Below are 144179 nucleotides of genomic sequence, written 5' to 3' on the forward strand. Positions count from 1 at the left end.
ACTGCATTCTTTTTCATATATGCATAGTTTTCCATGTACTTCCCTCAGTCTTTTTAGCAAAAAAAAAAAAATCAATGACATTCATTTTATTAATGCTCTTAGAATCTATAATATGAGTGAATATATACTTTATTCAAAGAGTGGCCTTCAGAAAGTGAACGTGTCCTAGAACAAACTTTTTATGGGAAGGACCACAGAAGTCACCTCCTAGAACTCCCACATGTCAGAGATACAAAACCAAGGTCTGGAGGACTTAATGGCTTTCATAAGGTCATTCCCATGGTAAATGCATAAACCAGTGGAAGAATCCAAACCTCCAGAGTCATTCTCACTATATCACAATGTTTCTCAAATAGTGAGACCATAAGACCCTTCCCTGGGGCTGCTGTACTGAGTTTAATTTGGTTAACCTATCTAACAGTCATTTTTATTAACCAAAAATAAAATTTAATAAACAGAACTCAATGTGACTCTAGAGGTCAGCTGGTCTAATTTCATTTTATAGTTGAGAGGACTGAGGACCAGTGTTCCCTGGATAGATTTCTGAGTGTGATAAATGTTACATATAAATAAAATGATACACTCTGTGGCCTTTTGTGGCTGGCGTTTTTTAAAAGACGATCTAAATCTGATCATGTTCATCTACGTTGGTCCCTTTCATAGTTTCCTTCTACACTTGCAACAAAGCCCACACTCTCTAGCATGGCCTCAAAGCTTCATTCCATCTGACTGCAAAAGCTTATCTTTTTTCTTCCCCTTTGCTCACTCTGCTTTTGCCACACTGTCCACCTTGCTGTTCCCTAAACAGGTAGGTATTGATTGAGAAGCTTTAGTGTAAGACCAACAACAGGCAGATGTTAGAAGAAATACAAGTGCGTAAAAATGGGGGGCTGGTTTTTCAGTCAATCATTCAATACAAGATTATTATTTATGTATACATTCAAGGTCCAGAGCCAGGCACTAGAAGTATCAAGTCCAATAGGAGGAGGTCCTGGAGTCCAGCAGGGACAGCCAGGTGAGCAAGTGGTAAAATAGCATGCGCTACCTGCTGGATTATGGGAATACAGAGGAGGGCTCCCTAGATCTCTTGGGGGATCTGGGTGGCTTCTCAGGGGAGGTGACTACTGAGTTGTGTCTTGATGAACTTGGGGAGTTAGATATGGAAAGCGGGGGGGCGGGGGTGGAGACGGGTCAGGAGGATTAGAGGGCTCTAGAATAGCATGTGCAAGGCTTGACTGTGTAGGAGGGTTTGCTGCATTTAGGGGACTGCTTGCCTTTCTATCTCGGGGACAGGTCAGAGCAGTAGGAGGCACAGCTGGGCCATGGTGTGCACGGCCTTACAGATTGGGTTAAGAAAAACCCAACAACATTTTATTCTAAGAGTTACTGGCATTAAAAGCAAATATATGCGAGATCATTTTTTTATAGAGCTCATTGGTGACACGGCGAGCACCCAGTTCTGCTTTCATGTCACTGCAGCCAGTAGCCAATTTGGAAGTGGTTTAGTAATTCAAGAAAAAAGCTATAAATGTATAATTTCATGAGTGTCTAGTTTCTATAATATGCTAGTTCCCTTGCCCACTCTGTATATGTTGTGTTTGTACAAAACATTTTAAAGAGTGTTTTTTTTACCCCCTGTTGCAGTTGAGGAAACTGAAGCTCAGAAAAGCTGAGTAACCTCCTGAGGTCCCATGGCTAGTAAGCAGGGTGGAGATTGGAGGCTGCCCACCTCAGTGCCACGTAGAAGGTCCTGGGTGAGGATGGCCGGGCTAAGGCAAGCAAGGGAGGAGGATCAGAAGGGGCAGGTGGGAGATATCGGACAGAACTTGAATGCAGAACGAGGGAGAGGTAGGAATCTGGAATCTTTTATAAATTTCTGGCTTGAACAATGAGAGACGGTGCCACTTGCTGAGTTTGGGGAAAAGGATGAGGAGCAGGTGGAAGATGACAAGTACAGGCAATGCTGTGATCCAGGGCAGGATGGAGGGAGTGCCATGTGCTCGGGGAGGTCGGGAGAGTGAGGCAGAGCTTCTGGTCCAGGGTCTCGAAGAGGTTCCAAGCAGGCCATGACATTTAACATGAATTTTGGATTAGGACAACTGACATTTTGGCTGGTGACATTGCAAGGAAGAACATTCTAGGGAGAAGAAACAGAGGCAGGGAAGTGAGGTTGTGTTTAGAGAGCGACAATAATAAATTTTGGTGAAGGTCATCAACTGTGACTTTGAATGGCAGGCAGAACAAGGTGTTTTAGACAAAGAAATAGAAGTCCTTGACAAATAGAAACCCTTGATGAGGCTTGACAAAGGGAAACCTGGCAGGGTTGATCCAGGTTGATTTGCATGGGTAGAGACTGGAAGTGGGGAGACCGAATAGTACAGGGGAGAGAAAATGGGAGCCTGGGTTGGGTGGGGACACGGGTATTGCAAAGAAGAAGGTGACGTAGATCAGTGAGCATAGAGTCAATAAGCTTCTCTAGATGTGAGGATGGGGAAGTTGCCCAAGATCCTTCCGAAATTTTTGAGCTTGGGTTGGAAAAAAGAAATTCTGTTTTGGAATTGTTGATTTAAGGCGACAAGAAGATGGAAACTTTGTCTGGGGAAAGATTGAAACTAGAGATAAAGGTTTGGGATGGTCCCCATGGAGGTTACAACTGAAGTCCTGACAACAGATGACATTGCTGGAGGCAGAATGAGGCACAGGAAGGGAACCAAAACAGGCCCATTTATGGGGAGGAGGAGGGGCATGAAAGGTGACCAGGAAGATGTGGGAGGAGAATGAGGGCAGTGGAGAGGTTCAGAAGTCTGGAAGAGGAGGTGGCATGAACAAAAAGTCACTTCAAAACCCAGAACCTTGGTGGTTTAAGCATGTCACTTGTTCAGTATTTTGGCCAAAGAGTAAATAGAACCCCTTCCTTTTTCTCCCCATATTAGTACTTTGATACATTGGGATTTAGATAACTTTTGTCTCCAGAACTAACAGAGGACAAAAGAGAACCCAGTAGGTCCTGGCCGGGTAGCCCAGTTGGTTAGAGTGTCATCCTGATACACCCAGGTTGTGGGTTCCATCCCTGGTCAGGACACATATAAGAATCATCCAACGACTCCATAAATAAGTGGAACAACAAACCGATGCTTCTCTCTGCCCTTCTGTCTCTCCTTTCCTCTCTCTAGAAACAATCAATAATTTTTTTAAAAAGAGAGAATACAATATATATCAGATTGTCAAGTATATGGTTCTAATCTATCACAACCAGTTTGCTCTGAAGGGCTCATCGATTTTATCCCAAAGGGAAGCATAGTTCTCTGCACACCATCCTCAAAGGTTGTACAGCTTCTTTGAGTCCTCGTCTGGACTCCGCCCTTCTGAGGGTTTGGCTATCTGCACTTGACTGGCTTCCTTCTGCCGCCCTCATGCAGGAACCCCTTTCACTCTTGGCATTTGGAGTCCCTAGGAGAGGGCTGCTCAGCCAGAGCCTGAGTTCTCTTTTTGTCTGCCCATCTTGAGTGACCTCTTGTGCTGGTCACTGACACTAGGTTTATGTCACTCTTCAGATGAGACCTCAACTACACTCAGGGCCAAGAGTATAACGATAGGTTAAAGAGATAACTGTGCAACCTTGGAAGGGCTACGGCAATGCAATGTGGGGGTGGGGTGTGTGACAGCAGGAGCCAATGTTTCCACAGAGTCAGACGTAGCAAACGCTGTCAGGGCTGGGGAGACCAGGATGGAGAAAGAGCCTTGGGAACATGATGAGAAGGGCCCTGGTGGGTTTTGGCGGAGCATCTCACTAGTAGGGCTGGTGTGATGAGAGAAGGCTTTACAGGAGGAGTGTACAGCAAGTGGACTCCGCAGCCCCATTGAAGACATTTGACCTCTTTTCTCCTCCCTTGGAAGTATTATTATTCCTGCTTTCTCCTTCATCCTGAGCAGCCGGGCTGCCCCCAGTCCCTGCTCCGGTAACACTGGTCTGGGTGATTCAACCCGGCAGAAGCAGAGGCCTTGCTGTTCCTTCAGGGCCTGCTGCCTTCTGCGGAGTGGGGCCCCTCTGCTTTTCTCAGCGCCAGCTCTGGAGGCCCCTTGGAATGTGTACCCCGAGCTGGTTGCCATCACTTCCATCTGTGCTTCCATACTTGCTGCTCTGGCTTTTAGCCTGCCATCCTGTCCCTAGGTTTGCCACCCTACAAAAGTTCCCAATCAGAGCTCTGAGTTCAGTTTGCAAGGACAGGAAAACCAGACTGTGGAATAAGGGAGCTAAAAACACCAAACTCCATTTGTTTTTGTTTTGGAGCCATGTTTGTCTCAAGGGGTAAACAGCCTGACTACGACTGGTAGCCTGAAAATCTAACATTTAGGCCACATTATCAGACTTGCTCTCTTGTCTCTTATGACAAATGTCTACAAAACATACCACTTTTTTTCCTCAAAAGCAACCAAGCCTCTTATTTTTGAGGATAGCACAAATACATGATTGTGTCCAAGCTTCACCATGGTATTTCACATAAATAAGTATGACAAGAGTAGTGCTCACTGCCCGGGCTGGTGTGGCTCAGTGGATTGAGCACTGGCCTGTGAACCAAAGGCTCACCATTTCAATTCCCAGTCAGGGCACGTGCCTGCATTGCATGTAAGAAGCAACTGCACATTAGTGTTTCTCTTCCTCTCTTTCTCTCTCCCTTTCCCTCTCTAAAAATAAACAAATATTTTTTTAAGAAAAAGAATAGTGCTCACTATTTACCTTAACTAATACAGGTACTTCCAGGATAGGTCTACAGTGGGTAACATTTTTTCTTCTGAGAACCTATTTTTGAGATAACTATATGTCTCTCACTCTCTGTTGTTATTGCAATAACATCCTTCTGGTCCTATTTTTCTTTTTGCAAGGATGCTGGGCCTTGGGTGGCAGGACCATGCTCTAGGTAACCATTCACTGGACTAGGATCAAAGGATATGGATCCTAAATTCTGACACTCATTAGTAGTGTAACCCCAGGTAAGTCATTTCCTCTCTGTGGGGCTCAGTTTTCTATAAATAAAAGATTTGGATGAGATTAATGATGTACTCCGAAAATTTTAAACAACTTCCACCTCTTGGTGGAGGAGAGGGCAAGGAAAGCCCTGATCTGTTGTGTTTGTCAGTTTATGTGGTGTAAATTTCCCTGCCAAAGACTCATTTCAAGCTACCAACTTGAAGTCAGCAGGCTCACAAATTTCATAAAAATTTAACAGTGGGCTCTGGCGAGACAGTACAAATCAATTTCAGCACAACTCAGAATGAGATCAATACTGCACATTCTTTTAATTCTGAAATTCTTTGATATTATATATCTAAAATCCCTTTCGTCCCTAAAATGCTACAATTTTTATGATTTTGGTGCTGAGTGATTTTTTAAATAGTCAGGACACACTCAAAACCTAATTAAGAGTACTCATTTGCATCATAACTTCATCAGCAACCTGATTAAAGCTGGCTTTGGTCCAGATTCAGAGTTTTGCTCCCCCTTGAGTAAGCAGTTCTGGCCAGGAGGCCTTGGAACTAGAAGCTGCTCTGAAATGATCATGGCTTAAGAGTTGGGAACTTGGGTCTTGAAACTCAAGAATTCATTCTAGTGCTGTTCCTGCCTTCATCTGAGCAGTCGGATGGGTTATGATTCATTGCCATGTTATTTCAGCCACTCTTTCCCAGGGTGCCTAGGAGCAAGGAAGGCCTGAGAGCATGAAGAAGACAGAGAAAACAGGACCAAGGAGAAAGGGAAACGCCTAGGGCAGGGCCTTGCTGAGCTGTAGGCAGGTGTGAGTCACTCCAGTCTGTCTTGACAGCCACACCTTTTGTGGAGTCCTGAATGCAAGGTGGAGAATTTGCCTACACCGAGCTCCCTGATCGAGTCAGAACATGTTTCCTGAAAGATCATTCTCATTAAAAGTAATGGAATCAAAATAGGCTGATCTCTCTTGAAATGTGATTTCTTTTCCATTTCCTAAATGCTTACAGAAAACCCTGAAAATGCAGAAGAGAGGAAGAAGCGTACTTTGACATCCAGGAGACTGGGGGTTAGAGGGAGGGGAGGTGGCTTATATTCATTCCTGCCTTCCCAGCCAACCTAACCACCTGAGGAAGACACCAAGCTGAACACAGAGGAATCTTCCCATTATATGTGTGTGATTCTGCAACTGCTATTGAATTATGAAGAAAAATGTAGAAGGGCAAGACATGGCATATAACTGAATTGTACTTCCACTCACACCCCATATCCATTAGGATGGCTACTATCACCTTTCCCCAAAAGAACACTCATAAACAAAAACCTAAAAATAATTGTTGGTAAGGATGTGGAGAAATTGGAACCCTGGTGCACTGCTGATGGGAATGTAAAATGGTTCAGCCACTGTGGAAAACAGTATGGAGGTTTCTCAAAAAATTAAACATGAAACTACCGTATGACCCAGAAATTCCACTGCTGGGTATATACCCAAAAGAATTTAAAGCATAATTGCAAAGAGATATTTAAATTCCCATGTTTATACCAGCATTATTCACAATAGCCAAAAGTGGAAATAACCTAGGTGTCCATCCATGAGTGGATAAACAATATATGTGATATAAACATACAGCTGAATATTATTTGACCTTCAAAAGGAAGAAAATTCTGACATGTGTTACAATGTGAATGAACCTTAAAGACATTATACTAAGTGAAATAAACCAGTCACAAAAATAAATACTATATGATTCCACTTATATGAAGTACCCAGGATAATTAAATTCATAGAGACAAAAAGTAAAATGGTGGTTGCCAGGGGGTGGGGATGGGAAGTTAGTGTTTAATGAACACAGACTTTCAGTTTGAGAAGATGAAAAATGTTCTTGAGATGGGTGGTGGTGATGGCTATACTACAGTGTAAATGTACTTAATGCCTCAAAACTGTACATTTAACAATGGTTAAAATGGTAAATAGGTTGGGGGCATTGTTTCACAAGGTGAAGTATTGCTGGTTCAATTCCCAATCGGGGCACCTGCCTGTGATGCAGGTTTGATCTCCTGTCAGGGCATGTACAAAAGGCAACCAATTAATGCTCCTCGCTCACATCAGTGGTTCTCACTCTTTCTCCCTCCTATCCTTCTCTCTAAAAATAAATAAAATCTTTATAAAATGGTAAATTTTATGCTAGGTGTATTTTACTATAATTTTTTAAATCTACACATACACACAACCTTGGAGACAAACTGTTTGGGTTTGAATCCCTGTTTTGCAGCTTGTTAGAAATATGAGCTTACACTTCCAGTCAAGATGGAGGCATAAGTAAACACAGCTCACCTCCTTGCATAACCACATCAAAGTTACAACTAAAATATAGAACAACCATCACTCAGAACCATCAGGAGGTGAGTTGCGTGGAAGTCTGACAACTATGGAGTTAAAGAAACCACATCCATCCATACTGGTAGAAGGGGTGGAGATGCAGAACAGGCTGGTCCCACATCCACATGTGGTGGATAAAAATTTGGGGGAGATATCTTCAGAGCGAGGAGTCCCTACTCCACACTAGGCTCCCAGCATAGGTTCCAGGATAGGTCTACAGTGGGTAGATGAGTTCCCATGACTTCTGGCTGCAAAATTCAGTGGGGATTGAGTTGGTGGAAGAAACTCTGGAGTCCCAAGCAGTTTGCTTTAAAGAACTCACAAACAGACTTACTCAGACTCATTCCCTCTGAGCTCTAGCACTGAGGTAGCAGCATAAAAAGCACCAGTGGCATACAGGGAGGAACTGAAGTGTCCAGTATCAAAACGGGAGCTGGGGCGCAGCTCTCTCACAGACAGAAAGGTGGGCAGAGGCCATCATCCCTTTTCTGAGCCCTCCCCTCACAGAGCCATAGAGCCACAGAGCTGGCAGGTATGTGCCACATCTGAGACTCCATCAACCTGGCTAACACTGTTTGTCCTGCCCTTGAAACTCTGCCCACCCAACTTAGGGGCCCACCCAAACTGTTAACTGTGACTTTTCCATATGAAGGGCTGGTCTTGGCTCATGCTTCACAACTTCCTAAATCCTCTCAAACAAGCAACAGCCAACCTCAGAGAGCCCCCAGCCTCTGTACCTCTTACTAAGTGATCCCAGGCCCGGCACTAGAAAAGATTCACAGCTTGGCTTTGCCTGAGAATCTCTAAGCCCCCAGGATAGGTAGCAGCCATGTCAAATTGCTTTATAGCTCAGGTAGGGTGCCCCTGTGGACAGAACACAGGTGGGGGCTGACCTTGGCCTAAACCACCCAGGAAATTCTAGGGCCTGAGCACCTAGTAGACAGCTACAGACCACCTAGTAGACAGCTACAGACAGCTACCATCACACTGCCCCTGCACAGCGGATCTTCTGTGGATTGCAGAGGTTGGTGGTCATTGGTCATAGCCAATCACTGCAGCTGACTGACTGGCCTGGGTAAATTCCTCCCATTGATCTGCCACAGGAATCAAATTTCAACCACAAGAGTACAGTGTCCTCAGCCCCCACAAAGAGTGTACCTCAAGTATCCAGCTTGGGTGATAAGGGAGGCTCTGCTACCATACCCCATGAGACACCTACTATATTAGGCTATGCTACCAAGACAGGGAGTCATAGCAGCTCCACCTAATACATAGAAACAAACACAGGGAGGCTGCTAAAATGAGAGAAAGAAACATGATCCAAATGAAAGAACAGATCAAAACCCCAGAAAAAGAGCTAAACAAAATGGAGATAAGCAATCTGTCAGATGTAGAATTCAAAACACTGGCTATGAGGATGCTTAAGGAACTTAGTGAGGATCTCAGCAGCATAAAAAAGATCCAGTCAGAAACAAAGGATACACTGTTTAAAATAAAGGACAATTTACAGAGAAACAACAGTAGAATAAATGAAGCCAAGAATCAAATCAATGATTTGGAATGTAAGGAATCAAAAGACAACCAATCAGAAGAAGAAGAAAAGAATTAAAAAAACAACAACAAGAAACCTCTGGGACAACTTCAAGAGGTCCAACATTCACATCATAGGAGTGACAGAAAGAGAAGAGAAAGAGCAAAAATTGGAAACCTATTTGAAAAATAATGAAAGAAGATTTCCTTAATTTGGCAAAGTAAATAGACATGCAAGTCCGGGAAAGACAGAGAGTTCCAAACAAGATGGATGCAAAGAAGCCCATCATAATTAAAATGCCAAAGGTTAAAGATAAAGAAAAAAATCTTAAAAGCAACAAAAGAAAGGAAGTTAGCTACCTACAGGGGAATTCCCACAAGACTGTCAGCTGATTTCTCAAAAGAAACTTTGCAGGCTAGAAGGGATTGGCAAGAAATATTCAAAGTCATGAAAAGCAGGGACCTACAGCCAAAATTGCTCTACCCAGCAAAGCTATCATTTAGAATTAAAAGGCAGATAAAGAGCTTCCCAGACAAGAAATAAACTAAAAGAGTTCATCCTCACCAAACCATTATTATATGAGATGTTAAAGGAACTTGAGAAAAAGATCAAAACTATAAACAATAAAATGGCAATAAATACATACCTATCAACAATTGCATCTAAAAAAACAAACCAAGCAAACAAGAACAGAGACAGAATCATGGACATGGAGAGTGTTTTGATGGTTGCCAGATGGGAGGGGGTTACAGGGGAATGGGTGAAGAGGTGAGGGGATTAAGAATCATAAATAGGTAGTTACATAAAGCTATGAGGGTGTAAAGTACACTACAGGAAATGAGTAGCCAAAGAACATATACACATCACCCATAGAGATGAACAATGGTGTGGGGATTGCCTGAAGGTGATGGGGTGCTGGGTGGAGGGGGACAAAGAGGGAAAAATTGGGACAACTGTAATAGCATAATCAATAAAGTGTAATTTAAAAAATATGAGCTTAGTCAAATTACTCGACCCACCTGGGCATTTGCCATGTGTAAAATGGGGATGATAATGATGCACACTTCTTGGGGCTGCTGTAAGGTTAAATGCAGCACCTCAGGTATGGCACTTGGCACAGTATTCAGCACATACTAAGTGCTCGATAATGGTAGCACTTGCTGTGATTGAGTCCTCAGGTGTCATGGTTGAAGATCAGCTAGAAGCTGGCCATGGGCAGTCTTGTTTTACCTAATCCAGAAGAAGAAACAGTAATTTCTCACCACACATACTTACATCCATGAAATACATGCACCATTAAGACTCACATACACACAGAGTAAAGACAAGCTCTTATCTCGAGTTTGCATATTTATTTCATGTATTCTAAACTCATGTTTTCTGCTGATATATCAGTTTTGCTTTGCCCTTAGGCAAGTTGCATCTAAGCAGAGATGTTCTATGTTTCTTAACACCATCAAAAATTAGACATTTGTGTTCTATGAGGAACAGAGGGCATAATGTCTGAGGTGTTATGGTGCTCTTCACATAGCTTCAGAGGAGGCCAGCAAGAATCAAGACAAGTCTGTGGTTAAGGCAGCGACCATGGCAAAGTAGGCCTCTGACCCCCAGCCCCAAGCATCGAACTCACAGACCCTCTAGGCCAGCTCTGTGCCCAGCTGCAGCAGGCAGCACGACATCTTCTGGAAAGGTTGTGGGATGAAGGCTCACAAAGGCAAGGACAAGGAGAAAAGCAATTAAATAGTACTAAGGAAAGCCCTGGCTGGTGTAGCTCAGTGGATTGAGTGCGGGCCTGCGAACCAGACAATCGCGGTTCGATTCCCAGTCAGGGCACATACCCAGGTTGCAGGCCAGTTCCCTGCAGGCCAGTTCCCAGCAGGGGATGCATGAAAGGCAACCATACACTGATGTTTCTCTCCCTCTCTCCTTCCCTTCCCCTCTAAAGATAAATAAATAAAATCTTAAAAAAAATAGTACTAGGGAAATCTAACATGTGGACTTGAAATCTTTGTTTGAGTCAATATTTAGGGATGAACTATGGCAAAATATGAAGTTGTAGTATCACAATTCCAATAAATGTTTTCAGAACAGCAGTTCTTGGTAGGAATTTTGCCCCTGTACTCCCCACCTTCAAGGGATATGTAGCCATGTATAAGACATTTTTGGTGTCACAACTCAAAGGGTGGGGGAGCTATGTACTACTGGCATCCAGTTGGAATAGGCTGAGATGATGTTAAACATCCTACAACATACATAGCAGCCTCCACAGCAAAGGATTACCTGGCTTAACATGCCAGTAGTGCCGAGGTTGAGAAACCCTGCTCTAGAACTACCAGAAGGGCTTAAAAGAAATTATTCCCCAGATGAGAGAAGCATGAAAGAAGACAGCTGCCAGGATGGGATGGTTGTGGAGAAGGCTGAAAGAAAATGGATGCTTTTGGTATACTATTTAGCATTTAACTTTCTTTTAGAGCCTCTCTCTCTCTCTCTCTCTCTCTCACACACACACACACACACACACACACACATACACACACATACACGTTGACCAGAGGCTACATCTATTACATTTATTTGTCTTCCCTTTGCAATTGGGATATTAAAATAAAATGAAAAACTGGGTTTGGTTAGGAGAGAAACATTATAAGCTATCAAAGTGGCTTTATTTAGATTGTGACTGTATTCGTCAGAACTTTTTATCTTGCTCAACATTCAGAAGGAATTTGTTCAAACATGAAATCCTGTAAACTTCACAGGGGAGTACATCTGGGAAAGTGCTTTATGGGCCACAGATTAAAGTGAGAAAAAGGTTGGAAAAGATGTACTGAGGCATCCAGGAGAACTGTGACAGAATCCTAAACCACAGCATCCTCTGTTCCCGAACACCTCTGTTCTCCTGCAGCAGAACAATCAGAGTAGTTATAGCAGGTTCTGTGTCTGATGGGCTGGGCTGCAAACTGCCTTCAGGAGACAAGCTGGGGGACCTTGAGCAAGTTACAGACCTTCTTTGTGTGCTATGTTCTCATCCAGAAAACAATAGCAGTAACAATAGAATGTACCTCATAGGATTGTTAGGTAGATGAACTGAAATAATTAGTACAGGTGAACAGTCAGCACAGTGGGGGGGGGGGCACTGCAAGCCCTCTAGGGATGTTAGCTGCTCCAGTGGGGATGGAAATGTGGACCACGGGTATATCAATAAAGGCAAAAGAACAGAATATATTGCCTTTTGAATATAATCAGGTTGTTTTAAAGCTAGACAAAAAGTACTTAATTTTCTTTTCCTCCACTCCAGAAACCACCCACCATAATCATACTAACACCAAAGAATGCTTACAAAATTAGAAATTGGGTTGGTGAAGGAAGATCATTTAGATTTACTGTGAAAGTAAGTTTAAGAACATGATTCATGTTTATGCAAATTATGTGTGTTCAATAAATGTTTATTGACAAATGAAGCTACCAGGTATTTTTTTTGGAAGATGAGAAGCAATACAATTTTAAGGACAGGTTGAGTAGGAAAGAGGAGAGAAGTCTCTACAGAGGCACGGCACTGGGCTCACAAAGTCCCGCAGGAGTTCTGGAGAGCTCCAGCAAGGGCACTCACAGTGGTCTTCATCCCTGGCTGCACACAGGGGGCACTTGTAAAAATTCTAGTTCCCAGAGCCACCCAGACTGATTCAGTCAGGACCCCCTGGGTGCTGGAGCCCAGATGCCTATGATTTTAGAATCCCCATAGGATTCCAACGTGCAGCCAATTTTGAGAGACAATACACTAGACTAATGCTTCTTAAACTTAAAAGTCATAGGAATTGCCGAAGGATCTTATTAGAACTCGAATTCTGACTCGGTAGGTATGTATAGGGGGAGGGAGCAGAGGGAAGAAACAGAAGGCCAAGATATTGCATTAAAATTTTTTATTTGTTGATTTTAGAGGAGAGAAAGAGAAATATTTATTGTCTTTCTGTTTATGCACTCATGGGTTGATTCTTGCAGGTACCCTGATGGGGGATCAAAGCCACAACCTTGGTGTATTAGGATGACACACTCATCAACTGAGCTACTCAGCCAGAGTGATGCTGAATTTCTAATAAATTCCCAGGAAATGGCAAGTCTGCAATTTGGGGGTCTCATATGGAGCCATAGTCTTATATGCTTTGAGAATAGTTCCATATAAATAAACATATGATATCCTGGACTTCCGCCAAGATGGAGATGTAGGTGGAACCACCTTGTCTCTGTGCACAACCAAATCTAAGAACAACTATTTTTAACAATAATAAACACAACCAAGCCACACAGAAAATCGACAATACAGAGTCCAAAGACAACGAAATGCTCAGCTAAACTGGTAAGAGGAGCGAAGCCAGCAGCGGAGCAGGTTGGCAAGAAAAAATCCCCAAACAAGTGGTGTGCGAACGGGTGGTGCGCGAGCAGCCGAAGGCGCTGATCGCGGGCTGGCTACGGGAGCGCACAAGGAAGAGGCTCGGCGGGCTGTCTGCGGTCGAGCATCTGCGTGTAGGTAAACCAGTGAGGAGGGGAGCCTGCTCTGGGCAGCAGGCTCGCACAATTCCGATCTGATAAACAGGCCGGAGTGAGTGATGTGACTGGACGGACTGGGCTAGGGGAGAGGACCACCATTGCTCCCTCTCTGACCACGCCCCCACACACAGCGTCACAAACCAGCGACCTGGGTCGCCCCGTCCTGGTAAACAATTAAGGCTTTGCTCTACTTACTTAACGGCGCGAATAGACCAAAAATGGCTCTAGAACAACTCAGAGCCCCAGAACCGATCGATCTAAGCGATGAGGAAATAGCCAATCTTTCAGATGCACAGTTCAAAACACTGGTTATCAGGATCCTTACAGAACTGGTTGATTTTAGTCACAAATTAGAGAAACATATGGAAGCTAAACTAATTGAAATGAAGGGAAATGCACAGGAAACCAATAGTAATGGAAAGGAAACTGGGACTCAAATCAATGGAGTGGACCAGAAGGAAGAGAAAAATGATCAAACAGAAAAGAATGAAGAAACAAGAATTCAAAAAAATGAGGAGAAGCTTAGGAACCTCCAGGACATCTTTAAACGTTCCAACATTCGAATTATAGGGGTACCAGAAGGGGAAGAGTGGAAACCTTATTTGAACAAATAATAAAAGAGAACTTCCCCATTCTGGCAGAGGAAATAGACTTCCAGGAAATCCAGGAAGCTCAGAGAGTCCCAAAGAAGGTGGACCCAAGAAGGAACACACCAAGGCACATCATCATTACATTAGCCAAGATTCAAATGAAGGAGAGAATCCTAGAAGCAGCAAGAGATAAGGGGACAGTCACCTACAAAGGAGTTCCCATCAGACTGTCAGCGGATTTCTCAAAAGAGACCTTCCAGGCAAGAAGGGGCTGGAAAGAGCTATTCCAAGTCATGAAAACCAAAGACCTACAACCAAGATTGCTCTATCCAGCAAAGTTTTCATTTAGAATGGAAGGACAGATAAAGTGCTTCTCAGATAAGACCAAATTCAAAGAGTTCATCATCACCAAGCCCTTATTATATGAAATGTTCAAGGGACTTACCTAAGAAAAAAGAAGTTAAAAAAAGATGAACAGTGAAAGGACAGCAAACTCACAGTTATTAACAACCACACCTAAAACAAAAGCAAACTAGGAGGACAGCTAGATCAGGAGCTGAACCACAGAAATGAAGATCACATGGAGGGTTAGCAACAGGGGAGTGGGAGGAAGAAAAGGGGGGAGAAGGTACAGAAAATAAGTAGCATAGACAGTAGATAGAAAATAGATAGGGGGAGGGTAAAAATAGTAGGGGAAATACAGAATCTAAAGAATTTGAGACACGTGTTCATGAACTAAAGGGGGAAATGGCGGGGGAGGGGTATGCAGGGTGGAGGGGAATGGAGGGGGGAATAGAACAAATGTAATGGCATAATCAATAAAAAAGTTAAAAAAACATATGATATCCTTATAAAGTGCTACTGTTGTTCTTTGGGTGGAAACTCACTTATTCAACAAATGTATAATAACCTGCTGTAGCTACATGCTTTGAAGGGAAACAAAGATGAATAAGTGTATTTCTTCCCTCTAGTTGTTTAGAATTCAATTTATAGTAGATGGCATTTAAATTAGGCAGAAAACGAAACTTCCTGACTGCAAGGTTTTCTGACGGCACTGAAATGGGGTGGATATTGAAGGGTATTGAAGGGGTACTGAGGGTGTGTTCTGGGAAAGTATACTAAGAGAAAGGGTTTTGTTTCAGAAAAGTACTGAATGAAGACTATCTGTGTGAAGCAACAGGAGAGGCTGGAAAATTCAGGGAAGAAATAGAGGAAATGCACAGAAAAAGGAGACTGAGCACCAGGGTTTTTAAAAAGGAGTCTGTAGATGGTGGTGAAGACATGGAGGTTTCTCAGGAGAAGAGTCTTCTTGTTGAAGGGAAGAGGCTCTCACTACTGGGTATGAGGTTTTATTGGAGAGCTCCTACTGGCCCATTTATTCACTGGACTTAGCAGGTAAACCAAACACAAGCTCAACACTAGAATTTCTCTAAAAGTTTCACCCTCATAACATTTGCATCTGCTGACTTTCAAACCACGAATTATTTGCATCTAATTTATATATGTTGAGGCCAACTTTGTCAAGTGTCAGCATCTAGGGATGTTAGATCACAAATCTTTCTAAGCATTTTCTCGTCACATCTCCATGAAGTTCACATTATCAATCAATGGTGGCAATCCAGTATGAAGAGTATTTAATTCATTCCTAAACTGTCAGGGTTAGCAACAGATGGAGAAACTCCCTGGTTATTGGGAACTTCATCTTCATCGGTCACCTGTCTGACAAGTCTGCTGAGCCTGGCAAGCACGCCACCAAGATTGCAAAATCCCCAATTGCTTATGAAAGCACAAATGGACCTGCTGAGTTTTCAAACTGCAGGACAAACCTGCTCCTCCTCACTTACGTGCCAACAGGTTTAGAAGCACCTTTGACAATCACTCCCCTAACTTGAGCACATTTAAATTTTTAAAAAGGGGTTGTATTCTTTTTTTATTAAAAAGAAATACTTGCAACTGACAAAAACAAATCTAGAAAACATAGAACAAAAGAAAATAAAAACCACCATAATCCCATTATCCACAGATAAGCTCTGTTAATGTTTTTATAAATTTCCTCCTAGCCACGTTTGTTATAAATCTGTGGGATTACACAGTGTAGACAGCTCTGCTATCCTGCTTGTTAACTCAGTGTTGTTGTGAAATTATATTTAAAGGGGAATTATTATTTTTTTTAGTCTACTCATATCCATTCAGGAAAATAGCTCTTCTGTGGTAGGAATTCACATTATAACACCCATCTGTGTTTACCTCCTGAGCACAGCATTTTGAAAGAGAATTATCTTGCTCTCCTCGGGCTTGTGCTGAGATTGCGATTTGACTCAGTAAAGAGTGATTCTGTCTGTGGTAGGAATTAATTATGATAGGTAGAACTTGCTTATTCTCACTTTCAAAATATTTTTGGGGACAAGGTTATCTCAAGCTTAGGATAGCAGCCTTCACTGCCTAAGAGGGCCACCAGTGCACTTGTAAAACAATCTGCATACTGTTGTAATATTTGCTTTGCTGACTCTGTACTCTACCTTCAGGACATATTTTCATATTAAATACTCATGGTTTCTTACACTCATTCTTTTCTCCTCACCTATCCATTAACATTGATTCTCATTAGGCAATTCAACCAACAAGTGTTTATTGAACAGTGGCAGCGCTGGAATCTTAAGAATGCCATGATCATGGCCCTGAAAACCTTCACTGGGAGATGACTGTGATTAGATGAGTGGTTTCGGGAGCCCGTGAGAGATGCTTCTCATTTCCTGGCTACTGTCCAGTCCCCTGGGAAGCTTTTGTGCTGAGGCTGCACCTCAGACCAGGTGAATCAGCATCTCTGAAAATAGAACTCAGGCAGGTAGTTTTTAAAGCTCCCCCAAGTGATTCTGTTATGAACCCGGGGAGGAGAGCCTGTGCTACTACAGTGAAGTGATTTCTGATTGAATTGGCTGTGTGTTGGAATCACCTGGGAAGATTTTTTAAAAATCAAAATGGCTGGGCCCCACCCCAGAACAAATGAGTCAGAATGTCTGAAAAGGGAGTCTGACAACTGAATTTTTTCAAAGCCCCTTCAGATGAACTCCCCCACAGCAAGTGTTAAGAGTCATTGCTATAGGCAATCTAAAGGATAAAAATCTAGATTTGAACCCATTCTGGCCATTTGCCTTTGCAAGCTATGGATGCCTGTAGGATGATGGCTTACTTCTGGGAGGCCACTGGAGGCGTTGGAAACAGCAGTAGCTGGGAAGTTACGAAAGGACCTGAAGGCACGGTTCCAGTCTTGGTTTACCATTGTAGTGTTTGCTATGTGATGTAAGACAGGTCACATAGCTCCTCTAGGTGGGCAGCCCTGTCCACCTACCTACAATCTCTGCCACGCCTCGGATTTTCAGATTCTCTTTCTTCATTAATTAATGTTTTACTGGTTTTTATTTGATAATTAGTACATAAAAATAATGATCAATTTGCACATAGTTCTTAATGCAAGTAATGAAAATATAAAGTGCTATGTAATTATAGTTCTGTTCCAGTTATTCCGTTGATTTTCTAGCTTAAAATTTGGAGACAAATTGTTCTGAAAAAGGCTGTCAAAGGACTTTGAGGGCATTATGCCAACTGAAGTAGGTCAGACAGAGAAAGACAAATATTGTGTGCTCTCATTGACATGTGGAATCTAAGAAAGCTGAACTCAGAGAAACAGAGTAGAATGGTGGTTGCTGGGGACCAGGGATAGGGGATGTGGGGAGGGGTTGGGCAAAGGGTACAAGCTTCCAGATATAAAGTGAGTAAGTTCTAGGGATCTAATGTACAGTGTGGTCACTCGAGTTAGCGATACTTTATCATATACTTGAAAGCTGCTAAAAGAGTAGATCTTAAATATTCTCACCACATACACATAAAAGGTAATCATGTGAGGGGTTAGGGAGCTGGTGAAAATGGTGCAGGGATTAAGAAGTACAAATTGGCAGTTACAGAGTAGTCATGGGGATGTAAAGTACAGCATAGGGAATACAGTCAATAATATTTTAATAACTACATCTAGTGCCAGGTGGGTGCTAGAATTATTGGGGAGGATCACTTTGTAAATTATATAAGTGTGTAACCACTATGCTGTACACCTGAAACTAATATAAAATAATACTGAATGTCAACTGTTAATTGAAGAATTAAAAAAGATAATTTTGTGAGTGATGGGGTTGTTAACTAACTCTACAGGGTAATTGTTTTCTAATATATACATGTATTAAATTGCCATGTACACCTTAAACTTCATAATGTATGTCAAGTATATTTTAAGAAAGCTGGAAAAATAAGAGTCTTTCAAATACCATTATCCTGTAACATTGGAAATCTCTTGGGTCTAAAATTATATATGTTCATGATATAATATCATATACCCTATAAGCTCAATACTTTTCTTTTTCTTTCTAACTTAATCTTTATTGTAGTTTTTTAAATTACATGTTAGTTCCCTTATACCCCCTCCCCCCAGCAATCATCACACTGTTGCCCATGTACATGAGCCCTCTTTCCTTTTTGCTCAATCCCTCCACCCCTAAACCTGCCCATCCCCACACTACCTGTCATCCTGCTCTCCATCTTGAGGCTGTCCTCATTCTCTTGTTAGTTCAGTTTGTTCATTAGATTCCACATCTGAGTGACATCACATGGTATTTGTTCTTCTCTGACTGGCTTATTGCACTTAGCATAGACACTTCTCATTCTTTCACAGCACATTAACAAAGGTATTAGGAAAAGTGGAGCTGAGTCCCAAGATGGTGCCCACCATGAAGATGGCAGCAACAAAGATATCAAGGTACTTTTGAAGATCAACAAAAGACAAACAAATTTTCATGGAATACCAGCAGGATCACAGAGCTGAACGAAGAAATAGACATAAAAAAGAAACAACTCCATAATGTAGAAGTTGCTTGCAAGATCATCATGCTTGCAGATGACAACTGCTTAATAATACCTTACTAAATTGATGTTTTCATCAGCCATTCTCAAGAAGAAACACAAGAAATGTTCAAAGAAGCAACAAATATTTTTCAAGAAGAAATTGATGACCTTAGAATCCAGGAGTGGGATCAATTCAATGAGTATTAGCAGATTAGAGAGTTTAGTTATATGCAAAATTTGTGAGCAACAAAAACCTTATAGTTGATGAAAGTTAAACATTTTATAATACTTTAAAAATTTGCTTAATTAACTTAAATGTTGTTTAAATGTTAATTTTCTTTCTTCAAATGAAATGGAAAAATGAAACTTTCTTTAAAAAATGTTTATTTAATGAAAATTTGCCTATTTTCACATCTTGCTTATTAATTTTATTTATTTTTTACAGTATTTATCTACATATTTTGTGTAACAATTGTAGCAAGAGTTGGGGTTTTATGTCATGTTATTAAAATAAATTAAGCAATATTTTCTGTGCTACATTATCATTTAGAATATCTGTTGCAATTTTTATCAGAAAATTTAACTAGTGCCATGCTGTGTACATGTGTCTATTTCAGTTGCTATTTAGAGATGGTGAAATGACTCCAGAAAGATCAAATCTTACATCTGTCTGCTTTACTCACTTCACACCTAAAACTGTCACGTTAAAAGTATGTATATATTTTAAATGCATGCAGTATATTATATCTGAACACAATACATTTCACATATCTCTTACATATATATCAGTATCATGGATCTTGGGAAAAGAACCAGCTAATGCTGAGACTCGTTGAGCTTCAAAGGAACATAGAACAGAACAGAAGATTATTCTAGAAACCAAGAGATGTGTCAATAGAAATGTTGAGAGTTTTCTTTAAATTGCATTTTAGACTTTATTTTAGTGCCTTGTAATTGAGATTTCTATTGATAATGATGTAGAAGTTAAGCAGTTGTCTACTTAATGATAAGGTTTTTTCTTAAATAAAGGGGTCATTTATTCCCTGACCACAGCACCCCTCACCCTTAGAAAAAAGAGAGAGGAAAAGCAGGGCTACTGAAAATAAAGAGGTCCCAGAGAGGACGTCTAATTCTGCCAGGGGAAGCCAAGATCAGGGAGAGGTGTCAGAAATAATTCCACTAAAGGGCAGTAGGAGAATAAACTTCATTAATAGGATATGTTAACAAGCCAAATGCATGATTATGATTTTGAATAGCCATTTGATTGTGCTTCCTGTTACTGATTTACAAGCTGCCAGCACACTCCCCTCACTCGTCCTCAGCCAATGATCAAAACCTCCCTTAAACTGTATTAATTTCTGCTGAAATTAACAAGCCCATGAACTCACTTCTCAAAAAAGTATTTACACCTATCAAAAATTTTTTAAGGTATAGTGTCAGTATCTTACTTCTTAAAAGTGTATTTCTAGAACAATAAAAGACTTGCATTTACAAAATAGTTGGTAAAATAATTCCTCTGGATTGTTCACAATGGGCAATACTGAGACAGTCGACAAACTCGGTTTTGATGCAGATCAGATCTGGCTTCTTTCCTGCTTCATCAGAGGCTGGTCTTTTGCTGCCTGCAGCTTCTCTTTTCTGCAGGTGAGTCTTTAATTTCTTGGTTGGCCATTTTGGCTTTTTCCTTTTTGTTCTCCTTGCCCCATTTGTCTGTACTTTTTTTGCCTGATGATTTTTTAAAGACACCAATTTCAGTGATTACAGGAACAATTTGGATGATGATGTCCTGCCAGTCTCTCCCTGAGCTCTTTCTCCCCTCACTGCCTCTTGAGCTGAACTACCCTATCTCTTCTGAGCATCTTGGCAGACGCTGTGGGGGGAGCACTTGGGTGTCTGTGGGCACAGCATGGGCAGAGCCTTTGGAGAGCTGAGCTGGCTGGGCATTGCTTCACTGGCCACCCCTGAGCCATTGGCTTCTATTTCCAAGCTTTGTAAAAGCACCAGAGCTCCTTTTTCCTCATGAAATCTTGCACAGAATCCAACATTTCATAGAAAAAAAAGAGGAACTGTCCCTGTCGAAGCAGGAGTGCACCTTTCTGGAATGCTGATAGACATGACTTGAAAACCCCACCCCTTCATTATATAATGCTGCAAAGATATTTACCTTTGAGTAAAAATGATAAAAGTCCTTATTGGGTTTTTTCCCCATGAATAGGAATTATCTGTCACTTCTGCTAATTCTGGAGATTGGAAACAAGCTAACGGGGTGGACGCCGACAGTGGGGGCTTTAGAAGCTGGTAGCTCTCAGAGACCTACCTCTGAAGTCAGGCAGCTGGGCCCTGGATGAAACACTCATGGACGGGGGCAGCTGTCAAATCTGGGGGCCCAGGAGGTTCAAACAGGGGACCCCTGCATTCCTAGGCTGTGTGTTGTCTTTTCCACTGGTAAGTTCGAGTTGGAGAGTGAGAGGAGCATGTAAATCTGCAGGAGGATGCAGTTGTGATGCAGCTGTAATAACAGACCTGGTCATTCCTGATGATCAATCAAGTATGAAATAAGATACATATAAACTTTCCTATTAGATGACCCAGGACCTTGATTAATGGCCACTACTCTGTATCCATTGTTTACTAGCAGGTTATTAGTAAGGACTTAAATGATACCAGAGAAGAAAACAATTAGAAAAGTACAGGCTGGATGACCGCATGACCTGAAGAGGCCTTGACCTTTATCTGGCCAATTAGTTTGTGCTCTGTAGTAAATGCATCCCCATATTTCCTTTAATTATATGGGACTAGTTTCTCATCTCCTGGGGAAACTCAAAACTTGACTCATGAATAAGCACTCTTTCTCTTAATGTTAGTGTTCTCTTAATTATTGGTATTCTATCCATCAGCCACTTTTTTAAAAGGAAAATACATATAGTTGTATACATATAAAAGAGTTGCTTATTCTTTTATATAGATTTAATTGCCAGTGAAATAGCTTTGCAATTTCTATGTAGGTATTTTTAGTAAACTTTTTGTTGAAGCATAATATACGTACATAAATATACACAATGTATGTACTTGTAAGAATACAGTTGGATGAATTTTCACCCACGTGTATGCAGCCTGTCTCCAGGACAAGGAATAGAACATTACCGTCATACCAGACAGTCCCCTCTTTGGCCCCTCCCAGTCAGTCCCCACCAAAGGTAACCACTACCCTAATTCTAACACCATACATATTATTATTGTCTAGTTTTAAACATTTCCATTTTTATAGTTGACCACTTTAAATCTGTTCCAATGGACAGAGAACTGCTTCCTTTTTAGTATTTTTACCTCAGCAATCATAATTCTGAAGAATGCTATATATTTTGCCTTTTCTTTTGTGCCTTGTGACTTGGACCAGCTTGATAAAAAGTCATAGATGGCTCAGTCCTTTTGTTCCATCATTCGGCTGCTGAAGGAGGAAGATGTGCTCTGAACATCTCTGTAGTGGCTGAGGTATCTCGCTGTTCATTGGTGGATCAGCCTCAAGCCATGTATGTTTGAATATTTTTATTTTATTCACGAATGCACTTGCATACACACACAGAGCTCCCTGTCCTTTTCTAAAGCCTGGACTCACCGGTTTTCTTTTTCTCTTTTCAGTAGTTGGCCGTCTGTACCTCATGCCTATAAACCGTCCTCAACAAATCCTGCTCTCCAGAATTCATCGCCTCTGCACACACTGCCTTGAATTGATTTTACTATTTAGCATACAAAAGGCACATACAACCTTGGAGAATCCTTTTTTACTTCTGCTTTTGATGTAACATTACTGTTATTCTGATAACATTTGTAGCTGCACAGATCACATCCGCTGTGTGTGGTAGTGCTGCTTTCCCACCACCCCTCCCCAGGGTCAGAAACCAGGCACACTCCTCACCTAAGGTTTTCTCTCCAGATCATTACTTTTTAAATTAAACCTCTTGGCCAGTTAAGGAACAACAATGTTTCTTCCTGGGCGCAGTAGCTCACTGGCTGTCGGACTGCCTTTTTCTTCAACAGCTGTTACCAGAGTGAGAATCATAGTTTATGTTTGTGTATTGCTTATGGTTTAAAGTCTCACATCAGAAGGGCCTTGAGGCCTCTTTAAGGAAGCATTAGGTAGATGTAGGAACAAAATACTGAATAACCTTTTCATCATGTCATGCAATAAGTTATATATTTTATGCTTCAAATGATTTCTTGTATGTTCATTCAGAGATACTCTAACCAGATAATATAGCTTTGCCTTATATAAAAAACAGAGAAGACTTATAATAAAAGTTCAACAGAGGGAACCAGGGTGAGGATCGTAGTTGGGGGGGGGAGGGGATGGGAAGGCAATTTTCTTTTTCCGTGGCAAACACTGTTATCAGTTGACAGTTTACACATTTCCAGCTTTGTCTAGACTCAAATCTGTTAACTCAAGATTTCCCTGAGAGCTGGGCTATGCGGAGACTGGGGGCGGGTAAAATGAACTTGCTAAGTTGTATTTAAATTTTTCCCACTGAATCCACTCCTGTAAATTCTATTGACACCTGTTGTAATTATATTGTAGGGAGCTGAGAACCACTCCTGCTTTTGTATTCTTGTTGGACACAGAAGACAGATAAATGTCAGAGCTCTGTCCTAACTGAAGATCCCTCCCCATAAAAGAATTCTGGACTCAGAAGGAAAGAATGTCTCTTTACAACGTGACATTCTGTAAACGCTTGGCTCAGGGCCAACAAGCTCAAAGATCAGTTGTTTCTATGGGGCATGGATGCCTGAGAAGATGAGGACTTTCTGTCGTGGACTTTCAAGCACTATTTATGACAGTATAAAGAATGTTTTACAGACTGCATACTTTTCAAACTTCCTCTATCTCTTAGCTTTTACAAATCTCATTGAGCAAATTTGACAGAATCACAGAAAAAAATGAGATAAATTAAGAAGATGCAAATAGAAAACATATAGTATATGGCCAATTGCCAAATGCTTTGAGCTGAGAGGGAAGAGTGAGGGAAGGAAGAGGGAGGGAGGGAGGGAGAGAGAGGTGGGTGGTGTGGTAAGAGAGCCTATGTACCGAGGAGTCTGGATTTCAGGCAGGTTTTTACAGACTCATTCCTGGCTCTGCGGATTGTTATCTGAGTGATTATAGACAGGAAGCCCGACCCTGAGCCTCTGTTTTATTGTCAATAAAATCAGGGTTAGAATACCTCCCTTGCAGTGTTATTGTTAAGATAATTTATAACAAAACGTCTTGAATGATTTGTACTACTCCTGGTATAGGCTATGTGTAAACTGAATGGCAGCTATTATTTGTTCTATTAGATTGTCGATCCTGCCATCTTTGAAAAAATGAAGTATTTATTTGTTTCCTCAGAACCTAGCACAATATCTGGCTCATAATAGGCTCTCAAAATATTTGCAAATGAAAAGATTGAAGGTATAATGGATTGATAGTAGAATGAATTAAAATGATGAACCGTAGGCTTTGGTGACCTGGGAGAGTCTCATGGAGAAGTAGCCTTTGGGCGGATCTAGCAGGATGTGTGGAGAAGGCGGAGAGAACTGCAGTGGGGGCGAGCGTGAGTCAAAGTCAGAGGCAGCAGGGCAGAGCGTGCACAGCAGGTGGATTGGGGTACAGTTGCAAGGTCTCTGAATGCCGGGCTGAGACGAGTGTATCTTATCTGCTGACAGTGGAAAGTCAGTGCAGATTCTGAGGAGAAGGATGATGTGAGAAAACTTCTCAGAAGGTTAGTCTCATGCTGGTTTATGGTATGGAGTGGAAAAAGGAAAGGGGCAAAATCCATTCTAACTGAGCAGGACACTGTCAGATCCCTGAGCAGCACAACAATGGTGGAAATACAGAGAGACAAAGAAAAGATTATGGAAGGTGCAGCAGTCTTTGTATCTTCTCCTTTTGCTATGAATTCTTAATGTAGCTATTTAAACCATTTACCAGTATACATGCAGATGATTTTGAAATATATAGTACAAGGTGACAATTTTGAAAATCATTGCAGGCACATGTTCAGCTGGGGAGGACACAGGCTTAAATTGGAAGGTTGGATTGGTGAGGAGTGCGGAGCAGATGGCGTACGCTGAGCCAAGAAGAAGAAAAGGTGTTTTGAGGGCAAGCCTTTTCCCCCTACCCTTCTTGGACACATGGGAAGATAAACAGTGGTTAGAGTTATGGTGGGCAATGGAAATGTATTAATCTATGAAATTTGAAACTGAACTGGGCAGCTGATATGCCAACAAGAGACTCACTTGCATGGAGAAAGGTGAATTGGATGAGGTAGAATAGGAGTCCCATGGGGGTGGGGAGAGAGGGCTGTCTGAGAGGAGCTGGAGAGAGGGTGCTGGATGGTGCCCACCTCCCAGTCCTGAACAGCACAAGGGATTAGAGTCAGGCCTGGCCACACCTCTTCTGTCTGTCACCTGAGCTGGCTTTGTGAACTGTACCTTGCCACTCCACTCTCTCCAGTCTAGGAGGAAGCAGGTGATGCCTGGGAAATGGAGCTGGAGGAGGCTGCCTGCTATTATTGCATTTCTAAGAATGAGGTCTGTCCCTCTGTGGGGGAAGTTACTCTTCCCAGATAAAGGAACCATCTCTGGAAAGAAGGGCAGATGAAAGGAAGCAAGGAAGGAAAGACAGAGGGAGGGAGGGAGGAAGTAAGGAAGTGGCCCTTTTTTCTCTAACTATTGAGGGGAATTCATTCATTAATTTACCATATTTATTAAATTTAAAAATATCTAACTTCTTCTTCTTCCAATGACCACCATGTTTACTGACCACTGACTTTTTTGCTGCAGCAGCTCTCTGTGATCCATAATATACTCTTTCTCTCCTACATTGGGGACCAAGTACGATGGGCATTTAGGCTGACCCCCCCCCTTGATTTTACATTCTAAAAATGATAGAACATCCTTATTACTGAAGCTTTCACAAAAATGTACAAAGAACCAGAGTAGCTTTGAACCTCTCAACAGCACCTCTGCAAAGAGAAAACAATAGAGTGATACTTCCAACAAGCTGAGGGAAAATTATTTCCAATATAGCATTTCATACCTAGCCAAATTATCAATTAAGCGTGTGGTGCAATAAGGACACTTTCAGAGACACAAGTTCTCAAAAAGTTTATCTCCCATGTAGTTTTCTCAGTAAAGTGGAAGGTATGTACCACCAGAATGATGGAGTAAACCAAGAGAGAGAAAGGCATGGGATCCAGGAACCAGAAGGTCCACCAATACACAGCAGGCAAAGGGAACACTTAGGGTTAATAAGAGAAAAATGCTGAGATGTCCTAATTTAATAACAGAAGGCTGTAGGGTGGGAGGAAGAGACTAGGTGGAGTTAAGCAGCTACCTGAGCTGAAACCAACAGAAGACTGCTCACATTCCTGATTATGTATGTTTAAACTTGAAATCGGCTTCCAGGCAGCTATTTTAGCCATCATCAAGAATAAAAAGAATAACAAACTACCATACACCACTGCATCCTGCTTATGCATGATCATTCCAGACTGTTGCCCACAACCAATCCAGAAGCATCAAGTATTTCTTCCTTACAGACTATTCACCTACCCCAGACCTTACCATGCTTCACCCTTGCCCACCCCCCTTATCTATAGACAATGTAAATTCTTTTAAACAACTCACATCTTTCATCTCCAAACTCACTGTTTAAGAGAATCCCTTCAACCCCAGGAGGATTCTTTTCATTTAGCCTTGTTGCTGGTGGTTTAGACTGTAGGCCTCAGAGACTGGCCCTCTTTGGGGCTAGCATATGGCTCAACAAACCCCTTCTATCAGGTTAATTTTTGACCTTGATGGGTTTTGTTTAATAGGGTGGAGGTGAAGGGAGGTCACACATAAATGATGAAGAAGCAGGTGTGGAGAGCAATTAGCTCAGATTAAAGCAACTCAGAATATTTCAGGAAGGCTTTCTTTTTCTCTTTCTCCCTCCCTCTCTCCCTTCCATCCTTTCTTTCTTCCTTTTTTCTTTTGTTCATGAGGCTGCAATACATTTAAATTTTCTTATTGAGATGTAATTCACACATAACACAGTATTAGTTTCAGATGTACAATAAAATGAATTGATATTTGTATATAGAGTGAAATGTTCACCACGATAGGTCTAGTTAACATCCTGTGATAAAAACTTTTAAGATCTACTCTTAGCAACTTTCAATTATGTGATACAGTAGTATTAACTATAGTTAGCATGCTTGTATTACATCCCCATGACTTATTTTACAACGGGAAATTTATACCTTTTGACCCCCTTCACCCATTTCGCCCTCTGCAACCCTCACCAGGAAGAATTTGTTTAAGCAGATGATATGAAATACCTGATGTGAATGTTTGTATTGAGTAACTAATTAGTCAACTAGGGAGTATGGGGATCAATTAATGACAACAACAGACAACTAAGCAAAAGAAAAAAAGACAGTTACTCTGGTAGCAGGGAAAGTTGGAAAGAAAAAGAAAAGTTTATAATAATTTTGCTGCTTAACAAACAATATAGCAGGATTGTCCACAATAACCAAAAGGTGGAAGGAAACCAAATGTCCATCATTTGATGACTGGATAAACAAAATGGGATTGGATATACTATGGAATGTTATTTAGCCTTAAAGAAACAAGAAAATTTTGTTACATGCTAAAACATGGATCAACATTAAAGACATTATGTTAAGTGAAATAAGCTAGACACAAAATAACAAAAATTGTACAACTGCACTTAGATGAAGTACCTAGAATAGTCAAATTTATAGCAACAGAAAGTAGAATAGAGATTCCCAGGGGCAGGGCCGGGGGAGAGGGAGCAACTGCTTCACGGGCACAGAGCTTCAGTTTGGGGTGAGGAAAAGGTCTGTGGATGGATGGAGGCTGGCTGCACAGTAGTGGGAATCCTCTTTTTTTTAACTTCCTTTTTTTAGTCTCACCGTAGGACATTTTTTGTTACTTTTATTTTTTATTTTTAAAGATTTTATTTACTTATTTTCAGAGACTGAGGAGGGAGGGAGAAAGAGGAGAGAATCATCCATCTATTGCCTCTTGCTCCCACCCAACTGGGGACCTGGGCCACAACCCAGGCACGTGCCCTGACTGGAGATTGAACTGGTGACCTTTTGGTTCTCAGGACATCACTCAATCCAGTGAGACACAGCAGCCTGGGCTTTTTGTTAGTTTTAGACAGAGAGAGAGAGAGAGAGAGAGAGAGGAAAGGAGAGAGAGCAACATCAATTCGTTGCCTCCCGTGTGTCCCTAAATGGGGGTGGGGGTAGGGATCCTATGTACTTGGACTGGGGATTATACGTGCCTGGACTGGGAATTGAACCCTCAATCTTCCTGTTATGGGATGGTGCTCCAACCAACTGAGCCACCTAGCTAGGGCTTGGGACTATTCTTAATGCCACTGAATTGCAAACTTAAAAATAGTTGAAAGGGTAAATTTTATGTTACATATATTTTATCACAATTTTAAAAGTGAAAAAAATAGAAACTGGAAATGTGCTGTACAAATGAATGAAATAACTACTAATTTTCTCACATTAATAAATATCAGATTCTTAAGACTGAAATGTTAGGAATCTTCCTTTCATTTTCAAAATCAGGCATGAAAGACGTCTTTTTCTTGAAAATTGCATAACTTTACCTGAAAGACCTATTATTAGAAGTGTATACTCTCACAAATAAAGCTTCTATACAGCCATCTTCCAGTGATAGCCTCTATGCCTTAAGATCACTTTATGTCTCTTTTAATACATAATTTTTATACTCAGGACAGCATGAATGGAACTGGAAAGCATTATGCTGAGTGAAATAAGCCAGGTGGTGAAAGACAAATACCATATGATCTCACCTATAAGTGGAACCTAATCAACAAAACAAACAAGCAAGCAAAATATAACCAGAGACACTGAAATAAGAACAAACTGACAGTGACCAGAAGGGATGGGGGGAGGGGATGATGGGGGAAAGTAGGGGAAGGGCCATCAAGGAACATGTGTAAAGGACCCAGGGACAAGGCCAAAGGGGGGAAGGACTGAGGGTGGGAGGTGGGGGCGGGGAAGTGGTGGTGGGCAAATGGAGACAACTGTACATGAACAACAATAAAAAATAAAATAAAATAAAAATAAAATAGTAGAAAGGTACATCATTTTTAATGTAAAAAATCTGATAACACTATATATGGCTTAACAATTGCTCTTTAAAATAACTTTACAATACTTTTTGTCTTCTTTCTACACCCATGTCTATATAAATACCCCACCTTTAACATTTATTTTTAATTACTCTGGGATGAAGATGAATTTTATATTAATACAGAGACCTTGCCTAACTCCTTCTGTAGTTGCAAAAGTAGCTTTAAAAACCCTCCTTTTGCATATTACATATTTTTCTCACAGATACATTAAAAAGGAATATTGATTTTGGTTTTAAGAACACAGCAATTCTGCCCTGGCTGGTGTAGCTCAGCGGATTGAGCATGGGCTGCAAACCAAGGGTTGCTGGTTCAATTCCCAGTCAGGGCACATGCCTGGGTTGTGGGCCAGGTCCCCAGTGGGGGCCACATAAGAGGCAACCACACATGGATGTTTCCCTCTCTGTCTCCCTCCCTTTAAAACATTTTTAAATAAATAAAAAAATTTTTTAAAGAACAGCAATTCCAATTTTTAAATCATAAGATTATTTTTTAATTCACTAATGCAAAGTAAAAGGTTCTTTAGAAAGGATAAATAACATTTGTTCTAAGTACCTTGATGGGAAAAAGACTCCAGATGCTTTGCTTGACTCTACACCAAGCCAAACTGCTAAGCAGTTAAAACTTAAGTGAGCAGTGAGCCGTCAGACAGGTTTACCGAAAATGATATGTAGCTCTCCACATGCACCTTTGCAAGACAGAACTGCTTCACGGGTTTATTGAAACTGCTCTGGAACTGTGCTATAACTTTTTCCTAAATTTGAAATGTTTCCGTCTGATGTTCAGTATGATTTAAGTGTTCCAAGTTAAAATTCTGCAAATCAGGCATTAACTTATGGCAAAAGAAACAATCCTGTGGGCTCTCCTCCTGATTTGCATGGCTTTTTCTTCAATCCAATTGTTGTTAAAAGGAAGCTTCTTCACTTGGAGGTGAGCAGTCCGTTCACGAAACCTGGAGGAGCTGGTTAAAGAAACCAGAAGCAGCACAGTCTTTTAGAGTTTTCAGGAGGAGACTCTGGTTTCTGACGTTTGTAGTCCTATATTGAGGGCAGGTATGCGTAAGGTTCCTGGGAAGACCCTACAAGGACATGCCTGCATCCTGAGGGCAGGATTGTTTACCTAAACATGGATTACTGGCTGTTGTAACTGGCTTCCATGCAGTGGCTGCTCACTGCTTCAGCTCTGCCTTACCCACTCTCCGCTCGCACCCACAGTGTAGGCTATTTGCCATTGATGTGACAAGTTCTAGAACAGTGGTGAATCACTGGCATGGAAACCTCCAGGATCTGCACTTTGTGACGTTGAAAAGAGCCTTACCAAAAAAAAAATAGCATGCACCTTTTTAAAGCAGTGCTAACAAATGAAGTTGGAAAATGCTCATAATATAATGCTAAATTAAAAAGCAGGACGGAAATGTGCATATTACTAATGTTGATCAGTTAAGTAAAAAAAAATCATTAAAAATAAACTAGAAGAAAATTTACCAAAGATGCTTAGTGTGATTCCCTCATTTGGATGCTATAATTATAGAGAAGATTTTTCTTAGCTTCTCTGTATATTCCCTCCTATTTTTTTCTGAGTATTCTACAGCAAACATACATATTTTTATAATCAAGAAGAAAAACACTAACTTTAAGTGCATCCTTCTAAGCAAGCCTCTTAACTTAATTTGCTAGCAAACCCTCAGCTTTAACTTGGGTTTGGTCCCTCACAGGCTGAGACCTTGGCAAGTAATACAAATGCTCCTGACCTCACTTTTCTCTGTATACAATGAAGAGTTTGAATGGTTTCTTTCCTATGATCTGTGATCTTACCACATCTCTGACAAAATTAAACTATTACAGCAATCCTAGATTAGGAGAGTCAGTTAAAGCTGGGGATGGTTTTGATTCTCCCCTCCCCAGCTTCTGTTATATTTAAAAGCTCACTTTTTGTGTTTTTTGTTGGTTAATGTTTCATATTTTGTCTTCTACTTTAGATATTAAGATAATTGAAGATAGGAACTTCGTTGAACTTCCTCATGCTGATACTTCCGTCCCCAGCAGGGCAATGATGTGTGTGCAGTATGTCCTTCATCATGATAAAATAATGATGGCTATGGGAGCCTGTCACTATCTATAAATGTCTACATTTTGATATATGGTCCTCCAGAAACTTCGTTTGCATTACATTCTACCCAAAATTAGATCATCTATGGCTCTGTTTCCATTCTAGTTTTATGTTGTTTGTATATGAATCTCCAATTCCACTTTTTCTAAGGAATCAAATCCACATTTAAAAAAACAACTAAAACAAAACAAGAACATGCAGTGTGATTTGAAGATGTCAAGAAAAGATAATTACCTCACTTATAGGAATATGATGAAAATTAATAACAGTGCATTTTGATTTTGCAAAGCAGGCTGATTACTTTATACTTACTGCATTTCGAGACATCACATGTGTCCAGTGTAGGAAAATAAGAATTAACAGGATAGTTTCTTGGTTTCAGACTGATACCAAATCATTGCTCAGAAAGGCGTTATTTCACGTCTGATTAGACAGGAATTTTGACCTAGTAGAAAGGACATGAAGTTAGAAACAGGCAGAATTCTGGTATTTTCGATATTAAGTAACTCAGGGAAGTTTCTTAACCTCTGGGGGAGTCACTATTTTCTTTTATTCAAATGTGTGTTTGGGTTTATATGGTGCTTTGGTTGGGGCATGCTGTGGTGGCACAGAGCATGAGAAGGTGTGGACTAGGTGCAGAGGGTGGGATTGGGCTCCCACCAGGTTACAGCCAGTTTGACACATCATCATTTGTTTCATCTACTGACTGACTGTCTTCATAAGGTTGCATTTGTGGAAAGAGTTCTGAGGCTATAAAAGTGTTGAAAACAGCTGGTATAAAAGTTCTTTAAAGCAGCTTTCATGTATGAGATTCTCCATGGAATATTAATTTTGATGTCCTTCACATACGTCAGCACAATATATATCCATGTGGTGTTTGTTGATAACTGGGTTTACCAACAATAATCTGCATTTTGACTTTATAGAAGTTTGAGTGTTCCAGTCTCAGCATAGCAGTCCCTCGCAATCATAATAAGTGTAAAAACTTGGAGACTGTATTAAAAAAGGCTAACTATATTATTTTATATTGGCTAAAATTAATGTGAATTATTGTTTACCTTTGTGGATTTGAAGTCACTTGATCTAGTATGGCTTCTCACCACCATCTGTAACCGTAACCTCCAACCTCTCCCATCTTGCAAACTTGGCATCTTCATGAAAAAGAGGATCAGGCAGAAAGGTGTGGACAAATCCCCCCCATCCATGCTTTCCAATTAATGACAGTCAAAAAACAAACTCTGAAACCACAAGCAAATAGAAGGCTGTGTTAGCTGTTACCTGTGCAGAAATGGAAATCAGTAGCAACAACATAAAAATCTCATCACTACAGTGACAGGAAATATATCTGAAATGTTTCTCTCTGCTGTTTAATTTCTTAAAAGTTAACCACCCTCCCCTGCAAAACATGAAAAACCACTACAAAGAGAAAAATTCCCCTGTTCCTGGAGGATACCTGAACCAAGGGAAACAAAGATAGTTCTGGTCTAATATATATATCTCACCAAGATTTTTCTTTTTCTAAAATGGAATTTATGTGCTTTGTCAAACTGCCTTCTTCAGCGAAAGCTTTGAATAGTTGCAACTTTAGGAGATATCAATCTAATTTTTATGAGAGTGAGAACCCAGATCTCATTAATTCTGGAGGATTCTAATTTATTTATACACAAGACAGAGAAAGAAGGAGTAAAGAGATATAATTACTAAAAATTAGATTGCCTGACATTTTAAGCACTAACCATTTTAGCTGTTAGGCATTTTCTTTATCTCATTACAGTTCCAGTCCTAGCTTCTGCAGTTTGTTCTGTTACAGTCCTGCTCCCCTGGCAGGCAGAACAGGTCTTTTAACTGACAGGCTGCGAATCTTTCCCGCTGCAAAGGGGTATCATTTATCAACAAAGAGATGTGAAACAGTTCCCATGAGCAAGTCAGTGATTCCTCTTCAGCTCGTTGAAGTTCAGGTGCTCCCATTTTAAAAATATACTCAGGATATGACTGATGTGTCTTTCCTAACCGCAAGGTCGTTTCCAAGGTCAGACAGAGTTACGTGTCAGTGATCTGTCTCTAGCAGCACCAGAGGAGGTATCTACAAGTGGCAGGGAAAAAATAGCTGACCTTGGTCTGGTCAGCTATGAGGACTTTGCCAGACTTAGATTCTGAACTTTTAAAACCTAGCGATGAGAAATGAGCTTTTCAACCCTTCTACTGTGCTCCTGCAGTTCTATAAATATGCCTTTATGATAGCATAGCTAACATTGTATTGTAATGATCTCTCTTTCTGTTACAGACCTGATACCCTACAGACCAAGAACTGTGCACTTACTCATGTCCGTGTGACCAGCACTGAACCTAATGTGTGGCACTGAGTAGATGTTTAACAACGACTTTTTAAATGAATGAATGTTGAATGCCTACAAGACTTACTGATTCACATGTGTGATAAGAGAGAAAACTTAAAGGTTAAAGTTTTACATCCAGCAAAGAGCTTTGGGTTTAATAGGCTGTACCTTGGCTATATAATGTTTCACGGTTTTCAAGAATGTTTACATATTTTATTTCATTTGATCCTCTGTGTAGATCTGGAAGGTTGGCAGGGCAAGTATTACCTATTCCACTTTGTACATGAGGAAATCAAGCTCCTGTCCAAGTAAACCATAGCACTAAGATCAGAACGGTGGCCTTCTGATCCCCGGCCTTCACTGTGCGCCTTTCAGGAGAGGAGCCAGCCTGGAGCAATGTGTGTTTGTCTGTTCCATCTACCACATCAATCTATTTATTTCGTCCTCTTATCTTCCTTTATTATCCTTAGACAAAGGTAGTAAAGGAAAGTCATTGTCTCCCCAGACCTGGCGTGTTTGGTTAGCTGGGAATACTTAAAGGACGAGGAAACAGATGGAGCAGCTCTGTGGGACCGAGTGGTGCCTGGGTCGGACCTCACCTGGAGCTCTCAAAGGATGGAGATTTTGTCATCCATGGCAAGAGGTGCATACGTGTCTGTTGTTTTTAAGAAGAGTTCTACTGTGCAATTGCATGATCTTTTTGCATATTATTAGAATAAAAGGATCCCTGGATTTTTAAAAATTTAAGTTTTACTATAACATTTTTAAGAGCAGTGACTGTGCCTTATTCATCCTTGTATTTTCCAAAGTCTAGCATTGGCCCTTCCATATTGTAAACACTAAGTATTTGCTGAACAAATGAGGTACATAGTGGGAAAATATTGTAAATCAAATGTTGTACACTATGCACTGACACCCCCAAATGGCTTTTAACCTTTTGTGCTGGGCTGACTTATAGCCATTGATTCAATCCAAGGAAACATTGTCATGTGCACACACCAGTGTCTGTGGAATCATTTGAACATTTCATCGCATTTGCCTTTATTAAAAATGACAGGAAATTGAGACAACGATGGGAATTACTGCTAATGGTGGTCAGCTTTCTTTGTATATTTAGCTCCTTGGATTCAAGCTGGTCAGCTCAGTGCTCACTTGTGAAGAAATAGGACACTTTGCCAAAGATTTGCGCCTAAAAAATGAGGTGTAATTATATGGGAACGGTTAGAAAGCTCCCCTTACAATGGCTACAGCATGCAAATATAGTTCCATTTTTGTTCTTTTTAGTCCATAGACACTTCAGAAATATACTGTTTAAGAAGGCAAGTTAATTCACATTGGGAGGATGACAAATATTTATTCTTTAAGTGTTTGTTAAAGAGTAATTTAACACTTTTCCAAATTTTAAAAACAGCTTTTTATGGATGGTGTGATGGGTCTAAATTTGCACCCTGGCCTTAGAGATACGCTGTAGCTCGCCCTCAGCCACCGACTGGGCGGGGCCCTGGAGCCGGTCGCTGGAATGCTCTGGCTCAGAATTACTCACCTGTACCGAGTGGATGATCCCTGAACAGGGTGCTCAGAGCCTGACATCCCGGGAAGGCCGACTTTCGAAAGGGCTGGGTCTAGGGAGTAGACCCACGGCTCAGGGAAGTGAGAGACAAGCTTTCCCATGTTTTTTTTTTTTGTGGTTTTTTTTTACAAAATTTGGAAACTGGATCATAGGGGGCAGTCTTGGCAATTTCTAGTTTCAAATGACCACGAACAGGCAAAATAAAAAAAATATTGCAATTTATATTTTCATGTTACTCCATGAAAATGGGGTACAGTGTTTTTATTTTGTGCGAAAGGAATTCTTTATTTATGGTGACGTCTGCTCCGGAAAGTGGTGGTACTGTGTGCAAAACAGTAATTTCATATGGCGGCAATTTTCTGGATTCCTGGAAAGAAGAAATTTTACAAAGCCCCCAAACAAAACCGCATCATCTAAAGCATTCTCTCCTCAATTATGTTTTTAGTCAAAACTTGGTTGGCACCATTTCCAGAGACGAACAAAAGTAAAGGCTTAATTAAAAAAGTGTCTAATTGAATGGCCCTTTTCAACTTATTTCTGCTTCGGGGACCGTACAATCGTCGAAAGCCAGGGCCGCGCTTTCGGGCCCCTGCGGTCGGAGCGCGGAGCGTAGCGGCCCCTCAAATCGCTCGTCCTTCCCCGCAGAGGAGCGCCCGCGGCTCTCGGGGCCCGGAGGCCCCGGCCCCTCCCGGTGTTACTCAGGCCTCGGCGGGGCGGAGCTGCGGGGCGGCAGGTGGGGAGGGGCGGCCGCGGCGCGTCCGGACACCTTCGGAGACGGAGACGGGGGAGGGGCGGCGGCCGCACCCCGCCCTGGAAACCACCCGGCCAGGTGTGGCTCGGCGCCCGGAGCCAGCGGGGAGGAGACTCGCGCCGCGCCGACCAACAACACCAACACCCCGCCGCGACCCAGCTCCTGTGCGCCCTCGCCGCCCTCCGAGCCACAGTTCGCCCTCGCGCTCCGGCTCCCCGCCCTCGGTCGTCGCCAGCTTCGGTTTCCCGCGCGCCGCACCGCGCCCGCAGCGGCCGGAACGGCGCGGGTGCAGAGGGGCTTCCTCGCGACACCTTGGCCTCCCGGCGCTCGCCTCCGGGTTTGGCCTTTCCTGTGAAGCCCTCCGCTCTCTCCGAGCCGGCCACTCTCGCTTATGCCTTGGCGCTGCGTGGCTCTCTGAGTGACCGCCAACATGAGCTGCAACGGAGGATCCCACCCGCGGATCAACACGCTGGGCCGCATGACCCGCGCAGAGTCCGGCCCTGACCTGCGCTACGAGGTGACCTACGGCGGCGGGGGCGGCGGCGGCGGCGGCGGCGGCGGCGGGGGCACCAGCAGGACCTACTACTCCCGGCGCTACGCGGTCTACGACCAGAACTCGGACGGCTACGGGTGCGTGTCTGTGCGCGGGCCTCCGCGGTCGGGCTGGGGCGGGGGGCGCGTTTCCAGTCTCCGAGCAGAATCAATCCCAACCTGTTGGGGAAAAGTGGGACAGTTCTCCCAAGACGCACGGGGACACCCGCGTCCAGAAAAGAGGAAAGTCTGTTCGCCCGGGGTCATGAAGGCATTTCCTGTTCGCGCTGGGGCAGGACCCAGGTGACCGGACGCCTGTTGCGCGGCGCAGACCCGTGTGGGTGTGTGCGAGCCGGGATTCCGTCCAGCCCTGGTCCCCGACCGGGAGACCACCCAGCGAGGGGCTCGGGCAGGGCGCGGTGGGCCGGGCTGTGGGGGTCTCGGCTGCTTCCAGGACTGTCCCTTGCAGGGCCAGCGCGCGCTGGCATCCCCTTTGTCCCGGCCGGCAGGTGGGGAGGTAAGGCCGGTAGGTCCGCTACAACAACACCCAACCGCTCTTAACTGCAACTGAAGTGAAATATGAAGTAGCAAAGGAACGAGAGGTCAGAACTCTTCAGTGGCCAGGGTCGGACTCGGCGCTCAGCTGTGTCCGCTGACCCATCACAAATTCCTGGGCACCCGGAGACCACTCCGGCGGCCCTACGGCTTTCGTGTGCTGATCGCACGTCCCGGGGGCGCAGAGTCCCGGCCTCGCCCTCCTCCGCCACTCGAACGAAGCTCCCGGGCAAGGGCGGCCACCTGGCCCTTGGGTCGCAGCTCCCGGGGTAGGCGCTGGCCCCTCGGTCAGCCACGCGGTAGCCCCCGCCGGTGAGCGCACCTGTGGCCAGTGTTTTAGTCCTTTGTCTCCCTCTTGGTGAAGCACCCGAGGAGCGATCTCATTGTCTGGGTCCTGGCTCACGGCGCAGGGTCCTGCATCTTTAGCAGCCGAGGGAGGGCGCCGCGTCCCACCTTTGCCCGCCCGCGAGGTTGGGGGCCGGCCTAGTCCAAGGTACCTCGGAGAGGCCCACTGAGAAGACGGGGTCTGTTTCTCCGGGTCACAGAGGAAACCGACTGCGGGAATTAATTGAGTGGGTGGAGGAAAATAGTGAACGCCCGTTTACCGAGGTCCCGGGTACTGGGCTCTGGGTGGCTTTGTGAGCCGGGAGAATTTGCGCGCCGCACCCTCCCGGACTCCTGCAGACCTTTACCCGGCAAGCCCACCCCTGGTAGGGCTTTCGGGAAAGACGCCTGGTTTCCGGGGCAGATTTTATCCCGCTTCGTGGCCTCAGGCCGGGGAGGAGCAACCCGAATACACTCCAGGGGGTTTTCGTTTGGCCAGCAGTTTTGGAGGCAGGGACTGTTCGAGTTGCAGCCTGTTTTCTGCTTAGACTTATTTATTTATTTACTTACTTATTTTTCCCCGGAGCATCTTGGTAATTTACTTTGCGAACTGTGAGTTAGACTAAGAATTGTCTCAATCTTGAGTTCTTTTTTTCCGAACAAAATGCACCTGGAATTTCCAGGAAAAAAAGTGCCAAGCAATAGGGAGAATGGGAAGGAACTTTTTCCAGTTTTTGCTTTGGTTTTTAAGATTGTTTTAAAACTCGGCCAGCCATTTAAATCTGAAAATTTACTTTTCCTTCCTTGTCTTCCAGAATTTGGAAAGCACATTTTTAATATTTACAGATTTAAAGCCAACTCAATTCTTTTTTGCGGCATTTTAGGAACCAAGTTTTTTTTGTTTTGTTTTGAAATATGCCTGTTATCCTAGAGTCCCTATTTATAAAATTGACAATAAACAGTACTGTTAATTGAAATTAAACTCCTTTGGTTTCTTGTAGTAGAAATTGGTAGTTAATATAGTGGCTAATGAATATAAAGGTACGAGGTTCGTAAGGATTCTTCACTGAAACATTAAATTTGGGGGAGCCCCGGTGGTTTCTCACGGTAGTATAGTGTTATTTCTTCTGTTCGGTGTTTCCAGCCTAAAGGCTCTTTATAAACCTGTAAAGTTTTTACATCTCTAAGAAGGGCAAACAGACCTAATGTGCAGAAGGGTGGTTTTTTGCGGGCTCCTGTTGCTCAGCGGGAGCAGCCAGGCGTCAGGCTGCGGGACTGGAGTCAGCTCCTGGTGGGTGGGTCCTTCAGGATCAGGTCCCGGACCTGATCAGGTTCCGCAGCCCTGCCCCCGCTGCTACCGATCCTTGGGGAACTGAATAATTAGCATAATGCAAAATTGCCCACAAATGCTAATTCTGCGTTTAAAAATAGTGGCAACTGATGGAAGAGACAGGCCCTGTGTCCGCACCTGTTTTCCTGGAGGCTTTGTGGTTCGAGGGGAGGGATCTGTTCACAGCCTGCGTTTTGTGGAAGTAGTGTGCCCCACTGCTCCTGCTGAATGAATGACGATTGAAAGTTTGTAAGTGCTTCTTGACCAAACGTGTTTCCAAATAAAGGTGTTTTGTTTTGAAAACACAAAGCCATCATGAGAAGTAGTGATTGAATTTAAATTCATTTATTTAAAAATTGCTATTTTAATGGTTGTATTAGATTGGTGATTTTTGAAAGAGTTGGTGTTTACATTTAACCCTTCCCTAACAAACTAATTTGAGTGTGTAGGGAGCTCAATTCTTACTTTTTCTTTTAAAGTGACTTTGAAACATTTTTGAGTTGTGCTTTACATTAGTAACACTTGTCAATGTTTAGGACAGTATTATATCTAACTTCAAGTTCTTCCTTCTTCCCTCACCTGTCTTATGTGTCTTTATTTTAGGCTGGATGGAATTTATATCTACTTTATTTAACTTCTCTGCTGTACTTAATATTTTAAAGTTTGGTAATATTATATGCTTGATAACATAGGTATATTTTTGAAAATACAGACTTTGGATTTTTCTGGTATAGGATTTTATATTAATATTGTTTTCAATTAAGGCAGAATTACTCCAGTTTTATTTCTATAATTCAAAGAAATGACAAATCTGTAGTGAAGTTTGGTGGCCAAATGACAAAAGTCCCCACTGATCAAAGTGTGATTTTATAGGATTAAAAGCCAAATCATTTCACTTCAGAAATACATGATTATAATGTTACTACTTTTCTCTAGAACTCGTGATTTCAAAATCGAAATGCATGTGATCACTATTCGATATATATTTTAAGTTAATTTAAACTGTCCTTTAAAATAAGAGTATTTATTTTATGAAAAATTTTTCATGAAATCAGACAGGTCCATTTGCACTGAACCAGAGTCAGAGGGACCGCAGAGGAGTACAGAATTCTTGTTTTTCCACTTTCCAGGCAAGGAGATGAAGACTTGCCCAAACCCAGTCCACTCGTGGCTCAGTTGACTCACCCCAAGGCCCCTTCTCTGCACTCTCCTGTCACCTTGTGCCTTTAGAGAGTGTTTCTTGTGTATTAGACCGGACAGTCCTGTACTTACACAAAGAAAGTATCTCAATTCCATTTCTTCATTCATTCAGCAAGTATTTACAGAGCGTCTGTTGTGTGTTGGTGTTGGGGAGTTTCAAAGGTGAAAATACAAAGTGCTCCTTGCAAGGAGCACATACTGTTTTAAGGAAAATAGATACATACTACTATAATGTGAAAGGATAATGGACTGGAAGGGTATAAGTGACTCAGAGCCTTCATAAGGAGATACGATAATATCTGTAGTAAGACTTTAGTAAGATTTTATTAAGAAAGTGGCGTTCAATTAGACTTTGGAGTATTAATTTCAGCTGGGAAAGGTGGGCGGGCTGAGAGCATTTCAGGGGGAGAGGAGAGCTTGGGAACAGGTGGAAAGGTGGAAAACCAGGAGCAAAGCCAAGGTCTATGGAGTGATGTCCTTTCTGAGCATTTACTGTAATTGGGGAAGCTCTGAGGAGGAAGGGTTGGTTGGGGCCAGAGCCTGAATTTAGATAGGCAGAGGGGAGCCACTCCAGATTTTCAGCGAAGCCGATGAAAGTCCCCTGCATGGAAAGAAGTAAGATGATCATAAGTGAGCTTTTGGCCTGTGTCTGTGGTCACAGTGTGCAGGGTGGCATGAAGTGGGTGGAGCCTGCAGGAGAGAGTTGGCTTAAGGAAGCAGTTAGGCCAGTGAAGGAGGGAGGTGATTAAAGTCTCCCTGCCAAGTTTGGCAGCAATGGTCAGGAAAGTAGATATTACCAGGTGGGATGGCAGTTTCAGCTAAGACTGGAAGTGAGAAGCATGGGAGAGTCTGAGAAAACATGCTGAGAATGGAGCGACTTATAGAATCGACTTTCTAACTTTTTTTCTGGGAAATGATTGCAAGTAAGATTCAGTTCCGCTTAGTACGTGGCAGAGAATATTTACATGGTTATTAAGTTTCAGTAAGTTAGATATTTTATAAAAATATCAGATCAGTGGTTAATAATCGTTACCATCACCTGGCAAACACTTCTATGATGTGTCAGCTATGTTGTGTACTTTTCTCAGGCCTCATGACAAACTTCCCATTTTACAGATGGAAAACTGAGTTCAAGTAGTTAAATGGCTTGACCTTGGTCACACAGTGATTGAACTGCATTTCAATTCAGTATACCACAATGACTCAAGAAAAACAATCAATCTGTAGTGATTAGCACTCATATTTTCTATTTGTAAGCTCTTCTGAGTTTTTACTTTTGAAGTTGTTGCATTCCTGTGAACTGTGTATCTCATAGCCATTGTGTTCTTTCATTAATGTTCTTGCGGAGTTTCCGTCTGCTTAGGAAAACAGTGTGATGCTGCACCAAGCCAACTAATCGTTGGTCAGATCTGCAAAACAGCTTTCAACGGCTGTTAATTTTTTCTCTGATTGTGAGCATAATTCATGGCTGTTCAGGTGACTGAAATATCTTGGGAAAGAAGAAAAACTGCTGATGCCCCTAATGCCTCAATGCTGACTCTTTAGGGTGGAGCAAAGGAGGGCTTGGGTGTGACTTGAAGAGTCCAACTCAGTTCTCTGCTAACCAGTCTTTCCAGAAAAGGCAGTTCTAGAAGAGGGCTTCTTCAGTCTGCAGGCATCAGGGCTTGGAGCACTGCCCCACCCTTTGTCTTTCTCTTTCTCCTTCTCCCTCTTACACTCGTGGGAAAATGGTCAGGCGTGGTTCTGATGTTGATGTCATCGGCCCACAGACCCTAAGAGTCAGTAGGACTCATGGGAAGCAACGTCCTGTAAAATGCTAGAGCAGCCTGGTAATTTACACCTTGGGCTGGAAGGGTCCAGGACCTTCAGAGACCTCATGAATGTGAAATCTACATTTCATGAAAATGACCACAGGTTAATAAGAGGTCTAAGTTTTTGCTTGGAGTTAAAATTTTTGACATGCAACCAATAATATCCCTTGTTTCCTCTGGCACTTGAAAAAAAACGTAAGAAAAGAAGTTGACTTCTTGATGGATAGTCAGATAACTTGTAAGTAATTTTTTTAAGATCTCAGAATGAAGGTAAGTTTTCAAATAGAGAAGTAATTCAAAATAGAAATCCTTATTTTGACATTGAATTAGTAAGGATCAACTGTTCATATACATTCCTGCTTAATAAAGGAAAGGAGCACTTCTGTTTCTGAATTTTCTTATCCCTTCAATAAGTTCCTTTCATGTTGTTAAAACATATCACTCTCTTCGAATTATCTTAAACTATTTTCAGGTCTTGGAGGTAATTTTAGGAACCTCTGCAATGTCTTGTGCTTAATACTTAATCCATTTCTCTCTCTCTCTCTCTTCCCCCCTTTTCAGTCCACCCCGCAATTTGCTGCTGGATATCCTTAAAATTATGAACCGGGCCAAAAATTACAAAATGAAATCTGAAACCATGCCGTAGCAGCAGTTGCAGCCCCCACACAAGAACTAGCTTGCAGTGAGGGTTTTATTTTTGCTGGGTGGACATTAGTGGCTCAAGCATTGGGGCACCTGCAGGAGTGGGTGTGCCTCCACGTTGCAGATGCAGAAACCCCAGGCGCAGTGAGTCTAGCTTGCTCTGTGTCACAGACTGTACAGTCGGAAGTGTCTGAGCAGGAAGTGTACTCCCAAGTCTGCCCTACTCTTTTTGAAGTTAATAACGTGTGACCAAGTCTCCTTCCCACTCCCCTCACCCTATCTATCAAAAACAGTGTAAAAATAATAAACATGGAAAGCAAATGGGACTTTTACTACAGTCCTGATTCCAAAGCTCCTGGGTAGGGACAAAATGAAGGATCAGAGGAGACCCTCTTTTAAAAAGTTATAGGGGAAAAAGTCTCACCCTCTTTTGCTCACTATTGGGTTGAGAAGAGATGTGCTACCTGATTGAGCTTTGGATATTGGGGTCTTTTTTATATAAATCAGTTTTTTGACTTCATGTTTTTTCTCCTTTATGAAACTAAACATGCATGCATTAAGTACCTTCTGTGTGCAAACTCTGCGTTGTTAGGTGCATTCAGGAGTTGAAGGCGTGGGACTAAAATGTGGGACTTCAGTCCCCAGGAGTGGGGAAGGCAGCTGTGTAAATAACTGGCAGAAGGAGGGCAGAGGTGTGCGTGGGAAAGCTCAGTAGAGGAGGCAGCATTTGCTCGCAGCTTCTGGAGGATGGTAGAGTGTTTAGTGCACTTTGGAGCTAGGGCATTGTCCTTAAATAAAGAAGTAAAAAATATATTTTTACAGGCATAACATTTTTTCTTTTTATTTAAGATTCTTTAAAGAAACAAATAATATGTGAAATGCTTTGAAAATTATAAAGAGCTAAGCAAATTGGTTTTAAGATCAATATTAATGCATTACATAATTATCACATTTTCAACAAATAATTTATTCAGTTTTTTCCAAGGACACTGTTTCTTGAACCTGGATACAAAAAGACATAAGACACCATTTCTGGCACATGTGTGGGACCCTATGTCGATGAATGAACAAAAGAAAGACGAGATAAAGATGGAGGGAGAGGGGAACAGACAGCGTTAGAGACAGAGGAAGGGAAAGAAGGAAGAAGAAATCCAATGGGACAGAGAGTATATACACAAAAGAAATATGGAGTTAGGTGATACGGGCCAATGGTCTAATGAACATAATAGATTATTATGAAATTACTTTTATAAAACAAGGAGATTATTATTTTTTTAAAGATTTTATTTATTTTTAGAGAGAGGGAAAGGGAGGGAGAAAGGGAGAGAAACACCACTGTGTGGTTGCCTCTCATGTGTCCCCTACTGGGGACCTGGCCCGCAACCCAGGCCTGTGCCCTGACTGTGAATCCAACTGGCAACCCTTTGGTTCACAGGCTGCCACTCAATCCAATGAGCCACACCAGCCAGGGCAAGAGAGTAACTATTATTATTTAAAAATATTTTTACCTTGTAATACTGCTTGCCTTTCTTCATTTTTTGTTGTTGTTGTTTATAAGATTCTTAGCAACACGTGTAAACCAATGCCAGTCAATTTTAGAGTCCTTTTTAAGAAGAGTGTTATCAGGGGTGATAAAGTAAAACATACAAAGCTTCATAATAGTGTTCACACATTCATGGGCTCCATCCTTGGATTTAAATCCAGAACATGTTTTTCTTGTAGCCACTGATGAAGGGACCTTTGAGCAAGCTATGAGAAACATAACTTGTTTAAACAAGTTTTAGAAGGAACTTTAAAAGAGTTTGTGCGGGCAGGTTCTTTGCAGTATGAATCATTTGTCTTTGTGAGTCTGAAGATAAAACAGAATTTCAGAAAGGTTAAAAACTTTTACAAACTTTTCTTTTTCAAGGACAACTATTAATTTTAGTTGGGAAGTCAATAGTTTATTGATTTAGTCCAAATTAAATTTTCTTTTAACATGACATCTTTCATCTTCCAGGACACTGAAATGGTGTTTAAAAGCAGAGCTTGCAGTTTGAATTCTAAAGTAGTTTGAAATTGCTGCATGCCTAACACCTATAGGTACCAGTATTGAAAATTTCGTTGAGGCCAGGGGTTTTTTAAATCCTTATATACTTATTCAATAAGTAAATTTATGTAACAGTTTTTTTTCACACATGACAGGATTTTGCATTTTCCCAAAATGCACTCACTATGTGAATTAAAGTGGAAACTTACTACCATTAGACACAACATAGAGTTTTGTATTATTTTCAAAGAAATGCGTTTGGTGGTTTTATAAAAATAGTTACAGAAAGCATAAGCTAGAGAAATCTTAGATACCACTAGCCCAACAGATGGAAAACTGAGGTCTAGAAAACTCTTCAGATTAAAACAAAGATCTGAAATTGTTATGTGGTCAGTAAAAAACAGGATTTGACTTAAAAATTTTTCAATGACATGCAACTTCAAAAAAGTACATGTGTTCCCTGCAGCAGGCTCTGTCGGCCGTCACGCTGAAGAATCCAGCTCTGCCCAGTGTTGAGTGTTGAACTCCAGGCCGACCCACTGGGTCAAAGTCCTTTCTACCTGCACTTCCTTCTTGGTTTGAGTACAGCCATTTTGTGTGGATTCTCCACTGGGCTGAGATGGCAGACCGAAATGTGAAGGTGGATTTTCTTTTCTCCAGTCATTAAATCTCAGGGCCTGAGTCTCCCTCCGTCTCACTCTGACGGACTGAGAGCTCTTCAGAAGGTTCCCTTTTTCACCGAGGTCTGCTTCCAAAGGGTGTCCTTAGTCACACTTGGACAGAAGTGAGATTCTTACAGATGAAAGACAGGAGAGGCAGATCTTGCTTACTGGACCAGACACTTACTGAAAAGTTATGTATAAGATGAAATTTGATTAATTGGATCATACTTTCCTATAGACAAATAGCAATACCAAAGATTCTTCATTACATTGTTCTGACACTTTAACTTTACATTTTTTGACCCTTAAAGGGATTAGACTTTTATAAATTCCTCTTTCCTACGTAGTTGTTCATCTATTTACTTAAAATGTCAAGCAAAACCCGTACGGTTTCAGTGGTATCAAGAGCATGTATGATAAACATATGCAAGTCCTCTAGTAAAGCATGGAGAATTCTTTTTAGTATTAACAGCATATGAAGTTCCCTGTTTTGTTTTGTTTTATTTTTTTTTTAAGTTCAAATGTACGAAGGTACAAGGAAGCACATAAGATCTTAAAAGAGATGTCAACTGCACTCTCTGGAAGTATGAATGTTTTCTGAAAGTAGGAGGGAACTACCTTGCCCTCCAAAAAAAAAACCCCATGGAAAGTCCACTCTTTAAGCCAACATTTAATTGCCTCATTTTTCTTTTTCCTGGGTACAATTAATTTCTAAGTGTCCTGTAACTACTCTAGAAGTTGGGTAAAAAGAAGCCGGTGAGTTAATAATAGTCTGATCTTAAAAAAGACATATATACACCGGTATATTCATTCACAGCTGATTTTGGCCTGTTTTTTAAAATACATTTTCATTTTGGAATCATTTTAGATTTATATAAAAGTTGCAGAGATACTAGAGAGTTCTCATATACTGCCCACTCAGGTTCCCCTCTCGGCCTTGGCCTAATAGCTCAGTGAGTGATAGTGTTTACAGTAGCACACAGTATTAGATCATTTGAGAAACTTGGACTTTACATTGCTAGGAGATAGCCCTTCCACTTGCCATATTTTGCCATGTATAATGCATAGCAACAATTTTTTGTGCATTATACACGGGATTCTTATAACCATGCATGTTGCGCATCCCTATTTCTCAAAAAATTGGGCAAAATTGTGCATTATACATGGCAAAACATAGTATATCCTAGGGACTGGTATTCTTTATGGGAATTACCCTCTGAACCACATAGCTGAACAGAATTACTAAGTATTTCAGAAGAAAGGTAAACTATCCTTCAATAAGAGAAAATAAACTTAATCACACAGGACTTTCCTAATCCCTTTTCCATACCATGGTTCTAAATGAGGTTTCTGTATTTCTGAATTTTTTTGTGTCTCTTGAATTTCCTCTATTGTATAATAAGTACATGTTGGAAAGTGTTCTAAGTCAGTTGGAATTTTGTGCAAGTTTAGACAACTGCTGCAGTCCTGTTTGTATCTCAGCAGGACGATTAGGGTGCCAGATTTCCTGTGGAATTCTGCGTGGAAGAAAGGCTGGCTGCGTTCAGGAGGGGCGTGGAGACCTGGTTTTGATAGGCGGGCAGTGCAGGCAGCTGTTGCCTGGGCCTGCCTGGAGGAACCATGTCATCACCCGGGAGTGGTTTCCAGGGAAAGCTTGGCTCTTCACCACACAGATTCAGCTAGTGCTGGCTTGTTGGGGAGGCTCACTTGCATGGAGGGACCATAAATAGGTGGCAGAGAGAAAGAGTCAGTGAATGCTTCCCAATGTGAAATGACGCAGAATCAGGTGTAGTGGAAGAAGTTCCCTGCTTGTTTGTGATTTTACCCCATCAATGCATAGGATAGCCTGTGTTTTTCAAATCCTTTTTTTTTTTAAAAACAGTAAATTCTTTCTTTAAACACATACCCACCCACCCACCTCCGAGACAGTCTCACTCTCTCTCTCTCTCTCTCTCTCTCTCACACACACACACACACACACTGAGAATAGAGAGAGAGAGACCGAGAGACCGAGTCAGGTACATCAAACAGGCATCGGTACATCAACCATCTGTCAGTTTTCTCTGCAGGAGACCTAGCCCAAGGGCTAGGTGGCTCTGGGGTCCCACGAAGGACTTGGGCTTCTTGTAGCCCATTGGTCAGGCCTTTTCCCCATCATTACACAATGTTTTAGTATGCTTTAAATTTCTCCTAAACTAGCTGTGGTAGGCTGTGCTGCAGCATAACGTATCCTGGCAAATAAAAAGTAAGACTATGTTATTATACCTGGCTCTTTTTACTTATATCTGGAGCAAATTAAATTCCTGTAATTGTTTTCTTTAAAATACGGAACATCTACAATATTCTTCTTAAACACCAGTGTTGTTTTAAGGTTTCCGTCTTCTAGAAAAGGGTTTCCTTTGAAATATACATGTGGATGAGCATTATTGTAGAGAAAAATATTCTAGGATCATCTTAAAAGGCAAAGTGGCTTGTTTTTGCAATAAAGATATTTAAATTTCCATCACTTCCTTGGCACCATTGTTTCTTCACTATTATTTTCTTTCAGTATGATTGCAAAAAATATTTCTGTGAAATAAGCTTTATTCTTTCTCCTCCTATTTTCCTTGGCCAGACTGGCCAGGGACACCTTTATGCTGTGAGGTCTTCCCCAGGGACTTGGGGACTGGGCACTGTGGTTGGGGGAAGCAAGAGGCGTGGTAGGTAAGCCACTAGAAATGTGTTTTTACAGCTCAGAGAGTATTTCTGGATTGGGTCTTGGACCTGGAAAAAGAACTTGGTGTGAAAGTCATTATTGGGCTAATAACTAAAATTTGAAAAAGTTCCATAGAGTAGAAACTAGTACTCAATCCATCTTAAATTTCTGATTTGAGAATTATACTGTTATATAATTGAATGTCTTTATTCGTAGGGAATACATGCTAAAATATTTTGGTTAAAGGCCATGATTACTCTCAAATAGTTAAGAAAAAAATGTATAAATACATTTACATACAGAGAAGGGGATAAAGGCGACTGTGCAGATTGTTAACAGTTGGGGAATTTGGGCTCAGGGGAGACTACAGGAGTGTTTTTTTCTCATTTTTGCAACTTTCTGAAAGTTTGAAATTATTTCAGAATTGGGAAAAAAATTCACACCTGCTTCTTTGTGTTTGTCTCATTAGTCAAACAGGAACGATGTCCAGGCAGCAGAACCAGAACACCATCCAGGAGCTTCTGCAGAACTGCGCGGATTGCCTGATGCGGGCCGAGCTGATTGTGCAGCCGGTAGGCTTTCTTGTTCTCAAGTATCACCCACGCCCAGTTTTGTTCCCGTTTAGCTCATCTGCTCACCGCCCTCACCTGTGCGTCCTTTCTCACTGCCTACCTTCACTCAGTATTTGGAGATTATCTTTTCAAAACAGACTAGATAGGGACGTACATCTTCATAACCTACTTGTAATGTTGGTTTAACAATGGGAACCAGTTTTCACACAAGCAATTTTTTTTCAACCGGTGTTTACATTGCAGATTGCAACAATGTGTTGGAATTTTACAACACCCTCTTGTTTACTTTGTAACACTTTCTTTTCCTAGAAATGCTTTATGTCACTGGATTGTGATGTACACTATCAATTTAATAAGTTTTCAGGAAAAAATTTCCATTTTGTAAGAACAATTCTATCAGAAAAAATATGGAAAAATAAGCAATTGAAAATTGAGGGGAAAAAGTAACATTAATGAAAGCCTCATGATAATATCCTGATATTATTGAGAGAGCTTAGGATCTCACTGACAGAGGCTTAGAAATCATGGGTTCCATGATGTCTTTTCCATTTAAAGTTTTATATCAGAAGACTTTAGCATTCACATTTGCTCTGAGTTTGCTAAAAACAGACTAGAGAATGATGGGGCCGTGGCCACCTTTTCTATCCCTTCCGCGATTTATTGTATCTCTGTAGGCTCCTCGATGCTGATGTTAAGGGACGGGTTAAATCTGGAATCTAGCTCTTCACAAAGTACCCCTGTTAATTAAAAAGAGGGATTTTAATCAAATGAATTTATGTGTTGTGTTTGGAGACTATCTTCATGTTCTAATTTCTTAATTTTAGGTATTGTGTGGGTTCTTGTTCTGGTTTATTAACTTCAATCCATGTAAAAAGATATTTGGGGCTCAGCAGACCAACTTTGTTCTAGTACCGGTTGTTTCATGTCTCTGATTTGAAACACATTCCTCTAAAAGTTCACGTGATTCCTTTACATAAAGCTGATCAGGAGGCACCAGTGACTTCACGTTGAACACATACACACCCAGTCCGGAACATTTGTGGTGGCTGTGGATACATTTTACACGTAGCTCCACAAATTTACATGGCACCATGTTTTCAGTTTATTTTTACTTATATGCACTGAGGTGCAGTGATGTCAGGGAAATGTACTATATTCAGTAACATTTCTGTTTAGAGGAGTAAGAGGCATTTGGCTGAAGCCAAATGAAAGCAGCAATTCTCAGATTCTAGATAAAGCTCGTATATGCCACAGAAATAATTATAGATTTGTAAGAAGTTGCAAAATTAGTACAGAGCAGTCTTGGGTACCCATCACCCAGCTTCCTCCAAAGGTGACATCTCACATAATTAATACATCATCAAAACAAGGAAATTAATTGTCCCAATTTAGTGAATTAGACAGCTTTCTTTTAAGAACTGAAAAATTATTTTCTCATAAGATGCAGGAAAAGTTCAGTTTGTATGCAAAAGACCTTGACCAATATAATGGTACAGTGTTCTTACCATAGTAATATTCCCATTAGATGACAGTTCTGTGTAAATGTGAAAGATAGGCATTTAAGGTACAGAAGAAAGGGAAAGATGAACATTTTATAAATGCACTTTTAAAAGCCTGGCGAAATTTAAAATACAGTCCACAAATTTTGGCTAATGAACCTCCCTTTATTCTCTCTTTCAGGAACTGAAATATGGAGATGGAATACAGCTGGCTCGGAGCAGAGAACTGGAGGAGTATTTTGCTCAGGCCAGTGATCAGATGGAAATTACCGATGGCTTGATCAGAGAGATGCGGCAGATGGGCCAGCCTTGCGAAGCTTATCAGAAAAGGTACTCCCCAGTTAGCACCAATGCAGAGGGATGTCATATGCTCGGTTGCTCTCAGTCCCATGACCCAGGTCTTCCCTTGAAGGAATCACAGATGCTCACAAGGTCAGGCGTGCAAACTGGGTACTTTGCAGCTTTATGTCTCTCTAATACAAATGGATTTAAACCACTGCCTTCATTTTGTGGACTCACAGAGCTGCTATGAGAATTGAACAGAACTGGCCAAAAGAGTGTGCTTATTTTGAAGGGTTCAGTTTTGTTGTTAACTGTACCTCCCTTGAGGAGACAGCAAAGGTCTTGGGCCTAGCATTTGTCTTTTAAGAGTCTAATATCAAGTCAAGCTCAGTTTACTGAAAGCAAAAAACTGGGAGTCTTAGAGTTGAAAATGCAGCTTATGGCAGAGATGTGCAGTCTGCTTTGGTTCTCACTATACCTAAAATTCAAGAGAAAGCACAAGGTGCAACCAGGTTAGGCAAAGCCAGCAGCACGTTCTATGATGTTTCAGGCTTTGAGCATCACACTATTTAAGTTTTTGTATGTGACTCAGATCCACATCATGTGGTAAAGAAAAATATTCTTCAAAGAAACATTTGTGACCGCTGTACTGACACAAAAGAGACCCAGGAAAGGGGGATTTTCCCAGCACGTGCTCTCATGGGCTGTTCTCCGGCACCGGTGTAACTGTTTTCCTTTCCTTTCAGACTGCTGCAGCTCCAGGAGCAGATGCGCGCCCTGTGTAAAGCCATCAGTGTCCCTCGAGTCCGAAGGGCCAGCTCCAAGGGTGGCGGAGGGTATACCTGCCAGAGTGGCTCCGGGTGGGATGAATTCACCAAGCGTGTCACCAGTGAATGTCTGGGGTGGATAAGGCAGCAGAGGGTAAGTAATCAGCTTCCAGGGGGACAGGGGCTGGTTCCCAAGCATTCCAGGTCTGTGTAGCCCAGGGATGTGAACAGGCAGGGTCAGCCCAGCGGTCAGGAACATGCAGTGTGTTCTGGACCTCAGCTAGCAGCAATGAGTTGCTGTTTTTGAAATTGTCCTCATATACAATTTGAAAGTGGGCTTCTATTTTTAAATGAATGAAACTTGTCAGGTTCCCCCCCTTGTATGGCATAGAGAATCAGACTCTGCTTTGTAATCATACTTCATCACACAGGTAATATTTAATAGGTATAAGTTAACAGTAGATTTTGACTAACTCTTACTGTGCACAATTGCAAAATGTGTCGTGGGTCTTGATGTGCGAAAAAACTTTACTGTTCTACTTCAGCAGTAACTGATCTCATCTGTGTTATTGATAGGTATTAAAAAAAGAATGTTGTGGAAGTTCACCTAAGATGGTAACAAATTTGGAGGAGCTGGGAACACACTAAAACTGGATGTTCTGGTTGGGGCTCACTGGTTGCTTGCCTTGTATTTCTGAAGTGTCAGCTGTCTTGTGTAATCATTACGTCACTGGTGTGGGAGTGAAGTTAAGTGCTGGCAAGAGGAGTATGTGCTGAGCCTTGCCCTGGAACCAGAGTTTCTACAAAGTACTTTTCAGTGTTAATTACTGTTTTATTGTTTTATGTAGTAATTATGCACCATAATGAACAGGCGGCAGTAGAAATATGACGTGGTCATGTAGGTGGGAACTGAATAATGAAAACCTGACACTAATGAACCATCCTTCTCCTGAGAAGGTGCCTATGTCAGAATGATAAGTTGTGGAGAGACTGTTTTGCAAAGTGGTTGTGGCTCTAAGAAACTGTTTATTTATTTATTTGAAAATTTTTATTTATTTTCAGAGAGAGAGGAAGGGAGGGAAAGAAATTTTAATCTGCCAGTGTGCAAGACATACGTTGATTGGTTGCCTCTCTCATGTCTCCAGTTGGGGACCTGGCCTGCAACCTAGGCATGTGCCCTGACTGGGAATTGAACCAGTGACCTTTTGGTTTGCAGGCCAGCACTCAATCCACTGAGCCACACCAGCCTGGACAGAAATATTGGTTTTATTACTTGTTCTTGGAGCAATTTAGTAGTGGTTCTAAAGTTTCTTGGTGACTTAAAATTTTTTTTATGTGTATTTTTCTAAGTGGTGAGGGCATATGGGAGTAAACATCCATTCACTCAGTCACCTTTTTCTCCCACTTACAAGAACTACATAACACTGGGACAGAAGGTAGGCTAAAAGTAGGTTATTAATCCCAGACACCTGAATACAAACATTTTTGCATGTTTTCAAATTCCCTTCTAATGTTTTTCTTTCAGCTGAGGTATAACTGACGTAGAGTATTATATGAGTTTCACATGTACAACATAGTGACTCAGCATTTTTATACATTGTGAAATTCCTTTCTTATCTCCAAACACCCTTTTTTTTTTTTTTTTTTTTTTTTTTTTTTAGCATTTTACAGGTATTGGTGACAGGCCAAAAACTGAGGGTTCAAAAACTATGTTCCATGGCCCTGGAAATGAGTATTATTGAAGAAAACAAAACGCATGCACCGAATGCCAGACTTCTGTGCAGAGCAGAGTGGGATTAAGTGCTGTGTTTGAGCTGTAATAGAACCCTGCTCAGATGGGATTGGTGGGCGGGGTGCTGCTCTGGAACCTGTGGGAGGCAGAGGTCAGAGGGAGGCTGGATGGGGCTTGTACTGCATCTTAAAGACTGGGCACCTCGGGTTAAACAGCCTTTGAACCAAATTATGAGACGTCAAATTCCCTAATTTCTTTTTAGTATCACAGTTATGTAAAATGACAATTCAGATTTTGTCATTTTCCGTTTTCACAGTTGGGGGCAGCTTTGTAAGAATTTCTTTCCAGCAAAGGCTCAACGTTTTAAAATTTCAGAAAATGGCATTATCACACGGACGCGGTTTTCTGTTGTGTTGGGAGTGTGTCCAGCAGTTGAGGAGTGATGCTCTTCAGATCAGGTGGCCCCTGTGGTTTGAAAAGAACTGTGCAGTTTTATCACGTATTGCTGGTTTGCTCTGGGATTCTCTCGGGCCCCTTTCTTCTTCCCCCTTCTCCCCCAAAGCATAGCTCGCATTCCTGCTCTCATTCCCTGGAGACTGAGCTGCAGAGCCCAACTGATAAGAGGGCAGTGTCCCGGACAGCACAGTCAGTAGGCAGTCACACAGCTCCTGTGCCAGGGTTTTGTTTTGTTTCCCCGACTCGTGTTTCTGCTGATGGACCGGTCAGATACTATACACTTGGGTGGTAATGAGGGGCTCGAGTGGGAGCCTGGCCATCTTATTCATGTCCCAGTGCACTACCCTGTTTCTATTACAGCCAAAACGCGCCGTGGGAGGGAAGGGTCAAAGTGCTGGGTACATTTCAGTTGTCTGACTCTGAAATGGCTCCCCTTTCTGAAAGCTTGCCAAGTACATTAGAACATGGATGTGGCTTAGAACAATATGTGTTATGTTCTTGCTGTAATATGAGACTGGAATGTTTGCCCTTGGCGTGTCCTGGAGATGACACAGGTGATTTGGAAATTTACATGAGCTTGTACAAAAGGAAGATGAGGTGATAGACTTGCCATAGCATGGAATTTGTGGACTAACATGTTGGATTCCTATTATGAGGCATTCTTAAATTTGAAGTAGTGGAAACAAAATAAGAAGTTAGGCTCAATTTTTTAAAAGTGAATGGAAGCCCACAATATCAATGTTGCCATCATTAATTGAAGTTCAGGCATGCCGCGTGTGTTGTGACTTCTCTTTGAAATGGGCCATAGGGAGGTTGGCATCCTGAAAGGTAGTAGTCAATGCTGGATTTAAAGAGTTAACAATTATATTAATCAAAATAATTTAAAGAAAGACAACAAAAATCTTTTAGGTTAGCTATTCAGCTCAGGAAGTATTATATGATCGTTTCTGATGCCCATTTAAAAATGACTAACTATAGAAACTTATCAGTATTTTATAACATGCTATATGTTAGGTTTAGTAAGTAGGTTTGCCCATACACTATATACATACATACATGCCACTTGCATGTGCACATGTAGATTTTTGTCTTCAGGACATGATCTAGGCTTCGAGAATCTCATTTCCGAATCCCCTCTCAGTCCGTCTTGAGCTGAGATCAGACAAGTTAAGTGAGTTTTGGGCAGTCCCCCGTTAGCTGGGTGGCTTGGAAATCCCAAGCCTTTAAAATATTCTTTTTTGTTTCAGTATTGAGTATTTACACCTTCAGGTTGATGTAGATGAAGCTGTGTGTGTCTCTGGCACTCTGACCCCTGATGCTGCAGGTAAGATGTGTCAAAGGCACAGTATCAGAAAAGCAGGCCACTCTCTCCCTTGGCAGGTGGACATGGACGCGCTGTCCTGGGGCATGGACCCGGCCTCGGTGGAGCAGAGCATCAGCAGCCACAGGAGCGTCCACAATGCCATCGAGGAGTACCACTGGCAGCTGGACAAAATTAAAGCCGACCTGGTACTTTGAACTGTTTCATTTTAGAGTCTCCAAAAAGCGTAGTGAAGGGTTGTATAATTACTCGGTCCCAGACAGTTTTGTCTGAGACATTCGTCTGTGATTACTTTCCCAAATGACTGGAAATTTTTTAAAAATCCCATTTTATAAATGGGGAAGTAGAATTCAATAGATCTACTGGAGATTATGTTAGCACTGGGTGGGGGCAGTTCAACAAAAGGCTAAGGGCAAACAAACACTCATTCGTGTGTAGTTTGTAAATGAGTATTTTGTGGGGGGTGGTTCTTTTCTGCAGAATGCAGAACACGCCTTCAAACAGAGAAAAATCTGACAATCATACCATTTTATGTCCTTAGTGAATTCTTTTGTATGTGGTAATTAAAATGCATCTCTACTGGGGAAAGTTAGGTCTCCTCCTGCTACCTTTACTTTGCTGAAAAGACTGACTTGAAGCTGGGTGGAGAATTACAACATTAAATATTCATCCAATTTTAAGCGCTCAGTTCTTCCCAGATTTCTATACTTAAAAAAAAACTTATAACATATAACAGATGTTATAACGTAACATCTGTTATAAACTTAAAACTTATAACAGAGCTACTCAGTTCCCTTCTTCTCTTCTGGCTTTCTTTTTTGCCTTAACTTTTGTCCACTTGGCTATCTGACCAATTTTCCCTAAGACCTACCCAGGTAGTCTGAACTCATATTTTCAAACTTTCACAATTTCTTCGAGTCTGTCATTGGCAGTGATGAGGCCTTCACTTGTGGAGGTAGCACTGCCAGGCCAGTGAGGGTTCGCCTTCAGACCAACGGGGGAAAGGCCCCTGTGAGTGAAAGATTTCCTAGGGAAAGCAGTCTTTTTCACAAAGGGTATGAAATCAGTATCTGACAAAAAGGTTTAGAGGGGCTGCTGTTTCTCTGCAAAACCACAAGGAGAATGAAATCATTACCTGCTGTTTGTCACCTTCTAGCGCGAGAAAGCTGCCATTTACCAGTTGGAGGGGGAGTATGAAAACTTGCTGGTAAGCCGACTTATTTCTGAAGTCTCCCCGTTCAGTTCAGTTCAGCTCCATAACTCTGGGGCACCACCTCGGGGTGAGGCACCTGCCGGGTGGTCCGCCTGATGACTCTGTTCTGCCTGAGGACTCCGCAAGTACCTGAAAGTAGGCTCAGGGGCTTGGAGATGCTAATTTCATTTTTGTTGCTGAAGTTTTCCTTCAGAACTGAATTTTAAAAGATGTTTTTCTGGTTTGGAGGCCTGTGCTCAATCCACTGAGCTATTATACCAGCCAGGGCCAAAAAAGATGTTTTCCTGAAGACAGTACTGAGTGCTGTTCTATTTGCAAATTGTCACATCAGTAGCCCACATTAAATACTTGCAGTTAAAGCAGTAAAGCTTTTCCACTTGTGAATTGCAGTCTTTTTATGAGACAGATAGAGGTTTACCAGTCCATTTTATGATAAATTCCGGACCAATTACTTATAAGAAGTGATATTTTCATTCTTCTCCCTATTTGTGTTGCCCCATCTTTGCTTTTTTAATATTTTCTTATGGGCAGTGCTACTTTTTAAATAATGTGGCTACTCGTGACACAACAGTTTCCTATTAGGTCTAGGGTTTGACTGATGGCACCTTGAATTTTGGGGGCGTGGGAGAGGGCAGAGAAAGCTTGCTTAATTTTTTTAAGAATCCCATTTCCCCTGTATAGTCCAAAACTAGTTATTGAACTCAAACATCACTATCTGAATCGAGACCCTTCTGGATTAGGCTGTTTCACCAATCTAAAATTGCTCCCTTGTTCCTCGTAAGTTTGGATGAGTCCCATACCAGGTGGTCAGTGAATGTAAGAGGTTAACATTTCACTGATTCTTGTGATTTTTTTTTCGATAAAAGGGATCACTTGGGTGTATCTGTGGAATCTGCAGAGAATACCATTAATCTGCATATTGCTATCCTAATGCTGCTTTTGAATGTCCTGTGCAGAAAGCATCCTCTGAGAGAATGGAACACCTGCGACAGCTGCAGAACATCATCCTGGCCGCCTACCGAGAGATCATGTGGATCAATGACTGTGAGGAGGAGGAGCTGCTCTTTGACTGGAGTGACAGGAACACCAACATCGCTCAGAAACAAGAGGCCTTCTCCGTAAGCTTGCTGCCCCGCCCCCCCCCCCGTGTTGATAAATGCTGCCCTCCAGGCTGTCACTCTAGAGGCCGAGGAGGTGGGTGTCAGTGCACTTGGAATAATTTATTGGCCAATTATAATTCAGCCTATGTTAACATGGCCATGAAAAAACCTTCCAGCATCAGCAAATGGTCATTGAAAACCAGCATCAGCCACATACTAGAAGATCTCAAACATCCTTTTTTGTCTAAAAAATGCTAGGATTCTTTTTTTTTTAATGAAGGTTTTTTTTTCCCCCTATTTTTATTTTTATTAATCTTGGGGGGTGAGTAAGGAGACAGAGAGAAAAACATTGAATTTTTGTTCCACTTATTTATCCATTCACTGGTTGCCTCTAATATGTGCCCTGACTAGCGATCAAACCCACAACCTTGGCATATCAGGATGACGCTGTAACTAACTGAGCTACTTGGCCAGGGCAAAAAAAAAAAAAAAGAGCTAGGATTCTTGAGGGAAACATAATGATATTCTTTGGCATTGTCCAATATAGTTTTGTATTTAACATCCAGTGATGGAAATGCCGAAGGCTAGTGGTGACTGACTCTGATGGGTTTGTATTTCTTTTGTTCACAGATACGCATGAGTCAACTGGAAGTTAAGGAAAAGGAGCTCAATAAGCTTAAACAAGAAAGTGACCAACTTGTCCTCAATCAGCATCCAGCTTCAGACAAAATTGAGGTAGGCTGCATGAGATTTACATTTTTATTAGGAAAAAAAGAAGAAACTTTTCATAAAGCCGATACAAATGAATGATTCCTACCCATCATAAAGCCATGACAAGTTTATTTTATATTTTGGGATCAATACCCTAGATGAGGGCTTGACAGTCTTTTTCTGGAAAGCACCAAATAATATTTTAGGTTTGCTGGCCATCTGGTCTCTTGAAATTATTTAACCCTGCCATTGCAGTGTGAAAACAACCATAGCAATATGTAAACGAATGAGCATGACCATGTTCCAATAAAACTGTTACTTACCTATAAATGCAGGCAGGTGGGCAGGTGTGGTTCCCTGAGGCTGTAGGTTGCTGACCTCTGTCTTAGATTGCCATCTGTTGGCTGTGCGTTAGCTGTTGGCACTGTTATGGTCACATTGGTTGTTTAGAAAATGTGAATATTTCCATATCAGGTAGGAAGAGTCATTGCCTTAAGCCTCTCAAGCCCTCTACATGGGTGCCTTGGACCCCTGGGATCTAGGCACAGGCCTTGGTGCAGTAGGGGACCCTGTGCCAGTATCTGTTTGGATCTGTCAGTAGCTATACCCTTTAGGTGAATATTTTGAGTGATACTTCTAATGGTATCTATTTGTTAAAACTGGTTTTAAAGTTTAATTTCTACTATACCAAGAGTTCCCTGTTGGAAAGTTCTCTTTCTAATATTTGGAGAAAAGTTTGCTTGATGTGGAATTAGATAAAAAATATTTCATAGCTTCATTTGGGCGCACATATCTGTTGAAGAATAGATGCCTGCCTCTCTGTGCCCAAGCAGTGGTGACACAGCTGACGTTTCCGTGTTTCAGGCATACATGGATACTCTCCAGACCCAGTGGAGCTGGATTCTTCAGATCACCAAATGCATCGATGTTCACCTCAAAGAAAATGCTGCCTACTTTCAGGTTTTTATACTTAACTAATTTCATTGTCTTTTAGGTCTTAATTCCTTATCTTTTAGATGTTTTAAAAAGTATTGAAAACAATCTTCAAAATATTGCCTAAGTACTTTTTGGGTGGGGTTAGTTTAGAGGAACATAGATTGGTAGGTTAATGTACTTTCTGCTCTAATCTTTTCTTTAGCCACCAGTCAAATAGATTGTTAGGGAACACAGTCCTTGAAATAGAAATAGTGGATGACATTGCTCATTGAGTTGGTTTTCATTGACACGCAGTTACTCTCATTCTTAATAGTTTTTTGAAGAGGCCCAGTCGACAGAAGCCTACCTGAAGGGCCTTCAAGACTCCATCAGGAAGAAGTACCCCTGTGACAAGAACATGCCCCTGCAGCGCCTGCTGGACCAGATCAAGGACCTGGAGGTATCATCTCTGACCCAGGCCCTCGGCAGCCTGATACAGGGGGAATAAAATGCCCCGAGCAGTGCAGCACAGACTGCTGACTGCCAATCAGCACAGGGCTGATCGGCATTGCTGTATATTACACCATGTGCCCAAAGCTCGCATAGCATTTTTTCATATTTTGAGAAAAGCCAAAAGTTGTTTGGCTTTTCTCAAAATAAATTTCTTTATGGGCTCAGCTACTGTTGAAAATTGCTTTTGCTAACATAATTACTATTGCTCAAAATAAAACAGAGAGAAGAATAACATGACAATTCCTTTGGAAAAGCATACTTCAAATTCTATCAGTGTCCTTTACACAGTGATGTTTTTTCCTGTCCACTTAATTCACAGCTGTGTAGCTTCTGGCATCACTTACTATGAAAGGTTCCCATAGTCTGTGAAGATAGATGACTTTGTGGCTTTTTACAGCAAATACAACTATAGCAATATCTCATTTGTAATGTCATAGCAGCTATATTAATGTTATTTGAGGAAATTGTAAAAATTCAAAGTATCTATGTTTAAGGATGATTTTTATTTGCAATCGCAGAAAGAACGAGAGAAAATCCATGAATACAAGCGTCAGGTGCAGAACTTGGTGAATAAGTCCAAGAAGATTGTGCAGCTGAAGCCACGGAACCCAGACTACAGAAGCAGTAAACCCATTATTCTCAGGGCTCTGTGTGACTACAAGCAAGACCAGGTGGGTGCTCACCTACGCAGAGTGATACCAAAGCTTTCCCTTCCTCTACACATAGATTTTTATCAAAAGAGCAGAATCTAACGTAGGCTTCTGTGAGCACCACAGTAAAGGTCTCTCTTTTGTGTACAAAGCAGCAAGTGCTGAATGAGCAGTGGCTTGTCCTGAATCCAGTGACAGTTGTCAGTGGTGAAACAGGGCTCATTTTTTTAAACTATTCTAAATCTTCATGCTTTTTTCCCTCTAATGTGCAAAACTTACTTATCTGTGATCACTCTTATCTTTAAACTTCTAACATAAAAGAAATGAAGCCTGTGACCTTTCTGCTGCCTATGAAGGCAATGTCAGTGCAGATTTTATACAGCACTGTGTGTGTGTATCACCTCTCCGGGCTCTGTGGTAAATACAAAGTGAAAAGTAAGTTAAAATGGAAACTGAAATGTGTAAATATCAAGCTTGTTACATTTCACCAGTGGAGTTAGTTGTCATATATTAAGTATCCATTTTAAGAAGCTATATAGAGTTAACTTAGAAAAGAAGCCATTTAGATGTTGGAGTTAATTTAGAAAGTTATTTTTCTGAGGACCTGATACCAGGATTTTTTTTTTTTATTTAAAAATTGTTATGAGCAAGCCCTGGCTGTCATAGCTCAGTGGATTGAGCACAGGCCTGTGAAGCAGACAATCGCGGTTCGATTCCCAGTCAGGGTACATACCTGGGTTGCAGGCCGGTTCCCTGCAGGCCAATTCCCAGCAGGGGACGCACAAAAGGCAACCATACATTGATGTTTCTCTCGCTCTCTCTCCTTCCCTTCCCCTCTAAAGATAAATAAATAAAATCTTTAAAAAAAATTGTTATGAGCAAATGAATGAGATAAGTGACGCCCACACACTAAAATCTATTACATAAAACACTAAGTCACAAACAAAGAAAAGCCATGTGGTGAGTTAGTTCTTTTACAAAGGGATTTCTCACTTTATTAATGGGTTCCTCAGGCTATTTTTTAAAAATTATTTCACCTAATTCACCTTATACACACCTTTCAAGCTCACATGTGTTATGTAAAGCATCAGTGTGATTGGATTGTGTAAAGATTATCTTTGAGGAGAAATTAATAAGGTAAAAGCTCAGATACTTTGTACATTTTCATCTCTGTTTCTGTCTTTGAGAAAGGAGATGAAAATGTGTACTCATGAATAAAGCCAGAACCCACGGTTGCTTGCCTTACAGAAAATCGTGCACAAAGGCGATGAGTGCATCCTGAAGGACAACAATGAGCGCAGCAAGTGGTATGTGACGGGCCCAGGAGGCGTGGACATGCTCGTACCCTCTGTCAGTCTGATTATTCCTCCTCCGAATCCTCTGGCTGTGGACCTCGCTGGCAAGTAAGTTGTTGAAGTTCTTGGAGCTGTGACGTGAATGGGAGTGGGAAGAAATGGGCAAATGCCTATGGAAAAAACTCAGACACACCGTTTGCTGCTGTAATTCCATCCTCCCCAAAGAACCTCATGAAGTCCCCTTACCTTGTCTTACAATTTTGTGTTGAAGATACTGGAGTTATTGTGGGAGGATAAAAAAAAATAATGTCTGACTGTAAGAGGACTGGGGTATGTCATTGTCATATATTTAAAAGGCATTGTTTCAAAGTTCTCCCCTTCTTAGTCAGTAATTTTGAATGTAGCCATAAATATAAAATGCACTTAAGATCAATATTCGCTCATTGATAGATGGAACATTCATTTTACAATTGTCCATGGCAGATACTTCTAAACCACTCGTTGTGGACATCTTCAGCACCCTCAGACTAGGGAGTGCAGCGTAATTTCCGAACCCTGGCAGCCATCGGTGTTCCGTGACCGTGCTCTGCCTCAGTCTCCCCCAGTGTCAGACCTCTGTCAGTAAAGACACATGTATTCTGGAAATAACGTACACCAAAAAATCGTACCATGTATTCTGATCAAAATGATTCACACTATCTATACTAATAAAGATCATTGAGAATGTACTTTTGAAGGGTAAATTAGGCCAAATGCATTGCAGTGTTGAATGTTTTCAGAATAATACATTCACCCATTACTCTATTAGTTCTGTAGTTTTCATGCAGTCCTGAATGCACAGCCAGGTTTCCCAGGTGGGACACAGTTTGAAAACCAGGCTCAGCGTGTTCGCCCCTTGTGCTTCCTAGGATCGAGCAATACTACGAAGCCATCTGGGCTCTGTGGAACCAACTCTACATCAACATGAAGAGCCTGGTGTCCTGGCACTATTGCATGATTGACATCGAGAAAATCAGGGCCATGACTATCGCCAAGGTATGTCCCCAGGACCATCCAGGCTGCCTGGAAGAGGCACCAAGCTACTCCCCACAGTGGGTGTCTCTACCAGTCAGACTTTCTAGTGATATAGCTAATGCTGTTGTAGCTCATTGAGAGAATCTGTTCAGCCTGCCATAGAGGTTCTAGTCTGTCCAGTATACAGTGGGAGGAATTCACGTGTGTTTGGGTACAAGACTCATTCAAATTACCTGACAGACTAGTAGAAGTAACATGGTCCTTTAATATTCTGGATCCTACTCTTTTTGGGTGTAATGAAAAGTTAGATCATCAGTTACTGACTGGCTATCACAGAGGTAAAAGTTGGAATAGAATTCTTGGAAGAACATCAAAGCACTAGTTACTCAAGATCAGTGATGCTCAAATTGGGCTCTGAGAATCCCAGGTGCTGGGGTCCCCTCGGGATGACCAGGAGGACAGTGTGCAGAGGGGCATGAAATGGGCAGTCTGAGCCATGAAATGACTCGACGTAACCTTTTCTCTTTTTAGTCAGAACAGCTTTGCTGTGACTTGCTTCACATTTGGGGCTTCCGAGTAATACTCCCTTTGAAGAATAAAATTATGTAGGGGAAAAGTCAGCAACCCATTGCTACGTTTCTTAGGAGCAATCTCCACACCCTCAAAGACCTTTTCTAAATGGGCCGTGATGAGTGGTGCCGCCAGCTCCTCCTCACACAAGGTGTTTCTCAGCAGACTTCTTCTTGGTCACACTGTGGGAGGAGCCATATATCACTTCTACCTGGTTTACTTACAGCTGAGAACAATGCGGAAGGAAGATTACCAGAAGACACTAACTGACCTTGAGTCCCATTACCAAGAGTTCATCACAAACAGCCAAGGCTCAGAGATGTTTGGAGATGACGACAAGCGGAAAATGCAGACACAGTTCACGGATGCCCAGAAGCACTACCAGACACTGGTCATTCAGCTCCCTGGCCACCATCAGCACCAGACAGGTTGGTTTAGAGCACCTTTCTCTCTGCATCAACCATATGTGCAGTTTTCAAAAGAGAGTAGTAGGCATAAAACCAGTTTCAGAATCATTTCTTTAAAAAATAATATATTAAAATTCATCTACATGATAAATTTTCAGAATCAAAGCAAATGAAATAGCATACTTTTATGCAGTGTGGCTTTTGCTTTTTTTGGAGGCCTAGCACCCTTCTAACTAGAAATTCTCTGCTTTTTATGGTTCAAACATATTTTTACAGTAAGCACAACTGAAATCACACATTCTGGTTCCTGCCAAGATGTCAACCATAATAAAGTAATTGAAACCAACAGAGAAAATGATAAGCAGGAAACGTGGATGCTGATGGAGCTCCAGAAGATTCGTAGGCAGATGGAGCTTTGCGAGGGGAGGATGGCTCTTAAAAACGTCCTTCTGGCAGACCAAGGGTCTTCTCACCATATCACCTTGAAAATAAATGAGCTAAAGGTAGGTATCCATTAATATTTTGCCTGATTCCAGGTATGTTTAGATTTATCTGCAGCCTAACAACAACAATAACAACAAAAGCACCCCACCTGGTTTACATATTCATAGGCAAGAAACATTAATTTTTGATAAAACAGATTTCTAGCATGATTTTTTTTTTCTTTCTCCTGCTTCCAGATTTGTATATGTTCATTAGGCTGGGGATTAAACCACCTTTCCTGTGTGTTTGTGGGTTGCAGAATCAGACCACGGTGTTTTTCCTTTGTGCCATAAAGTACTGTGTTTGTTTCAAAAGTTTTCACAAACATTCATTTGGCTTCTGCCTAAAACAGCCTATGATAGGGACTAGAGAGGTGGAATTATCCTTATTATGGACGGGAAACTGGCACTGAGTTGGTTGGTGGAATAAAAACTCAAAGCCACTGATGGAGCTGGGACCACAGCCCAGGTGTTTTAGCTTGAGGCTGAACGATCTTCTCTGCCCAGTCACAGCTAGGCACTACTTTGCAATATCCAGAGTCTAAATTCTAAATAAATAAGGGGTCACAGTTACACAGTGCTGATAAGGCCTCCCTAAAGAAGGAAGGGAAAGGTCAAGTCAGTCTTTTTCTCTAATCCTTTACATTTAGTGAACTTTTTAAAGACAAAAATGATCACAAGAATCACACAGCTAAATTGAAAGAGCTTGCCTTCTTTTTTTGACAGAGTGTGCAGAATGATTCTCAAGCAATTGCTGAAGTTCTCAACCAGCTTAAAGATATGCTGGCCAACTTCAGAGGTTCAGAAAAATATTGCTATTTACAGAATGAGATATTTGGGCTGTTTCAGAAACTGGAAAATATCAATGGCGTTACAGATGGCTACTTAAATAGGTAATCACAGCTAATGCTTATCTCGGACCTTTTGCTTAACATACTGTCTGCTTTATATGCTTGCCTTGCTGAATCTGTTGCCTTACAGTTTCTGTTTCACTTGAGGCTTAATAGTCTTACATGGTTTTGAGGGAGGGTCCTCTAGATAAGGGTGTTAATTCCACTGTTTTCGGATCTAGGGTGTTACATTTAAGGTGTACTTAAGGGCAGGGACTTGGAATTCTCCAGCTAGTGGAAAAAGGGTGGTCTCAAGCATGGGGGTGGGGAGAATGTATTGCTCCTTCAGCTTATGAACTACGCAAAATAAATTATCTGCTTTCATATTGTTCTCTTTCACTAGTAGTGGCAGGAGCCAGATGTTCAGAGTTTAATGAAGTCACCAGCAGTGCTGTTTGCCTCTTTTGCTCCTTACAGCTTATGTTCATTGCGAGCACTACTCCAGGCCGTTCTCCAGACAGAGGACATGTTGAAGGTTTATGAAGCCAGACTCACTGAAGAAGAAACTGTCTGCCTGGATCTGGACAAGGTGGAAGCATACCGTTGTGGACTGAAGGTAATATGAAGGCATGTAACGGTGGCCAGTTTACTGGAGGTAATTCAGGACTCAGTCCCCAATGATAAAGCTTCACTAAGTTTTCATGAGTTTTGAGGACTACCAGATTTCATTGACCACACGTTGGTGTTGATTATCTCTAGTATAATGTTTCCCAGAGTGTGTTGGTAGGAACTATGTGAGAAAGTCATTTGCGGTGGGACTAGTCTGGGGAATGCTTAGTTAAATGCAGTTAAATTGTTTGTTTACTGTAGGACTCCTCAGAACCATTAATGCATTAATGTGTGTCATAATTATTCAGGAGTGGAATGGAGTGTGGTGTTTAGCATTTCTGAAACTAATTTACACATTTCATTTTTTTAATGGAGTAGCACAAGGAACTAAATCACTGGCACAAATATTGGGAAGTATAATCAGTCAATATATTTTCCTGACCTGATTATGTCTTAAAAATATGAACAAGCTGAAGAGTTTTATACATTTTTTATAGTTTGGTGACTTGCAGTGAGGCATGAGACGAATATGTATTCTTTTTTCTCTGATGACAGAAAATTAAAAATGACTTGAATTTGAAGAAGTCATTGTTGGCCACCATGAAGACAGAACTGCAGAAAGCCCAGCAGATCCACTCTCAGACTTCACAGCAATACCCACTTTATGACCTGGATCTGGGCAAGTTCAGTGTAAAAGTCACACAGCTGACAGATCGCTGGCAGAAAATAGACAAACAGATAGACTACAGGTATGCTGACCTCTCTCACACTTTCTTCCCATTTGCTTGTTCCTAAGATAATGTCACTCAAAATAATCACTATAAAAAAAGAATGGTTCTGTTTTGTATGTAAGTTGGTCAGTACAGGCGTTCTATTTATGGACTGCCGACAGGCAGTGCTGTTGGAAATGGAAAGGTGGTGTGTCGTAATAGCCAAGCTTGACCTACTAATGCCAGGTGCCATCCAGGTTTTTTGAGAAATACTAGAAGACATTGATCATGCTCTTTTGTGTCCTATAAACAAGCTCTTGTCATGACTGTTGGAGGAAGTAGACGCTTTTTCAGTAAAAGTTTGTGAAAAATTAAATCTTTTTTTTTTTTAAATTAAATCTTAACAGAGGAAATGCCTTACTGCACATGAGGATTTAAAAATATCTCCTGAATCTTGCTTGTAGTTCATTTTACTAGTGGTGCTTTTAAAAAATGTTTTTATTGATATGTAATTTACATCATACAATTCACCCATTTAATGTGTACAATTCAGTGGTTTCGAGTATATTCAGAATTGTGTAACCATCACTACAATCTGAGCTCAGAACATGTTCATCACCCCCAAAAAGAAACCCTGTACCCACTAGCCATCACTACCTCCTAGCTTTCTGACTGTATAGATTTGCCTGTTCTGGATATTTCATTTAAATGGAATCATACAATACACAGTCATCTGTAACTGGCTTTTTCACTCAGCATGGTGTTTTTGAGGTTCATATGTGGTATTGCATGTGTCAATACTCCATTCCTTTTTATGGCTGAACAGTATTTTATGTATGGATATATACTACAGTTTTTACCCTTTCATCAGCTGATGGGTATTTGGGTTGTTTCCATTTTTTGACTCTTGTGAAAAATACTGCTATAAACATTCGTGTATAAGTTTGTGCGTGGATGTATGTTTTCATTTCTCTTAGGTATATGCCAAGTGGAATTGCTTGGTCATATTGTATCTTTATGTTAGATACGTTGAGGGACAATAGCAGCGCTTTAACAATTTTAATAATTCTATCTGCATTTTCCCTAGGTTATGGGACCTGGAGAAACAAATCAAGCAACTGAGGAATTACCGCGATAACTATCAGGCTTTCTGCAAGTGGCTCTACGAGGCCAAACGCCGCCAGGATTCCTTGGAGTCCATGAAGTTCGGAGATTCCAACACAGTCATGCGATTTTTGAATGAGCAGAAGGTAAAAGTCAACTTGTTATCTGTTTCAAAATTATTTGGGTGTAAGCTGTATTTTCCTTTGGTTTTCATAGCAGTACCTAGGTTTGAAATGATTAATATTACAAGCCTATTTCGTGAATGCTTAAAGGCTGACCAGAGAGAAACAATTGAGATATTTACAGAGAACTATCAAACGCAATTATGAATATAATTTACAAATGCAATTATGATTATAGAAATAATGTAATGTACTAAAGTATTTTTATAAATTGGGGTAAAAGGACCAGAAAAGAATTCTGACTAAAAAGTAACCTTTTAGGTAGATGATAAGTTGAAGAACTTTGTACTTTTTTCTGAATAGAACATATGCTCATCTCTTAAGGTTGAACTGTGAGAATGTGAGGTCAGTACATGTAGTAATAAACTGAGAGAAAAAACACATAACAGTGGTTAGAGAGTGAAATAACATTTATTTTAAAACATGTATACACTTTAACACTTGTACATAATATTTTATTTTTTATATAGAACTTGCATAATGAAATTTCTGGCAAACGAGACAAAGCGGAAGAAGTACACAAAGTTGCCGAGCTTTGTGCAAATTCAATTAAGGTATGGTGGTTTTATAAAGAATGTTGGTATTTCATCAAGAATATTATTAACTGCACTATTTTCTGACTCACTTTCAAGATTATAAACTTCTCGAGGATAGCAGTTATGGATTTCATATATTCTCTCCTGAGAAAACCATAAATATTTGTTATCCATTAACTTGAATTCATTCACATGGGCAATATCTGTAGGAAAGAACTGGTCTTCATTCTTTAGACTGGTGGCACATGCGGAATTCTCCAGTTAGCATGGAAAGATGTACTGCTTGGTTTAGTAATGCAATATTTGCTGCTTGGGCGCTAGGTATATACAATGTGAGCCCTTGGGGTAGGTCATTAGGAATATAGTTTGATGATTGGAAACCGTGGAATTGTAGCTGTAACCCCTTTTAAGCTCACTAAGTATGTTTTTCTTAAATTCTGCAGGATTATGAACTACAGCTGGCATCATACACCTCAGGACTGGAAACTCTACTGAACATACCTATTAAGAGGACCATGGTTCAGTCTCCCTCTGGGGTGATTCTGCAAGAGGTATGTATGTCATTACATATCTCTTGGGGCCTGTCCTTCCTTCGGCCTCTTCCCTTTTTATCTGTCCTCTTCCTGTCTTACCAACAGTCCCTAAACTCATTCCATGTTATAGAGTATCCACTCAGAAAGATCCAAGAGTAGGCTATGCTCCTTCTAGTGTGAGTCATCAATATGTGATGAATTTTAGGAAGTGACCAGTAGATGTCTGAATCTGTTATCCATTGTATTAGAATCTTTGCGGAAATTAGGCTTAAATGCTGGATTTAATCAGGGAGACTTTTAAAATTAAAAAAAATACCTTGTAGATTTTTAAAAGATAATTTTTTCCCAAAGATTTCAGAGAACATCATCTCTCAGGACACTTAAGGGAAGTGCCCCGAACTCATGAGGATGGACTATAATGTTTTAGGTCTTTATTTTGATGTACTGCTAGAATTCGGCATTACTGCACATGAAAGAAGGGAATTCACTCTTTGAATTATAATTTTACTATTTCATTGTTTTAGGAAACAAAATCAGTGAACTTACATATGACTCTTTTTGGAATGTAATACCTTTTTTTTTCTTCTTTCACTCCTTTTCTCCAAGGCTGCGGATGTGCATTCTCGATACATAGAACTACTTACAAAGTCTGGAGACCATTACAGGTTGTTGAGTGAGATGCTGAAGAGTTTGGAAGATCTGAAGGTAATTAATTTACTTATTTTCCTTGAAAGCATCAAAAAATAGAGTAGAACTTACTGTTACTGCCTCATTATAACATGGATTTGGGCATACTTACTGGTAAAACTATGTTTTCTCTACACAATTAGTATAATACAGTTTGCTTATAAGTATGTCATTAGTCCTGTGCTCCCGTTTACTGCTTAAAATGCTTTAGGTAATGTTTCCAAAATTGTAGCTATTTTACCTTGGCCAAATCCAGTAATTTTATTTATAATTTGGTCAAGGGATCTGCTTTATTTATTTATTTTTTGTATTAAATTAAGCCTAAGAATATCCTAGGTGAGCTGTATTTGAATTTCTTCATGTTGAGTGATTCATTTACTCCTTATATCAAATACTTGAATTGAGTGTAGATGGAAACTTATTTTATACCTTGAAATAAAAAAAAACATAATTTATAAAATCATAAGCTTTTGGTCTTGAAAGACATTACCTCATTTGCAGATGGAGAGGCTGAAATGCAAGTGTATCATTTGATAAGATCATAAGATAGATAAGCAGTTGGTAGAAGAATTCTGAGAAAAATACAGATTTGTTGAATTTTTGTCAAGTGGTTTTTGTCTTATACTACTCTTTGTGGGTCCTGTGTGTGCTCATGCATGCTTGTATGTGTGCATGTTTGCAAGTGGGTAAAGAGAAATGAGAATGTACATTGGTCTGGGAGGGGAAGAGAACTGCTTCTTTCTCATGATATGAGGTGTTTTTATTTCAATGTATTTCTGATTTTACTTTTATAGCTGAAAAATACCAAGATTGAAGTTTTGGAAGAGGAGCTCAAACTGGTCCGGGACGCCAACTCTGAAAACTGCAATAAGAACAAATTCCTGGATCAGAACCTGCAGAAATTCCAGACAGAGTGTTCCCAGGCCAAAGCAAAGCTTGTGAGCCTGGAGGAACTAAAGAGACAAGCTGAGCTGGATGGAAAGGCAGCAAAGCAAAATCTAGACAGGTGCTATTGCCAAATAAAAGAACTCAATGAGAAGATCACCAGACTAACTTATGAAATCGAAGATGAAAAGAGAAGAAGAAAGGCTGTGGAAGACAGATTAGATCAACAGAAAAGTGACTATGACCAACTGCAGAAAGCCAGGCAATGTGAAAAGGAGAGCCTTGGTTGGCAAAAAATAGAGTCTGAAAAAGCCATCAAAGAGAAGGAGTGCGAGATAGAAAGACTGAGGATTCTTCTGCAGGAGGAGGGTGCCCGGAAGAGAGAATATGAAAGTGAGCTGGCAAAGGTAAGAAACCACTATAATGAGGAGATCAGTAATTTAAGGAACAAGTTTGAAACAGAGATTAACATTACGAAGACCACCATCAAGGAGATATCCATGCAAAAGGAGGATGATTCCAAAAATCTTAGAAACCAGCTTGAAAGACTCTCAAGGGAAAATCGAGATCTGAAGGATGAAGTCGTCAGGCTGAATGACAGCATCCTACAGACCACTGAGCATCGAAGGCGGGCTGAAGAAGATGCCCTTCAGCAAAAAGCCTGCAGCTCTGAGATGATGCAAAAGAGGCAACACCTAGAGTTGGAGCTTAAGCAGGTAATCCAGCAGCGCTCTGAGGACAATGCAAGACACAAACAGTCCCTGGAGGAGGCTGCAAAGACTATTCAGGACAAAAATAAGGAGATTGAAAGACTCAAAGCTGACTTTCAGGAGGAGGCCAAGCGCCGCTGGGAATATGAAAATGAACTGGCTAAGGTAAGAAACAATTACGATGAGGAAATCATTAGCTTAAAAAACCAGTTTGAGACAGAGATCAACATCACCAAGACGACCATCCACCAGCTCACCATGCAGAAGGAAGAAGACACCAGTGGCTACCGAGCTCAGATAGATAACCTCACTAGGGAAAACAGGAACCTGTGTGAAGAAATAAAGAGGTTGAAGAACACTTTGGCCCAGACCACAGAGAATCTCCGAAGGGTCGAAGAGAACATCCAGCAGCAGAAGGCCACTGGCCTGGAGGCATCTCAGAGAAAGCAGCAGCTGGAGATCGAGTTGAGACAGGTCACTCAGATGCGAACAGAGGAGAGCCTGAGATATAAGCAGTCTCTTGATGATGCTGCCATGACGATCCAAGACAAAAACAAGGAGATAGAAAGGTTAAAACAACTTGTAGAATCAGAAACAAATGAACGAAAATGCCTGGAAGATGAAAAGGCTAAATTGCAGAGGGCCCAGTATGATCTGCAGAAAGCAAATAACAGTGCAACAGAAACAATAAACAAACTGAAGGTTCAGGAGAAAGAACTAACGCGCTTGAGAATTGACTATGAAAGGATTTCCCAGGAGAGGATTGTGAAGGAGCAGGACATCACAAGATTCCAGAATTCTCTGAAAGACTTGCAGCTACAGAAGCAGAGAGTGGAAGAGGAGCTGAATCGGCTGAAGAGGACAGCCTCAGAAGACTCCTCCAAGAGGAAGCAACTGGAGGAGGAGCTGGAAGGCATGAGGAGGTCTTTGAAGGAACAAGCGATAAAAATCACCAACTTGACCCAGCAGCTGGAACAGGCGTCCATTGTTAAGAAAAGGAGTGAGGATGATCTCCGGCAGCAGAGGGACGTGCTGGATGGCCACCTGAGGGAGAAGCAGAGGACCCAGGAAGAGCTGAGGAGGCTCTCCATGGAGTTAGAGGCCCTGCAGCGGCAGTTGCTCCAGGAACAAGAAAATGTCAAACAGGCTCACTTGAGGAATGAGCATTTCCAGAAGGTGATAGAAGATAAAAGCAGAAGCTTAAATGAAAGCAAAATAGAAATTGAGAGGCTCCAGTCTCTTACAGAAAACTTGACCAAGGACCATTTGATGTTGGAGGAAGAGCTACGAAACCTGAGGCTGGAATATGATGAACTCAGGAGGGGCCGAAGTGAAGCAGACAGTGATAAAAGTGCAACCATCTCTGAATTAAGGAGCCAACTGCAGATCAGCAACAACCGGACCCTGGAACTGCAGGGGCTGATTAATGATTTACAGAGAGAGAGGGAAAATTTGAGACAGGAAATTGAGAAATTCCAAAAGCAGGCTTTAGAGGTATTCACAAATATTTGATCACAGCTCCACTGTCTCTAAAATAATTCACTCCATTATCACCTTACTTGAACTGTGCTTTCTACTGAGATGAGTGCTTGTACAGAGCCTGATTTTTCTTTTTATTACTGAACTACTATCTCTAATCATGCAGACAACTGCTTTAAAGTAACTTCAGGGCTCTTTGCCCTTCTATTCTGTCACTGCATCAGTGCTAATTCATGTGTAACCTGTGTTTGGCCCTGCTTTTAAAACTTCAGCATGGCTATAACATCTGAGATCACTTCTGGTGTTGCACTCCATTTTTCAGAAGATAGCTCCTACTTGGTGAGCTATGACCTACATTTTTAATTTAAAAATTTTTTTAAATAAAATTTTTGTTATAGGCATTTTCCATGCAGTATTAAAAACATTTTTCTCTCTTGCTTACATTAGTTTTTCTGCATGCATTATTCTCCTCTCTTGATCATGGCCCTGTTTGTTTGGCTTTTATTTTTTAACCCCTAATTTAAAAAATAATTTCTTTAACTTCTAATTTGTTTGACTTCTATGGACAATATTTGTGTGGGGCTGGGTGTGGGGAATGTATATATTTAAAGATTTTTATTGCCTTTTAAAACACATTAGTGTAGCTGTAACAGGTGAGATGTAGCTATAGCACGTATGATTCCCTGGAATAGAACTCCCTGTATTTTTCCAAAACATAATTATTGTTAAGGATAAGACAGGACTACGACTTCTCCTAGTTTCTTTTGTGGAAAAAAAATAGCAAGTATGAAGCCATTTCTCAAAGTGGCAACATACAGCTACAGAAGGTGAGATGTAGGTATAGCAGATGTAATTAACTGGAATTGAACTCCCTGTATTTTTTCAAAACATAATTACTGTTAAGGATAAGACAAGACTATAACTTTTCCTAGTTCCTTTTATGGAAAAAAATAGTAAGTATGAAGCTATTTCCCAGAGTGGCAACATGTAGCTACAGAATTTTTTTCATGAATGTGTAAAATGAGAAAATAACATTATAATCAGAGAAAACAAAGGAAGGGAAAATAAGTGAGTATTTTTTTTAATGTAGGAAAAGAGGTTAAATTATGGTAGTCATATGATATGATCCAAACTTTTCTTTCCCATTTCTTTTTAAATTCTAGGCATCGAATAGGATTCAAGAGTCAAAGAGTCAGTGCACTCAGGTGGTGCAGGAAAGAGAGAGCCTTCTGGTGAAAATCAAGGTTCTGGAGCAAGATAAGATCCGGCTGCAGAGGCTGGAGGATGAGCTAAACCGGATGAAAGCAACTCTAGATGCAGAAAGTAGGGTGAAACAGCACCTTGAGTGTGAGAAACAGCAAATCCAGAATGACCTGAATCAGTGGAAAACTCAGTACTCCCGCAAAGAAGAGACTATCCGAAAGATAGAGTCAGAAAGAGAAAAAAGCGAGAGAGAGAAGAACAGCCTTAAGAGCGAGGTTGAAAGACTCCAAGCAGAGATCAAGAGGATTGAAGAGAGGTGCAGGCGAAAGTTGGAGGATTCTACCAGGGAGACACAGTCACAGTTGGAAACAGAACGATTCCGACTTCAGAGGGAAATTGACAAACTCAAGCAGCGCCCTTATGGGTCCCATCGGGAGACCCAGACTGAGTATGAATGGACTGTTGACTCCTCCAAGCTGGTGTTTGATGGACTGAGGAAGAAGGTGACAGCGATGCAGCTCTACGAGTGCCAGTTGATTGACAAAACGACCTTGGACAAACTGCTGAAGGGGAAAAAGTCAGTGGAAGAAGTGGCTTCTGAAATCCAGCCTTTCCTTCGGGGTGCAGGAGCTATTGCTGGAGCATCTGTTTCCCCTAAGGAAAAGTACTCTTTGGTGGAGGCCAAGAGAAAGAAATTAATCACCCCAGAATCCGCAGTCATGCTTCTGGAAGCCCAGGCAGCTACAGGTGGTATAATTGATCCCCATAGAAATGAGAAGCTGACTGTTGATAGTGCAATAGCTCGAGACCTCATTGACTTCGATGACCGTCAACAGATATATGCAGCAGAAAAAGCTATCACTGGTTTTGATGATCCCTTTTCAGGCAAGACAGTATCTCTTTCAGAAGCCATCAAGAAAAATTTGATTGATAGAGAAACCGGAATGCGTCTGCTGGAAGCCCAGATTGCTTCAGGGGGGATAGTGGACCCTGTGAACAGTGTCTTTTTGCCAAAAGATATAGCCTTGGCTCGTGGGCTGATTGACAGAGATTTGTATCGGTCCCTGAATGATCCCCGAGATAGTCAGAAAAAGTTTGTGGATCCAGTCACCCAGAAGAAAGTGAGTTACATGCAGCTGAGGGAACGGTGCAGAATCGAACCTCACACTGGTCTGCTCTTGCTGTTGGTACAGAAGAGAAGTATGTCCTTCCAAGGAATCAGACAACCTGTGACCGTTTCTGAGCTAGTAGATTCTGGTATATTGGGACTCAACACTGTAAATGAGCTGGAATCGGGTCGAATTTCTTATGATGAGGTTGGTGAGAGAATTAAGGACTTCCTTCAGGGTTCAAGCTGCATAGCAGGCATTTACAATGAGACCACAAAACAGAAGCTTGGCATTTATGAGGCCATGAAAATTGGCTTGGTTCGACCTGGTACTGCTCTCGAGTTGCTGGAAGCCCAAGCAGCTACTGGCTTTATAGTAGATCCTGTTAGCAACTTGAGGTTAACAGTGGAAGAAGCCTATAAAAGAGGTCTGGTGGGTATTGAGTTCAAAGAGAAGCTCCTGTCTGCAGAACGAGCTGTCACTGGGTATAATGATCCTGAAACAGGAAACATCATCTCTTTGTTCCAAGCCATGAACAAGGAACTCATCGAGAAGGGCCACGGCATTCGATTATTAGAAGCACAGATTGCAACTGGTGGGATCATTGACCCAAAGGAGAGCCATCGATTACCAGTTGACAGTGCATATAAAAGGGGCTACTTTAATGAGGAGCTCAGTGAGATTCTCTCGGATCCAACTGATGATACAAAAGGATTTTTTGATCCAAACACTGAAGAAAATCTTACCTATTTACAACTAAAAGAAAGATGCATCAAGGATGAGGAAACGGGGCTCTGTCTCCTGCCTCTGAAAGAAAAGAAGAAACAGGTGCAGACGTCCCAGAAGAATACCCTGAGGAAGCGTAGAGTGGTCATCGTGGACCCAGAAACCAACAAGGAGATGTCTGTTCAAGAGGCTTACAAGAAGGGCCTTATCGATTATGAAACCTTTAAAGAACTGTGTGAGCAGGAGTGTGAGTGGGAAGAAATAACCATCACTGGGTCTGACGGCTCTACCAGGGTGGTCCTGGTAGATAGAAAGACAGGAAGTCAGTATGATATTCAAGATGCTATTGACAAGGGCCTCGTTGACAGGAAGTTCTTTGATCAGTACCGATCTGGCAGCCTCAGCCTCACTCAGTTTGCTGATATGATCTCCTTGAAAAATGGTGTTGGCAACAGCATTGGCATGGGTGGTAGTGTCAGTGATGATGTTTTTAGCAACTCCCGACATGAGTCAGTAACTAAGATTTCCACTATATCTAGTGTCAGGAATTTAACCATCAAGAGCAGCTCTCTTTCTGACCCTCTGGAAGAATCTAGCCCTATTGCGGCCATCTTTGATACAGAAAACCTGGAGAAGATCTCCGTTGCAGAAGGTATTGAGCGGGGCATTGTGGATAGCATCACTGGCCAGAGGCTTCTGGAGGCTCAGGCCTGCACAGGCGGCATCATCCATCCAACCACCAGTCAGAAGCTGTCACTGCAGGATGCCCTCTCCCAGGGTCTGATTGACCAGGATATGGCCACCAGGCTAAAGCCTGCCCAGAAAGCCTTCATTGGCTTCGAAGGTGTGAAGGGAAAGAAGATGTCGGCGGCAGAGGCAGTGAAAGAAAAATGGCTTCCTTATGAGGCTGGTCAGCGCTTCATGGAGTTCCAGTACCTCACTGGAGGCCTAGTTGACCCAGAAGTGCACGGGAGGATAAGCATGGAAGAAGCCATCAGAAAGGGGTTCATCGATGGCCGAGCAGCTCAGAGGCTGCAGGACACCAGCAGCTATGCCAAAATCCTGACCTGCCCCAAAACCAAATTAAAAATATCCTATAAGGATGCTATGAATCGCTCTATGGTGGAAGACGTCACTGGCCTACGCCTCCTGGAGGCCGCCTCAGTCTCATCCAAGGGCTTGCCCAGCCCTTATAATGTGTCCTCTGCCCCAGGATCCCGCTCTGGCTCCCGCTCTGGGTCTCGCTCTGGCTCCCGCTCTGGTTCCCGCAGTGGGTCCCGGAGAGGAAGCTTTGATGCAACTGGGAATTCTTCCTACTCTTACTCTTACTCCTTTAGCAGTAGCTCTATTGGGCACTAGTAGTCAGTTGGAAATGGTGGTTATACCTTGACTTCATTCATATAAATTTTCACTTTATTGAGTAAGAAAGAAAACTGGTGCTTGCAGTATAGTGATAGGATTTTCTGTGCTTAAGGAAACATAGCCTAAGTTGAAATCAAATAGTAAAGGCTGTTCAGGCTTTTTATCTTCTTAGCCCATCTCAACTAATGTAATACACTGGATGTAGTGCCTATGAAGTGGTAGTTAGTTGTAAGGATAGCACAAATTGAATTTAGAATTTGTTTCTTCTGTGTTTAGATTTTTGATTGATTCTGCTTGAACTTCTTTTGGCCTATAATACAGATTTCTGTTCTCAGAGATGAACATTAAATGGATCATTAATATGTTAGTCATCTTGTTTCTCATCTAAATATTTCCACTTTCTGTATTAGGAGATAACCACCTTCCACCCCCCACCAAAAGAAACCCACCCAAACTTAAGCATTTTTGGAATGAGTCTCCTTTAGTTTTAGAATGTGGATTATATGACCCCATACACTCTTACGTATCTGTTTGGTTTGGTATTAATTTGACTGTTCATGATAGCGGCAATCTTTGCTTTTCTTTGGTCAAAGTTTCCTGTTTATTTTGCCTGTCATTTTCATTGTACTTTAAAAAGCTGTCTATGAAGTTTGCTATTTGGGCAATAAACTTTCAGACTTTTGAATTTTTTGTGTTTTGACTTAATAACATGTTTATACACACAAGGGCATTTAGCAGCAGCTTTTTGCAAAATACATATTAAGAAAAACCATTTATAAACCATTTTAGTTCTGAATTCTTGTTAGAATTTGGTCTTTGAAGATAGTTTTTGCAACACTTCTCGAGTGCCTGTTGTAATCAGGTAGAGTCCTTGGAAATAAGCCTGTGTGAAGGCCAGGCCATAGGTCAGTACCCACTTCTACTTTATTTTGGACCATAAGTACAAAGTAGCATGGGCAGAAGTCGTCATCATAACATTTAAAAAGTAATGAGGTGGCCAAGATTCTATTTTGGGTATACTCAAAATGCATGGTATTTCATTTTGTCCCCTAAAAGTATTGTCCTTGAATCCATGAGATGGAAGCCTATTCCTTCGATCAAAAAAGAAACTTGAGGCCCTGGCCGGTGTAACTCAGTGGATTGAGCTCGGGCCTGCGAACCAGACAATCGCAGTTCGATTCCCAGTCAGGGCACATGCCTGCGTTGCAGGCCAGTTCCCAGCAGGGGACGCACGAAAGGCAACCATACATTGATGTTTCCCTCCCTCTCTCCTTCCCTTCCCCTCTAAAGATAAATACATAAAATCTTAAAAAAAAAAAAAGAAACTTGAAATTCAGACATTTGTCATTAAACTCACATGACTTTACTGAGCACCTAGTTTGTGTCTACTATTGGGCTAGGTACTAGGAGGACGCAGTGGAATTTAGAAGGCCCTGACTTCAGGCCTGTGCAGTGTGGGTGGGGACAGAAGATACCCGCGCAGCACTCAGTGGGACAACTTGCATATGTCAGTAGTATATTTTAAGACAATCAAATGAATTTTATAGTACAGATAGAGAAAAAGGAAAGCAAATGAAATGCTAATGTGTAGAACCACAAAGATCATAGTTAAATTATTGGGACTTTTGGTACTTAGGGTGAAAACAGCATTCATATCTTACCTCTTTTTTCGCCCTTCCCCCCAACCTTCCAATCTGGGAGACTTGCCATGAGTTCATTCACTAAGTATTGAGTTCTTTGTGCCACACATTGGGCCAGAAACTAGATCCCATGGAAGGAACACATGGCACACAAATAGCCCTTGTGATAAGGAAGAAAAATGTGCTAAGTGCTGTGTTGGGGCAAATAGAGATTCCTTATACTAGAGCTGGGAGACTGTTAGCTCAGGCTGCCATAATAAAACACCTCAGACAGGGTGACTTAAACAAATTTACTTTCTCATAGTTCTGGAGGTTAGAATTCCAAGATCAAGTTGCAGTTCAGGGTTGGCTTCTGGTGACAACTCTTCCAGGCTTGTGGACAGTGATGGCTATGGAAGGAGCTCTGGTGTCTGTTCCTCATTTTATGAGGATACTAGTCCTATCACATTAGGGTCCCACTCTTATAACCTCATTTAACCTTAATCACCTCATTTAAAGGCCTTATCTCCAAATACTGTCACATTAGGGGTTAGGGATTAGACATGCATTTCAGGGTGTGGGGGATGACACAGTTTAGCCCCTTAGGAAACCTAACCCAGAGTAGGGCAGGAGGATACTCTAGAAAGTGATGATTAAATAGATCAATGAATATCAGTGTAAAGCAGTTCCTAAGGTTGAAAGAGTGCACCCACTCCAAGCTGCTGCCAAAGTTGTCATTAAGCTTTGAGATAGGGCTGTGTCCTGGGAGAAAGGACATTCTTGACCTGCAGTAGTTTTAATTTGTTTCACATGCACAGTACATCCACCAAAAAGGGAAATATATAATTTTTGGTGAAATCATCTCACATTCAAATAGTCTCACATTTGGCAGGCTGCTGGGCTAAGCAGTAAATGTGACTAAAGATGCTGTGGGCAGAATGAATAAGCTGCTTCTAGAACTCATTCCTTACCCCCCGTCTGCTTGCAGTTATTGGCTTGTTTCTGTATTTTCTGGTACTTCCTTTTCACATGAATTAGCATTTTTTTGTTTTTGGTAGGTGAGAGAATTGTGCTATTGGTCTTTAGAAACAGCTGTTCACAAAAATTTCCTTCACTTTTGTTTCTTCATCTGGTGGATACAAGGGCAAAGGGAAGTAAAGATTTGGCATCAGTCTTGAATAAAATAAAAATAATATAAAAGGGATTAGATTCTGGGAGTTAAAACCATCTGGGGAAACTAGCAGGTTTATCAGTGTAAGGAAGTAAGTACTCGAGGACTAATGGAACATGTCAAAGAGACATGAGTTGGTTTAAAGTGGCTCACACAGGTCAAATTTGAGATGATTTGAGCATCAGTAAGGATTATGATGGTACTAGAATAGTAATGAATTAAAAATTTTATTATTAAATCAGTAATTCTTAAAAACAATTTTATAGTGAAAACAATGAAATTATGGTACCAATGCTAGCTATGGTAGTATTAAAGAATCATCATTTATAATTTCTAACATAATGACATTCAGTGAAGAATTATGTGAGTTTTGGGGGGAACAGGACATTCATATGACCTCAAGATACCCCTCAAATTACCAATTACCAAGAGGCAATGTGCTTTTAAAATGGAGTGATACAACCACCACTTTTACCAAGTCATCAAATTTCATAATACTAATTGAGAATCCAAAATACATGTCCTCTATGAGATGCCATAAGGAGATACCCATACCTACTTGCAAAACCGCTTCGACTGAATCTAAGCATAAAGGAAAAAAAATCTGACAAACCCAGAAAGAGGGACATTCTACCAGACTAGTTGCCGAGGCTCCTGACAAAATTCAATGACTTAATTTAAAAAGGACAGTAGGGGAGACTGTGCTATATTAAAATAGACAATAGCCAATTATAGCTCATGAGTTAAAAAATAAGGAATTTTGGGACAACTGGGAAAATCTGAATATAAAGTGTAAGATGATATTTCGAAATGATTAATTTTCTTAGGTTCGATCGATTATTGTGGTCACGTAGGTAAATGTCCTCATTCTTAAAAGACTCATACGGACTTTAGGAGTGAAGTACCCGCAACCTAGTCAATACATTCAAATAATTCAGCAAAAATTGTGTTTGGGGCTGTATCGGTAGATAGAGCGGGAGAAAGCAAACAAACGGGGACGGGACAGATGATACTAGTTAATGAGCAGGCGGACAGACAGCTACGCGAATGCTCGTTGTACTCTTCTTTAAACTTTTCTTTAGATATAAACTGCTCTTCTAGAAAGTATGTGGGGCGGTGGTGATGCCGGTCAGGGAAGGCCAGGAGCAAATGAGTCCACGAACAGTGGGACTAAAGCAGCGGTATTTGAAAGAGGTAGGAAAACACCTCTCACAATGACAGCTCAGGGCCGGTGCCCGCAGGCGTCTCCCGCCGGCGGAGGAGTGACCCCGCCCACAGCTCCCAGAAGCCCGTGCGGGCCGCCGACAGTTCGGCGGCTTCCTCCTGGCGGGTGGGGTGCGGCCATGGAAGGCGACCCTCCACCCGTGGAGGAACGGCGGCGGCTGCAGGAGGAGCTGTCCGAGTTCGTGGAGAGCTGCTGTCGGAGGCTGGAGGGGGTGACGGCGTCCCTGGGCTGGAGCCTGGATCTGCTGGACCCCGGGAAGGAGGACGCGGCAGAGGTGAGCAGTGTGGCGTCCCTTTGGGGGCCTTGGGCCTGCAACCTTCTCTGGCGGTGGAGGATCCACGCTGGGGCCACGAAGGGAAGGGCGTGGGAGCCCCCACCCGTGTGCAGAGCCGCGATCGGCTCCCGGGACGGGCTGCGAACGCCCCTGAGTCCCACGGGCTGGGCGCGCGAGGGCCCCGGAGCGCACATCACCCACCTCCTGGGTGGCGTACCTACCGGGGAACTTCGGGTTTAAAGAAAATGTGAAAATCCCCTGGGTGAAGGGGAAATAGCACATCTGGTGTTTATGTAGAAAATACCTGAATGGGTCTCAAAGTGCTTGTAGCAGAGGTGTTGGCGGTTTGCTTTGTCATCTGTCACGTGGATTCCGCAGTTGCCTCCGATTCCGTGTCTAGAGAGGATGGGAGTTCAGTTCGCCTTTCTCTGCATTAAAATTGTGCACTTCTGACTGGAACACCGCTGATTCTAGGATTATTAAAGGATGTCACTAATAGATGGTGACTAGCGACTCATCTGAACATTAACATTGTTTTGAAAAAATGTAGGGAAGTGTATTAGAATGAGAAATTCTGATTTTTTTTAAGGTGTGGGAGGAAGGAAAGCGTTCCAATGAGGGGTAATTCATAATCTCTTAAGTTCTTTCTGAGTTTACCATGCTGCAATAATATCTTTCAGGTTTAAATTGCATAACTGATTGCCAAGAGGCATTGTAAAGTATATTTGATTTATATATTGGGTTGGCCAGAAAGTCCATTTAGTTTCTGTAAAATAAAAGACAAAATTTTTTTATTTTCGATAACTTTATTGACTGGGTATTTTGAGTATGTCCACCATCTCCTACATGGTATAACATTGATCGTTCTCAATTAATGTCTCGATTTTAACGCAATCAACTTCAACTGGTCTACCTGGCCATAGAGCATTGTTCAGCATGAAGTGAGAAATCTCCAGCAGGAAACTTGGCAAATCACTTTTGAGACTGCACAAATCTTTTTTTTTTTTTTTTTGCATTTCAGTTGTGTTTTTATCTTTCTTGAAATAATAAAGCACACTATACTGAAAGTGTTGTGTATTTTCTTCCATCTTCAATATTAAAATGGCTACACAAAGATTCACCAATTTTGATAAGCTTTTAAAAAATGCACCCTGATATGACAGCTGTCACAATCAATCTAACAAAATTGTTTCAAATGACGTTAAAAACAACTAAGCACTATTAGAACCATTGTGCAGAAAAAATGTAACAGACTTTTTGGCCAACCCAATAGATTTTTGGCAGTTATCACTATATAGTGAAAATTGAAGCCATAAGTTCTTCCAGCAAATATATATCAAGTGGCAGAAGGCTATTGGTTGGATCTACATGAAACACCAACATTTAAAGGGGATCAGCTAGTGGTATATATACACAATGCAATATTATTCAGCAATGAAAGAGAAGGAAATTCTGTCATTTGCAACAACATGGATGGACTTTGAGGGAATTATGCTAAGTGAAATGAGTCAGAGAGAGACAAATACCATCGGACTTCACTCATGTGGAATCTTAAAAAACAATGAAAACAAATGAATAAACAAAACAAAACAGAAACAGACTCAGAGAGAGAACAAGTTGATGGTTGCCATAAATTAAAATAAGAGAAAATATATGTGTAACCCAGGTGTATATGGTCCCTCTGGAAAAAAAATAACAAAGGGGGATATGTAGAACAAGGAAAACCTCTCTAGAGGAGACCAGGTAGAAGGAACCAGAGAGGTAGAAGGAACGTGAAAAGTATCAGGATGACAGTATAAATAGACAATTAGATTGTGACCTTCTGAGCATTCACATGTAAGGACTATGACATGTGCTTTGGCTATAATAATAAGAAGGTCGTTAGTCACCTGCTGACTGGTAGGAGGTTGTTGAGGCAGTGAATGTGAACAAATCTTTTAGAGTTGGGCTTTGATAGGGTGGAGAGAGGGGGCAGGGGCTATAAGGAGAAGGTTTTACAAAATTTTTTAATATGTACATAGGCTCAAACTGGGTATTGGGAGAAGTCTGCAGAAGAGGACGTAACTAGATAGTACCACTTAATTAAGTAGTAAACACTTAATGGTATAATTATTTAAATCTTTAAATATTATATATCTTTTTTCTTTGATTCCCTTTGGGTTTTATAGGATGAAGTTGTGATATGCCCTTATGATTCCAATCATCACATGCCTAAATCGTCTTTAGCAAAGCACATGGTATCGTGTAGGTTGAGGAAACTGGGCTACACGAGAGAAGAAGAGGTACCGTATGTTTATTATGTATATGTCATGTAATCCATGCATTAATAAATTCACAATATATACAAGCTATAGTGTGAGGTTTTCTGACATAAAATAATAATCATTTGTGGGGTAGAATGGTACTAGCCTAATTTTGCAAATTATTGCAAGAGATATTTAAATGATATTAATCTACTTATTTATGTCAAATGTTAAAATAAGTTAATCATTTGATCCTCAAGAACACTAAGTTTTACTTTTTATTGTTTAGGGTGAAATGTATAATTCTGAATTTTTCTATGAGAATGTAAAGATACCGTCAATCACTCTGAGTAAGTATTAATAGATTATAATTTTAAAATACCTTACTATATACATATCTGTATTGATAATTCATTTTTGAATTATCAAAAGAATGGACTTTATGATTAAGTACACTTTGTACCTTAAGAGAATGTAGGATTAATTTAAATTAATGTTTGGTGAAACTAGTTTTGGTAATCTGAAATTTAGAGACCAGGCTTATATTAATAGTTAGTGAAAACCTGGCAAAGCTTTGTGCAGTGGGACAGACACATTTCTTTTGTGTTATAACAAAAATCTGGCCACACAACAGTTTGAAGATAGGACTGAAGCTGGAAATGTGTTCCAATAGGTTGAAATCTTGGGCTCTAAAATCAGAAGGCCCTGATTGAACTCTTGGTTTTGTCACTAACAGATGTGGGACTTTCAGCAAGGTTATTAACCTGTTTGTTGCCTAAACTTCTTTATAAAATCTAGAAAAGAGGTGATGGTAATAGCACTTTTGCAAATATTAAATATGATATATATAATACTTTTGGAATAACACTTACCTGGGATTCAAGTAATGTTAGGTATTATTGGTTTCTAAGATTTGTAGCAGCTACTGCTGTGTGCCTGATTATGTTTTCTGAACCACCTGAAAACTCTGGTTACTTATTGGGATCTAGACAATCTGAAAGAATTCTGCATTCACATTACCTAGGCAATGATTTTGAGTATTTACTCTGTTAAGATTCTCAAAGGTTTCTTTATGTATCTAAACCAATTGGTAATCTTGTGGACACTGATGATTCGTATTGTGTTTATGGATTTTCAACAGATAAGGACTCACAATTCCATATAATTAAACAAGCTAGAACCGCAATTGGAAAAGATGGAGATTCTTATAATCAAAGTAAGTGGCATCATAGTTTGAGCTAATTAATGATGTTTCTCCCACGAGCACATTAGTAATTTTTAAGAAAAATCTTGTGAAAACAATTACATGGAAAAGGTTAAGTTTTACATTTAACATTAGACTACTGTGCTTGGTGTCACCTTCATTTGTTAGAGATTTTCTGCTCAAATGGATGAGTTTCACTAGAACACCATCTTTAGCGAGGGCTTCATGCTTTGGAATTACCTAATAGAGATTGCCTTGTAGATAATTTTTAAATTTACAATGATTTAGTAAATAAATCCCATTTAGTGAGACTATTTTACCCTGGGTTTTCCTCTTTCTCTTGAGAATTAGCCCATTGTTAAATGTAAGGATATTGAAATGCAGTATAAAAGGAAGACTTAGGCTAAAAGAGATTAGTCTCCACAGCTGCTCCTAAGAATAAGCCAACACAAAGCAATACATACAGTTTAGAAGGGTTTGTAGATCCCTTCATGCCCAGCTTTGGAGTTGGGTTAAGAGTTTTTGCCTGGGACTTACTTAGCAGAGATTAGGTTAGAATTTTAAAGTGTGAGCTTTTAGGAAATTGAAAGAAAACTGAATCCATCAAAAACATAGAAGTATGGGGTGGGATGGGAGAAATAGATAAAAAAAAATGTACTTGAAAAGTAACTAAATAAAATTTATATTAAAAAAAAACATAGAAGTAAACAAGTAAATAGAGTTAATAGATTTTTGAACCTGGATATAAAATCTAACCTCAGCATGACTGACTCCTTTTATAAGGATCTGAGTATTCCTTTGAACCTTCTGAAGGTAGCTTTCCTTGGACATTTACCTTTTCCCCCCATCACTCTTCTTTCTAGCTGAATTATATTTACCAGCTCATTGTTACAATTTGTTCTCTCCCTTGTTGAAGGTCAGGGTCTTAACCCATTTTTCTAAGCCAATATCTGGGCTTGATTTCTCCCTAAGTTGCATTGTGGCTTTGGAAAGAGGAAATCCCTTACCCTTAGTCTACCTTATGTTGGTTTCTTACACCAGCCAGATGCATGTGTCCTATTTTGAAGCTCCCATTTTTATGCACTTTTGTGCTAAATTTCACACTTTTCTCTTTGAGGGGAACATTTCACTTTTGTCTTATTTGAAGAGATAATAAGCTGTGACCAGTCAAGCCTTTTTTGGGCCACTATTATTGGTTCTACTCATTGCCCCTGCTTAGTTAATCAACCAATTAAAAAATAGAGGATTGTTTTCTGTGTGGTTTTGAATGGATTAATTATCAAAGGACTTTTTTTGGCCTTACCTGGTTAGATATATATACTGTGTTTATATGAGAGATTAAAAAGGACTCAGAGATCATCTAATCCAGTGTTTGCTTTTAGAGATTTGGAAATAAACCCCATAGAGAAAATCAGGTTCTGGTGTATTTGTTCTAAAGGTCCTCAATACTTTATATTTTAAAAGAGGTTTTTTTTTCAAAGCTCTGTTACGTGTTTTATTACTACTTCACAACAAACTTGTGATAGGTTGGACGAGTATTTCCCCTCCATAGTGGGTGAAGCAGTAGAGGGACACCTAAGTGAATTAACACTCTTGCTAGATAATAGGAAAGCTGGATCAAGAGCCAAGTTCCAAATTTTGGCACAAACCTTGCATTGAGTCATGCTGCATTCTGTTAAGAGACTCTACATTCAGTGATATTTGTGGAGTCTAGATTTACTCAAATGTATTCGTTATTTATTATGTCTGTCATGATTAAGTAGAAGAATATCACAAACTTCAAATCTGAACATATTTTTATTAGTACTGTTCATTGTTTATTCTCCTTTGGGTAAGCCTGTTTTAAAGAAATAAAGTAGCTGATTGGACTTGTACAAAGGACAACTTTTCTGAGTTTTTGCTTCCTTATCTGTAATATAAAAGTATCTCTGGCGTTATTTAGAGCAATACAGATAATGAATGCTAAACTAGCCTTGACTAATAATTGGTAGCTGTTTTTGTCTAGGTACTTTAATTTCTAAGCTAATTAATGTATTGAAAGCAATATTAAGATAGTGAAATGGGTGAGAATTTATATATATATATATATATCAGTAATTTTCTAGAACATTTTCTAATATTCAGAGTTTTTTATTTATGTAACTGAGTAATAAGGCAGATTTGGACATTGTAGTTCTTTAAAAAGCAAAGAATTACTTTGAATCAATACCTTCAATACATAATTAAGAGGAACTTTTACTTGATTTTGAATTTTTGCACTAGCTTAAACTAAGATTTAATTGTTAAGAATAACCATTTTTATATGATCTGTAACCCTCTTTTTAAAATCTTTTTTTATTTTGTGTACAGTTCTGCGATTTCTCAACAGAAATTTTTTTTGTGGCTTACTTATGTCTTAGACATTTTACCATATGTATTTACTTTGAAGGAGGATGACTAATATGAACAATTTTACATTTTCCCATACAGTTAATATTTTGGTTGTTATTCACTGTTATAATTTTTTTGTATATTTGTTTTCATTTCATTGATTTTATTAAGTCTCAATTCATTAGCCTTTGTGAAAGCTTAAATAACCATTAGATCTACTTATTTTTGGATATAGTTATTTTGGTTGATTTTACAACTAAAATATTAATTTTAATCATAAACAATTATTTTATATTTAGTGGTTTATCATTTTCCTTCAGTATTAAAGATTCAAGTTGCTGTACCTCAGTTTCACGACCTATACAATTGACCCTCGGACAAAATGAGTTTGCACTGCACAGGCCCACTAATATTTGTTTTCAGTAAATACAGTTGGCCCTCTGAATCCATAGGTTTCACATCCACAGGTTTGGTATCCAAGGAGGATGCCAAACCAGTAATTTCGATCCACAGTTGGCAATCCAGGGATGTGAAGGGTGGACTGTCTGCATTGTTCTACACCAATTTATATAGGGCTATTGAGCGTCCACAGATTTTGGTGTACCTGGAGTTTCCTGGCATCAAACCTCCTCGGATACTGAGGACCAACTGTAATTAAATTTTTAGGGAGTCAAGTTATACAAGGATTTTTGACTGCATGGGGAAGAGGGGGGGTTGGTGCCCCTGACTACTGCTTTGTTCAAGGGTCACCTGTACTTGAGTCATGGCCATGATTTGAAGATCAGGTACTATGGTTAGATAACCTAAAGAGACATGATTATACTGGTTCTAGAGCTAATCTGTTCCTACCACTTGTGAGACTTGGAGAAGTCACTTTGCTTCTGTGGGCTGTACTTTCTTTTATCTCTAATGTTAAGAAATTGACTCCATATGAATTCTTGCTAAAATTCTAAATCAGTATATTAAAAACAATACCTCTTGTTAATATTTAATATTGTATCTCGTATGTTTAAGATGCCCTATGATGGCAGAAGTGACTAGCAAGAAAGAATTGAGAATTAGAGTTATGAAAGTTTCCGTTTGGGGTGATGAAACGTTCTGGAGATGGGTAGAGGTGATGGCTGCACAGCAGCATGTGCAGTGCCAGTGACCGGTACATGGGAAGATGGTTAAAATGGCACATTTTATGTTATGTGTATTTTACCACAACTTTTAAAAAACTGCTGCCCATGGAAGTAGATAGAAGATCACAGAATTTGTATGATTACAACATTGAGATGTACCCCTAAGTCCTAGAAACCTGTGTTTGAAAATTTACACTTTATGGAAATGTAAGCTTATTTAAGTGTGTTTACCCGTTTTGTTTTGTCAGAAATATCTATGCTCTGAACAATTCAAATGCAGTTTGTTGTTTAACTTTTCCTGTACTTTTTCTTTTTCAGTAATTGGGGTGAGTATAAAGAGGAATTAGGAACCTGAATGTACTCCTTATTTAAAGATATGCAGTATCCTTTTTGCAAATGATATCCTTTTAAAAGTATCATTCAAATTTTTAAACTTTAATTCACTGTCACAATATTACAGTCTTGATTTGGAATTTTATTTGAATTTTAAGGAATTTAAGTATCACTCTTCACCATACAGAAATTTAAGACGAATAATGAAAACTCCAGTATATTTCAAGGAGGAAATTATATTTCTTTGTTTGAAAACCACAGGCAAAGGTTTACGTGGAGCCTTTTATAATACAGTCATGCACTGCATAATGACGTTTTGGTATACAGCTAACTGCATATACGAAGTGGTCTGTAAGATTAAAATGGATTATAAGTGAAAGTTTGCAAATTTGAAAGAAAAGGCTGGACCTGACCAGGACGTTGCATTTACTGCTAGCTCTGGATGGTTTAAATAGACAGGGAAGCTTAGTATGTTGTCTACCTGACCTTCACCCTGCCCCTGGCTGGTGTCCGCAGCTATTGGAGTGAGGGGAGCCAGCTGGAGAGGAAGGGAGCCCAGGAGCTCCCTGGTCCCCCTCGCACGCATTCCTGCAGCACACTCCAGCGCATAAACTCACCTCCCTTTGTTCCCTTTCTCTTTTATCTCTCTTTCTTCTTAGTCTCATTTCAACACCCCTCCTGCCCCTGTCTCCTTCTCTCTCTCTCTCTTTCCTCCTCTCTCATCCCTCTTTTGTTCTCATCTCAAGATTTATGTGTCTCTTTAGATCTCTACTTCTGCTACCCCTTTCTCTCCACTTTTCTTTCTTCTATTTCTCCCTTTTCCTCCCTCCTCCTGATGCCCACTTTCTCTCCCGTGGTGCCTCCCTCCACAGCCTACCCCATGCCTCCCCAAGCCACACATACACTTTATCTTTTATACAGTATTTTTATTCTACCTTTTTAAGGCTCAGTTATGTTTCGATAATACAAATACCATTGAGTTACATTTGCCTGCAGTATTCAGCACAATAATAACATGCTGTGCAGACCTCATAGCCTAGGAACAATAGGATATATCACATCGCCTTGTAGACTATACCATCTAGGTTTGTGTAAGTACACTCTTATGATAGTCTTACAATGATGAAATCACCTAATGAGGCATTTCTCAGAACCTGTCTCCATCATTAAGTGGCGCATGACTGTACATCAGTGTTTTCTAATCTTTTCTCATTTTTCTCCCAAACTTTTATAACCTGTGTTCACAGGGTTAGGTTTATTAAAGCTGACTCATTTTTATATAATAAAATGAAATGTTTTAATATCTGGATACACAAAAGGGTTTTTCCTAGTAGACAAGTGAAATTGATTGACTTGAAAGGGAATCCTTCCCCAAATTAAAAATTCTTTGATAAGTACAAATGGCCGTGTATCATAATCTATACCTGTTAAACCACAGACTCAGATTCAGTGTAGCTATCCTCTTAATTTGTAGACAAATGTAATCTTTTGTGTGTGTGTTATAATGATTAGTTCATAGTATGCTTTTATTTGATTTTTTCTTGTATCTTAGGAGCCAACAAGGTTAAGCTTTATCAAATATAAGTATCTGGGAGGAGCTACAGATTTTACATTGTTCTATGAGCCAGTTATTACTGTAGGGTAACCTAGCAAATATTAAAAGGATTTATTTAGTAGCTCATGTTCTTTGCATTAGTGAATACCAAGTTCTGGGACTATCATTTTAAATTGCTTTATTTACAGTTACAATAATTTTTTTATTTCTTTGAGAAAATTTGAATCTCAAAAATTTTCTTCAATGTTTAATACATCATATCAAGGTATTGTATTTACTTTTTTTCATTAATGAGCAGATTTTGGAAAGTTCTGTAACTATTGTGGGGCACTGCTATTAACTTTTTTCAATTAACTTAGTTAAGCCAATATGCTTCCTCTTTGGAAAATGAAAACAAGTTTAGTCTCAATTTAATCTGTCTTTCTCTGCTCTGAGGAAGTGTGGGATTTCTGCTACCTAACTGGTTTTTTGGTCTCTAGCTCTGAGTCATTGCACAAATAGAATGTATTTTGTATATGGAACAGCTAGCTTGATGTCTCATGTAAAAAAGATGTTTTTTAATATATTTTTCATATTTCCATAACTTAGCTTCAGAGGAACTATGAAGTTTGTTACCTATTAAAATCCCCCCCCAGCTTTTATGGCAAAAGACATAATAAATAGAAATGAAGTTAATATCTACTTTTATAATATGGCCAGCCTTTTAAAAATTGTTACCCAGAAAGTTGCCTTGTGAGCACATTGTTTTACAGTAATTACTGCCTGATTTCATGAGATCTGTCTTAACTTTGTTGGGGAGAATAGCACACGTCCACAATATCCTTTATGTGGGTATATCATTCAGGATAGAGTCATTGTTTTTCATTTATCACACAGATTGATATTTTGTAATTTAGGGGTTACTATGAAAAAAATCATGTTAACACTGTGTTATAGTGCATGTTTAAAGATTAGTAGTAGATTTTAAGTCTACGTTGCTTCATGTATTGTTTATTCTTGTGGTTTTATTTTTACTTTAGGAATTTATTCTTCATTACCTGTTGAAGTTCCTCTGAATCACAAACGATTTGTTTGTGATCTGACCCAAGCTGATCGTCTTGCCCTCTATGATTTTGTAATTGAGGAGACAAAGAAGCAGCGCTCTGATTCTCAAATTATTGAAAATGACAGTGATCTCTTTGTAGACTTGGCTGCAAAAGTCAATCAAGGTTTGAGATGAATATTATGGTTTTATATTTCCTAACTGTCACTCCATTCTTTCGGTATTATTAAGATGATTTTTCAGGTCACTTTGAGTATGAATAGGATGGCTTTGTATTGTTTCATATTCACATGAAAAAATGTTTATTCAGTACATGAAATTTTGCTCTCTGATTTTTACATTAAGCATAGCTTCTTCCTGTAAGAATCTTAAGTACAACTGTGCCGTTGTTTTCTTTAATCTATGTACATAAACATTATTGTGTTTAATGGCTACAGAAAAGGCATGGTATAAAACTTAGCTCACTTACATCATGTACGATTTTAAAATACTTTTGTGACCTACAATGAAACATGTTGAAATGTGATTGTGGTGTTCCTTCCTGCTAATTTATAACAATTTAAAAGTTTCTAAGGATATAATTACTTTATTTTATTCTTTTATTAGATAATAGTCGAAAAAGTCCAAAATCTTACCTTGAAATTCTGGCAGAAGTGAGGGATTATAAAAGAAGGCGCCAGTCCTATAGAGCCAAGAATGTTCACATAACCAAGAAGTCGTATACTGAGGTAAGTTTTACACAGTCTTGTAGAGCTCTTGAGAACAGACATTTCCCTTAGGTAGTTTTCTAAGTCTGTTCTAACGGTTTCCACAGCTCCTTAGACATTTTCTGGAAAAAACTGTCTTCAAGCTGGCCACACCTGCTTTGCATTTGTTCCATCACTTTCAGGCCCACCCTCTATCAAAGGCTTTTAGGGTATAAAAACCTTACATAAATACCTGCTTTTGAGAAAGTGGTAGGAGGATTTTGACTTTCAAGAGACCTGGGCTTAAGTTTTAATTCTGCTGTTTGTCATTGGCTATTTGACTTGGGCAAGCTATTTGAGGGTTTTAAAAACTACTTTTTAGCCCTAGGTAGTGTGGCTTATTTGGAGCATTGTCCCATGAACCCAAATGTTGCATGTTTGATTCACGGTCAGAGCACATGCCTGGATTGTGGGTCCAGTCCCTAGTCAGGATGCGTGCAAGAGTCAACTGATTGATGTTTCTCTCTCACACTGACATTTCTCTGCTACTCTTTCTCCCTCCTTTCCCCTCTCTCAGAAATCAATAGCCATGTCCTCAGGTGAGGACTAGAAAGTGAAAAAAAAAAAGAATATTTTTTTCATTTTATCACAATATAACAATTGACTGAGATTATATATGTGGATAAAATTTGTTCAGTAAATATATATTTTTCCCTTTTTAAAATATATTTTATTGATATGCTAGTACAGTTGTTGCATTTTTCACCCCTTTATTGCCTTGCATCTTGTACATCCCCTTCCACCAGCATTTCCCCACCTTAGTTCATGTCCTTGGGTCATAGCGTACATGTAAGTTATTTGGCTTCTACATTCCTTACAGTATTCTTAACCTCCTTCTATTTTGTACCTACCATTTATGCTTCTTACTCCCTGTACCTTTTCCCCAATTCTCTCCCCTCCCCCTCACCTCTGATAACCCTACATGTGATCTCCATTTCTGTGATTTTGTTCTCATTCTAGTTGTTTGCTTAGTTTGTTTCTGTTTTTGTTTTTTTTTAGGTTCAGTTGTTGATAGTTGTCAGTTTGTAGTCATTTTACTGTTCATAGTTTTGATCTTCTTTTTCTTAGATATGTCCCTTTAACACTTCATATAATATGGATTTAGTGATGATGAACTCTTTTAACATGACCTTATCTGGGAAGCATTTTATCTGCCCTTCCATTCTAAATGATAGCTTTGCTGGATAGAATATTCTTGGATGTAGGTCCTTACCTTTCATGACTTGGAATACTTCTTTCCAGCCCTTTCTTGCCTGCAACTGTTCTTTTGAGAAATCAGCTGATAGCCTCAAGGGAACTCCTTTGTAGATAACAACTCCTTTTCTCTTGCTGCTTTTAAGATTCTCTCCTCATATTTAATCTTGGGTAATGTAATGATGATGTGCCTTGGTGTGTGCTTCCTTGGGTCCAACTTCTTTGAGACTCTCTGAGCTTCCTGGACTTCCTGGAAGTCTGTTTCCTTTGCCACTTAGGGAAGTTCTCCTTCATTATTTTTTCAAACAAGTTTTCCATTTCTTGCTCTTCCTTTTCTCCTTCTGGCATCCCAATGATTCAGATGTTGTAATGTTTAAAGATGTCCTGGAGGTTCCTAAGCCTCTCCTCAATTTTTTGAAATCTTTCTTCATTCTATTATAGTTGGATGTTTATTTCTTCCTTCTGGTCCAAATCATTGATTTCAGTCCCAGTTTCCTTCCCTTCACTGTTGGTTTCCTGTATGTTTTTCTTTATTTCACTTTTTATAGCCTTCACTTCTTTCTCTATTTTGGGACCATACTCAGCCATTTCCATGAGCATCCTGATTACCAGTGTTTTGAACTGTGCATCTGATGATATATTGACTATCTCTTCATCACTTAGTTCTGTTTTTGGAAATTTGATCTCTTCTTTCATTTGGGCTATATTTTTTTTGTCTTGACAGGGGTATTCACCTTACAATTTAATAGGTATTGCCAGGGTAGGGCAACTCCAATCACTGCAGTGTGGTGCTGTATCGGGAGGAGAGGGCAGAGAGGGAACAATGCCACTTGCTTAGCTCTCCACAAGCTTTCAGTCGCTTCCTTCACTACCTAGAAGCAAATTGGGCCCTCCTGGTGCTGATTCCGTAGTGAGAGGGTTTGTGTCCATTCTAGGACCCTGTGGGTCTCTCCAAAGAACTCTCCTGTGAGGCTGGGAGTTTTGCTTACCACTGCAGCCCCTACAGGTTTTTCCAGGTAGAGGTTTTAAGGCCTTTTTTTCTGGCACTGGAACCCTGGTCTGCGCAGTCTGTCTTGCTTCCTGGTTTATCCACATGTATGTGGGACTGCTGGGTCCGCCAGCTATCACCTCGCTTGCTTGGTCCTCCAGCTGCCACCTCGCTGCATGTCCTCTCTGCCCCGGCTGCTCATTGCTTCCCCTCCTAGCAGTCTGGATGAATGTGTTTTTAACTCCTCAGTTGTCAGACTTCCATGCAGTTTGATTTTGTGGCAGTTCTGATTCTTTTCATTTTTAAATTTGTTGTTGTCCTTCTTTTGATTATGTGAGGAGGCAAAGTATATCTACTATGCCTCCATCTTGGCTGGAAGCCCAATAAAAAGCTATTTTTTTTTTTGGCAGAAATTTTAGTGTGCTTTTATGTACTCTACTAAATAGGCTTAAGAAGTGAATGTCTTGTTTTCAATTATTTATAATTTATATATTATATAATATATATTATAAAATTATATAATTAATTACATTAATCTCTTGATGTATATCTAAATTTATATTCAGATGTTATTTAGTGGATAGAGTTGAACTTTTTGGTACATGCATTACCTTGCCCAGACTGAATAATTTCCTCATTGAATTCCTAATTGTTCCTACATTATTTCTCATTCTCTTTAGGATTTCAAAGATTTTCCACAATCTGGCCTCATGCTACCAAGCATTTTCTTTTGCTTTAGTCAATCATGTCTCTTAGATTGTATCTGAGTGCATAGCTTTATGCTCAACTACAGGTCCCAATACGTGTTCTTTTCTCATCTTAAATGTTCTTTGTTTTGCTGTTTAAATCTTTTTTCTATTTTGTAAGTTCCAGGTGCACAACTTTATATTTTGACATCTGTAGACACTACAAGTGGTCACTGCCAAAAGTCTAGTTACTATCATTACCATATAACTTATCCCTTTCTACTTTTCACTGTCCTCCCAAACTCTTTCCCCTCAGCAACCACCAGTTGGTTCTCTGTCACATGAGTTTGTTTTTGTTTATTTATTGTTGGTTTTGAGTGAAACCATATGGTATTTGTCTTTTTCTTCCTGATTTATTTCACTTACATTATACCCTCAAGTATATATTCATAGTATCCCTCAAGTATATATTCATTATACATTCATAGTATCACCAATGGCAAAGTCTCATTTCTTTTTATGGCTCAGGAAGATTCAGTGTATGTGATATCTTTCTTCATTTATCCATTCATGGACACTTGGTTGTTTCCAAATATTGGCTGTGCTGCAATAAGTATAGTGGTGCATATATCTTTTCAAATTAGTGTTTTCTTATTCTTAGGATAAATATGCAGAAGTAGAAGAGCAGGGTAATATGATAGTTTTATTCTTAACTCTTTGAGGAATCCCCGTGCCATTGCCCACAGTGGCTACACCAATTTATAGTCTCATCAACAGCAAATGGGGTTTAACCTTTTTATTCATATTCTCTCTGACACTGTTTTTTTCTTACCTTTTTGATAATAGTCATTCAGATAGGTATGATATCTCATTATAGTTTTGATTTGTATCTCCCTAATAATTAGTGATGTTGAGCATGTTTTCCTGTGCCTGTTGGCCACGTATATGGCTTTGGAAAAATGTCTGTTCACATCTTCTGCCCATTTTTTAATTTGGTAGTTTGTTTTTTGTTGTTGAGGGATGTGAGCTTTTAGGATATTTTGTATATTAGCCTCTTATCAGATATATGATTTGCAAATATTTTCTACCATTCAGTAAATTGCCTTTTCTTTTTAATGTTGGTTTCCTTCACTGTGCAAAACTTTTTAATTTGATGTAGGTTTTTTTATTTTCACTTTTTCCCTTGTGTTTGGAGAGCCACAAAAACATTTCTAAGACCAATGTCAAGGAGATTACTGCCTATGTTTTCTTCTAGGAATTTTATGGTTTCAGGTCGTACATTCAAGTCTTTAATCCATTTAGAGTTAATTTTTGTGTATGGTGTAAAATAGTTGTCTAGTTTCATTATTTGCATATGGCTGTCCAGTTTTCCAAATACAGTTTATTAAATAGACTGTTCATTCTTTATTCTGTGTTCTTGGCTCTTTTGTTGTAAATTAATTGTGTGTGTGTGTGTGTGTGTACACACACACACACACACACACATATAAGTTTATTTCTGGGCTCTCAATTCTTCATTGGTCTGTGTGTGTATGTGCCAACACCATATACTGTTTTGATTACTATAGTTTTGTAATGTACTTTGAAATCAGGGAGCAAGATACCTCCAGGTTTGTTCTAATTTCACAAGATTGCTTCAGCTATTCAGGGTGTTTTGTGCTTCTTAAAAATTTTAGAATTATTTGTACTAGTTCTGTAAGATATACCATTAGAATTTTGATAGGGATTCCACTGAATCTGCAGATTGCTTTGGGTAGTATTGACATTTTAATGACATTAATTTTTCAAATCCATTTATTTGTGTCTTCTATTTCTTTCATCAGTGTCTTTATATTTTCATTGTACAGGTCTTTCATCTCCTTAATTAAATTTATTCTTAGGTATCTTATTCTTTTTGATGCAGTTGTAAATAGGATTGTTTTCTTAATTTATCTTTCCAGTAGTTTGTTATCAATGTGTAGAAATGCCACATATTTTGTATGTTGATTTTGTATCCTGCAACTTTACTGAATTCAGTTACTAGTTATAACAGTTTTTTTGGTGGAGTCTTTAGGGATTTTTATATATAGTATTATGTCATCTGCAAGTACAGTTTTAGTTCTTCCTTTCTGATATGTATGCCTTTTATTTCTTTTTCTTGTCCAATTGCTGGGGCTAGGACTGTCTATATACTATGTTGAATAAAAACGGTGAAAGTGGGCATCCTTGTCTTGTCCTATCTTAAAGGAAAAGTTTTCAGCTTATCAACATTGAATATATTTGCTATGTGTTTTTCATATATAACCCTTATTAGATTGAGATAATTTTCTTATGTATTCACTTTGTTGAGAGTTTTTATCATAAGTGGATGTTGAAATTTGTCAAGTTCTTTTTCTGCATATATTGAGATGATTATGTGATTTTTATTTTTCATTTTGTTAATATGCATATTGATTGATTTATGGATGTTGAACCATCCTTACATACCATGAATAAGTCCCACTTTATTGTGGTGTGGGATCTGTATTGGTGAATTCAGTTGGCTAATATTTTGTTGAGGATTTTGCATCCATGTTCATCAAGGATGTTGATCTGAGGGGAGAGGGAAGGGAACTTAAGGGGAAAAAGGGGGAGGGATTTTGAGGAACAAGTATGAAAGACACAGAGATGAGGACTTGGGGGAGGGGGGAATGGGAGGGAGGGGGGAGACCGGGTGGGGGGGTGGGGTGGGATGGGAGAAATAGATTAAAAAAATGTACTTGAAAAGTAACTAAATAAAATTTAATATTTAAAAAAAAAAAAAAAGGATGTTGATCTGTACTTTTCTTTTTTTGTGGTTTCCTTGTCTGGTTTTGGTGTAGATAATGCTAGCCTTGTAAAATGTTTTTGGAAGAGTTCCTTTTTTGTTTTTTAGAAGAGTCTGAGAGGGATAGTTATTAAATCTTGAACTTTTGGAAGAATTCATCGGTGAAACCATGGGGTCCTGGGCTTTTATTTATTTATTTTTTTCAAAAAGATTAAAAAATTTTTTATTGATTATGCCACTATTTCCCCCCCTTCATTCCCCTCCACCCTGCACACCCCTCCCCCTCCGTTCCCCCCCTTTAGTTCATGAACACGTGTCTCAAGTTCTTTAGATTCTATATTTCCCTTACTATTCTTACCCTCCTCCCTATCTATTTTCTATCTACCGTCTACGCTACTTATTTTCTGTACCTTCTCCCCCCTTCTCCTCCTCCCACTCCCCTGTTGCTAACCCTCCATAAGATCTTCATTTCTATGGTTCACTCCTGATCTAGCTGTCCTCTTAATTTGCTTTTGTTTTAGGTGTGGTTGTTAATAACTGAAAGTTTGCTGTCCTTTCACTGTTCAGCTTTTTTATCTTCTTTTTCTTAGGTAAGTCCCTTTAACATTTCATATAATAAGGGCTTGGTGATGATGAATTCCTGGAATTTGATCTTATCTGAGAAGCACTTTAACTGTCTTTCCATTCTAAATGAAAGCTTTGCTGGATAGATCAATCTCGGTTATAGGTCTTTGTATTTCATGACTTGGAATACTTCTTTCCAGCCCCTTCTTGCCTGTAAGGTCTCTTTTGAGAAATCCGCTAACAGTCTGATGGGAACTCCTTTGTAGGTGACTGTCCCCTTAGCTCTTGCTGCTTCTAGGATTCTCTCCTTCATTTTAATCTTGGCTAATGTAATGATGATGTGCCTTGGTGTGTTTCTTCTTGGGTCCAACTTCTTTGGGACTCTCTGAGCTTCCCGGATTTCCTGGAAGTCTATTTCCTTTGCCATATTGGGGAAATTCTCCTTTATTATTTGTTCAAATAAGTTTTCCACTGGTGGCTGTTCCTCTTCCCCTTCTGGTACCCCTATAGTTCGGATGTTGGAACGTTTAAAGATGTCCTGAAGGTTCCTAAGCCTCTCCTCCTTTTTTTGAATTCTTGTTTCTTCATCCTTTTCTGTTTGGTCATTTTTTCCTCTTTCTGATCCACTCCTTTGATTTGAGTCCCAGTTTCCTTTCCATTACTATTGGTTTCCTGTGCATTTCCCTTCATTTCAATTAGTTTAGCTTTCATATGTTCCTCTAATTTGTGACTATAATCAACCAGTTCTTTGAACATCCTGATCATCAGTGTTTTGAACTGTGCATTTGAAAGTTTGGCTGTTTCTTCATCGCTTAGATTTATTGGCTCTGGGGCTCTGAGTTGTTCTTGAGCCATGTTTTGATCTTTTTGTGCCTGTTATATATGAGAAGTGGAGCCTTAGGTGTTCACCAGGGCAGGGCCACCCAGGTCACTGGTTTGTGATGCTGTGTGTGGGGGCGGGGTCAGAGAGGGAGCAATGGCGGTCCTCTCTGCTCCCCCCGTCCGCCTCACCGCTTGCCCCCACCTGTTTATCTGAGCGCAAATGTATGAGCCTGCCGCCCTGTGCTGGGGCCTGCTTGGTCTGTCTGAATGCACGTCTTTTCACTGGTTCATCTGCGCGCAAATGCATGACCTCAGACAGCCAGCCATGCTGTGCTTTCCCTTAGCTACCTTGCACCTGGGATCCTCGCCCTCGGCTGCTTATGCACCACCCAGGTCAAAGGGGGGATCGTTTTTTGTCCGACCCGCTCCGCTGCTGGCTTCTCCCCTCTCACCAGTTTAGCTGAGTGGTTCGTTCTTTTCAGAATCCATATTGTTCAATTTTCTGTGATTTGGTTGCGTTTATTGTTGTTAAAACTTTGTTCTTTTTAGATTTGGTTGTGCGAGGAAGCAAAGTGTTTCCACCTATGCCTCCATCTTGGTGGAAGTCTCTGCTGGGCTTTTATTTGTTGGGAGGTTTTGGTTACTGATTCAGTTTCTTTACTAATAATTGGTCTATTCAGAGTTTCTTTTTTTTTTAATTTATTTTTTTATTGATTATGCTGTTACAGTTGTTCTATTCCCCCCTTCATTCCCCTCCACCCTACCCCCCATCCCCACCATTACCCCCCTTTAGTTTATGATCATGTGTCTCAAGTTCTTTAGATTCTATATTTCCCATACTATTCTTGCCCCCCATCTATTTTCTACCTACCGTCTATGCTACTTATTTTCTGTACCTTCTCCCCCCTCCTCCTCCTCCCACTCCCCTGTTGCTAACCCTCCTTGAGATCTTCATTTCTATGTTTCCACTCCTGATCTAGCTGTCCTTTTAGTTCGCTTTCGTTTTAGGTGTGGTTGTTACTAACTGTGAGTTTGCTGTCCTTTCACTGTTCAGCTTTTTTATCTTCTTTTTCTTAGGTAAGTCCCTTTAACATTTCATATAATAAGGGCTTGGTGATGATGAATTCCTGGAATTTGATCTTATCTGAGAAGCACTTTATCTGTCCTTCCATTCTAAATGAAAGTTTTGCTGGATAGAGCAATCTTGGTTGTAGGTCTTTGTATTTCATGACTTAGAATACTTCTTTCCAGCCCCTTCTTGCCTATAAGGTCTCTTTTGAGAAATCCGCTGACAGTCTGATGGGGACTCCTTTGTAGGTGACTGTCCCCTTATCTCTTGCTGCTTCTAGGATTCTCTCCTTCATTTTAATCTTGGCTAATGTAATGATGATGTGCCTTGGTGTGTTCCTTCTTGGGTCCAACTTCTTTGGGACTCTCTGAGCTTCCCCGGTTCCTGGAAGTCTATTTCCTTTGCCAGATTGGGGAAATTCTCCTTTATTATTTGTTCAAATAAGTTTTCCACTGGTGGCTGTTCCTTTCCCCCTTCTGGTACCCCTATAGTTTGGATGTTGGAGCGTTTAAAGATGTCCTGGAGGTTCCTAAGACTTCTCATTTTTTTGAATTCTTGCTTCTTCACTCTTTTCTGTTTGGCCATTATTTGCTTTCTTCTGGTTCACTCCATTGATTTGGGTCCCAGTTTCCTTTTCCTCACTATTGGTTTCCTGTGCAATTCCATTCATTTCAATTAGTTTCGCCTTCATATGTTTGTCTAATTTGTGGCTATAATCAACCAGTTCTGTGAGGATCCTGATCACCAGTGTTTAAAACTGTGCGTCTGAGAGTTTTGCTATTTCTTCACCGCTTAGATTTATAGGCTCTGGGGCTTTGAGATCTTCTTGAGCCATTTTTGGTCTGTTTGCGCCCGTTAAGTCTGAGGAGCGGAGCCTTGGACTCCCAGATCTCTGGGTCGTGACTCTGTATGTGGAGGCGGGGTCAGAGCGGGGAAATGGCGGCCCCCTCTGCGGTTTCTTGCAGCTGGGTGAAGAGCAGAGCCTTAGGTTGTTCACCGGGGCAGGGCCACTTAGGTCACTAGATTATGACGCTGTATGTGGAGGTGGGGTTGCAGCAGGGAAATGGCGGTGCCCTCCGCTGCCCCTAGCCGCTGGCGCTGCTGGGTCTTGTCCAATCGCCCACTCCGTCGCTTGTCTGTCCGCACACGAATGTGCGACCACAGTCAACCCGCAGCCCTGCTCCCTCGCTGTTTCCCCTTGGTCGCTTGCTGAGTTGCCCACCAGGTCCAACCCTGCGCCTGGATTCCACGTGCCTGAGTCCGTCTGACCGAGTTTTCCTGTGCAATCCCGCTCTGCCAGCTGCTGGTTTCGCCCCTCATACCAGTCAGGCTGAAGAATTTGTTGTTATCAGACTTCCGAAAAGTTCAATTTTCTGTGTTCTGGCTGAGTTTTCTGTTGCTATTATTTAGTTGTCTCTAAACTTGGTTGTGTGAGGAAGCATGGCATCTCCAGCTATGCCTCCATCTTGGCAGAAGTCCTATTCAGAGTTTCTTTTTCTTTATGATTCAGTCTTGGAAGATTGTGTGTTTCTAGGAATTTATCCATTTCTTCTAGGTTGCCAATTTGTTGCTATATAATAGTTAATAGTAGTCTGTTATCCTTTGTATTTCTGTTGTTATCAGTTGTAACAACTTCCACATATCGGATATATTTGAACCTTTCTTTTTTTCTTGGTCAGTCTAGCTAAGGTTTTGTTCATTTTGTCTAGTTTTTTCAGATAACCAATGTTAGTTTCTTAGATTTTTTTCTGTTTTATTTATTTATTTTTTTAGTCTCTATTTTATTTATTTTCTCTCTGATCTTTATTATTTCCTTCTACTAACTTTGGGCTTCTTTTTTCTTTTAGTTTCTTTAGGTGTAAAGTTACTTTATTTGACATTTTCCTTGTTTTTTGAGTTAGGGCTATATTATGAACTTCTATCTTAGAACTTTTTTGCTCTGTCCCTTAGATTTTGATATGTCATATTTCTGTTTTCATTTGTCTATAAGTATTTTTTTGATTTCATCTTTGATTCTTTTGGATGCTACATTGGTTGTTTCTTAGCATACTATTTAATATCCAGGGTTTTGTGGTTTTTCTCAGTTGTCTTCTTGTAATTCATTTATAAGTTTTATGCCATTGTGATTAGAAATGATGCTTAATATGATATCAGTCTTGAATTTATTGAAGCTTTTTGTGGCCTAATATAATTTACATTGGAAAATATGTGCACTTGAGAAGAATGTGTATTCTGTTGGTTTTGGATAGAATATTGTAAATATATGTGTTATGTCTATCTGGTCTAATGTATCATTTATGGCCAATGTTTCCTTATTGGCTTTTTTGTCTAGATAGATGATGTATCCATTGCTTTAAGTGGGGTATTAAAGTCCTGTACTATTATTCTATTGCTTTCACTTTCTCCCTTTAGGTCCATTGACGTTCACTTTTATATTTCAGTGCTCCTATATCGGATGTGTATATATTTATCAGTGTTATATCCTCCTGCTGAATTAACTTCTTTATCATTAAGTAGTGTTCTGCTTATTACAGTCTTTGTTTTAAAGTCTATTGTATAGCAAGACCAGCTTTATATTTGTTTCTGTTTGCATGAAATATTTTGTTCCATCCTTTCACATTCAGTCCATGTCCTCACTTCTGAAGTGAATCTCTTTCACACTCTTGTTTCTTTTTTTAAGATTTTATTTATTTATTTTGAGAGAGGGGAGGGAAGGAGAAAGAGAGAGATAGAAACATCAGTGTGTGCTTGCCTCACACACCCCCACTACTGGGGGCCTGGCCTGCAACCCAGGCCTGTGTCCTGACTGGGAATCGAACTGGTGACCCTTTGGGTCGCAGGCTGGCAGTCAATCCACTGAGCCACACCAGACAGGGCCACTCTTGTGTCTTTTGATTGCTGAATTTAGTTTATTTACATTTAAGGTAATTATTGATAAGTGTGTATTTATTACTACTTTGTTAATTGTTTTCTGGCCAATTTTATATTTCTTCTCTATTCCTTTCTGGCTTTCTTTAGTGTTTTGTTTAGAGTCCTTTCTTGTTTTCTTTTGTGTGTTTACTGTTATGTTTTTTCTTTGTGGTTACCAGGAGGATCACTTTGAATATCCTATGTATACAGGAGTCTCTTTTAAGTTGATAGCAACTTAAAATAAATTTGAAGACATTCCAAAGCTTTCTTGCTCATGTTTTATATTTTTAATGGCACATTTTATATCTTTTCGTGTTTTCCTTAATTATTTTTAGTTAATTTTACTTCGTCTTTTGACCTTGATATTCACTTTATACATGATTGATCTGCTACTTTTACTGTATAGTTTACCTTTCAAGTGATTTTTTTACTTATGTATGTTTTTTTAACTATTAGTACCTTTTTCACTTAGAAAAGTTCCTTTAACATTTCTTATAAGGCTGACTTAATGGTGATGAACTGTTTAAGCTTTTGCTTATCTGGAAAACTCTTAATCTCTTCTTCAAATGTTAATTTTTACCTTGCTGCATAGAAAATTCTTGGTTGGAAGTTTTTTTCTTTAAGCACTTTGATTATGTCATGCCATATCCTTTGGCCTCTAACTTGCTGGTGAAAAAATCTGTGATAGCCTTATGGGGTTTGCCTTATTTGTAATAAGTTGTTTTTCTCTTGTTGTTCTTAAGATTCTCTTCATCCTTTACTGTTTGAATTATAATGTGTTTTGATGTGGTTCTCTTTGGGTTCATCTTATTTCGAACACTCTTGGCTTCCTGGATCTGGGGTCTGTTTCATTTCCTAGATCAGGAAATATTTTTCTATTAAAAACCTTTTATTATCATTATAGTTTTTATTTCTCACCTGAGGATATGTATATTGATTTTTGAGAGATGAAGGGGATGACAGAAAGAGAGGGAGAGAAAGAGAAACATCTATGTGAGAGAGAAACATTGATTGGTTGCCTCCTGTATGTGCCCCAACTGGAGACTGAACCTAAAACATGGGTATGTTCCCTGGCTGGGGAATCAAACCTGCAGTCTTTTGGTGCATGGAATAATGCTGTAGCCAACTGAGCCACTCATCCTGGGCCCTTCGAATAGCTTTTATGGTCCTTTCTTTCTTCTGCTTTTGGGACCCCTATAATGTGAATGTTATTCTACTTAATTTTGTCCCAGAGATTGCTTAAGATATCTTCACTTTTTTAAATTCTTTTTTCATTTTGCTGCTCTGAGTAACTTTTATTCCTTTCTCTTTCTACTCACTGAGTTTTATTTCTATTTCATCCAATTTGATGTTGAGCCCCTCTAGTGTATTTTCCAGTTCAGCTCTAACTTTGTTTGGTACTCCTATATTTTCTATCTCTTAAAGTTTTCACTATGTTTATCCACAGTTCAGTGAGCAATTTTATGACTATTACTTTGAACTCTATCAGGTAGGCTGCTTAGCACTGTTTAATTAAAATTTTCTGGATTGTTTTGTTCTTTGGTTGGAAACATACTTGTTTCCTCATTTTTCCTGACTCCCTGTATGTATCTACATATTAGACAAACCTATCTCAGTCCTGAAGGGGAGTGGCCTTGTATTAGAGATGATCTCCTCTCCTCAAGCCAGACAATCTCCTCTTCCAGGCACTCAGGGTGCATCCTTTGTGTGGGTGTGCTTAGCCTTGGCCTGTGGCAGAGCCAGCTGCAGTGTGAGATGGGCAGGTTGCAGGATACTTTTCTGGCCAGGCTGTGGTACAGCTGCTGCGTGAGTAGGCTGTGGTGTGCTTGCCTGACTGGTAATAGTGTGGCTACTGCTTGGGGTGAGCAAGGCATGGGTGCTTACCTGGCCTGGTAGTAGCATGGGACAGGAGGATCACTCTACCCATGCTGGCAGGCCAGAAAAATGGCACCAAAAAAATGGCACATACCAGCTCTGTCAACAATAATGGGATGAGATTGCAAAAATGGTGCTAGCCAGTGCTTTTACCCCTGGAGAAAGTCTTTACAGGTGCTTGCCTCTCTAGCACCCAATTTAAGTTTTGTAAGTGAGTTTCCCTCATGTTCTAAGCTTTTTAATCTTGTTGCTTTTGTGCTGGATCTCAGGATGAGTGGGTCTGCACAGGATCCCTTTAACAGTAGGTTCTCCATTCCTTACTGTTCTGTGTTTCTCCTGGACTTAATCGCCATTGATTTTCAAAACTAGACGTTTTGGGGGCTTGTTTTTCTGGTGCCAGATCCCAGGGTTGGGCTGCCTCATGTGGTCTATAATCCTTTTACTCTTCAAGGCAGAGTTCCATATTTGTTGGGATTCCCTCTGTTTGTAGGTAGGTCACCATGCCTTGGTGAGACCATGTCTCTGCCTTTCTCCAACCCATCCTGATGCATCTTTTTTATCTTTTGATGTGGAGTTGCTGTTTCTCTAGCTCTCAGGCCCTTTTCAGGGGAAAATTATTCTACAGGTAGCCATAAATTTGTTGTATCTGTGGGAGGAGGTGAGTTCAGGATCTTCCTATGACTGTGTCCTGAATGAGAATCTTCACTGTTTTAAATTTTGATATCCACTGTTTCCATGAGTTGTAATTGGCTGTAAGCCATCCACTAGCGTATTGTACTTATGATCTATACCACACAGTTTAGCACTTAATTTTATGCTGCTCTTTTTGCAATTAAGAGAGTTATTCATTTTAGACTTACCTCTCTCAGTGGATGTATGGAACCATGTTATACTACGAGACTGATTCTTACAGTCCCTTAAATACCTGGTTGTACATAATTTGTTTCTTTTCTAATCTCACACTTTGTGATCAAGCTTGTGTTGCTGCTAGTGTTCTTTATAATTTTATGGCTTAACTTTTTATTATGGAACTAGTCAAGTATATACTAAAGTGGGTGAAATAGTCTAATGAACCCTTAGGTACCATCACCTAGTTTCAACAGTTGTGTACCTAGGATCACCTTTTTTCATTTATAGTCCCGTTTACTACTTTTCTCCCCTCCCCTGTTGCTTGGTAATTTTGGAAACAGATCCCAAATATCTTTTGTCCGTAAGTGCTTTAGTGTTTACGATTTTTTATTGATTTATCTCTGATTGGGCTTTTTAACACTTTATCCATTCCTAGTTTCATTTATATGATATAATTTTTGTTTGCTCTAAAATAGAACCTGAACTTTGACAAATGCCAGTAAAAATTTGTTACATAATATAGTTACTATGCATACCATACTACTCTGGGGTATGTAAAAATAAATGCACACAGACTCCACTCTTGAGGAGCTTATTACAGTTGAACAGGTAATACAGATTGTGATTAAGTGCTAAAATGAGGTGAGATCAGAGTGTGTGGAAGGAAGAATCCATTTTTTTAAGGGAATATTGGTATAGGCTTCAAAGAGAAGATAGTATTTGAGAGAAGGGAAGAAGGAGCAGAAGGGGCAAAGGAATGCCTGTTTGTTGGCTCTTTCTATGTGGTGGCTCTGGAAACCATGCCCCGTAACATTGGGGCATAGAACTGCTAGTCAGGGAGTCATGTAGGGAAGTGCTACAGCTGGAACTGGAATTCAGGTATGGGAGACTCACTCCTGTCTTTCCCTGAATTAGACCTTGACCTATCTTAGATTTTCCACAAGAGGATGGTGGATAAGGGTTTTTGTGGAAAGACTAGAGTTCCTAAAAATAAATAAAAGTATAGAAGTTTTCCAGAGATCCATTAGTCATCCAGGGTAGCTAGAATTTAGGGATTTTGAAGAAGTATCCAGAAGGAGATAAAGCTGGCTTCTACTATGTGGTATAGTGAAATCATGGAAGGCTTCAAAGGCTCTGTTAAGGAGTTTGGACATTATGGAGTTATATTTTATTTCAGGAGCTGTTGAAAATTTCTTAGGGGTAGGGAGTAATGCAGTCAGATGTGAAGTATAGTGTGTGCCTCTGAGATTGCCCCTTGGTTCCCATACCTTTCTTCTTAAAACTTTCCCAGTTAGACATGAGGAAAACAACTATAACTTTCTATGTAAGTTTTATCTAAATAATGACCAGTCCCGTGCTTAAGGATGCCATAGGATAAATAGGGAAAAGAAAAGTTTTAAATGATTCGTAGGTGATTCATTTATAGACTCGTTAGGAAAGTATCTGAAGTGACTATAATGTTTCATGTTTTGTCTGTCATCTTGACTTAATTATGAGGTTTTTTTTAAAAGAGTTTTATTTGTAGAAATAATGTAGAAATAAATTGCAAAACTAAAAATAGTATGAAGAACTCCTTTGTCCTTTATACAGATCACCTATTGTTAACATCTTGCTCCATTTGCTTATCATTTGTACTCTCTCACTACCTTTTTTGCTTTCTCTCTCTTGATCTGCACATTAATGTTTTTCTTAACTGTTTAAAGGTTTTGTATATCATAATCCTTTTTCCCTAAATACTTAGTATGTATTTCCTAAGAATAGGGATATTTTCTTACATAGAAAATTCCTATTTCCTAAGAAATAGGAATTTCCTATTTCCCCTATTCCTAAGAATAGGGATATTTTCTTACATATTTTCTTATAGTGTAGTTATCAACTTCAGCAAATTTAACATTGATATCATTTCACCTATGATTCACATTCCAATTTGACTGTTGCCTTTTTTATGTTTTCTGAACTGTACACATTCCATAGTCCATTGTATCATAGCTTCTAATAAACATTTGGTTGTCAGCAGTGATTTTTTTCTTGCATCATAGTCATAATTTTTTTGAATAGCTTTCTTATCTGAAATTCTGTGCTTAACTCTCCTCAGGTGATTCGGGATGTGATAAATGTGCACATGGAAGAACTGAGTAATCAGTGGCAGGAAGAGCAGGAAAGAGCAGAGGATGATGCTGAAAAGTATGTCATTGTGTTTATTGGTAAAAATACTCTTTTTAAACTGTTACCTATAATTGTTTAACTGAATTTTAGCATTTCCAAGGTCATTAGTAGCATGCTATAATTCATCAGACTGCTTATTGTTTCTTGTCATTGCTCAGGATTATTATACCATGTTATAAAAACTTTGTTTCTTTGATTGCCCTTTTATACGAAATGTTAGATTATACATAGTTATCATTGGTGGGAAAGAGAATATTGGACTCTAGGCTGGTCCATACCGAAGACCAGTGGTTAATACTAACTGATTAATATTCCTTTCTGTGCTTCAGGAATGAAAGGCGATCAATTTCAGTGGATTCACGGCAGTCTGCTGGAAGCTATTTGGATGCTGAGTGTTCACGACATAGAAGGGATTGGAGTAGGAGCCCCCATAAACGAAAAAGAAATAAAGATAAAGATAAAAACTGGGATTCAAGAAGAAGAAAAGAGAGGTAATCTATCACTGTATCATCTAACATTGACTTGTTTACCTTTGAAGAAGGGACAGTTTCTTCTGTTATATACCATGTTGAAATAAATATAAGGGGAAATTATGGTAAGGGAAGTAAATGGTTCAGTTACATAAACACAGCTGTGGTGACATAGTTGTCTATATGCCCGATTGGATTTACAGGTTTCCCTGTTTTCTTACTTATTTTCTAACTAGGGCATATGAAAGTAATGTCTAGGTAGAAAGTTACCTGTGTTAAAAATGTGTTTGCTTTTTTTCCTGCTCTTCCTTCCTCCCTCCCTCCCTCCCTCCCTCTTTCTTGCTGATTCCTCAGGTAAAGGGTATATAGTATCAGGGAGAAGATCCAAACTTTAATCAGTCAATTTTGCCCTTATTTGTATTCTTGATAAAATTTTGATAGCTGAGAGATATGAACTAATAGTAAAATAATAAATTTAAAGTAATTGAGGTCTACTCCTATATTTTAGCTCCTTACTGGACATCTGCTGAGATCTCAAGCTCAGTGGAGCTATAACTGTACTGAAGTTTTTCTTTGTGTGCTCCTTCTTCCCCAGTATTTTTTATCCTGTTTAATGGATGATCATCATGTGTTCATTTAAACCAGAAATCAAGGAGTCATGTCAGATACTCCTTTTTTAATTACTAACCATCTAGTCTTGATTGCTGTCAGTTCTACATGAGGGTACCTCATATACACCTTCTTTTCTGTCATTATTGCTGTCCATCTGGAAAATGATGATAGTTTTCCCAATTGTTCTACCCGTCTCAAAGCTTGTCCCTTATGGATTTATTCCTACCCTACTGCTTGAGTGAATTTTCACGTCTTAAAACTCTTCAGTGGTAAAATTCACTCTCCTTAGCATGGCTGTCAAGACCTCCAGGATCACCTGGCTGGTGTAGCTCAGTGGATTTAGCATGGGCCTGCGAACCAAAGGATTGTAGTTCAATTCCCAGTCAGGGCACATGCCTGGGTTGTAGCCCAGTTCCCAGTGGGGGACACACGAGAGGCAACCATACATTGATATTTCTCTCCCTCTCTTCATCCCTTCTCCTCTAAAGATAAATTTTTAAAAATTTTTTTAATTAAAAAAAAAAGACCTCCAGGATCAGGGCATCTGCCTGCCTGTCCTTCTGTTTTGCCACTACCCATGAAACACATAGCGTATGCTTTCACCAGCCTGAGTCACCTGCATTTCCTCATCCACACTGTGCTGTGTCTGTGCCTTCCCATGATGGAACATGTCATGTTCTGCTGCCTAATTTTTTTTTTTAAACCTGCTTGGTAAACGTATCTTTTGAGACCTAACTTAGTCATTCCCATGAAGCCTTTTTTTTAGTACGCTCAAATAGAGCTGATCTTTTCCCTTTTCTTACCTAACTGGCGAATACTTTTCACTGAACTTAATTACTACTCTCCCTACTAGGCTTTGGGTTCTTTGGGGGCAGGCCCACGTCTTATTTAGTATTATGTGCACAGTGCTTTTCTAATAATGGACTCTCAAATGATATCCTCTCTCTCCTAGGCCATTGGTGATCAGGAATAAGTAAGGCTTATTGGTTTAATAATTTTGTTCATCTTATTATATTTAGTTCATAGGTTAAAGGTAGCTATGATTCAGTCCTCTTGTAAGAATGAAATATTTGCTTAGTAATCCCTTTTGAGTTACATAATGAATGCTATAATACTTTTTTGCAAATTAACTGTTGATTAACTATCAGAAATCATATTCTTTAACTCCTTCTGCTATTAAATAAATTTTGACATGTCTTATCAATTTCTGTGACTTAAATAGATTAGGCAGCCTCAAAATCTGAACACAAATAATTTTCTTTTAGAGAGGATAAACTGAGTATTAGCAGGAAATATTTCTCAATGAGCTAATCTTTGATATTCCCCCTGAGGTAGAATGAATTGTGGGGAGTTGAGATAGCCAGGATAAGGACATCAGACAGTTTCTGAATTTCTTCTGTGACTTTAGTATTCTGTTTGAAACGAATTCTCTGGTCATCAACCAGTTGCATACCAACTTCGGATGGTAGACCATCCGAAGGTAATTTTAGACCTGACTGGTGTAGCTCAGTGGGTTGGGCATTGTTCGGCCAACCACAGGTCACAGTTTGATTTCCTGTTAGGGCACCTCCCTTGCAGACGTGCGGGAAGCAGCCCATCAGTGTTTCTCTTGCAGAGCACTGATGTTTCTCTCCCTCTCTTTTTCCCTTCCTTCCCTTCCCTCTAAAAATAAATGAATAAAATCTTTTTTAAAAAGGTTAATTTTAAAGTGGAATGCCAAAGTGCACTTTTTAAAAAATCCATTTTGTTTATATCCATCTCAGTCTTGTCCCTTAGATTTAATGATGCATTTTCCATGTTTACTCTTAAAAACTCATGGTTTAGTTCTAAATGCATGTTTTAGTTCATTCTGGTTTATATCTGATGTGGGTATACTACTGATGAATTATTATTTTAAAGCTCTTCTATTAAAATATCCGTCATTTATGGTAATTTTTTCATCCTTTTCATTTCAGGGATGGGGAAAAACATCATAGTCATAAAAGAAGAAAGCAAAAAGTATAAATGAAGTATTTGTGCAAGTATTAATTATGCCGATACCATGATAACCAATATGCTGATAATTTCGTTATAATTGCTTTGAGTAGGAGAATGTCTTTATATGAATTGTTTAGTGCTCAGATCATTATTTTTCAGTATGTGCTTATATCTCAAAACATGAGTACACTATTATGCCCTATAACTTTGTTTTCCTTATATTTTAATAGATGATTGCTTCCTATTACTCATTTTATTTTTTTCTTTCTTGATAATTTATTTAGCAAAACATTCTTTAATTAAAGTCAGTACTTGAATTATATAAATAATACATGACTACATTCTCACTGCAAAAAACTAAACCTTACAGCCCTGACTGGTGCGGCTCAGTTGGCTGAGTGTTGTCCTAAAAAGCAAAAGGTCGCCAGTTTGATTCCCAGTCAGGGCACATGCCTGGGTTGTGGGCCAGTCCCTTGTTGAGTGTGTATGAGAGGCAAACACCAGCCGATGTTTCTCTCCCTCTCTTTCTCCCTCCCTTACCCTCTTTCTAAAAATGAATAAATAAAACCTTTAAAAAAAGTAAACCTTACAGAGAAGGCTAAAGTCCCCTTTAGAACACCTGCTGCAATCTCTGGGGACCCCCCAGTAGTAACTACTGTTCACCACTACACTGGTGACTTGCAATAGGAAAACCAACCTATATATTGGTTAGGAGAGGGAAAGACCTGGATAAATGAAATATACTATAGTCATATAACAGATTACTATATTGGATATAAAAGAAATAAACTTTATCTACATTAACATGGATAGATTTCAGAAACATAATGTTAAGTGAAAATAGCAAGTTGCAGAAAGATATGTACATGTTATATCTTTGTACAAAACAGTACTATATGTTTTCAGTGGCTGTATATGTATGTAAATATATTTGAAAGATTCAAAAGAACCCATACCAAATGCACAACAGTGATTTTGGGGGGGGACAGTATAAGTGGGATAGATTAGGGGTGGCAGTGAGGAATGGGAGGGTGGTCCAAGGAAACTGTAGTTTTGTCCATAATACATTAATTTTTAAAAAATAAGGTATTCATGTTTTACTGTTAAATTATTTTCTTTCGTAAAATGCCTTCTTAAAAATACTGTCATTTTGTTTTTTTGTAAATTAAATGTATTGAGGTACTGTTTACATAAACCAAAATGCATCTATTTTAACTGCACATTTCATTGACTTTTGACCAGCCTGTACTGCCTATGTAACTCTCACCTCAGTGAAGATAGTGAACATTTGCATCATCCCAAAAAGTTCCCTGAAAACTTTGTCCACAATCTATTTCTCTATTCCCAGCTGCAGGCAAGCCCAGAGCTGCTTTGTGTTACTGTTGATGAGATACATCTTTTCTAGAATTCATATAAATGGAATAGTAACAATATATATACTCTGTCTTCCTCTACTCCACGTATGTTGGAGATTGGTGCGTGTTGTTGTGTCAGTAGTCTGTTCCTTTTTGTTGCTTGTAGTGTGTTTCGTCACGTGGTAGATCATTCAGTGAAACTTTGGCATTAAATGTTAAGCATCTCAAATCTGAATAGCAATATCTTGAATATTGGAAACCTATCTTAAAGATCCCAAACTAGGTTTCATGTAGAAATGAAACCTTAATTTTTTCAACATGTAACTGACGAAGACAGAAAGGTTGACTTGATTTAGTTAGATCAGATTATTAGGCTTCAGATATAGAAAACAGCTGTCAGATTTTTATAAGTTGGAAACAGATCACTTGCCAATATGAAGTCCTGCTACTGCCATTGCACTTAATTTCCAAATATCTAAAATTCAGATTTAAAATTCTTAAAAACAAGAACTTTGGAGTTACCACAATGTTGAAGTATATGAAGTTGCAGCTTTTGTAGGTTAAAATGACTTGAATGAGCAACAGTTTCATGTAGTATAACTTAATTTACAGTTTTGTTTTTCTTTATGATTTTAATGATTTCACTAAGTGGAAGAAATGAAAGAGTAAAATTAAAAGGCATACTTGGGTTTTTAGTAGAAGAGAAATCAGTGGAAAGAGGGAGTGGAATGGTCACATTAGGGAAAAATAGGATAGTATGGAAAAAGATGATCTAAAATGTAACCAGAGTTCTTTAAAGTCCAAAATTTTAAGTATGGGAACTACTGCAAACTAACCAATAAAATATAGAATTAGATCATAAGAGGTATTTGGTCCTTGAATGTATTAATTTTCCATGCTTAGTAATTTATGTTTTGGACTCCTTCATTAATATAACCCACATGCCTAGCATATAATATTTGTTGATTTGTTATTTTAAATTTTGACAAGAGTTTTGCAGACCCTTGTCACCTAATATCTAAGTTTTATTCATAAATTGTTGATATTAATAATTATAACTGTTACCCATTTTACCCGTCCACTAAGTCTTAACTCAGATGATATCTTCTGACCTACATTTCTGATTTTCTGACTGTATATTTTCCCTCTTGAACTCTTTTAAAAGCAGTAAGGATCGTTAGAATTTATTGAACACTTACTATGTGGCAGACTCTGTTCTGAGCTTTTTAAATCGTAAATTATACATCAAATTTAACATTTTCACCATTTTTAAGTGTATAGTTCAGTGGCATTAAGCACCTTCATACTGTGTACAACTGCTGCCACTGTCCATCTTCAGATTGCTTTTGTCTTCCCCAGCTACAACTCCGTAGCTGTTAACTCCCCGTTTACTCCTCCTAGCCCCCTGTGACCACCATGCCACTTTCCATGAATTTGACTATTCTTGGTACCGCATACAAGTGAAATTACAGAGTATTTTGTGTGTGTGTGCCTGACTTATTTTCCTTGCCATAATGTTTCCACGGTGCATTCATGTTATAGCATGTGTCCGAATTTCTTCTTTAAAGCTAAATAATATTTTCCTGTATTTATGTGTGTGTGTGTGTGTGTGTGTGTATCTCACATTTTGTGTAGCTATTCATCCAAGGATGAAACTTGTGTTGCTTCCACTCTGGTTATCGTGAATGATGCTGCCATGAACATGGCTGTAAAACATTCGTTTGGCTCCCCACTTTCAGTTCTTTTGAGTGAATACCATATTTTGTCATGTATAATGTGTACTTTTTTGCTCTAATTTTGGAGGGAAAAAAAAAGGATGTACATTAGTATTACTAATTCTGTATCTATATAAATGTTTTTAATTCTTCTATTTTTGCTTATTCATTCAAAGTGTAACTCTAGAAAGCAATAACGATATCTATGTGCAAAATAATGCTCTGGAACACAATAATCAGTTTTGTTTCTGAATATAAAAATTAAACCAAAAGATTTTTTTCCTGAAAGTTTGGGCCCAAAACGTGGGTGCGCATATACATGGCAAAACACATTACCTAGAAGTATAATTGCTGGATCATAAGATAAGTCAGTTTAATTTTTTGAGAAACCACCATACTGTTTTCCACATGTTTGTATACATTACACCTCTGTCAGCAGTGCACCGGGAATCCAGTTCTTCCACATCCTTTGCAACACTTGTTATTTTCTGGTGTTGTTATTATTTTTTTTTTTGATAATAGCCATCGTAATGGATGTGAAGTGGTATCTCATTGTGATTTTGATGAGCTCTTTATATTAAACTTACTTTATTCTCATAAAACACTATTTTGAGGTGTAAATACTATTATCACCAATTTAGAAATGAGGAAACTAAGGCTCATCAGTTAAGCCGCTTGCTCTACGTCTTGAAGAAAGTGGTGGAGCTAGAATTCCAATCCAGGCAGTCTTGCTCCAGGGTTTACTTTCAGTTTTTCCCCTTATATTATACTTATGTACTGGTGCTTAGGTATAACTTTTATCTCCAACTAGGTCTTTAACTTTTTTGAGTGTAAATACATGATGATTGTTTTTGAATTCCCAAAGTGCTTAGTATGATTCTTAAATGATGGAGATGACAAATGTTTATGGATGAGGAAATTCAGGCAAAGAGATGCTTTGTGATTTCCCCAACATACAAATAGTCAACAAAGATTGCAATTAAGAGTCTCTGCTCTCACCACTATGTACACCACTTTATTAACTGTGAACCCTTTTTAGTGTTCTGACATGGTAGTATGTGTCATTTCATAGCAGTCTCTTCATATCCATCAGAGTTCTCTGAACTCCTTTGTAAAATCCAAAAATATTGAACATCTTATCACCTCCTATTTTATTAAACTCAAATAGATCCATAAATAAACTTGCACTGTGTCTTGATACCATTTAGTTGTGCACCAAAGTTCATTGTACTGATCAACTTTATGTATCAAGATTTCACATGAAGACATGAAAATATCTCACAGAACCTAAAGACTCCTGGACAGTTAAATGCTAGATTCCTGGATGAATCTCAATCTGCATGAGGAAGTTGGAATCAGCTGAGGAACAACTCAGACCTGGTTTATCTCTTGTCCACTGCATCCCATCTCCGGCTCACCCTGAGGAACAGGGTGTGAGTGTGGTTTCGATCTACCCTCTGAAAACTGCTCATTGAAGTTCAAGAGAGGAGGCTTCTCAGATATTTAAGCTAACATTGGTACTTAAATGGACAGATTAGGGCAGCTGCTGTGCAGAGCCCAGAACACTCACTGATTACAGTCAGTAAGAAACTGAACTCGTTTGGTTTTACATTAGATCAATGATCTCCAAGTACTTGCCACTTTGGATTAAGGCTGATTGGATCATTGCAGACCTTTTTGTGAAAGTTGTTTTCAAATGGTAAATTTGAGATAAAATATTTTAAATTAGCATTGAAAACTATTTTATTTTTTAAAGCTAAATAATATCTATGTATTCTATAGTACAAAAATATTAAAACTATAAAATTGTGCATACGGTCTACTGAGGCTACTTTTTTTCTTTCTTTTTTTAATGGTTAGTGAATTTATAAAGGTCAGAGAGGTCTGGTGTAAAGATTTGTTAAATTCTAAGAGTAGAAAAATAAAGTTCATTTATAGTTGAATATGTTTATGTGGCCAGTTTCTTTTTGTGTATCCTGCTTTTGAGTCATTGTACTTAAGCCAGCAGGTGTGTTACCTGTTAAACAAAAGCTCTTTTAAATTACATTAGTTTTATTACATTAGTGATTGAACTTCGTACTCTGGTAACAGATTTGGGAGTTTGGTGTTATAGAAAGTCCTCACAGCTTCTGGATACTTTCATGGGGACCAGTAATGTTTAGTGCCCCTTTTTGGAAAATAAAAAATATATATTTTGTCAGACTTAAAAGCTACAAACTGGATTCATTTTTACTGAACAAGCTGAGTCACTTTCCCATTCAAAAGACAAGGCCACCTAAGAGAAAAGATGATGCCTCAAAAGAGAATGTAAACTCCTCATTTTATTTTCAATCCTTTGGTTAATACAAGGTAGTAGCCACTTCCAGTTTAAATAGTTGCTATGTATACCATATGGACGATATGGAGTTAGGAAAGGCTGCAGGCTCTGGGAGCCCAGCCTTATGAGGATTACACCTTGTGGCACCAAGTAAGGGTTTTGGAAATGGGTTGATTGAGTGCTATTTATTTATTTTTAAAAAATATTTAGTTTTAGAGAGAGGGGAAAGGAGGGAGGAAGAGGCAGAGTGAAACATCGATGTGTGGTTGCCTCTCATGTGCCCCCTACTGGGGACCTGGCCCACAACCCAGGCATGTACCCTGACTAGGAATCGAACCAGCAACACTTTGGTCTGCAGGCCTGTGCTTAATCCACTGAGCTACACCAGCCAGGCTATATATTTATTAAGTTAATTTTCCACAATCATGGGGCTTCAAGCCACAATTCCTCTTCTAGACTGAGAAAGATAATGGAGCTTTTAGGAGTTTATAGAGAGATGAGACATGAGGCTGGGCTTTATTTGGTATTACTGACACTGTTTAACATAAAGAAAACACTTTTAAGTAATAAATTTTTCATACATTGGAAGTAATAGCCTTGATCAAAGCAGACAGTGAGATGGATGAGTGATAGATACAATGCAGTTATGCCTCTTCACTGTGTGACCATGAGCAAGTTCTTGATCTCTTCATACCTCCTAATCCTCATCCATAGATTGAAAATAACAGTGCACTCTTAAAGAGTTGGGGTGAAATTTAGAGGTAATGAGTGTGAATTGCTACACATAATGTCTGATAGAAGGCAAGTATTAAATACCTGCCATTATAACTTGTAACACACTTATAAGCTCTTTTCCTTTTCCTATGCTTCCTATGTTACCCTTTGCTCATCGATCAGCCTAGAAACCTCTCCTTGCACACACAGAATTATTTCACACTGGATTAGAAAACACGCCATACATTATGAAAAACTTTAAAGTATTGCATAGGGGGGTGATGCAGACTGACCAGTAGGGTCCATGTGTTATGATGGCTGCAACAAACAAATTCACACGGACTACAGAAGTTCTGTGGAGAAAAGGGACGGCACAGCCACTATCTTAAGTGAGAGAGCGCACCCGGACCCCTGCCTGGACAGGCTTTTATTGCTTTTCTGCGCACATTACATTGAGGATGGTCCTCAGTTACTATGCACAGGTTCACTTTAGGTGATTACCTTTTATAGATAACAAAGGAAAGGATGTTGCTAATGCAAGGGGAAAAGTGGTTGAACTGGTTACACTCCATCCCTGGGAGGTTTACCATAGATTTTAGGAAGTTACTTTAAAGATATGCAGTAAACATTTTCTGCCTCAATTCAGGGTAAAGGAGTTTTAGCAAAAAGCAAGCCTTAAAGCAACCTAGGTACAATGCAGGCCTGGTTCTCCACTGGAAAACCAATCCGTGGGCCCTGTTCCTGTGTGCCGACTTGCTTCCGCTGGTTTTCTGAATCGAGCTGGGCTACATTTGCCATTGTCATTCGGATCAGTTCCCTGTAAGAAGGTACTTCACATTACCTACCTCTAGGGAATATACACAGCTGGTATGCATCCTGAATGGCCAACCAGTGTTAAAATACTGAAAGACTTCTAAATTGCTTAGTAGATAACTGCTGTCTTGGCCCTCTTCTCCCTTCTCCCCATCTTTGCCCTGGGAATACCAGACCATCTCCTAGAAACTACCATGATCCAGCAAACGAAATGACAATGCTTGGTGTGACTTGGAGCCTTGGAGTACCCTGCTCCAGGACTAAAGCTGGTTGCTGGTGATTCTGATTAATTGGTTACTATGCAGTCAGTCTTTCCTTAGATAATATTAACATGGGACATACTATTCCATTTCTCTCTTTGCCTGGAATGGTGGTCCTCTGTGCTGTGTTGTGGGAATATTGATCATGGAATGGTTATGCACACTTGAATCACCCAAAGCTGTATGTAGACAACAGTAGCCCAAAGTATGGAAAGGGAAGTAGAAGTATACTGTTATAAGGTTCTCAAGTTGTACATAGAGTGGTGTATTATTTGAAGATAGACTATAGTGATTAAGAGTGTTATAAACCCTAGAGAAGCCACTAAGTAAGTAAAAGAGAAGTATAGGTAATAAGCCATAGTAGAAAGGAAGTGTAATAATTAAAAACGATCTAAAAGAAAACAAAAAAGGAGGGAAAAGGGAACAGAAGAATAGATAGTACAAATAAAAAACAAATAGCAAGAAGGCAGTTTTAAACAAGCCATATTGACCATATTAAACATTAAGTGTAAATGTTCTAAAAAGAGTTAAAAGGCAGAGATTATCAAATCTCTGCATTTAGATGAAAAAAAAAACATCTACCATCTAGCTATATGTTGTCTATAAGAAACCCACTTTAAAGATACAAATAGGTTAAAAATGGAAAGATGGCAAAAATATGTATTATGTTTACACCAATCAAAAGAAAGCTATTTTATTATCACATGAAGTACACTTCAAAACAATAAATATTAGCAGGGATAAAGAGGAATATTTCAAAATATAGAGTTCAATTCATCAACAGTACACAACAATTTTAAATTTGTATGCACCTGGTAAGAGAGGTTCAAATACATGAAACAAAGACTTTCATGACTGAAAGGAGAAATAAGCAAATTTACAGTTTATAGGTGGAGATTTCAACAATTGGCTCTTAATTCAATCATAGTACAAGTAAACAGCAAATTAGTAAAAAGACTTGACCACTATCAACCAACTTGACCTAACTGCCATTTATAGAACACTCCAACCAGCACTGTTCACAATACATATTTTTCAAATGTACATGTGATATTCACCAAGAGAGCCCATGCTCTGGGCCCTAAAATAGCTGTCAGTATGTTTGAGAGGATTGGAATCATTCAAAGTATACACTCTGACCATAACCGAATTAAACTGGAAAGCAATAACAGATATGTATCTAGAAATCCTTAAACATTTAGAAATTAAGCAGTATACTTCTAAATAACCCATGGGTCAAAAGTAAATCATAAGACAAATCAGGAAATATTTTAAACTGAATCAAAAATTTAAAAGACAACATATCAAATTTTATGGGACCCAGCTAAAGCAGCACAGTGGTATCACGGTACTTGTCATTAATTTGTTCTGGAACTCATGACAAGTGCCAAAACTAATGAGTACTGAGCAAGCACAGAGTGCTGGAACATACTTTTCTCATCAAAATGTGGCAAGTACAGGGTTTGATGAGTTCTGAAGCTGATGAGTACTGAGGTATGACTGTATTTAGAAGGAAATTTATCACATTAAATGCTTAGGAAAAGAAGAAAGGTCTCACATTGATGACTGATCTTTTACCTAAAATATCAGAAAAAGGAGAGTGGGTTAAGCTCAAATGAAGAAGGAAGAAAACAATAAAGAACATCAATAAAATAGAATACTACCAAGCAACAGAGAAACAGAAATGAGACCAAAGCTTGTTCTTCAAAAAGTTGAATAAGGTTCCCCCAGCCAAGATGGGAGGTATAGGTAGACACACTGTGCTTCCTGGCACAACCAAAAGAAGGACAACAATTTAAAAACAAAAAAACAACCAGAACTGACAGAAAAATCTAACTGTATGGAAGTCCAAAAACCAAGGAGTTAAAGAAGACACACTCATCCAGACCAGTAGGAAGGGTAGAGACAGGCAGCTGGATGGAGAGGACTCATGGCAAGGCAGCAGCTGGCGGACAGGGAAGTCCCACATTTTTATGCAGATAAACTAGGAGGATGACTGGGGAGCAAGATAGGCCACCCAACCCAGGGCCCCAGCGTGGGGAAATTAAGCCTCAAAGCATTTGACTGAAAACACCTGTGGGGGTTGAGGCTACAGGAGAAACTCCCAGCCTCACAGGAGAGTTTATAGGAGAGACCCATCGGGTCCTAAAATGTACACAAACACACCCACCCCAGAATCAGCACCAGAAGGGCCCAATTTGATCATGGGTAATGGGGGAAGTGACTGAAAACCGGTAAAGAGTGAAGCAAGTGGCACTTTTCCCTGTTGGACCCTTCCTCTACATATAGTGTCACAATGCAATGACATGGTTGTGCCGCCCTGGTGAACACCTAAGGCTCCTCCACTTGCTACGTAACAGACGTACGGAGACTAAAACAAATTGGCTCAAGTGAAGAACACATCAAAGTTCCAGAAATAATACAACTAAGCATCAAAGAGATAGCCAACCTATCAGAAATGGTTGAATATGGTTCCAAATTAGAGGAAAAAATGAAGGATATGAAAAGTGAAATACAAGAAAATGAGCAGAGAACCAACAGTGGCAGGAAGGAAACTGGGACTCATATCAATGCTTTACAGCAGAAGGAAGAAAGAAACATTCAACCAGAGTAGAATAAAGAAACAAGAATTCAAAAAATGAGGAAAGGCTTAGGAACCTCCAGGACAACTTGAAACATTACAACATCTGAATCATAGGGGTGCCAGAAGGAGAACAGGAAGAGCAAGAAATGGCAAACTTATTTGAACAAATAATGAAGGAAAATTTCCCCAATCTGGCAAAGGAAATAGGCTTCCAGGAAGTCCAGGAAGATTAGAGAGTCCCAAAGAACTTGGACCCAAGGAAGGACACACCAAGGCACATCATCATTACATTACTCAAGGTGAAAGAAAGGGAGGAAACTTAAAATCAGCAAGAGAAAAGGAGACAGTTATCTACAAAAGAGCTTCCATAAGACTCTCAGCTGATTTCTCAAAAGAGACCTTGCAGGCAAGAAGGGGCTGGAAAGAAGTAGTCTAAGTCATCAAAGGCAAGGACCTCCATCCAAGATTATTCTATCCAGCAAAGCTATCATTTAGAATCAAAGGGCAGATAAAGTGCTTCTCAGATTAGGTAAAATTCAAGGAGTTCATTATCACCAAGCCCTTATCATATGAAATGTTAAAGGTACTTATTTAAGAAAAAGAGGATAAAAATATGAACAGTAAAATGACAACAAACTCACAGTTAACAACTGGACCTAAAAAAACAAAACAAAAACAAACTAAGCAAACAACTGGAACAGGAACAGAATCACAGAAATGGAGATTATATGGAGGGTTATCAGCATAGAAGTGAGAAGGGGAGAGAGGGGGAAATGGTATAGAGATAAGTGGCATAAATGGTAGGTAGAAAATAGACAGGGGGTGGTTAAGCATAGTATAGGAAATGTAGATGCTAAAGAACTTATATGTACCATCCATGGACATGAACTAAAGCAGGGAGAATGCTGGTGTAAGGGGGTTTGCAGGGCAGAGAGGAACAAAGTGGGGGAAATGGGGCAGTTGTAATAACATAATCAATAAAATATTTTTAAAAGAAAAATTAAAAATCAAATTATTTCTGATATAATTTAAGTGAATAAAGCAAGCCACAATATAATTTGAAAAAATAAAATAATTGTCAATTTTAAAAAGTTGAATAAAGTTGATAAGCCTCTAGGCAGATGGATTTATCTAAACTCTAGCCAGGGGGTGGAGAAAAAAGGAGGAGACACAAATTATTAATATTAGGAATGTACATGGAGATGTTACTATAAATTCCACAGGTTTTAAAAAGACAAAAATGGAATATTAAGAACAACACTATGCCAATAAATTCAACAATTTAGATGAAATGGATAAATTCTTTGTACTACCCAAATTACCTTAAAAACAATAACAACTTGAAATAATCCTACATCTATTCAATGTATCAAAGTGATAGTTTAAAATTTTCTCACAAAGAAAATTTTAGTTCCAGATGACTTTACTGGTGAATTCTATCAAACATTTAAGAACAAATAATATCAATTCTTCACAAACCCAGGTAATGAAAAAAAGTTTCCCAGCTATCATTATTCTGATATAAAAACCAGGCAGACATTACAAGAAAACTACAGACTAACATATCTCATAAATTAAAATGTGGCAAATTTTTGCAAACAAATTATCCTAGTAATACATATTGGGGGGAAAAAACAACCTTATGACCAATGGATCTTATTGAAAGAATATAAGGTTTGTATAACACTGAAACTCAATCAATGTAATTCATTATTTTGAATGGCTAAAGAAGAAAAATTACATGATCCTGAGTAGATGTAGAAAAGGTTTGGGCTAAAATTTAATACCTACTCATGGTTGAAGCAAACAAACAACAAAATAATTCTTACCAAACTAGAAATGGAAGGAAATCTACTCAACCAGATGAGGGACATGTATAAAAGTCCTAGAACTAACACTGGTGAAAGATAGAGTTTCTTCCTACAATTGGGAGCAAGGCAGAAAACACATTCTTGTCACTTATATACATCGTTGTTCTGAGGTCCTAGTTGGCGTATTAATTCAATAGAGATAAAATGTAAACAGATTGGAAAAGATGAAGTAATACTGTTATTCACAAATGACATAATCATCTGTGTAGATAGTCCTGAGAAATTTACCCCAAAAATGAGCTTTTAAATAAAATAAATAAACTTTGTCAAGGTCAAAGATACATAGTTAATATACAAAAATCTATTATATTTTTTGTTTTCTAGAAGTATAAATTTGAAATATCATCGAAAGCCATAAGATACAGACACAGGGCCAATATCTAAGATCACCAGAGGTGGATCCAGAAAGAAAAAACAGTGCACTTGTACAACAGCACACAAGACGTGGTGGGAGGAGTGACCCCCAGTCAACCAGCTGGAGGGAATGACCCACCAAAGAATGACCAAGAATCAAAACCCAATTATATCCACAGAGCCACATAAATAGCATAAAGGGCATCCTAAGAGCATCAAATTCAGGAGATCAAGGAGACTGCACCACTGAATCTCACAGGTCTCCTACCATAGAAGCTCACACCACACACTCGGAATCAAGACAGATCAATTTCAGAAGCAGAAGCAAACAAGAAGAGTCTTACAAATAATGGGAAGGTGAAGAACCTCCAATTGAAAGGAAGGAAGAATCTTCGGAAAGAGTGCTAAATGAAATAGAGGCAAGTCAACTATCAGATATTGAGTTCAAAACAATGGTTATTAGGAGGTTCAATGAGCTCAGTGAGAATTACGAAAAACTAAAAGGAAAGTATGAGGAACTTACTGCAAACTATATCAACATGAAAAAGGACATAAATACTATCAACAAGAGCCAAGAGGAAATGAATACAATTTCTGAATTGAAGAACACAATAGAAGAAATAAAAAAAACAGGCTAGATGAAGCAGAGGATCAAAACATTGAGCTGGAGAACAAGGTAAAAAAACAACAACAACAACCAAACACCCAGAAAGAGCAAGAAAAGACCAAAAGACTCAAAAATAATGAAGAGGGGTTAAGGTAATCACAGGACAACTTGAAATGTAATAATGTCCCTATAATAGGGATACCAGAAAGAGAAGAAGAGGAGCAAGGAATAGAAAACTTGTTTGGAAAAGTAATGATGGAAAACCTCCCTAATTTGATGGGAGAAAAAGTCACACAAGTACAGGAAGCACAGAGGGTCCCAATCAAGAGTAACCCAAAGAAGCCCATTCCTAGACATATCATAATTGAAATGGCAAAATTCAAAAATAAAGAGAGAATCTTAAAGGCAGCAAGGGAGAAATAGGAAGTAACATACAAGGGAGCCCTGATAAGGGTAGCAGCTGACTTCTCAACGAGAACACTACAAGCCAGAAGGGAATGGCAAAAACTATTCCGAATAATGAAAAGCAAAGCAAAGGCATGCAACCAAGACTACAAGGCTCTATCCAGCAAGGCTCTCAATTAAAATGGAAGACCAGATAAGGAGCTTCCAGGACAAAAGAAGGCTGAAAGAATACACCTACACCAAACCAGTACTGCAATATATGCTAAAGGGACTGCTTTAAGAACAGGAAGAAAAACAGTGAGAGAGAGAGAAAGAGGAGAGAGAGAGGAACACAGATACAAAGAGAGTAAAATGGCAATAAATAAGTACCTATCAATAATAACCTTAAAAGTAAATGCTCCCATCAAAAGACATAGAGAAGCTGAATGGATAAGAAAACATGACCTGCACATATGCTGCCTACAAGGGACCCAACTCACAACAAAAGACCTAAACAGACTGAAAGTGAAGGGCTGGGGGGAAAATATTCCAAGCAAATTGACAGGAAAAAAAGCCAAGTAGCAATAATTATATCTGACAAAATAGGCTCAAAAACAAATGCTATAAAAATGAAAATAGAAGGACATTTCATAATGAACACACAACAATCCAAAACCTGTGGGACACAGCAAAGGCAGTTCTGAGAGGGAAGTCCATAGCAATACAGACCTACCTAAAAAAGATAGAAATATTTCAAATAAACAACCTAGCCCTACATCTAAAAGAACTGGAGGAAGAACAACAAACAAAGCCCAGAATAAGTAGAAGTAAGTAAGTAATCAAGATCTGGGCAGAATTAAACAACCTAGAGGCTAAAAATAATTCTAAAGATCAATAAATCCAGGAGCTGGTTCTTTGAAAGGATAAACAAAAGTGAAAGCATTTAACCAGACTCATCGAGAAAAAAAGGGAAAGGACCTAAATAAATAAAATCAGAAATGAAAGAGAAGAAATGACGACTGGCACCATAGAAACACAAAGGATTGTAAGAATTTACTACAAACAACTATATGCCAAGAAATTTGAAAACCTGTGAGAAATGGACAAATTTCTAGAAAAATATAATCTTCTAAACTGAATCAAGTAGAAGCAGAAAGCCTGAACAGACCAATAACAGCTGGTGAAATTGAAGCAGTAATAAAAAAAATCCCCAGACCACAAAGGCCTTTGACCAGATGGTTTCATAGGAGAATTTTACAAAGCATTTAAGGAAGAGCTAACCCCTATCCTTCTCAGACTGTTTCAAAAAAGCCAAGAAGATGGGAGACTGCCAACACCATCCTAAGCCTAAAACCAGAGAAAGACAGAAAAAAGAGAACTACAGACTAATGTTAGTGATGTACATAGATGCTAAAATCCTCAACAAGACATTGGCAGACCACATTCAGCAATACAATAAAAAGATCATACACCATGATCAAGTGGGATCCATCCCAGGGATGCAAGGATGGTACAATATTGGCAAATCAATAAATTAATACATCACATAAACAAAAGCAAGGACAAAAATCACATGATCATATCAATAGATGCAGAAAAAACATTTGATAAAATACAGCATCCATTTATGATAAAAAACACTCAGCAAAGTGGGAGTAGAGGAAGCATACCTCAACATAATGAAGACCATATATGAAAAACCTACAGCTAACATCATACTCAATGGACCAAAACTAAAAGCTGTCCCTCTAAGATCAGGAACAAGACAAAGATGTTGCTTTCACCCTTCTATTTAACATAGTAGTGGAAAACCTAGCCACAGCAATCAGACAAGAAAACAAAATAAAAGTCATCCAAATTGAAAAGAAGGAAGTAAAATTGTCATTGTTTGCAGATAACATGATAGTGTACATAGGAAACCCTATAGACGCCACCAAAACAACCTAATAAGTGAATTTGGCAAAGCAGTGGGATACAAAGTCAATATTCAGAAATCAAAGGCATTTTTGTACACCAACAATGAAATATCAGAAACAGAAATCAGGAAAAAATCATAGGAATAAAAATAAAGTACCTAGAAATAAACCTAACCAAGGAGGTAAAAGACATGTTCTTAGAAAACTACACAATACTGAAGAAAGAAATTAAGGGAGACACAAACAAATGGAAGCATATACCATGTTCAGGGATTGGAAGAATTAACATCATCAAAATGCCCATGCTACCCAAAGCAATCTATAGATTCAATGCAATCCCTATTAAGCTACCAATAACATATTTCAAAGATATAGATCAAACATTACAAAAATTTGTATGAAACCATAAATGACCCTGAATAGCCACTGCAATTCTGAGAAAGAAGAACAAAGTAGGAGGGATCACAATACCTGACATCAAACTGTATTACAAGTCCATTGTAGTCAAAACAGTCTGGTACTTGCATAAGAACAGACATATAGACCAGTGGAACAGAATGGAGAACCCAGAAATAAACCCAGTCTCTATGGTCAATTAATATTCAACAAGAGAACAGCAGTATAAAACGGGGTAAAAAAAGCCTCTTCAATAAATGGTGTTGGGAGATCTGGACAGCTACATACAAAAAAAAAAAAAAATGAAACCTGACCATTAACTTACACCATACACAAAAATAAATTCAAGATGGATAAAAGATTTGAATATAAATCATGATACCATAAAAGTCCTAGAGGAGAACATAGGCAGGAAAATCTCAGATATTCCACACAGCAATATTTTCAGTGATATGTCCCCTAGAGCAAGGGACATAAAGGAAAGAATAAACAAATGAGATCTCATCAAAATAAAAAGCTTCTGCATGGCTAAAGGAAACATCAGCAAAATGAAAAGGGAACCAACCATGTGGGAAAATATATGTGCCAATGATAACTCAGACAAGTGTTTGATCTCCAAAATATATAAAGAATTCACACAACTCTACTCCAGGAAAACAAACAATCCTATTTAAAAATGGGCAAAGCACCTGAACATACACTTCTCCAAGGAGGACATACAGAGGGCCCAGAGACATATGAAAGGATGCACAGCATCACTAGCCATTAGAGAGATGTAAATTAAACCCACAATGAGATACTACTTCACACCAGTCAAAATGGCCATCATAAACAAATCAACAAACAATAAATAAGTGCTGACAAGGTTGTGGAGAAGAGGGAACCCTAGTACATTGTTGGTTGGAATGTAGACTGGTGCAGTCACTGTGGAAAACAGTATGGAATTTCCTCAGAAAATTAGAAATGGAATTGCTTTTTGATCCAGCAATACCACTGCTAGGCTTATACCATAAGAATTCTGAAGTACCAATCCAAAAAAACCTCTGCATTCCTATGTTCTTAGCAGCACAATTTGTAATAGCCAAATGCTGGAAGCAACCTAAGTGCCACCAGTAAATGAATGGATAAAAACATTATGATACATTTACACAATGAAATACTGTGCAGCACAAAGAAAGGAGCTCCTACCCTTCACGACAGCATGGATGGATCTGGGCAGCATTATACTAAGTGAAATAAGCCAGGCAGTGACAGACAAATACCATATGATCTCACCTATAAGTGGAACCTAATCAATAAAACAAGCAAGTAAAATATAACCAGAGACATTGAAAAAAACCAGTGGGGAAAGGGAGGGGCAGGAGCATTATGGGAGAGGGGAGAAAGGGAAAGGTCATGAAAGAACATGTATAAAGGACCCATGGACAAAGCCAAAGAGAGGAAGGATTGAGGGTGGGAGGTGGGATGGGTGGGGCTGGGGAAAGTTGTGTCAGGGAAATGGAAACAATTGTACTTGAACGACAATAAAAAAATTTTTTGAAGCATAAAATACATAGGGATCAAGCTAACAAAGTATGTGCAAGACATGTGCACTGAAAACTAAATCTTGTTAAGAGAAAATAAAGAAGACTTATATAGATGAAGAAGTAAATGAAGAAATTAGAAGACAATATTTTAAGGTAACATTCTCTCTAGATTAAACAACAGATTCAATATAGTGGCAATAAGACCCAACAGACTTTAAAAAAAAAGCATAATACATTTTTATTGTGTGAAGTATACATAACATAAAATTTTCCATTTCAACAATTTAATCTGTACAGTTCAGTAACAGTAAGTACATTCACATGGTTGTACAACCATCACCACCATTCACCTCCAGCACTTTTTCATCTTCCCAAACTGAAATTCTGTCCTTAAGCAATAACTCTCTATTTCCACTTCCCCAGCCCCCAGCAGCCACCAGGTATTCTGTCGCTATGAATTTGACTGCTCTAGGTACCCCATATAAGTGGAATAATACAATATTTATCTTCTCGTGTTTGGATTATTTCCCTCAGCATAACATCCTCAAGGCTCGTCCATTCTGTAGCAGGACAGCAGGGCTTTCTTTCTCTCTCTCTCCCTCATAGGAATGGACAGCCTGACTGAAAATTTTACATGGAAATTCAGTGGACCTAAAATAGAACATTATATGGAGGAAAAAATGACAAAGTTGGAAGACTTATACTATCTGATTTCAAGATTTACTATGAAGTTACCCTCACTAAGACAGGGGTGCTGGCAGGAGGAGAGACACGAATAGAACAAAAGAGCAAATCCAGAAAGAAACACATGGATATGTGGTCAATTGCTTTTTGACACACTGCCAAGGTAATTTAATGAGAAAAGATTAATACTTTCAATAAAGGGGCTGTAAAAACAGGATGTATGGAATACAATGTATCTTAAATTTTACCTCATGCAATATACAAACATCAGCCCGAAGTGAATCATTAATTTACACGTATGAGCTAAAATGTAGATTTTGTAAAAGAAAACAGCATAAATTCTTTGAGACCTTGAATTAGGCAAAGATTTCTGAAAGGGCCCTGACTGATGTGGCTTAGTTTGCTGGGCATCACCCCACAGTAAAAGGTCACCAGTTAGCTTCCTGGTTAGAAACAATTGATGTTTCTCCCTTCTCTTTCCCTTCTCCTCTCTCTAAAAATAAATAAAATCTTTTAAAAAAAGGTTTCTTGAATAGGCCACATAAAACATAAACTACAAAAGAGTAAATCACTGTTCTGGCTGGTGTGGCTTAGTGGATTGAGTGCTGGCCTGTGAACTGAAAGGTCACCTGTTCAATTCCCAGTCAGGGCACATGCCTGGGTTATAGGCCAGGTCCCCAGTGTGGGGCATGTGAGAGGCAACTAATTGATATATCTCTCCCACATCAATGTTTCTCTCCCTCCCTTCCCCTGTCTCTGAAAATAAATAAATAAAATATTTTAAAAAATGAGTTAGTGATAAAATCACTAAGTTGGATTTTATCAAATTAAACTTTTGTTTGTCAAAAGACACTGTTAAGAAAATTACAAGGCAAGCCAGAGACTAGGAGTGAGTATTCACAAAACATGCTGCAGGCACAGGACTTGTATCCAGAATATGTAAAAAATACTTGAAACAAATAACCTCCCCCAAATGGACAAAAGATTTGAGTAGACACTTCACCAAAGAAGATATGGGAATGGTAAATTAGCACATCAAAAGATGCACAACATCAAATTAAAACCATGATGAAATAGCACCACACACCTTAGGATGGTTGAAATTAAGAGACTGATGTTACCAAAAGACTCTCATTTATTGCTGACAGGACTGTTTAATAGTATAATCATTTTAGAAAATGGTTTGCCAGAGTTTCCTCTTTTTAAGTTAAATATACACTTATATGATCCAGCAATTTTCTCCTAGATTACTCCTACATTGTTCCTATATTACTAAAGATTAAAGAAAACATGTTCACACCAAGGTTTGTCCACGAATATTCTGAGCAGCTTTATTCATAGTGGCCCCGAACTGGGAAGAACTCAAATGTTCCTCGACTAGTGAAAAGACAGACAAATTATCTATTTATGCAACAGACTACTACTTACTCATAAAAAGAAATGAGTTACTGATCCATGCAATAATATGGATGAATCTCAAAAGCATGGTAAGTGAGAAAAGTCACACATAAAAGATGACATACTATGTGATTACATTTATGTAAAATTCTAGAAAAGGTAAAGCTATAGTGGCAAAAAGAAGATCAGTGATTGCTGGGGCTGGGGCCTGGGAAAGGGAACTGCAAAGTAGCATGAAGAAGCTTTTTGGGATGATGGACATGTTCTATACCATTTTGGGCGTGTCAATTACATGACTGAACACATTTATTAAAGCATCAAATCATACACTTAAATTGGTGAATTTTGTTGTACGCAAATTATGCCTCAGCAATGAAAAAAAAAAGAATATGATTGCTTCTTCCCTCCAGAAGATTTCCAGTCTACCTAATAAGTCCATACAGGCTTCTGAAAAAAAATGTACAGCAATGTATAGGTAGGAGTCAGGCCTGGTTCAATGTTATTCTACTGGAAAGTTGAGAGTAAGGATGAATAAAGAGAGAAACTCAATATAGAAAATTTCGGTATTCCATAGAAAGAACATTTGTGGGCATATCCCTGAGGGTCATAAGTTTTGAGTCTATTGGAGATGATGTACCAAACCTAGTAGTTCTGATGATAGCTCTCAAAAAGCAGAAGAAAAGAATTCTAAGGGCAGCAAAGGAGAACAGATGCTGCACCCTGGAAAGGCAGAAGGAAGAAAAGAGAGTTGCTTTCCCATTACAGGAGATGAATGTGGACAACCCATTTGGAAAACAAACAGCAGTAACAGCCCCACTTCCCAAACAACACTGTTACAAGTATAAATAACTTATGTAATTTCTTTGGAGAAAAAGTTAAATTTGGAGCCAAGGAGGCTACATTATACCTTTGTGGAATAACAGTTTTTTCAACAATTGATACATTTCCCATAATTTTTTGCCGCGTTAGAATGTGACTGTATGCACAAGGCAAGTTATTCTGTGAGGTTTGTGAAAAAAGGAGTCTGTCCCTTTCGATAGTTCCTTTTATTAGAGGTGCTGATTACAAAAATTAAGGGGGCTGCGGGTATGGGGGCAGGGGCAATGTAGAAACTTTCCACACCTTTGCTCAATTTGGATGTGAACCTAAAACTGCTCTAAAAAATGAAGTCTATTTAAAAAAATATTATTGGCAAAAATGGCTTTGTTTGATGAGAAAAACTGAGATTTGGGATTTAAAAAAATCTAGGAGATGAGAGGCTTTTGGGTGACATTTAATATAAATGGAATAATTTGCGATGCTTTTCTGGCTCCAACCTGTTTTTTGTTTGTTTGTTTATTTTTAATGAAGTCACTGTTTAAAAGTCAAAATGGAGAAACAAGTCTAAGTTTCAGAGCACTGGGCCTCCTGAATTGGGAGGAGTTGGTAAGCTGGATTCACTGATGAAGGAAATGGCTGCTCCCAGGCCCCTAGCTGTGGGGCCTGTGGCCCAGCCACACTGGTGGTGGTGGTGGTAATAATACCAGTAGCAACAAGCAATAATGACTGTCACTCATTAGGCACTTGTTCTGAGTACAAGGAACCTACTATGCATTATTTCACTTAAACCCACCATACCCTGTGAAGTAGGAGCTACCATTCCCATTTTACAGATGAGGAAACAGAGACTTAAAGAGTCCCACCAATTTTCCCAGGACTGCATAGATGTTAAGTCTCAGGAAAGGGATCCGACACCCAGGAGGGACCTCCTTTGGAACCTCTGCTTCTAACCCCTGCACTTACTGCTTCCCTGTTGCAATCATCTGAAAATGAGCCCTTGCTTTGCTTCAGTCCAGAGTCAAAGTAGGTTGTGACCTAAGGGGACTGGCCCAGAGAGAGGGGCTCAGCAGTTGGGAAGGGCCTCGGGATGAGGCGCCCCTCTTAATGAAGGTGGGCCAGGTGCAGTTGATTGGAGAAGTTCCCTGATCAAAGCCATAATACTTAGATGCCTCCACCTCTTCCAAATTTCTACCTTCGTCCCATGATCTTCAAGAAAATAAAAGGTTTGCAGGTGTGCAGTTGATTTACACACATTTTAAAATAGTATGTGTGGAAATAGGCAGTTACCATACTCCACTTTTTGTGACCATTGTTCAAAGCCTTTCCCATTTGGAACTTAACCTTCTCTGGGCATCGTAAGTGTGAGGGGGTATAGCAAATCCTGCTACACCAGGAAGAGCTGGTTTACAATAATGGCACTAGAACCCACTTGAATGTAAACTCCAAAGGGGAAGAAATTTTGTTCTACTTGTCAATGTAACTACACAATCTAAAACATGTAAGATGTGTTGAATAAATGTGTTTGATGATGATGATGAAGAGGCTGATAATAAATAATGTGTATTTAACTCTAAAGTACTAGTTCATCTAACATAGTACTTGAGCAGGAAGGAAAACTCCCCCACCCTCACTAATGGAAGGGGGTGAGAAAAACGAGTCTCAGGAAGTTAAGAGGGTTATCTTAACTCAAATAGCTAATTAGGAGTAGAAATAGATGGAGCTCAGCTCTCCCAATTCCTACTCCAAGCTCTTCCTTACTGTTATCAGTCTTATAGGAATATCTTACTTCTAGCTATAATGGGTTATGCTTCTATCACAGTGGTTTCTACTTTGGAGCTACCAGCTCTGGGGTTCATAGGAAACCTGGTCATTTTCTGTTGTCGATTTTGACTATGGTGAACTCCACAGGTGGTGATGGGAGGTACTGCCACTGCAGAGTGACAGCTGGCCATACTCATGTCTCTGTGAACAGAATAATGCCCTACTGCACTGATTCTAACATAAAAGGAGGCATCTTCCTGTCTCATTTTAATATTTCTATAGGTTACAATCACTATTGACAAGAATAGAAGTTGGGTTTTCCCAAAAAAAATTTGTGCTTGCTTTTGCCAGTCCCCCAGGTGTCCCATTCTGTGTGGAGGATGTCCATTGGTTGGTGTCCCAACTTTATTTGGGTGTCTCTCTTTAGACGTCTTAGTGCTGTCTTAGTGCTACGTAAAATAATGGACTCTTGTGATTGATGCCTCTAAGACTTGATGACATCTGGCAGCTTCCTTTTATTCATGAGGAACTTTGCACACACATCTTAAGTCAGGTTGCCTGTGAACAGTATCTGAGCTGAGATGTGATGCAGGAAGTTCATGGGGAAGTGCTCTCAAGACCCATACCTGTAGGATGGGAAAGGCAGTACAACTGGCCAGAAGGAAAATTTAACTACAATGCAGTCAGGGCAGAGGCCTTACCTGATCGGAGAGTGGGTACAGATTCTGGGACTGAGATAATCCTTCAGAGTTGTCCCCCGATGAAGCAAGTGTGGAGCAGGCCTTTATACTCCCATATCAACCGTCACTGGATACAGGATCCACCCTCCATCTAATGGGCTGTTACCGAGTGGGCTGTAACCTTGGGTGGGGACTCCCTCTGACAAAGGGAAATTTGGGGGATCATCTCAGATGGAAGCTGTCATCAGCCATTGCTGGGGGAAAGCACCTTCATTCTGAAGGGGAGATCTGGGTGGCACACCTCAGCAAGCATTGCAATCTATTACCCATTCTTTGCTCTGTGGGAGATTCCATCCTTGCAAACCCCCATTGTGACAATGAACAAATCGAGGCTTGGAGAGATCGGGAAGTTCATAGGAGATCTCATAACTAGTTGTAGAGGATTCAAATCCAATGCTGACACCAACACCCAGCTCTTAATTACAGAGCTTTGCTGCCAGCGCCTGGGGCATGCGTGCTGGACTCTTAGTATTCATATGATGTTGTTAGGCAAGAAAGAAGGTGGGCAATGTGCAATTTCCAGCCATAGCAAGCATTTTTCTACTGGAGTGAAAAAAAGCAGTAAAGATAGCATCTTGCCAAAACTAAAAATAAAAATGCTGAAGAGAGAGCAAGGATTTAGATGACTGTGCTGCAGTGAGGGGTGGGGAGTCGAGGCAAACCAGCTTACTGTTTAAAAATGTGTACAGCCTACACCGGTGTTATATGATCCATGAAAGATTGATAGAAAAATAGGCTTAGTCCCTATTTTGGAGGTCCACTGAGGCCCGAGGAGAGAACAGTTTGCTCAGGATCATGCAGAGGGGTGACTTGAGGACCAGGCGTGGATGAGTGACTTCGCGCTGTGCTCTCCACGGGATCCCGGGACACGTAACGGGAAGGTACGCTGCCGTCCCCCTTTAAATGGAGGTGAGCAGGGCAGGTGTGGGTTAGATGAAGCATTCTCTTGAAGAAACAAAAACGAGTCTTGAAACTGTTCATGAAAAGCAAGCAGTAAAGTACTTCGGAAAATTTCTGAAATGACTAGGGCTTAGCTGGGTTCATTAATCATTAGGGAGGAACGATGTATTTTCAGGAAAAAAATAGTTTTGCAAGGAATCTGCTACAAGAGCCGTAAAAGGCAATTGTCTTAGTTGAAGAGGACTTTCTTTTGCTTGTTTCATTGAGGAATTTCACTGTCTCAGCTACTTTGCAAATCCGCTACTTCAAAAAAATTATCTGTATTATCGTATAGATAACAGTGGGAGACATTCCTGTTTGGGGATGAAAGTCACCCAGGAAAGAAGCAACAGTCCGGCCCTCCCCTTGTCTTTGGTGCTCTCCTAAGTTCTGTCAGAAAACACATACCATTTTTCATGTTGTCTTTCCAGCTGGAAATTCATCGAGCACTTCATTGGTGACAAGCACAGGGCTAGGCTTTTTACACTAGCTCCCTGGGTGGAGTGTGGTGGATTGGCTCTCATCCTGCCCTCCTCCTCATTTGCTTTTCTAAACTTAGAGGTTGAAGGTCAAAAGCCACGCTTCTGGGTTCCATCACACAAGAGTTCATGGTGAGACGGCCGGCCAGCCAGTCAGATGAATTGGTGGGCCACCTGGCAGGCAGACGTGAACCGGGGAACCTTGCTTCTGCCTCCCCTGCTGCTACTGGTGAGCAGGTTGGAGGAGTTTTCCTGCGGCTGCTTGAGCAGGCATCCTAGGCAGAAAGCAGGATATGTAGTTTGTGGGTGGGTCTTGGGGAGATTTCCTGGTCCTCTTTGAACCTAGAGCATTTGTCCCCAAAGCCCCTGTGGTAGTGGCTTATCATTGGATCTTTGCTAAGCTGTGTGACTCTGGACCTTTGTCACTGGGCAGTTTCCTGATTTCCAGCTTCTGTTTAGGGCAGAGGTGGCAGTTCTCTTGGTGGGCCAGTTCTGGGGTGTTGTTCTGGGAGTCAGTTCTGAAAACCCAGCTCGGGCCCACTCCTCCAGACCTTTCAGTGATTTTGCAAGCCTCTTGAATGCTTGCTGGTTCAATTCTCTGTCAGAGCACACTTATGGGTTGCTGGCCAGGTCCCCAGCTGGGGGCGTGCGAGAGGCAACTGAACAATGTTTCCCTCACACATCAATATTTCTCTCCCTCACTTTCTCCCTCCTTTCCCTCTTTCTAAAAATAACTAACTAACTAACTAACTAACTAATCTTTAAAAAGCTTTTAAAAAACCCTTGGCTGCTTCTATTTTACACACTTTGCCATCTTTCTTTAAACAGATTCCTAGAAGAGAGACTGCAGTCAGGGATATGCACACGCTACATGTTGATGGCGTGCGCGTGCGTGCGCGCACACACACACACACACACACACACTACTGATTCTCAGAAAAGTCAGCACACAGCAGTCATAGGGAGACAGAGTGTGGCTCAAACAAAGGAAGGACTCTCATGGTTAAAGATGTCCCACAACAGCTGAGACTGAGTTGGGGCAATATGTGCTCAGAAAGGGCATGGATGCCCAGGATGTTGTGGAGACCACATGGGAAATGAGATTAGAGCAGCTGGGGAGTTCAGCTCTGTGGTCCACTCAGAGAATTCTACGACACTCTCCAAAGGACAATGCCAAACACAGGTGTGTACGTGCACACGACAGTCTTTCCTGCACAGTGTTGCTGAAGGTCCCTGGGGAGGTGTTAAGCATACCTGCCGCACTATCACCAGGACTGTGAAGTATGGAAGCACCCATCCACTGCTCAGGGCTCTTTATTTTTCAAGACAGTTCTGCCCCTGGCCTTGATCTCCCTGTACAGGTGAAACACCACAGTCCCAGGAGAGGGGCTGTGGGAGCTGCCCATCTCCTTCTGGGGCCTTGACCTCACTGCCTGGCTATGCTTATCTTCTGCCTGCTGTGACCTGTCTCATCATACACCTTTGCCTCAGCCCCCAGCAGCTGTATCCTCAAGACTGAGTCACGATCCTTCCCTTTAAAATGCATCATCACCCGCACGGGGGCAGGACCGCCTCAAAGGAGATGAATGCAAGAGTGAGGTGTACAGCAATATATTATCTCCACTTAATTGATGAGAAAATTGGGGTTCAGAGCCACAGCCTTTCTAACTATGTAGCTTCGTGTTTTCGATCTCCAGGTAGAACCGGAATTCCCTACAAGGGGCTGGAGGGGTCCTGGCTGGCATAGCTCTGATCCTATTGTAACTGCACAGAAACTTGATTTCTTTAATATGATCTCTTTAGCTGCTTCCCTTTTGATTCAAACTGGCCCCATTCAGTACCCTGACTCACCTGGTTCTTTCTCCCTTGCATATCCTCTCCCTTAAGTATTAAGCCCTCAGGACAATGAGGCCCTGATTGGCATGAAATAATCTTAGGCATAAAGCCTCTGGCCTGTTGACCACAGAGACAGTTTCAACCTAGGGATGACATCTAGGCTTCAATCGTGTTTCAGCTCCAGGTTCAGAAAAACTTCAAAACCAGACAAAAGGATGCGATGGCTCACATCAGGACCAGAGACATTAATTTCTCACTGCCTACCCTAGCCCAGACCAATCAGCAGAGACAAGACCCTAACTCCCTAGCCACCATGATTAATGATCCCCCCCAACCTCCCTCCATATAACCTATCCTCTGGAAGCCATCGGGGAGCTAGGTCTTTGAGTATTAGCATGCTTATATCTGGCGTAGATCACTTCATAAAAACAAACCCTTACTTTTTTTTTGCTGCAAGCTCCTACTGGGCTTTAATGTGGGCAGCAAGTGGACCCCTTTAGTTCAGTAATACTATCATGGGTTGTTAGTCAATACTTTATGAATGACCTTTGGTTGTTACATTGTTGTGATCTCATGTGTTATGGAACAGGAAAGCCAGTATCATCTCAGGATCCCGGTCCCTGAAAGCCAGGCCTGTGTGATTTGGTACCACTCCCCAAACATGAGCAAAGGAGCCTATACTGGGGGCTCTTGTGGGGGCTGACACTTGACCAGTGACCACCCTCATGCGTGAAGAGATGTAACACTAGAAACAATCACCATGACAGCTCAAAAGAGAGATTGTGGAAGAAAGGAAAAATCATTTTTGTTTTCCTATTGTTTGAACAAGGATCCCTACATTTTCATTCTGCCCAAGACCCTCCAAATTATGTGGCCTCTCTGCTGTTAGGACTCATGGCCTAATAGTTTTATTAAATAACTATAAGAAGCTATTTGTTTATATTAGAGAATGTGAATACATAAAATAGGAGATAAATTGTCCTCTCTTTGCTTTTTTATTTCCACTTCCTGGATTAGCATTTTAAAACAATCACTCTTTTGATGCATTAACATTCTTTACTATTTATTTGGCAATGAAACAAGAAATTCTTTCAGGAGTCAATGCTATGAATTTTGCTTTTGGTGCAGAGTTTAGCAAAATTACAGATACTTAGCAAATGCTTCTTTTCATGTGTTGGGAACCACTCTGCCTGGTTTCAGGAGTTGTAACCCACCCCCCTCCGAGGGATAAGGCTGAGTGAGCGACCTCCAGACTATGAGCCACTAAGGAGACAAAGCTTATCTCCCTGGCAGCAGTGCTGCTTCTGCTTCATCCATCTCTGGCCCCCCAGTGCTTGGTAAGTTAGTTGATGACGGGTAAGACCCCTCAGAGGGGGGCAACCTAAGCCAGACACGATCACTTAGGAGGCCATCAAGGAAGGACTCAGGGGACTGCAGCAAAGAGTGGGTGATGGACCCTCGTCCCCCAGGCTATTCTGACATAGCCTGAGTCCCCATTTCCATCTGGGAGAAGCGCTTCCTGGCTGTAATCCACTTAGGCCTAAAAACCTATGACTGGGAAGGCGGTGCAGCCCTTTGCCAGCTAAAGCAGGTTCTGGGGTGATCGGGCATAAGAAAGAATTTGTAAAGTCCTGTGAAGCCTGCTTTGCTAAGAGTGCTTTCAATCATATGATAAGGGTATGAGCAGGAAATGAGTATGTCTCCCAAAGTTTTTGCAACCCCCTTACTGACAGACACTGACTCAGATTAAGCCCTCAAATCTCTTTGAGATGTTATCTATTGTTTGATTCTTGCCACCTGACATTGATCGGTGAGCTTTACCTGTATTCCTGTGTATTACAAACCTAATAAAAGCCATGAGGAAGGGGTTCTTGGTCTGTCTCCTTTGAGATATTGACCACCTCTCCTCCCCAAGCAGATCATGTCTTGGTAGTTTCATTTCATCCATGGCAGATGAGGGGGGGGCTTGCAGGCAAAGTTCCCCCACATTCATGGTCTTTCCGTTTAAGGGTGGCCATGAGTTATGAGTGTGCTATTTTTTTCTTAATCCTCATCTGAGGGTATGTGGATATGTTTCATTGATTTGAGAGAAAAAGAGAGTGAATTGTGAGAGAAAAACATTGATTGGTTGCCTTCCATACACACCCTGACTGGGGGTTGAGCCCGCAACCTAGGTATGTGCCCCAAAAAGGAATTGAACCTGAAACCTTCTGGCAAATGGGATGGCACTCCAACTGGCTTAGTCATCCAGACAGAAGAAATGTACTATTTTGAAAAAAATACAGAGGTTAAAAGAAAAGTCAGTTTTAATTAAATGAACTATGTATAACTTGAAATGCCTTTCAAGTTATGGTTTTCGATACTGTTTTTGAAACCACAGATCAGCTGGAGAGCCCCACACTGGAGCATTGCACATTTATATAAACAAGCCCCCAGGATCTCATTGTCCCAAAGCCCCAGGTAATCCCGATAAACTTGTCTGGTCCAGTTTCTACAGGACAACTGCCAGATCCATGGGCTTAAAGTAATCAGATTTTTACATATTTTACCCTCCCTCCAGGTTTTTAAAAAAATCTGATCTGTGAGACAAGGGTTTGACTAGGGTTTGGGGAAGATGAGGAAAGAATTCTCCAGAAAAATAATTATTTTCTTTACTCCTTAGAGAAAAAGGGGTGTACAATGAGCATAGAAGATTTCTCTTGATAAAAGATATAGATGAATAACAATGGCATGTTTGTGTTTTTATCAGACGAGATCAGGCACGTGCAGGGCGGTATGTCTGTAGATGGTATATTTGTGTCTTTTAAAGATACACATTTAGATACCTTAATTTTTAAATTATTTTAATGTCTAGTTTTACTTTCCTATCTTTATTCTTTGTCTTCCGGGGAAAAAAGTAATGATTCATAAGGAGTCTTGGTTATTCTTGTTTATTAGGCAATTCAAGACATTAGCCATTTACAGTTGGTTTACATTTCCTGCCTCTCCTCTCACCACCTAGTTTACTCTCATTAACATCTCCATCATAAGTAGGAGCAGGGGATTAGAAATGAAACACTAGCAAATTCATTGTTGCTGTGATCAGCTCAGGGCATAATTTTGAGATGCACTTAATGTACTCAGTGTCCTTGTTGTTAATGGTTACTGACTTTAAGATGCAATGGAAACCAAAACTCATAATTGGATGGCAGTCAATCATACTCCAGTGAAAGTTTGAATGTATTCTCTCTGCTGGGTTTTTAAACTTTGAAACATATCTCTCATCATAAAAGGGAAGAAGTTATTTATCTTAAAAGAACAGAAGATCTAAAATGCCAATCCTGCTAGAGTAAGTTTTGAGGGGGAGGGTTCTGATATCATAGTAATCCTCCTTCCTACCCTTGCCTCGGCTGGCCCTAAGCCTGCCTTAGTCATTCTGCGAGTATCTAAGAATGGAAGGGGGACTGCAGTTTTGTCACAGGTGGGCACAGGTAACCAGGTTCTTGGTGATCATGGACAAAGAATTAAACTGAATACACAGTTTATAGCATAAAGAGAGAGCAGATTATTAAATGATAATACACTTCACAGAATATGGGAGCAGGCCAACTCTGAGCAGAGATTGGCCTCGGTGGCTGGAGGGATTCTATTCTTATAGGGTGGGTCCTTCCTGGCTAGTTATTGCTCATGTACGATTAGTTGTATTACTTTGAAGCTACTGTGCATGTGGTCTCCCATGATTTTCCGTGATTGGCCAATGGAGAAGGAGGTTGCACAGTGTTAATTTATCATAATGCTATTATAATGAAGCAGGAGTCAGGTAGCATCTTCTGCGCAGGTGCATTCGTGAGTCACCATGATTCAAAGCTTTTCCAGAAAAAGAGAACAGAAGGTCTCAGAAAGGGCCTCTGTCCCGAATGGATGTCCTTTATCTTAGCCCCAGGGCACCTCTGGAGTTCCCTCTTTCCTGACTGTCTCTTGCCTCAGTTTCTTCTCTCAGTCATCAATCTGTTTCTGTGAAAGCACTAGGATGGAAGTTGGGGGCTGACTTGGCTACAAGAGCATCAGGGAGTGTAGAGCTCCTCTCAGAGGCAGTGGGACCAAAAGCCCGCCTTGTCTGAGCATAGAGGGTCTCCTCCTTCCTTCATGATTCCCAGGCTCTCAGAGCCCACAGTGAGTCCAGCCTTCTTATCATCCCAGAAGGTGAGGCTGAATCCTCTCCTCACCCTATGCTTGAGGGTGGAGATTGTGCCAGTTTTCTGGTTTATACGCCAAAAGGATTTGGTGAATGGGGTGGGGGCAGGGGGAGACAGTTGGTACCGGAGGTGACCGTGAGAAGCTTAGCTTTGGGACCTGGGGATGGAGCTGCAGGAAACTCTGAATGGGAGGTGTCAAGCTCCTCCAAAACTGAGCGTTAGCTATACAATATGAAGAGATGCTGTACTTTAATATAAAATGTACAGGTCAAACAGCAGACTTGGGCTGTTATCCCAATTCTTTAACTAGCTGGGGCTTTAGGCAAATAATGTAACTTCCATGAGTCTTCTTTATCTGTAAAACCAGGGAACGTCTGAAAACAGGGAATGTCTGAGACCCTTCTCTATAATGTAATCTTGGGTACACAGTCCTATTAGGGAAACAGTCATTATTATTACTGATTAGAAATACTGTAGAATTAACAAAGTGTAAAAAAAACTGATAATGTGGTTTTGTTTATGTGGTATAATAAAGACTATATCTGGTTTTTATCCTCAGTTCCTGACATAGAGCTCCAAAAATCCCTGGAATTTCCTGAGTGACCGAGTGTCTTTGTTATGATAATGAGTGACTCCTGGTGGGCTCCTGGATAGCTTCAGGATGGTGGGGGGAGGGATTGGTGCTGGCCCCCAGAAAGACCAGCTGTGTTGATTAGATGGTTGGAACTTTGGCCCGGCTTGACCTCCATGAATGGAGGGGAACTGAAGATTGAGTTCGAACATGTTGCCAATGATTTATTCAGTCATGCTGATGCAGTGAAATCCCAGTAAAATCTGGGTGCTGAGATCTGGTAGCGTGCTCTGTGAGGTGGCACATCCAGATTCCATGAGGGGAGGCATGCAAGCTCTCTATCCCCCACACCTTGCCCTGTAAATCTCTTCATTTGGCTATTCCTTAGTTGTATACTTTATAATAAATTGTACTCAGAAGTAAAGTTATGTTAGTTCTGAGTCATTCTAGTAAATCACTTGTCCTGCAGAGGTTGTGGGAATGTCCAACTATGAAGCTGGTTGATCAGAGGTACAGATGGGGACCCCACTTGTGGCTAGTGCCTAAAACGTAGGCAGTTGTGGAGGACTGAGCTCGAGGACTGTGATGCTAACCCCAGGCAGTTAGTGTCAGAATTGTGTTTCAGGACACCCAGTTGGTGTCAGAGAGTTTGCCTAGAATGAATTAGTGTCAGAATACTGTTTGCCTAGAATGAGTTATAATAATTTAAATGGACTCCATCCTTTATGTTTTATTGTTACCGAACAAGAGGTCTGAGGGAGGGGCAATACAATATTCGGCCCACCTAGGGATGCTGAAAACTGCTATATAACAGGGGCCCCTCCCCAAAACAAAATGCTAATATCTACTGGGCTCTTCTGTCCGCCGCCAATTGGAAAGACATCTCTCAATGCTAGAGATTTGTGAAAAGGAAACAAAATGTTTATTTAATGCTATTCAGGCCTAACGCCACCACTAAAATAGCAAAGTCCTTTAGGGTATACACCTACACCCACAAAGCGCTCCCTTCTCCCACTGTCCCAACTCCGGGTACCGTAAATCAGGAAAAGAGCACACGTCTGTGTTGCAGGCTGCTGGCACCGTCAGCTGTGTCACCGTGCAGGCAGGATCTCTCTCTAGTTAATCCAAAGTGCTGTGGTACCCTCTCATGGTCCACTGGCAAGAGTTCTTTGTACCCAGTTCCAGTCAAAGTCTCTCCTGCTTTCCAGGCCACGCGGCCAAAGGGGGCACCCCAAAGCCGCGTGGGCCTCTTCTACCAAAGCTGCAGGGGTCCGCACTCCACCAAAAGCATGTGGCTTTCTTCTTCACCTGGCTGCAGGGATCTCCATTCTGGCAAAGCTGCGTGGTTTTCCCTTTCACCTGGGCAGTTATTGCCTCATGTCCTGGAGCTAGTCTTTTACAAGCTCCCACACAGGCCTACTCACTCAGGAGAGCAGCCCCCCCCCCCTTACCATCCTCAGTCCCAGCCACTCCCTTCTTCCTGGCTCAAAACCTGGCCACAGCTATTTAACATATCTATGAAACCAGTTAAAGGTTATAGATATGTTAAATAATCATTCCAGAGGTTAGCTGCAAAACTGTTGCTATGCAAAACAGCTCTCAGTGGCCCTGGCTCTATTTGTCTCTTCCCCCTGGGGTGGGGAGGGGTGAGGACTTCTTATATGTCTCTCCAGTATTCCTATACACTTTGAATTCTGGACACCATTCCAAATCCCTTTCTTGGGGCCCCCCCTGGCTGTACCCTGTATCATTATTACCATGGAGTCAAGTAATAATTATATTTGTAATTGAATATGTCAACTCATATTACTAAATATACAATTATTTGATAACACTCCTAGCCTGTTCAAGGAACCTGACCTTCACAGTTTATTATTTACTTATTTTGGTTACCTACTCAAATGGTATATTCATGATTTATGGAAAAGAAAAAACTAGCAAATAAAATTGAGGGAGTGCTGCTGTTTCTTATTTTTTTGCTTTAAAAAATCAATAAATATAATTGTAAAATTATTCATTGATAATTCAGATGCCAGATATCAATGCAGAACTAGAATCTAAAAGTACTTAGGTAAAGGGTCCAGATTCTGATGGTCTCAGAAACAAAATGTCTACAATAGAGGCTGGATATGCTTATCATATTCATTTTCCTCTACTTCCTGGACATGTGGGAAGACTTCCCAGATCTACTGCAATTATGTTAGGGCCATATGATTAGTTCTGGCCAATGGGCTATAAGCAGAAGTAACAAGAATCTCTTCTAATCAGAGGCACTTATGAGCAGTCCTGAATGCGGCCTGCTCATATCAAACACTGAAGCTGTATGGTACGGTGGCATCATGACATGGTAGAGCTCTGTTGGCCTGGCTGCCTGAGCGATCACAGAGCCTTCTACTGACTTACACTGAATGCACTACATGAGGAAGAAATAAATCTTTATGTTAAGCTACTGATAATACGGGAATCATTAGTTACCACAGCTCATCCTAGGTTATCCTCACTAATGTAATGACTTCAAGTATTTTTTTAGTATGGTGTTAAATACCTGTTCTGGCCTGGGCTCATTAATGAATCCAGATGACTCTTGAGATTCTTGTGGAAGATCTGGGCTGGTGTAAGGGAACAAAGAGGCAAATCCTATGGCATGTTTTATGTTAAAAATAAGGAGCACTAGTTAGCCAGGGTTTCATATTGGTTTTTTACGTAGTGACTGGGTATTTGAGCTACAAGGACTCAGAGATATCATTCAGGCCACTGAGCAGAGCTCACTAGTTGTGTTCTAGATCCATTCCTCACTGTTTCTTTCTTGCTTACAGAGCCCATGTGCTCAGGGGAGAGGCCTGTCTGGGCTCAGACACAAATCCTTACTGGTCTAAGCTACTCATGTCATCTTATCCTCCTTTCCAGTGACTGGTTATGAGTGGCTATGTGACGCAAATTTGGCCAATGTTATCTGAGAGGTAGTCTCCTAAAGCCTCCCTGGAAAGGACTTTCTTTCTCTTAAGAAGAGATATCTTGGGAAAAACATCTACTCTTATACCTCAGCACATAGCTGTATGAAGTGTGATGCTTGGAACTCTGATAGCCACTTGTGATCATGAGTGGAATCAACACAAGACACAGCATGAGAACATGGTGAAGTGTGTGGCATGGAGAACTTTGCTCCTGAAGACAGTGACACTGAGTGAACCTCTCCTGGAAGAGCCACATCTGGACTTCTTAACATGATGTAAGATGTCCTTATTGTTAAGTCATTGGTACCTGTTGCATAAACCTTCTAATTCATGTGCCTACTCCCCTCATTCTACATTTTACAGGTAGAATCTGCCTGGTGTCGACTTTGACATTGTTTCATGATTTGTAAATTCTAGAAGAAATCTGTGGATAAAATGTTATCACTGCTTTTTTTTTTTTTAAAAAACACCTTTCTTGATAAAATTCAGTATACATTTCACCCATTTAAAGTGTACAATTCAATGGCTTTTAGTATATTCACAGGGTTGTGTCTCCATCACCACAATCAATTACAGTACATTTTATTACTCCAGAAAGAAACCCTGTACTCATTAGCAGTCACTCCTGTTTTAGTTTGCTTGGGCTGCCATAACAAAATACTATAGACCAGTGGCTTAAGCACAGAAACTTTTTTCTCGTAGTTCTGTAGGCTGGGAAGTCCAAGATCAAGGTGTTGGCAAGGTGGGTTTCATTCTGAGGTCTCTCTCGGCATGTAGGTGGCCATTTTCTCGTTGTGTGTTCACGTGACCACTGCTTTGTGCATGCTCGGGAAGAAAGACGGGGCAACCTTTCTGGTGCCTCTTCCTCTAAGAGCACTAATTTTGCCATGGGAGGGACCCCTCTTACAACCTCACTTAACCTAACATGGTCCTTTATTCAAATATACCTTGGGGGTAGTGCTTCCACTTATGAATTTTGGGGGAGCACAATTTGGTCCACAATACTGTCCTTTCTTCCCTTCCTTTAACCCTTTACAACCGCTAACTTACTTTCTATCATTATAAATTTCCCTATTCTGGACTTTTCATACATATGAAATTACACAATAAGTGGCCTTTTGTGTCTGCTGTCTTTCAGTTAGCATAATGCTTTCAAGGTTCATCCATGGCACAACTTGTATTAATACATCATTCTTTTTTCATTGCTAAATAATATTTCATTGTATAGATATGCTACATTTGATTTATCCATTCATCGGATGGTATGCTTTTGAATAGTTTTCCTGGTTGCTATGAATAATG

General features: G+C 40.1%; 2 protein-coding genes across 4 annotated transcripts; both read left to right on the forward strand.

Moving 5' to 3' along the window:
- Positions 1–35934: 35934 nt before the first annotated feature.
- DSP (desmoplakin) lies at positions 35935–76521 on the forward strand. 3 transcript variants are annotated; one of them, XM_037165515.2, is made up of 24 exons: positions 35935–36523; positions 48142–48244; positions 49925–50073; positions 50772–50946; positions 54361–54489; positions 55458–55508; positions 56471–56632; positions 57245–57349; positions 58190–58285; positions 58575–58700; positions 59272–59424; positions 60652–60806; positions 61607–61733; positions 62509–62710; positions 62966–63192; positions 63898–64064; positions 64479–64617; positions 65166–65359; positions 66408–66570; positions 67077–67160; positions 67586–67693; positions 68282–68380; positions 69157–69654; positions 72600–76521. In XM_037165515.2, the coding sequence occupies exons 1-24, from the start codon at positions 36324–36326 to the stop codon at positions 75831–75833; spliced, it is 6846 nt and encodes a 2281-aa protein (XP_037021410.2). In that variant the 5' UTR covers positions 35935–36323; the 3' UTR covers positions 75834–76521. The 3 variants fall into 3 exon arrangements, with proteins under 3 accessions (XP_037021410.2, XP_037021409.2, XP_053520070.1); XM_037165514.2 differs by having other exon boundaries at positions 36213–36523; positions 69157–71451; XM_053664095.1 differs by having other exon boundaries at positions 36213–36523; positions 69157–70122.
- Positions 76522–79930: 3409 nt separating this feature from the next.
- On the forward strand, positions 79931–114722 carry SNRNP48 (small nuclear ribonucleoprotein U11/U12 subunit 48). Its single transcript, XM_037165518.2, has 9 exons — positions 79931–80125; positions 82294–82407; positions 82658–82718; positions 83510–83584; positions 89974–90162; positions 90603–90724; positions 106580–106668; positions 106980–107141; positions 109688–114722. Exons 1-9 carry the CDS (start codon positions 79970–79972, stop codon positions 109734–109736), a joined length of 1017 nt encoding a protein of 338 aa, XP_037021413.2. The 5' UTR covers positions 79931–79969; the 3' UTR covers positions 109737–114722.
- The last annotated feature ends 29457 nt before the right edge of the window (positions 114723–144179 follow it).

Source organism: Artibeus jamaicensis, unplaced genomic scaffold (genome assembly GCF_021234435.1).
Source record: "Artibeus jamaicensis isolate MK-2021 breed Jamaican fruit bat unplaced genomic scaffold, CSHL_Jam_final contig_335, whole genome shotgun sequence".
NCBI classification, from domain to species: Eukaryota; Metazoa; Chordata; class Mammalia; order Chiroptera; family Phyllostomidae; genus Artibeus; species Artibeus jamaicensis.

Excerpts from the sequence above, each read along its gene's own strand:
- DSP (XM_037165514.2), top strand. The coding sequence starts at position 36,324 with ATGAGCTGCAACGGAGGATCCCACCCGCGGATCAACACGCTGGGCCGC. Across the intron at positions 48,245-49,924 it reads CCGAGCTGATTGTGCAGCCG|GAACTGAAATATGGAGATGG; the intron begins GTAGGCTTTCTT and ends TCTCTCTTTCAG. Across the intron at positions 66,571-67,076 it reads GATTTTTGAATGAGCAGAAG|AACTTGCATAATGAAATTTC; the intron begins GTAAAAGTCAAC and ends TTTTTTATATAG.
- SNRNP48 (XM_037165518.2), top strand. The coding sequence starts at position 79,970 with ATGGAAGGCGACCCTCCACCCGTGGAGGAACGGCGGCGGCTGCAGGAG. Across the intron at positions 80,126-82,293 it reads GGAAGGAGGACGCGGCAGAG|GATGAAGTTGTGATATGCCC; the intron begins GTGAGCAGTGTG and ends TGGGTTTTATAG. Across the intron at positions 82,719-83,509 it reads GATACCGTCAATCACTCTGA|ATAAGGACTCACAATTCCAT; the intron begins GTAAGTATTAAT and ends GATTTTCAACAG.